This window comes from Strigops habroptila, chromosome 4 (genome assembly GCF_004027225.2).
Source record: "Strigops habroptila isolate Jane chromosome 4, bStrHab1.2.pri, whole genome shotgun sequence".
NCBI lineage: Eukaryota > Metazoa > Chordata > Aves > Psittaciformes > Psittacidae > Strigops > Strigops habroptila.
In genome coordinates this window covers 35,407,895-35,552,073 of record NC_046358.1, presented here as the reverse complement: position 1 = coordinate 35,552,073, position 144,179 = coordinate 35,407,895, and the positions used below count along the sequence as shown (strand labels likewise).

The 144,179-nt window shown below is 44.0% G+C and overlaps 1 protein-coding gene and 1 long non-coding RNA gene across 2 annotated transcripts; one reads left to right on the top strand and one right to left on the bottom strand.

Moving 5' to 3' along the window:
* The first annotated feature begins 45,309 nt into the window (after nucleotides 1-45,309).
* On the top strand, nucleotides 45,310-125,694 carry ESRRB (estrogen related receptor beta). Its single transcript, XM_030484237.1, has 7 exons — nucleotides 45,310-45,375; nucleotides 87,662-88,071; nucleotides 99,180-99,296; nucleotides 112,027-112,137; nucleotides 112,774-112,935; nucleotides 118,521-118,790; nucleotides 125,227-125,694. The coding sequence occupies exons 1-7, from the start codon at nucleotides 45,326-45,328 to the stop codon at nucleotides 125,469-125,471; spliced, it is 1,365 nt and encodes a 454-aa protein (XP_030340097.1). The 5' UTR covers nucleotides 45,310-45,325; the 3' UTR covers nucleotides 125,472-125,694.
* Nucleotides 125,695-128,749: 3,055 nt separating this feature from the next.
* On the bottom strand, nucleotides 128,750-135,523 carry LOC115607224. Its single transcript, XR_003991140.1, has 3 exons — nucleotides 135,371-135,523; nucleotides 128,933-129,020; nucleotides 128,750-128,796 (listed from the first exon to the last, which is right to left on the bottom strand). It is a non-coding gene; the product is annotated as an uncharacterized LOC115607224 (long non-coding RNA).
* Nucleotides 135,524-144,179: the final 8,656 nt, after the last annotated feature.

Genomic DNA, 144,179 nt, shown 5'->3' with positions numbered 1-144,179 from the left:
GTTGTGCTTTCCCTCTCCCTCTTTGTGCACTGAATTTTGTTCATTTGCCTTACATGCCTCAAGTTGCTGTAATGCTGCTGGGAAAGTAATTGCCTTGCACTTTCTCTTTCTGATGCCCACGGGTGACTGTGGGGGACTCCTCCCTGGGCATAGTGCACAGTTAAAAGCCCAGCTTCTGCTGCTTTGCTGAAGACCTGGTTATTTCTTCTTTACACACACACCCCCCCTTTATTTCTCTCTCTCTCTTTTTTTTTTTTTTTTTTTTTGTCAGCTGCCTGTTATATCAATCACAGAGCTGGGATCTATTTATAGGTTGGGACTCAGAGTACTGTGTCCTAGTCACAAAGAGAGGCAGAGACGCAGAGGGGACTGTCGGCTGGTGCAGGCGGAACCAAAAGATATTTAATCAGCAATTAGAAACACCTGAGGGCAAGGGAAATTCTACTCCAGCCTCGAGCTTCATCTCTCAGCCTGCAGCATGTAAGTAGTGAACTTCTACCTTTTACTGCATTTATGGGATTGTTTTTTGGTTTGGGCTTTTTTTAATCCAAATGTTGCTCTGCACCAATCCTTTTATCTGGGCTAAAAATTATGGCAGCATCTCAGTATGGTTAAAGGTAGTAATTTTTTTTTTCTATTTTCACACTGTCAAAGGAAGGTCAGTGTGACCCACAAGGAGAGGAGTTGGTTCAGAACTTTGTGGAAATCAGGCAGTTTCACTATTTGAGAGTAGCTTTTTCCTCTGGAAATAAGCAAATTAAAGTTTGAGTGGAACAGTTTTGTTTTGGGAATAGAAACGGTCAGGTTTGCTGGCATTCCAAAAAGGTCAGTGTATAATGTAACTCTGTTTAAGGGCTTACCAAGGACAGGTGCTATTTATCCCATGCTGGTAAAGGCAAACCTGGAAACTTCAGCAGTCCTGTCTTAAAAGAACCAAGCAACACCCTTTTCTCTATTAAAAAAAAAAAAAAACAAACCAAAACCCAAACCCCACACCCCCCCAGCTTCACATCAAACCTTCTCTTAGCAGGGAGATAAAATGAAATTTTGCTTTTACTGAACGCATTTATCATTGAGCAGTTGATGTTTCTTTAATTTTAAAAGTCCCACAGCAACCAAAGTCTCTTCAATGACAAAAGAGGGGTGCAAGTCTTCGCAAAGTCGGCACAGTGGTAGTCAGAGAAGGAACTTACTCTCTCATTGCCAGTGAGCTGTTTGCTTTAAAGCAGCCAAAACGCAAAATGTTTGAACAATGTTATATTTTTAGAGTATTTTAGTTAACAGGAATGTGAAGAGAGGGAAGACAATAATTAGTCAGAAATTGTTTTTTATTAATAGCTTTTAGCACAAAGAGGTTTTTCTTGTTTCATATTTTTTCCTGAGTTTTGGGTTATAGCTTTTACAAAAATTAGGTTTTGTGTTTATTTTTAAATATAGAAAAATTTCCTTGATTTATTGTATTTGTAATGTTTACTTCCCCAAATGCCAATATTGCAATTCTTAATTTTGCTATGTTAAACTTTTTAATACAAATTTATAACTAAATCTATGTTCTAAGATCTTTTCTCCCCCACAATTACAATTTTTGAAAGTAACAACAGATAAAATGAAGCTGAACTTAAAATAATTTGGAGAAACAAGTGTCTCATAAAAATAGAATAATAAAACCAGAGCTGTTTCACAGTTAAAATATCAAGTCCTAGAAAATACATTATAGCTGAGTTGCTTGGACTGACTGTAGAAAGGCAGCACGTGAGCTTGCTCATAAGTTCTTTATTTTGCATTTCTTTGCTGTACATTTTATAATACTCAAAGTTTTTAACTTAAGTTCTAGAAACAAAAAATCCTGGCTGCAAATTAATTCTGAGTTTTTAGCCATTGATATGAATACTCCATCCTTCAGCTAGAATGCTAGGTGTAAGGAAGGCTTTTAGGACAATGTGGATAAACGTGGTGGATTTACATACACAAATAATGCTCAAAATAATCATCATGATACACTGCTTGCTATGAACCTCCCCTCCCCCAAATAAAAAAAACCTGTTAATATGACCATTCTCATCATAGGAAGCTTAATTTTGATTATTAAGGCTTTTTGCTTTACTTAAAAATGAATGTAGTTGAATTATTTAAGTGCCTTTTCTGTTTGTTTTGGCGTGATATTACATTTATTGCCTCTCTGTGACAATGCAACGTTATTGGGTAATAAGGGAGAGCAGATTTTCCTGAAAGACATTAAAGAAATAAAATTGCTGGCTCTCTAACTAATAAGGAATCTATCAGATAGCTGGTCTGAGGTCTCCCTAAAAGTGAAAGCCAAGAGACATGTTATCGCTTGAAAAATGAATGTTTTTCTTCCCTACATAAACAGAAGTATCAGCATGACTATGCTCGGGAATTACTGCAAAAACTGATTTACTATACGTTTTTGCAGACATCCAAGCACTCCTGAAGTAGTCCTCCAAGTATAAAGCTAGAAAAAATTTAGTCTTAAGAATTTGTTTGGACTGTTCAATATTTGTCTCCTCATAATTGCTGGACTTCATCCTTCTCTTTTAAGTGCATGTGGGTCTTTTCCCCTGTTAAACCTGCCATATCTTTTTATTACTGTATTTGGAAAGAGTAACCAAGCATCTACTGTCCTGTAGCATACCAATCAATGGTTTATGGGATCGCTTTTATTTGGAGGGAGGGAGTTACCTGTGGTTAGAGGGAAGACTTTGATGCATTATGTGGACGTCTTTGTTATTTAGTTTCTTCACTAATGTTTCATGCTTTGTGGACTAAGCATCTACCAGCCTCCAAACTGACTTACTCTGCACAGTGTAGTTTGTCACAGGGCTGTTGCATGAAATTTTTTTTCATTCCTTAAACAAACAAACAACAAACATTTAATTTCATCCTAGTTTGTTTCTTTGACTGCAAAGTAATGATTGACAAGCAGATTCTCTTCTGCAAGCCCCTCCTTTCATTGCTGAGTATAGCATCTCTTATAAATAAAACCTGTGCCAAATCTGCTGCACAGGTGTCTGGAGCACAACATGCTCAGGTGTCTCGCTGTAAATCCCTGAGAATATGGAGTAAACACTAGCAGGGGGAAAAAAATACTCTTCTTGAAACAGTTCTGTGTTTTTAGGGGCCTTCTGAATAAAACTCCCAGCAGCCAGTTATTAAAGATTGTGTAGCTCTCTCTCGCTCTCTCTTACTTCTCTTATAGCTTCACCTGTACATCTGTCCATCTATTTCTCAACTCTCTATTTTTACATTTCATTATGCTATGCTTGCTTTCCTGCTCTCTTCTTTTCCTTTCCTGAAGACACATTTCTATCTGGCACAGAAAATAAACTCAGATTGCGGGTAGTTATGTTAATCTAATTCAATCCTCTGTGGGTTAGGAGTGAAATTCTAATAGTGGAGCTGTTGAGGGCTTTTTTGTTAATGGCTTGGGGATTACATTGAGTTAAAGGCTCATTTCCTAATCAAACAGAGAGGGAGAGAGTGACTCCGAATATTTATGAGTCTCCCAGCGCGAGTTAAACATTGAACTCCAAAAGCAGGATTTCAGTGCTGCAGAAAGAGTTAAAACCCCTCAGGGTTGCAGAGGAGAAGGGGCGGGGGGGGGGGGGGGAGAAACCAGTTAAGCCATCAGCGTTTTCAACTGCTGTATAACTTTGGTGAGAGAAAATAATCATCTCACAGAGCTAAAATGGAAACCGTAGCAAGATATTTAAAACAAAGTCAAGTGATGCTTCAAAAAGGCTCTTCTTTAGTGAAGGCACGCAAGATATGCAGCAGCCTAATAGAAACTCCACATAAATATTCTTCTATATGAGAAGGACTGGAGAGTGGGCTGCCTTTTTGTTTTTAGTGCCTGGAAAACCCGATTTAATTTTTTCATGGTTTTTAGTTTTGTTCCTACCTAACTCCTGGATGACCTTTTCTTAAAAAAAAGGAAGAAAAAAAAAGAAAGAAGTGTGGATGGGTCAATATCTAAACTGTTCTTCTGTTGTGTTGACTGATATCTTTTGAGGCATTTATTTCTGTCCTTCAGTTTAGCTGGAGTCTTGCCTTGTCGTAGTTGGAGAACTGGATTCGCTGTCACAGGAATGATTGACCAAATTAATGCCTGATTGCTTTTGTGATGAGTTCATCATACATGCTTGGGTAGACCCTGCTGTTGGAAAAAAAGCAGGAAAAAAGCAGGCCGGCCTGCTGGCCTGCCTACCTGCAGCAAGCAGAGGACCTCTGTGTTGCTAAAGGCCTAGTGTGTTGTGAACTAGCCAGCAGTCCCTTTTTTTTTGCCCAGAGCTTGGATTTAGAAAATGTGTCTGCAGCTGGTGACCTGCACAAAATCAAGACCGTGCCACGATCCTGCCACTCTTATGTAAAAAGGTCCTGAAAAGGAATGGGGATAGAAACCTGCTGTCTTCTGACACATGGCCAAGTCCATGTTTCTCAGTTTCCCCACCTGTAAAATGATACATGACTGCCACCAAAAGTACTCCAAGATCTACAGAGAATAATCTTATATAAATCCCAAATGGCTGGTTTGGCCATGGCAAAAACTGCAAATCACTGACACAGGCACATAGGTTGAAAGGAAGAGTGTTTTGTGCTGGCAACAAGAGTTACCCAGGTTTGCCTTGTTTGTTTTGGGGTTGTTGGTTTTTGCCTTGTTTTTAAACACATTTGGTACAAGCCACCAAAAAAGTTTTCTGATTTTGGTAAGACAAGCAGGTAGAAGGCTAGCTTACTCCTAGTATAACATTCCATGGTGTTGTCCTATGTACTATGTCTGAACATTGTCTTGGTGACTCTTGTTGAGAGGAAGCTCCAGGTTTATTGCTCCAAAGTGGTAAACTTTGGCGAAAAAAGTAAGTTACTGTTTCGTTCTGGAGCAATGTGTATTGATGGTCATCCTGTATGCGCTGAACTTGGTATTTTTGCTGACATGTCTATCTGGGTGCAGCACCTTGAGGTAAGAATTGGCACCTTGCCCTAGTTTAAAAATTATTTAAAATTGCGACCTGATGTGAATGCCTGAGGCCCCTTCTCTGTGTTCTGTGCCTGGACCTGCTGACGAGAGCACCATCAGCTAGAGTGTACTTTATTAAATCCATTTCAAATACATAATAATTGTGCTCATTCCCTCTAATAACTGGCACCTACAGCACTCACTTTGAGACAGGAGCTTTCTGTCGCCGTGCTAAACACTGTATAACATTATTTCCTGCCTTCCTTTCCCTTGCCATCCCAGTTTCCTTTCTGTTTGCCTCAGCCTTTTCCTCTCCTGCACTATCCTGCTGCGGCCATGGCCTCGCAGTTTATATTTCCCCTGCTGACCTTTTGGGCAAAATACCTTTCCTTCTCTTTTTGTCCTTTCCAGTGCTATGCTGAATCCTTTGAATGACCTGCTGCTGTTTACCCTGAAGGTGGCTGCATTTCAGTACAGTTTAGCCTGGCATATATACAGTTTATGAAAAACTGGGGAACTAAAAACTGATTTTCAACTTTTCCACAAGCTAAGTAGAAAGCTACTGTGTTCTTGTTGTCCTCTTGTCATGCTGATTTTATAGTAGTGTAGGAATTTTGGGGAAGGAGATACTGCCACTCTTTGAAGCACCCAGTTTAGTTGACATAATGACTTGAAAGTAACTACAGTTTTTAAGTCTCAGGACTCTTTAAAGTCCCTAGAGAAACGGGTGTGTCTTTAGGAGAAATTACCTTTTATAATGGGATAAAACTTGCAACTAAATATTGTTGTTTGGATACTGGAAAGCATATGCCCAGCATGTGTGAGGAAGCATAAGTGGCTATTTTTATTCATTAAGGAGTCGCTGCCCTTTCCTTTCCCTCAACCATGTGAGATGAGAATGATCCTGCTCACAGGAGTTTCATGCTACTCTCAGAATGGATTCTCTTTCTGTTTGTAATTGTGTTTGCTTGATCAGCAGGAAATGTACTCCAGAAGTTCTTGTTTTCCCAGCCTCTCTTGATCACCTCTTTGTAGCAGGCTTAAGCAAATGACTAGTAGCCATATACCAAAACATAAGCATTTCACTGACATCCCTATAAAGCTCACAGGACCTAGAGGGTGACTTTTCTGGGTGAGAAGAGAGGGTATGCCTGCCACCAGGCTTGCCAGGCAGCTTTATTTTTGTTTGCTTTGTTCTCCATCCTCAGGCCTTTCTGTTTCCACAGGTGTCCTGGAATTTTTAAAATTGCAGTTACTCTCATTGGCACATCTTTCTACTGCTTTCATTTAAATAAGTTGTTCGCTGTTCCATTGTGTCCCCATGGCCTGGTACAGGGGATTTCAAGCTTTCTCTGTTGGTGATGTGAACTTGCGTAAACTGGTGAAGAGCTGATGTGAATATGATTTTCTCTGTCATACTTTTTGGACTCACATTCTGTAGTGCTGAGCGATGGCAACACTTAAGTTATAACCATTGCTTAGTGCTATAAACATTGCTTAGTCTTTGCATGGGGGAGGACGATGAGGATTTTGTGAGTGAAACATAGGCTAGGAAGGGATTCCTTGCATCAGCATCTTCTTTAATGCTTTGTTCAAAAGTCATTCTAGAAGCCTGTCTCAACCCCCACTGCTTTTTAGGTGTAAACTTCTGTGTCCAGCTTAATGTATTGATGGCCAATCCTTATACCAAGTTTTTTGTTTCACTGTTGTTCTCTAATTCTAGCTCTGACACAGTTTCCCTGTTCAGTCTGAGGTGAATGCCTTCACTGGTGTGATGTGTTTTGCCCATCCTAAGTGGGGTTCCTGTTTGCTTGTTTTCCAAAATCTATGGAGAATTGCATGGTCACAGCAAAATTTCTTGTGTTACTGCAGGCTGTGAGTACAGCCGTGTGTTTTGCCCTCAGTAGCCCCTATTCCCTTTTTTACATTGCAAATAATCACGATTCTTCCATTCTTCCTGAGCTTTTTCTCCATCCCTCTTACTCTCTTTTTGCTATATAGGATTAAACTTCAGTTTTGTGTGTATCTAAATAGGCTTTACTCTTGTGACTCTGTAATGACTGTCCATGCCATCTACTGCCTATGCATACCCCTTCTATGAGTGTTAGGTGGTGCTCTGGGAGCGCTTTATACTCTGCACAGAGAAGTAGTGGGAATAGAGCGCTGTGGTTTCTTTGGGACCCTCTATCCCATTCAAAGAAATCATACACAAGGATGTCTCCATGTGCTCAAAGGGCTGTAGATAGACATGGTTTTGCTGTGCTGAAGTAAGGGGCTATACCTCTCTGCAGTGTTCACCTGGCTGCATCCAGCTCTGTAGACTCTTCTGGCACACAGGCTCATGGAATGTGTGTTTAAGGACAGAATTAATGGGGCTTTTGCTGTGTTTGTGAAGGGTTAAATGATGGGGGCTGAGAGCCACAGCTTCTCCTGGGGAATAAGGACTAGCCAGAAGAATTGATCGTCTTGGCTTATTGATCCTTCAGGAAACAGCACTGAAGTGATAATGCTGTTCCTGCCACTTTGAGGCACTTTGTACCAGTAACATCCTCTGTTTACCTAGGATAGTGCAAAGGAAGAGCTGCTCTGTTGCTAACCCATTCCAGAAAAACCCTGTGCTAGACGTGTTGAATTTACCACTTGTCTGCTCCCAGGGAGAGGTGCATGTGCAGAGAGGTAGCTCAGCAACTGTTGTTATTTTATAGCGCTTAATGGAGATGGGCTGCAAATGGTACCTTGTGAATTACTATACTGAGCCTTTGCTGGCAGTGTTTTGGTCTGTAGCATTCTGTGAAGTCTCAGGCTGTCTTGTCACAGGGTAACCATCTTTCCCATCCTTCTCCCTAACTTTGCCTTTCTGATGAGTTGGGACTCACCCCCTGGTTGGTCTTGCTTGTAAGTTGGAACAGGGTGGTTGAGCACTTTTGATTCTGTGAGCCCACAGCTAACTTCTAGCCACCTGTGTGAGCTGGTGGGGGTAGATGACGAAACATCCCACCTGATATGCACTGAAGCTCCAAACCTTCCTTGAGAAGTCAGGCATTTCTTTCTGGCCTCAGGGTGACAGAAGGAGAAACCACCACCTGCTACAGGAGCTGCTGGAAGAGCAGTGCTTTTTGTCTGCTTAGCTACACCACCCCTATCGATGCATGAAACATGTCCAAAGAACACAGCACAGCATGCAAATTATCAGCCCTAAGGAACTCTTGGGTGCTTCTGCAACCATGGGCCTGTGAGGGGTAGGGGAGCATATGTTCCTGCCTGTTTTGGGGCTCTCAGTTGTACTTGTAGGACAGTGGGGTGGGAGAGCCCTCACATGGTTCCTCCTGAGGCACCAGTTGCAATCAGTTGCTGAACTGGGCTTTGCTCACGCTGTCAGCTGGACCATTGGAGATGATGACAAGATTTGGACTCTCACCTGCAGAAATGAAAGAGCAGTTTGCTCATCATGCTCCCTATCTCCTTTTCTCTCTGCTTTGTACTTGCACCCTTTCTCTTTGTGGAAGTGGTGTGTTTTTGAGGAATCTCAGGCAGGTCTCTGCAGCTTCCCATAGGCAGGTCAGAAGGCCAGGAAAGCTTGGGACCATTTGGAGGGCATTGCAAATTCTTGCACAAAGCCAAAAAGCTGTTATGCAAAGCTGCTTTATTAAGTCTGGCCAGCTTATATATAGAGATACACAAATAACTTAGCCATTTAATTACCCTATATATCATTTCTATACTTCATCCTCTTTGATGTTACTAACAACTTTATTGCTGTGCTTGATGTTTGACTTTACATCTCCACCATGTGAAAGCAAATGATGAGAAACACTGCAGTTTTGCTTTAAAGGAGGAAAAGTGTCTAGACCACAAGGTTTCAAGAAACAACTAAAAAGCAATGCCAACTTTTTTTTTTAAATATATATATATAAAAAGGAGGTGATAAGAATAACCACCAGTGTATCATATAGAACGTAATTATGTTTATTTTGGGACTTGATCAGTAGTTGAACATATGAGGCTCACAATACTGGGTTTAATATAGTATGTGACATTGTGTATTATGTAATGTAAAATTATTATCTACTACTTAATAAATCTCATGCTGCGACTGTTCCACTTCTTTTTAACTAGCTCTCAGACTGTGGCTACAAGTTGTACTGGCAGCTTTGGCTCTTGCTTCCATTTTGCCCTCATTGTTTGTGTCATGACACTTCCCCTACTGCTGGGGCTACTGCGTTTAGCCATGACATAGCTTCTGCCTGAAGGAGCTTCCAAACGGATTCAAGATAAGAGACTACCAGGGGGTAAACATTAAGTCTGTGGCTAGAAGAAGGATGAAGGTAACTGAGATAGGAATACCACTGTTGCAGGTGTGGCTTTACTTGCTGTGCTCTTAACTAAATAAAAAAAAGAGCATAGGTCTCTATTTTCCTGTGTAAAACCTGCATAATTCTTTGCTTTGCAAAATTAGCAGCTTCACTTTCTTAGCTAAGAGGAGAACTCTGCTAGGAGAACTAGGAACATGTTCTTAGTATCTTTATACTTGCATGTGTTTTCCCCTTTTTTCAATGCTGTAGTCATCCTTTTATCTTTAAAAAAAAAAAAAAAGTGCTTTAAATAAGCCAAAGAAGTATTTTTTCCACATAACGCAAAGTTAAACTGTGGGATTTATTGACCTCTGCATCATTCAATGGCAAAGTTATGGATGGATTCAGAAAGATATCAAGGAATTTCTGGGACATGTGGACTCATCAAGTGGCATGTACATGTTATGGTCTACAGGGAACAGCCTAACCACAGTCTGCCAAGATACTGATTGTGCAGTCTGGCAAAGGTGAAGCAAGGTGAAGAGCAGGGAACACATTCTTTCTTAGAATCTTTCCTTGAGCATGTGCTAGTAGTTGATACTGGAGATAGAATATGGGACTTGGTGACTTCTTAACTGGACCTGGTATAGCTGTCCTCACTGCTTTTCTTGCAACTGGAACTGGTGTTGTCACTTTTTGTGGATAGCTGAATTACTTGTTTACGTGATACTGTTACAGACATGCAGTATCTGTATTTTGGGATACCTGATGTTGCTTACCCTGAATGTTTTTCTACTGTTACAGGCAGTGATTCTAAAGCTGTGAAAGTCCCTAGGATGGATAAGCTACGCCACTGTGAAAGTAGCAGTAGAATACAAGAATGCAGCCAGGGAGTGAGGCTGAGCTAAGCTGAAATGATGCTTCCTGAATTTATCTTTTCTGATTGGTACTGTATTCTTTCCCACTAGAGCTGGGTGGCTCTTGTGGTGGAATTTGCAGGGCAGAAGTAGGCCCAAAGAGAAAGAGGCAATGGGTTAGAAGAAGCTTACAGTTATTTAAGACCACGTTATGCAGCAGCCATGAATTTGTTTCAATGTATAATATCCTCTGCTCTGCAGTGCATAGGTCTGCAGAAGGTTTTGTCACCTAGTGGCTTTTGGCTTGGTGGTATGAGTCACAGGAGCATTGCATTGCTGTATCACCAGTTGGTGAAAGTTTCTTCAAGTAAATTATAACACCCAGCAGGGCATTTGCCGTGCTGATACTTGTTCCTTATAACTTCAGCAATGGCTTCTGGCTTTATCTTTCCCATCTGTGGGTGAGGGGAAGTGATGTGCCTGCAGTGCCTTCCTTCTGCAGTGGAGCATCTGGGAACACCTTACCAGGTTTCACCAGACAGAGGAGGCATTTGGACAAGAGAAAGGTATTTTCCTTATGATTTTTCAGTGTGAGAAAGAGGAAGGGCCACAAACATTTGTGCAGCCTGCTTCTTGTACAACGCCTACCCTGTGAGCCCAGAGTGTGGAGAAAGTGCCCTGTTATCTGTTGAAAACTATAGCTTAGTGTTTTGGCTCCACCCCCGACCCCTCAGATTTCGTGCAATCTTCCCCAATGCAGCCATCTGTAAACCTGTAGTTGTAAACCTGTGTAAACTTGGAAGCTGTCTCATGTACTTTTGCTGCTTAATGTATGTCTTTAGTAAAACATGAGTGCCTTGGGGCTTCTGAGCAAATTTGCTTTCATGGCTCAGAATTCACCTCTGTAGTGAGAGGACAGCTCTGCATTAACTTTTGGGAGCTAGAAGAGGCCAAGCAAGGGGCAACAGTGCCTCCTATCTTGCTTCAAATGTAGATGGTCATCTTTTGCATGTTTCTTTAACACTTTGCATTGGTAGGTACTGACCCACATGGGAATGAAAACCAAAATCTCTTACGCTGAAGTCCTGATAGGCACTCAGTGCTGAAAAGCTCATGACAGGCTTGGATTGTTGGGGAACTGTGCTAGTTTTAGCTCTCCAACCCAGCCAGAAATATTCCCAATTTTCCCTTTTTGTTTTCAGCCCATCAATGATGTGGGACAATTATGTGACTATGAAGACTGATTTTTAATATTGTATAAACATCTTTTTGTACCATTTTCTATTTAAAAGCAGAGCCAAGCAGGAATTTGTGCTGCTGGCTTCCCATTCATCTGGGAACTGCTGCAACTTTGGTAGAGGCACGTTTCTGCAGAGAGAGGACTCAAGCTGCTGATTTTGACTGGAGTTTATTTCTGGAATGCAGCAGTGTTTCACCAATGGAGCAGCTGTCCTGGAAACACTTACCACATGGGGTCATTTTCCTCTCTGCGTGTAATCAACAAAGCCACCCCAGTTAATCTGAATCCTTTTAAGTCTCCCAAACTAGACCACAGGGAGTGCAGAGAGGTCTACAGGACTCTGACCTCCTTCACTTCCTTCTATCATTAGGGAAGAAAAAATGCTGCCATGCTTACATGTCCCTTAAAGGGGAAGCCTATAATCTTTTCTGAGCATGGAAAACCATTTCTATCAGTAGCATGCTACTGATACAGGTGTATGTATTGGTCCTCCATTTTCTGTGGATATTTTGTGATAGTAGCTACAGCTCTCCTAAGTTTACCAGCTGTTCCAGATTGTGCAGTCACAGCAGTCAGCAGTGGAGAAAGCTGCTTGAGTTATTCAGTTCTTTTTCTTCTGTTTGATTTGCTTTGTTTGCACAGCTTTCTTCCATCCCTGTTCACTTCTGGGGATAACAGTTCCACAGCTCAATTCCTTCTGCTGCAAGAGAAATTTTTCCAGTTATTCAGTTTAAATTATTTTTTTATTTCCTTTCTTTCTCCCTAGTTCTCTCTCATATGGACTTGGCAGTGCTGGGTTAATGGTTGGACTCAATGATCTTAAAGGTCTTTTTCAACCTAAATGATTCTATGATTCTACGTTTCCCAGTTACTTCCTCATTGTTTCCACTCTTCAATACTTTCTGGATGTAAGTCCTGTCTCTAAGCCCTCCTTGCCTCCAGTAGAACGTTTTTTTCCCCCCTCTTGCTACAACCTTGTGTCAGTCTCTTGAACTATTTTATTGTGTATAATCTTCATTGAGGTTCTATTGAGGTTTTACGCTTTGAGTTTAGTGATTCCTTTCTTTGTCTTACACCTGTCTTTTAGGCCAGGGTGCAAGGACAGTCACAGGTAGCAGTTCTTTGTGGGTAGGAAGACATTCTCAAGCCTGGACAAGGCCTTTTTCAAGAAGTTACCGCCTGACAAGTCCTGGCAAGGCTGTGATCTGGGCCAGCCTTGCTGCAGCCCTCCATGGGTGCACCGCTGGAGCTCTGCAATGAAAGCTTGCATCTGCCAGGACCCAGGGACTGCTTCTTCAGTCAGGTACTTGAAACTGAGAACACAAATTACTCTGCTGGTGGCTGTTTCCTTTTTCCACATGCTGTGCTAGTGTAGCTTTTCAGATGAGTAAGTATGACTGGGGCTTCCTAAAAATTAAAAGTATCTTCAAGAGTTTTTGCCCTTACAATCAGTTGTTCCAGAAAGTGATTAAAAAAAAAAAAACAATTTTTTTTCATTGAATTCAGCCAGAATATTTAAGAGTTCAATTTCAGGGTGAAGGAAACTCTAGAAAATATTCAGTGGATGTACAGTTTCTTTTTCTTTTTGTAAGTTCTTTGCCTTTCTAGATGAGTGATGGGATGAACATAATTAGTCCTGGGTCACCCTTACGGAAAGGTAAAATCTGGCAGGATGAAAAGGCTGGTGTGGTGAAGCACTGGAATGGGTTGCCCAGGGAGGTTGTGGATGTTCCATCCCTGGCGGTGTTCAAGGCCAGGTTGGACAGAGCCTTGGACCATGTGGTTTAGGGCAAGGTGTCCCTGCCCATGGTAGGGGGGTTGGAACTAGATGATCTTAAGGTCCTTTCCAACCCTTACGATTCTATGATTCTATGATCTCTTTAGAGAAAAGGCAATATAGGTTTTCCTTACCGAGAGCCAAGGGGCGGCAAGTTGTAGTAGGGAAGTGGGTTTTTTCTAACATTGTTTCAGAAGCTGAGGCTGAGGTTTGAGAGATGTTGCAGAAAGGACGGTGATCAGTTTTTAACAACAGCCTGCAATGACACAAATCAGAGAGGGGATTGGATATAAGTGTGTGCCTTTAAGAAGCCTTCAGTAGGCAATAAAGTAGTAAATTGACATGTAATAGAGAAGAATAGAAAAATATTTTCCCCAATACTATGACAGAGTCTCTTCTGATGGAACATGGCTATGTTCACTTGAAATTAAATGGTGGGTTTATCTGTTAAAACTAGAACAGTGTTTGGTTAGCCAGAGTATGTGAGAAACTGGATGAACAAGGATTTTCCTCTCCCGTTTATGAGCATGTGTTATAGAAGAGTTCATAGCTCAACTTCAGGCTTCTAGTGTACCCATATTGAAAATACATACTGTAGTAGTGAAGGCAAACCTGGATAGTGAAGCAAATGCATCGGGATTGACTGGTTGACAAACAGCTTTCTTCACTCATTTTCTAACCATGATGAACTGGATTTATAGTATTTGTTCTCATTGGCAATTTACTCTATGAAGCTTGAATAAAATTTCAAAATAATGGAGATCTTTAAAAACATAAATCTCAATTGCCTCACTTCCTACCCCAGAGATTACCAAATTCAAGACATGAGCACATTTAACTGACCGCTTTTCCTCTTGTTTATGATTCATGCACTGCGTGAATTCATGCACATGCCATTAGCCTTTAAACATTCTTTGTACACATTTTATACGTTCTGGTGGATGAAGCATATATTCTCTGGCAAAAATGAGTAGTTTTCATAGCAAGGTTACTGTAATGTGTAAGAAATTGCCTTCTAAAAACAATGTATGATGCCTCTTAATTGAAACTCGCTGGGAAATGAGTATTGGATAGTAGATACAGCACAAGCACTTCTTAGTGAGTGATTTCAGCAGCCCAAAGCAGATGCTGTCTTTGCGCACTTTCATCTTGCTTTCTATAATCCTTAAAGAACCACAAGGGATCTAAACAGATTTTAAGGCAGACCCATACCACTCTGATGCTCTAGGCCTAACTGCATAGCACAGACCATTAAAATCCACTTAGTAACTCCTGCACTTAGCTGGGCAGCTTCTCAACATCAATGTCTTCTAGAGAGATATAAAACCTTGATTTAAGACATTGTGATAGATTATCCAGCATGCCTCATGGCAAGTTGTCCCAATGGCCAGTTCCTGCTGTTTAAAAATGTCTTTATTGCTAAGCGAAATTTGTCTAGTTTTGGATACCAGGAATAGTCTTGTCTTACATCCTTTTAAAGCTAGATTAAAGAACTTTCCACTATTAACTTTTCCCCCATTTACAATTAGATCAGGTCACCCCTTAGCCTATTCTTGGAATTAAATTTATTATGCTTCTCAGATCTCTCACTGATAGACTTTGTTTCATGCAGGCATTAGTTTGATAGCACCATGCTTTTCAGTTCAGTAATTTATGTCTCTCAATCTTATTCTGTCTCAACCATGTCATCATTTACCTACAGGAAAGGGCAAGTTTTCAAAGAAAAATAGCCCAGATATGAGTGCTTTTAAGAAGCCATTTGATATTGCTAATGGTCTCGCAACTTTCACAACTGCTGTACTGTAGGGATCATATGGCAGGTGCAGGTATTTGTGTACACCTGGATTTAAAGTAATCCTGCTTGTGGTCAGTTTGAATTAAACTAACATTTTCGCATTTTTAACCCAGGTCAGCTCCTCAGTCTGAGCTGTACAAATACATGTGTTAACGCAAGGGAGGAGGCAGGACAAGTATGGCTTGGATGGGAAGGATGGTGGGATCTCTTCCAGCAACAGAGGTGGATTAATAAGATTCTGCAGCTTATGTAGAGAGACTTAATTTTTCTGCAATCTGATTTGTAAAAGCTAAACTCCTAAAATAAACAAACAGGCAAGAACAATGTCGTTTTATGCTCTTTGAATGTAACACATGTATGTTATTTGTATGAAATTAAAAGAAAATCTAGAATTCTGCAGAGGGAAGGAAGAGATGCGATTCTTTCTATGGTAATTTTTAAATAAAAATATTATACTAAAATCTCTCAGAGAAAGAAACTCTGTATGCTCTAAAAGCCTTTGGACTTTGCCCACAGTGTATGTGGCAGAATGTAGTTGTTTCTCCAGGAAGAATCACAGAATCATAGAATAGTTAGGGTTGGAGAGGACCTTAAGATTATCTAGTTCCAACCCCCCTGCTATGGGTTGGTCTCACACTAGACCATGTCAGCCAAGGCTCTGTCCAACCTGGCCTAGCACACTGCCAGGGATGGAGCATTTACCACTTCTTTAGGCAACCTGTTAAGAATTTAGGGAGGAAATCCTAGCTTGGGTGCTCCTACATTCATATTTTCCCAGCTTTGCACAGGAATGGATGTTAAGAATAGTTACTTCAAGGAAGTTGTGCTCTGAAGGAAACTCGCACACAAGGCCGGAACTTGTAGCCTGTTGTAAGGGGCATGAGAGAGTCAATCTGAGAGGGAATGGGCTTTTTTCAGTCTTGCAGTATTTTAGAACATTGGAATATTTCTTCTAGTGTCTCCCCTGACCTGCCTGCTATAATGCCATGAGAAGGCCAGCTCCTTTCATTCCCCTTTGCCAGGATATTGCAGCTAGTCAAAATCGGACCCTGTGAATGGATGTAGTAATGAAGGCCATTCATCAGTCTCAAGTGCAGGTGGCCTGTACATCTATAATTTTACAATGAGCTTTATTCCTTCTCTATTAAATTAGAATTTGATTATCAAGAGAGAAATTGTAAGTGCTTTACCAAAGAATTTTAGAACCAATTGGTAGATATATTGAATTGCTTGTACATTCACTATAGCTGTATCCCTAAAAAGAAAATCCTTGGATTATGAAATCAAGGTAACAGGGCTTCATGCATCAGAATTGCAGCTGCTGGAGTGAAATATACCCTTCTTTGTACTTTCTCTGAATAATGTGATTGTTTGTGATATGGACAGTCTAAGATTTATGGAAATAGCTTCTCAGCTGGTGTAAACCAGTACAGCTACGGTGAAGCCAAACGAGCTCTGCCACTATACACCACATTACAATTTGGCCCTCAATGTAGTTAGGTAGATGTTTTCTTGCTTTTAAGTGGTCAGGTTTTGTACATGTAACAGGTAACTACAGGGTTTTCAGTAACCTAAAGCAATAAGCATGGCTCTAGCAGTAGGTTTTGCTTTCCATCTATACCTACATGAGGGGAAATATTCCCATCAGGTAAGCAGAGCACAGTGGAGAACTGAATGAGAGAGTGTGGGTGAATGGTAGTGACAGGCAAGTCCAGCCTGAGCTGGCAGACCAAAGGGGCAAAGTGGGCAGGTTGCAAATGTTGGCCTTTGTATGAGATTTGATTGTATTGTATGCAGGCAGGATGCAGTGAGGTAGAGTTCTTGCTTGGTACTGTTCTGGTGAGACTCACAGCTCTGGGCACTAGCAGCAAAAAATACAGAGGAAACTTGGAAGGTAGTAAGAGAAGAACAACAAAAATGATAACAGAGCTGGAGGGATTGTTTTTATGAGGGAAGATCAAAAGAACTAAATATGTGGAGCTTGGCTAAGTGATGACTAAGAAGGGAACATGAAAACTACCTACAACTGTTTGAAGGATATAAACACTAGAGGTGAGCAAACAGTGGGGAAAAATAGTCTGTGAATTTGAAAGTCATTTTCAGTGTTCTGTAATTCCACCCTTTAGTGTTCTCTTTCTGTTAAGACTTGTGCTTTACTGAAAATGTTTTCAGGGAAAAGCACACTTCTATATTCAAACGCTTCAGTCTCTGCAAGGGAATTCTGAAATGTAAATTCAAGCTTAAAATTTGAAGTTTGCTTTAGCTTACATAAGTCACATAGTGTGTAGTACATTGGACTAGTCAACACCATGCAAATTTTCTGCATGGCAAGTCAAATATGTGGTTGAAAACTGTATTTTCAGTTTTAACTTGGTACTTGTGTGCTTCCCTGATGGAATTAGTTAACTGAGCAATGCAAGATAGTTCCAACTGCTTTCTATGAGCTTTGCACAAAAAGGTGAGGCATTTGCTTTTGTTGACAGGCTGTAATTTATAAATGGTATGATTTGCATGTTGATCTGTTGAAGGAGGTATTTTTTTTCTTTGGCAGAGTTAAAAAGTGACTACAGCCCAAAACAAGAGCACGCTGTGTATAGAAGGGCTGTTGGTGCAGTTTTATGAAGTTGTCCAGATGTGCCTTTGCACTGCAAGGAAGATATTTTCTAATTTTTTTCTGCACAATTCATGAGCTGAGAAAAGTGGATTTAGCTCCTGTGACCCCCCAGACAGTTAGAGCAATTGAACTGAGAAGACGTTTCAGGATGAGTTTAAGAAAATATTGTGTTAATGGTGACTTTTTCTCCTCCTGGAGGTCCACTTGTCATTTAAATCACTTGGGCAAAGCAGTGGAAGCAGTTGCTGGGCAAAGCCTCAGGTGAACTGACTAATTTGGTAAGTCATTTTCAACTTTGATGATTTGTGAATTCAGGCATTAAAATTCTGTGTTAATACTCATCAACAGGCTTTTCTAAGCACCTTTCTCTGTTAATGCAGGATTGATGCATGCTGCCCAGTGAATAACAAGAAATATATGGTCAGCTGTGTAGATACACTCCTTAAGAAAATGCCTCTGGATACAACTGTGTATATGTATGCACGCATGCGTCAACCCATACTGCACACAGAAACTACAGGCATTGACCTATGCAAACACACGCCAAATTATCGCTTCCTATAAACAAATTAGCATGCTTTAAAAGGTGAAAAGCTCTATAAAATTGTCTGCCCTGTTGTTTATGGTGTGAATGGAGGATGCACTACATTACAGAGAAGCTCACATCTCTCTCTTCTCCCCCCCTCTCTAAATGGACGCGTGCTCCGTCCGTTTCACCATTGTTCCTGCCAGCCCGATCCCAGCAGGGGTTCCCTAATTAGCAATCTCTTCATTTCCAATCAAAGCACAAAGCGGCCCCAAAAGCCTCTCTTTATGAGGGAGCTGAGCGGTGGCTGGGGACGTGGAGTGGGATAATTGCCTTCGCCACTGGCAGCAGTAAGCAGCCTGGCTAATTCATTATTGTAATAACTTTGCTTGTCCTTGGGGAGGGGGGGCTAGGGTGAGGAGGACTGAGCCTGGCGGTGCTAGCTGAGGACAGGGGGAAGGGGGAATCCAGCCAGAATTGAGGTAGAAGATGGGAACAAGTAGCAAGAAAGGAGAAATTATTCAAGATTTTTGTCTGTCCCCCCTAAATAATTTGAGGACGATGTTAATTTCTGGCATGGCAGCCAGCATTCCCTGAGCAAGACTGCTGAGAGCACCCCTCTGCTTAGCCCTTGTCATGTTCACAGAGAGACACATCTGGAAAGGTACGTAACTGGGCCCCAGGACGGCTGGGGAGCCTGGGGCTTAGTGGATGGGGAAGACTGAGGGTTAGCCTCTGAGTCCAGGAAGGAAAAGTTGACACTGAAGCATTGCGATAAGGTTGAATGACTGAGCTGCCCACACCCAGCAGTTTGTGGCTTTCAGTGATACACAAGAAGTCACCAGTCCCTGTGTGGAGATTGCATGCTGTACTTCAGTGGAGCCATGAGCTGGCAAATCCTGTGGCAGAGCTTTGTTCTTATCTATTGTCTGTTTAGAATATCTTTAAAGTCTTACCTGTCTTCATGTGGATGGCTATTTTGACTTTGCTGGAGCTCTGTTGGCTTTCAGTAGCAACCAAGGCTCTGCACTTGTGAACTGACTACTAGGCTGAGATGCCAGCAACTGCTGGAGCTGCTAAAGGGAATAAGTGGTGATGGTGGTTACTTCCTCTTACTTGAAGGGAAATGTCTGTGGTGTGGCACAGTAGGTTTATTAGGTTTTTGGGTTTGAAATGGGTACATGTTTTAAGTAGGTAAGGCCAGTCATATATTTCCAGACTCCCTGGTTCTTTGAGCTTATCTCACATTGTTGCAGCAGGGTCTTGGCTACTCTACCTGACTGATAGGACAGCTCCTTTTCCAAATTCCTTTGAGCTGTTACTGCTGTGTATGTTCATTGTACTCATCACTGAGGCTGTCACGGTTTGTGTTTCTGCACTGAGATGGCTGCTAATGTAGCTATGCATTTTACTGTCAAAGTTTTTTCACTGAAGATTATTATTTCTGACATAAAATAAAACTAAAGAAACAGTGACATCAAAGTGCAAGTGCCAAACATACAAATCTCTGTGTGGCAGGAGCAGTTTGAATTATGCCACCGTATTTGTGAATACTTCATTCTGGAGCCATTTGTGTTGTGTCTGTGGTATGGAGAAGCACATGGAGTGAGTCCTCAGCCTGATGGGCATTTCAATACTATGTAACGGATCCTTTGCTTCCCAAAGAGTTTAGCCACCTAAGATGCAAAATGCTTATTGGTAGTAGATGTTTTTGGGCTAGTTGGATGAGGCAATGGAGAATTTATAGGTGTTTAGAGCAGAATTTATAGTTGGTGTTGTCCTGATTCTTGTGACCAGTGCTGTTTTCCCAGCTGCCATGTGCTAGCTGCTGTCTAGCAGGTTTTTCCTCCTCTCTCTTCTCTACCTCTTGACCAGACATTCAGCCCCTTGGAGGCTGTGCTGCCAGCAGCCAAAGGAATGTCAGCTCAGTGAGCTGACAAGCAAGAACAAACTTCATCTGCCTGGTATCAATGTGTGTGAGGAGTCCACAGTGGTGATGCTAGAGTCTCAAGAGAAAATATATCTTCTGGTTTTTATTTTCCCATGATCAGTGCTGTAGTCCTAGTTGTGTTGTGCTTCTTGCTGTCTAATGTAAATACCATATAGAGAGGAAAGGTCAAGCAGGCCAATGAGTGTACACAATGGCTACTGTGAAGGATTTCCATCACTTGCTGTGTGTCCTGTGCCATTTCTATGCTCCTGGATCCTTTTTGTTGAAGGATCATTGAGGCAGTCGTGGAGGAACTGCACATCTCCCACAGCTTGTTCAATTAATGAATTGCAGCAGTAACAGCACATAGGGTTGAGGTGAATTCGTGGATAACCCTGTCTGCTAGAAACAGAGATATCCCCATTTGTACATTTGTGGGATTCTCCATCATGTTGTATGTCCTACTCTTGTTGCATTTATCTCTCTAGCCCTTTGAGAACACTTTAACTGTGAAAAGTGTAGTGACCAAGAGTTAGAGCCATGCAGTGGCTTGACTCTTCAAACAAATAGTTTTCTTTTCTTGTGTTACCAACTGCTCAGGAATTAGGATAATCTTGAATCCTTTTCCTGACATCTTACGAGGCTATGAATGTTAAAGACCTTTTGGTAGGTAAACTGGGGACAGGCAGTTCAAAGTTCAAAATGAAAAACATCTGATATACGGCACGCTGGCATAAGGTTGATGGGATGCTTGGATACGGGCAAGGGTGGATGGACTGGAGTAGCAATGAGCAGTTTAGTCTTGACTTCACTTTTAGTCTGAGACCCTAAATAGTTGCATTGTTAGCAATTGCTTGAGGAGAGTTAAGAAATTGTGGCAATGGGCATGAGAAGGAATATTAACGATCCAATTTCCAGCTGGGTTCCACTCCAAGGCCTCGCTGGGTGATGTGCATTTTTAATCATAACAAACCAGAATGAGAAGGAGTTGTTTGCAGCAAGGCAGGCCTGTGTATGGAGCTACAGGGTGTGACACCATCTCAGACCTCTGCCTGCTGCTCAGGGGCAGTCGCACAAGGCTGCTGTGCTTGAATGCACCATTCAAGCTACGTTGGGCTGTGACCACAGCAAAGCCTGGATCACTGCTAGAAATGGATCCAGGGAGGGAATCTAGTAACTGTGTTAAATAGCCTGAAGATCTTGACCAGAAGAAATCACTGAATTTGGCTGGAGCTTTGGATCAAAACTGGCCTTGATTCAAAAAGAGCAGAAATAAAATTTCTAGATGCTAGAGAGCGTAGTGCTGTAGCCATGCTGAATTTCCTGGTAGCTAGTTTTTGCAGTCTTGGTGGTTTCTGTGGTAGGGTCTTCTCACTTGTTTGTGTTTCTGGAACATGATTTCTCTGACTTTCAAGGATACAGTCTGGCTAAGTGATGTGCCCAACAGCAAGACTGCATTGATCCTTTCAGCCTTAGAGACACAGCGTTTGAAAAAATTTGGGAGAACGCCGGAGGTTTTCTTTACCCTCTGAGGTGCTTTGCATTCTGAACTTTCAGGCACAGAGAGCTTTGCTGTACTTCTTTGGGAGCCCATCATTACATGGTTCAAGTAGCCAGTAGGCGTTGCTGTTGAGGGACATGAAGCCCCCTTTGCCTGGGGCTAAGTATTCTGTGATCATTTAGCAGTGGGACATGTAGCTCTGTGCTTGATCCACATTTGAGAAATTCCAGCTCTGTACCCTAACTTACCTGCTAAGCTTCAAGCACCGTGTCTCAGGACAGATCCCTCTTTACTTGCCCTTTGTATTTTACTCTGGTTTTGGTGACTGTAGCTGCTTTGTCTTTAGGGTTAAATTACTAATAGTCACACCAGTTTTTAGTCCAGTAGTTGTTTCGTGTATATGAGAATATGGTGCAGAAGCACAGCCTTTTTGTGGCAGAGATATCTAATACATCTCTGTGGCAGAAAAAGCAGCTCAGCTTTCTCAATACAGGACTTACAGTGCACACTAAGCAGGACAGTAATTCCATCTAGCAGAGGGCAGGGGTGCCACAGATTCTCACTATAATGCAGGAGTTATGGCAGGAAGAAATACTTTTCTCACGTCCCCTCAAGTGTATATTAAGGCCAGAAATATGTACTGACTTTCCTCTTGGAGTTCTCAGGAGCTGTTCAGTTGCTCCCCTACACATTAGTGCTAACCAAAACTAGAGAAAAGGGCTGAAGTACTGCGTGCCTTCCCTTTGTAGCATCATGTTTTGTGTATCTAGCGGAGGAAAGGTGGCTAGTGTTTGATATCCCAGTATTCTTGCTCGTTATTTTCAAGTAAACAAGGTGAGGTATCTGGAAGAGGCATGAGAAAACTCTTGTCCTGGTTTTTATCCCATTAAGCTGGGAACTAAAATTTTCTGGGATGGTCGGTGCTGATGCAGCTGTCCATATTGTGCAGGCTGGAGTTAAACCATTGCTGCAGAAGGATGGGACGCTGTCTATCGGAGAGGGAATTTGTGAAAGACCAGACACCTGCAAAGTCAGAGCCAGCTGGGCCACTAGTGTCTGCCCCAGCTCCTGTCTGCCGCAATGACAGGGGAGATGCCAGCAGCTTAAAGAGTTCTGTTCTGTATAGGAATAAAAGTTACATGATTCATGCAGGAACTGTTTCACCTGAGGAAGGGAATTCACTGGAGGGGCTGAGGAGGGAGTGGGAAGAGGATGAGAGGAGTTGCCTTTCGACATCCGCAGGAGATGCTGCCTCTGGCATAAGTGTCATGGCTGGAGGATAGAGTGAGGGGTTTGTACATGTTGTGTTCATGCAGCAAGTCTGGCCCAGAGAGAGGCACCTTCCACTTGGCAAAGCTGCCTCACGGCTGCTGCTTGACACCCAAGCAGCTAATATGCCTCCTCCACAAAAGGCTTTGGTTTGAAATGTTGAAAACTGCAATTCTGTGTGTGCATATGTGTGTGTGAAGTGGTGGAGATTGAATGGGCAGTGGTCCCCTCCTGGTGGGGGGAGGGGGCTGCCAAATGGATATAGCTTGCTGTGATTTTACAAATGCTTTTTGGGGAAGATGGATGCCATTTGCTGAGATAGGTGTTTGTTGCCCAGGCAAAACTCCCAGTGCATTTACAGCAGCTCTACATAGTCTCTGTGTGTGTGGTAGGTATGCGTGTGTGCATGTACATGCTTGTGTATGCCTTTATTTCCATGCTCCGGCTGCCTGCCTCTGATTTAAGGGCAGGTTTTATTCCCCAGCTGCCTCAGGGCTCCTCTTTTCTGATTGCATTAAAGTCTCCGTAATTCTCCCCTCATTAATGATTGGCATATTTTTACCTCTCACTAAAGGAGCTTGGAGGCAACTCCCGTGGGGCCCTGCTCGCCAAATGAAACAATTTCATCCTGCTCCAGAAACGCATTAAAAAGGGTTTGTCAGGATCTTATCGCTAGTTAGGGAAAGCTAATCAAATTACTTCTATTTATTAGCTGCCGCAGCAATGTGTCATTCCATCAAGTACAGGTACTGGGACAGGCAGGGATTGCATAGAAAGCTCTGTGCATCCACCACTGCTGCCTTACTCTGTACAAGAGCATCTCTTGCCAAGGGAGGCTGCAGGGCCGTGAGAGGCTGTGAACTTCCCAGCAGCAGTGCTTCTGCCATCATTCCCAGCAGGACCTCCCCTCTGCTGCTACTCTTCTCTTGCCTTTTCCAGGGGACTCGAAAATCCCTTTGCAGTAGCACTCCTAAGCTTTAACCATTGAGTCCATTGCTTCTGCATTTGGTTGATCACTTCTCGCTGTTACTGATTATATTTTACTATGGACTATTTGTTTTGAGATGGTTTGGGGTTTTTGGCAAGTTTAACTCAGTATTAAACCAGTCCAGGAATTATTTGTTACTTGGTTTCTCTTTGGGCCTGGGCTGACAAAGCAAGTAGTCTGGCGGGATTATGGCAATTTGGAAAATAATAGATATAGGAGGTTTTGCTTTATGAGACTTTTAGGAGACACATTTCAAGCTTTTTTTTTTATTATTATTTTTATTTTTTTTAGTGTGATCTGGAATAGTAATTAAAATTGGTAGAGTGGGAAAGAAGACAACTGAGTCTTTATTGAATAAACTGGGTACCAAGGACCTAGCTGGGACCCTGAAAAGAGCATCAACTATTGCTGGACTGGTGCTGATTGCATGAGCAGTAGTGGTTTGTGAAGCAGGACGTGTGAACTCAGGCAGATCACTCTTTCATTGATTCCACACATGGAACATGCATTTCCCTCATGCACATACAGAGTGCGCTTGTATTTGCAACCATGTAGGTGCTCCCATTCTTGTATGTAATCCTGAGTCCCAGGGTGACTGTGGGCTTGCTCAAAAGGGACATGGAGGCAGGTGCTTGAGATGCACTTTCAGACTTTAGATGGTATAGTAGATCTATTCCCATCTCGATTTCATCTTGAAACTAAGAGCAATGAAATCTCTGGTGTTTTGGATAAACATGAGTTTGCCAGTGAAAATGGGCTTGTTTCCATGTAAAGCTGATGTCACATTAGAAAAAAACACAGGAATATTTAGTGGATGTATTTGCATGAAATGAAGTGTGTCCAAATATAGTTATGGTGATTCACGATGATGTAAACCTTTTGCTGTTTCATTTTGTGCATACCAAGAATTTTACCTTAGCACAAATCCTGGGAAAGCAGTGAAAACACACTGTTCCCATGAATGAGTGTCCATGAAAATACCGCAGTGTGCACATCATGTGTGGTGTTAGTTTCATTTAGGGAAGGTTTGTGCTGGTTCTCAGCATTTTGCAGGGTACGTACACGCATGCTCTGTGTTTGCATAGAAATGATGGAGCAGTTAGAGGTTTGACAGTATTCTGGCACTACAAGCAATGATTTCAGGAGCTTGGGTTGGTGGGGGACGGGCAAGTGCCCCAGATATCATAACTGTGTAAATTCATTGTGCAGTGTGAGTGACTGCCAAGCCGCAGGGGCCCTGGGTGCTGTTCCTGGGAGCAGCAGTGTAGCAGGACTAGTGGGGGAGTCCAGCCCCATCAGCCCCACACAGTGAGCCACGCTCCAGCATCCTCATTATCCACACAGTTCAAAAGGCAGTCCTGAGCGGTCCGTCACGTCCCACAAAAGGCTGTATCGATTGGTCTGTCAGAGCATTTCCCGGGGTCCTTTATATCTCTCTGCCTCGTCGTCAGTAATGAAGAGGCCGAGCGCAGGGAGAGTCAGCAGACTCCCAGCTGCTGGGATTTCTTCATCTTCTCATCAGGATTTTAATTAGACACGTCCAAGAGGGCAGCACCGTGTGAGGGCAGGCGGGAGCTTTATCAAGCAGGCCACTTCTTTAATTACTGTTTACTGACAGATAACAAGGGAGGGGAGGTGGCAGCAGAGATGGTTGTAGGGGGAAGCAGGGAAAGGACGTCAGTCCCCAGAGTGTGCGCTCAGCAAAGGCAGCCTTTGCTAAGGATGGAGCGGAAATTGTTCCCCCCTCGCCACCCTGCCATGCTGTTTACCTGTTGCCAGAGTGAGAAAGGTTCCCCTTGCCCCTTTCCTGGGGGGCAGAAGATAGATTGATCTGAAAGGTGTTAAGTGGTAAGGGCCAGAGATGCAAGGAATGAAAACTATAAGTCTGGTTAGAGAAAAAAAAAAGTCTCCTCTAAGCTGCTGGGATCCTCAGCTGAGCTGTCCTGTGCTGTCCCAGCCTTGGGCAGCCCTGTGGGTTTTCTGACATTGCACAGTAGGAAGCAAAACTATTTCCTTCTATTTCCTTTTCCTTCTGTCTGGAATTGGCAGCCCTCCTCCCTCCCACTGCCACCATTGCTGTTTTGTCCAAAAGAAACCTTCTTCTCTTTCTACGTCCTCAGCATCGGCAGTATGAGAGCGGTCTGCTCTGCGGCTGCTGCTGTCACAGTCTTCCCTCCTGCTCTCTCATGGGCCATCTCTCTCCCCGAATCATGTCTTCAGCCATTCTCCTCTATCTGGCCCCAGAATCCACATGTCCCTCCAGCTTTTGTCTCATTCCCCTTAAGGTGGTTTTGGACACTGTTTGTAACCCAACTGCTGTGTCTTGCTGGATCACAGCCCTGTTTTTCATTTTGTGGAGCTGCGTCCTGATTGGTTTGTGTTATCACAAAGGAATGCTGTTCCCAGTCCCCACCAAACCAAGTGGTTGGGTCAGACTGCCATGATGGATCCACTGCTCCCTGGCTCAACCAGGTGTTTGGGACATGGGATACCTGCAGTGGAGTGCAGCAGTTGGTTTCCACATGGGCAGTCCTTTGGCAAACTGAGCTCAGCAGCCTGTTGCTCTCCGAAACTTGCTCTGATCTTCATGCCACAGTTTTGGCTGCATTGAAGTCTGGTGCTTCCAAAATACTGTTGCCATCCCAGTATGGAAGACAGCCTGTGCCAGAGCTTGTTTTCCCTTGGTGCCAACAGACTCCCACTGCTCTGAGCAGAACAAGATCTGGAGGATGTGCTTGGGATCAGCAAGGACTTGGTAATTGGACTGTTGTTCTTTCATTTTGCTACGCGGTAGCGAGCAGATTATAGAGCCCACAAGTTATAGATTTCCTGTCATCCCTCATGAATCAAGCTCCACTGTCTTATTTACTATCGGCCAAGGCCTGTGAATAACATCACCAAGGGATACGCTCTCAAGCAGTTGTGCAAATACACAGCACACAGTTGCATGCAGTTGCATGTGCCTTTGAGCTGTCAGTTCGCCTTCCCCCATCTCAACGCCTCTGGTAGAGAAGGGTCCTCTGTTTCCTATCTGCACAGAATGGCCCCTGGCTTCCCAGGAAGCTCGCAGTTTGTAACAGCGGAGGCAAATCTGTATTATCCAAATAATACTAAGTCCCACATTCTTAACTTTATGACATTTGTAGTTACAACACCAGCCATTCTGTACACACTCATACCTGCATATACCAAGCATGTGAACTTCCAGTTTCCTGAGAGCTGTTTCATATGAAATCTGGCAGGTCTTCATTGCTCGTCAGTAGAAGAGATTGGTTTGTGCTCAGGGTACAGTACTGGAAGTCAGGACCATAGGCACAGCTCTCAGGTTTATCAAGGACAGCTAAGAAATTTTGCTGCTCTAGCTAATAGTATAGCGAATGTAATATACGATAGCCTTAATTTATCAGGAGGTATTTACTCAAGTTTCCCAAAATTTCAGCTCAAGATTTCGAAAGAATGGAAAATGGAATCCAGCTGGAGATTTGCCTCAGCGAAGGGCTGACACATGTTTATTTATTTATTTTATTTTTGGTAACTGTAGTGAGGCATTAGTAAGGTGTTACTACTGGCTCTGTTGGAGTCCCCTAGAAGTGAAGTTTGCTTGTTATCACAAGCCAGCCTGCTAGTTGCAACCTTGTTTCTTCTTGTAGGTGTTCATACAAAACCTGTGGCCTTCCAACTGCTGAGCTTGGAGACCCACGAATGAAGTTAGAGAGACTGAGGTGCTAATTTATTTCTGTTAGGCAGGTTAATATTTCTGTGTGGAAATCTAGATATTAGGCAAGGTCTGGGGGATGTCTTCAAATAGTAAAAGGCTTTGTCCTGGAGGCAGTGATTAAGCCGTTTGCTATGTCTGTTGTTGATAGAACTGGAAGTAAATGGGCTTTGATTGCAATGTGAAAGATTTCAGTTGGATGTTACAAACTTGTATTAGCGGTGATACGGGAGCATTAGAACAGACTTTCTGAGGTGGGCTGAAAGATTTTCAGAATAGGCTGGAAAAAAAATCTGTCAAAAATAATGCTGCTGTAGCTGATCCTCTGTTGGGATGGAGTGATGCACCAACCACATGACGTGGTCCTAGCCCTATTTTCTGTGACTCACTGAAATGTTAAGATGTATATGATCATGCATCCAGCAGGTGCAAGCTTGAGATGGGTGCAGGAGTATACATCAAATAAGCAGTGGCATCTATAAGCTACCAGGAGAGTGTTCAAAGGAGTGCAAGCACTCCCCTTTCCTTGAAAGGCATGATGTCCAAATGCTAATGTACCCAACCATAGTAAGTCTTAAAAAGAGATGGCAGCAGCAGCTTTCTTGCTTAACCAAGTTCCTTAATTTTTGTCTTCATTTTCACTGCCACATACAATGGTTTAATAGCACCATCTTTTTTTACTAGTGCTTCCTGTAAAGTTTAGTTCTGGTTGTTCATGCCACTGCCAAGCTTTAATCATTGCTGTAAATACTTTCTATGCCTTTGATAGACTTGTTTTGTGGAAATCTTTATTAAAACCAACCTTTCATGGGTTTTTTTCTTTTTTTTTTTTTTTTTTTTTTTTTTTTATAGTAGGGAGTATGCCATGTTCTTGAATTATGCCTTCCATTTAAAAACCAATCAAGAAGATTCCTCTTTGCAAAGCTCTAAATCAGCTTGTGGTCTGGAGCCAGGCTGCAGGGACAGCGGGGGCTGTGTCGGGGCAGAGGTAGTGTCAGTAAGTGCGGCAACAAACAGTAATGGAAAGACAAGGCAAGGGGAGGTGGGCAAAAAAGCGAAGAGGGGAAGCAAACAGTTATAAGCAGCTGTTGAACAAGGAGGCTGGGCTGTGGAGCGTGGGAGAATGGTGTCTGGAGGAATGAGATGAGAGCAAAGGAAAAGGTTGGGGTGAGAAGGTGAAGTGAAGAGAAGAAAGTGAGCTGGATTGGTCTGGAGAGGAGAGAGCAAGAGGCATGACTTGGATTGAATTGTTGGAAGAGCCTCTGTATCATTATTCCTCAGCTGTCATTGGTGTCTGAAATTCACCCAGTGTTTCATACTCCTCATGTTAGTCTTTACAAAGGAGGTTAAGTTATCCCTGCAGCCGTTTACTCCACTACCTTGGTTGTAGTGGTCCATGTGATGGATTCATCCCTTCTGATAATCCACCGAAGTGTCATTGTGATGCTTCATGAGGGAATTCGTTCACTGTAAAAGAAACAACAAACTCTGTGAAAAGGGCGCTTTGAAGAGTGCTTATGCAAGAACTGGAAGCTGGGGAAAGACCAGTTATCCTCTGTGTGCACTTCTGTCTACCCAACTGTGTGTCTTATACAACTCTATGTTTTAGCTATGTCACTGTGTGCTGTTTCTTTCACAGGACCCCTGCCTCATTCACTGCATACGATGGACATGCTCTGAGATAAATCAGAGTTGCACAATGAAAAAGACCATCTGTAGGACCCCTGCCTCATTTGTCAGGTGTGTACTGAGTGAGACAAGGGATTGCAGAAGAGAAAGGGAAGCTTTTGTAGCTGAAGCAGTGAAATTCTAACCTGCTAGCTGACTTTTCTGTGACCATTTCTGTAGATAGGTTTCAGGGTTCTTAAAGCAGCTGTTATGCCAGTGGTTGTTTAATTGTGTGTTCCTTATTTTATAGGGGACCTTTTTGATCCCAAAGGACCTGCTTTACATAAACACTTAGTGCATACAGCTGCAAATGAACAGGAATCCACTGAACCCAAAGTTCTATACAAGCAGAGATCAATCAGGCTGTTGATGTCTCAGAATGGGCACCCAGAATTGGCAAATACCTTTTAATACAGTCTTCAGTCATTCACCTGTAAAATGGGAATAAAAATACCCCCTCCCCTCATAGAGGAGTGTGAAAATAAATGATCTTGGGCTGGTGAAGCTCTTGGACAGTGTAATGATAAGCCCATAGAAAAACACATAAGGAAATGAATAAATCTCTAGAGCCAGGTTTGAATAATGTGTGGTAAATAAGGCCTGGGGCCACAAACCGAACAATGAGCAGAAACCAGCATCTCAAATAGTTGCTCATTACATGGGAACAATCTCTTCTGAGTGCAAGTCTGAGATGGGGTACTGTGGAAAAATATGCTCATGTAATTAAGGGCTATAAAATAACGCATATGTACATGAGGGCTAAAAGTATTTTTCACAAGTAAACACAACTGTAGCATTTCCTAATTCTTGACTTCATTTGTAGTCTGTCCTATTTAACATACGGGTTTTTTGTTTGTCTTTGTTTCACGGGTCCTGTCATGCTTTGCAGATTTATGTGCTGTAAGATGGTGGTGTCCCGGCCTCTCCATTTGGATTAAGTGTTGCCATATCATGTAGTTGCAGATCAGCTAATTGCAGGTAGTCAAAACCTGCTAATCTTATATATTATGTATTCCAGAAGTTGTAATCCCCGCTGAGGTGCAGATTGGTGTGAGTGAGAAAGGTAGATCTGACTCTGTAATTTGCCATCATGAGCAAAACTGGTGCCCAGATGCTGCTGTTTGTAACAGTGAAGGAATTGGGGATATTTGAAATCTTACAACCTGCTAGCAGTAATTAAAACAATAAAAACCCCAGTAATTTTCCCATACAGCAATATGCAAGAGAGGAGAATGTCAATGGGGCTATGAAATGACTTTAAAAGTCTTTGCTGTAAATGGGTAGAGGAAGAATGGCAAAGTTTAAGCTCCTAGCAAAAGTATGCAGAAATGTAGTGATCAAAATGGCTAATTCTAAATAACCACATTTTTGATGACTGATTATGTGCATGTTTAGGAATATATGTATAATGAGTGTAATGGTAATTGAGTAGTATTAAAACCTCTCAAATTGAGAAGTTGTAAATGGTGCTGGGATGGTGAGGGGCCAAACCTAATGCTGGTTAACCTTCCCAAAGAATATCTGGTATTTGCTATAATTCCAAGGGAGAATGCTATGAATAGCACAAGAAGTGGAGCTGTGACACATACCTCTGACATCTTGTTTGTAGGAAGTAGAATTGTCTATTGCAAATGTCTAAGAAACATACCGTAAAATCTTTTCCTCTTATATTTTCCCCTTCTCTTCACCATTCACAATCTTAAATATGAGGAGTATTAATTGGCCTATTTAGACAGTAGAATGTGATGCCTCCCTCAAGGATGACTAGTATCACTGTTGGCCAGTTGACGACTTGGAAAGCACTGGCTCCCACATTTGCTGCAGATAATGGTTCATTCTGGAAATTAAGTAATCCAAACCTATCGAACACATTTTAACCTGCATAAGAGACTAAGTGTCCTTTGTGCAGTGGTTTAATTGCTCAATCGAACAGTTTCTTCAGACAAATGTATTGCACGGTTTAAAGAGGACAGAAGAAAAAGTGTTGCCAGGGTACCCAAGAGCAGAAACTCTGACAAAAATCCCCGCGGGCAGGGCCTAGCACTACTGGCCAAAGGAGAGAGGAAGGAGCAATTAAAAAAATACAACAATCTGTTCTTGTTCAGACAGCAAGATGCAGCACGTGTGCTGGGTGGCAGCCATCAATGAGAGCTGGCTTCCCCATGGGATATGCAGACCTGGACTATCAAAGTAAGCTGGGGCTGGGACAAACAGATGTTATGCCAGACACGTCAGCAGAGCTAGCCTGTTTTGCATAGGCGCCTGATCTTACTTGGCATGCTTTAAACTCATTCTTTTCTGAATCTCAGGGTGCAATATAACCATTATGATTTAATCCTAACTGCTCTGTTCTCCACATGTGATGCAACTCTGGGGTATTACTTCTAACCTACACAAACAAGAAGCTGAGGCACAAGGTGGCGTGTTGCCAGGTGCACAGCTCCTGAGTGTGCAATCTCAGTTGCACGCCTCTGCTTCCCTTCAATGAGAGAGGGAAGAGAGGCTGTGGGAACACTGCGTTACCAAAGTGAACAGTATTTCTCTACAGGTGTCTTATTGACAGTTAGGTAGTGTCAGGGCCCCAAAACTGATGTTTTGAAAATGCCATCCTGAGGCATCTCTGCACAACAGGCACTCTGCCCTCTGGAAAACTGTGTTAGGACAGAGTGGGGAAAATTAAAGTGAATATATGGGCTAGTGGCCCCCACACTGCTGTGGCAGTGCAGCAGTAGGTCAGGCCTTGGCACTGCAAAAACTGCGTGTGATCCTAATTGTGCTCAGGGGCAGACAAGTCAGAGTCTCACTCTTTACATGCAGACCTGGCAAATGGAAAAATGTTTATTTGCTGCTCTGGATACACAATGTAGGAGAAAAGAATAAAAGTGATTTGAACTCCAGTGTGAGAAGTATCACCTGACTGAGCATGATGCAGAGGACAAATGGGTCAGAGGGCCTTACCTTGCCCAGCCAGGAGGGATGGGGAAACATTGGTGAAGCACAGGATCAGATTGGTTAATTATTATTTATTATTAATTTTCTAATTTTCCTCTTGCTCAGATTCCACGATTGCTGGAAATAAAGGCTCCTCTAGCTGTCTGGGTGCATCTGTGACATTGACTCTGTCTTTGAGATGGGGAGCACCCTCTGGTGGTTAAGGATAATCTGACATTTCCTGGGATTGGCACCCATCATGATCGCAAGCTGCCAGTTAAACTGGGCAGGAGTCAGTGCTGGCTCTGTCCCTCCTGGAATGGCTGTTTGGGGCATAAACGCTCTCTCTTTCTAACCCAGGAATTCGAGTTGACCCCATGGGAAGCCTTTTTGCCCTGTGAAAACGATGCAAGGTGTGTGTGTTCTCCCTGCCCTGCTCTTGGGCAAAAGCTCTCATTAAGCCCCTTCTTGCTTGCTTCTGGTGAGAAAGCAAGTAAAGCTCAGTTTGCTTCATTAGTTCTCAGCGGACACAACATCCAACCCTGGCTCTCTTCTTAGGGACTGCTGTTCCCTGCCTCTGCTCTTGCTTCTGTCTCCCAAAAGCACTAGTCTCGCACCCAGAGCTCTCCCCAGTTCAGCTATGGCTGACTTTGCTCTGCTTAGGTGCTAAAGCCAGCACAGAACAGTCCCTTGCAGGGAGCAAAGGAATTCAGCTCAGGTTTCCCGTCTCCTTCCCTAAGTGGATTAACAGGCTGAGGGGATCGTCTCTGCCTGCCTGACTCAATCTTCATTAACTAACATGTTTCGCCAGCCGCAGTCACATCCTGGTTCGCAGAGCTGTTTGACAGGAGTGGATTCCGGCCCCAGCCTCCCACAAAGGCTGCTGCGTCTTCCAAGAGGGTTTTCTTGTTAGCAAGGCTGTGTGGGCTGCCATGGGTGGTGGGGATGTAGGGCAGGAGTGCTGCAAGACGTGCATCCTTGCTCTGTGCAGTGTTCACTTTACAATAACTAACTTGCATCCTCTGCTGGCTGAGAGACCCGCACCCCTATGTAATGCACATGCTGTATGAGTGTCAGAAACCGTTCTGTGTCTCTGAAGGTGTACCCACAGGTGGGTTTTTTCCCCCTTGTGGTTTCCAGCCAAGGGAGGATCCTAAGTATATTGGAATGTCCCTGAAACTTCCATTAGTTGGCTGTCACTTCTGGATGCCTTTTCCTGGGTGCTTGTTGTTAGTCAATTTGAATACAGTATTTCCTAACTAGCTGTGTGCAAGCAACTGACCGTATTTCCTCAGCCTCTTCTCCCTGCTGCTCTGTGGTAGTCATTAATGGCTGTTGCACCCTTGCGCAGGCAGTCATTTATTTTAGAAGTGCTGCTGTTTCCTCAGTCTGGAGAAGACCTTTTCTACACAAGGAAGGTGTGCACTTCAAGTTGCATCAATTTCAAAACAATCCATTTAAACTAGTGAAAATTCAAACTGTGGATGCTTTCCTGCCAGTTTGAGGATGCTTCATTTTTGCTCATTAGATGTCTAAACAGGTTTAGTTTCAATACTAATGAGTGCCTTTTGCACCAGCTTAAGTTAATCTATTTAAAATTGTACCTTGAATTATACTGCAGCAACATTCTCATGCAAAGAAAGCCTTGAGGAGAGGAGGTGAACGCTGGGCATCACTAATACCAAATGCCATTGGGGAACACCTATGATTGCAGCAGTATGGAGGCATTTGGTATCTGTGCAGAGACCTGAATTTACCTTCGTGGGAAAGAGGCCTCCTCCTGGCTGTCAAATGCACGTAAGTGCAGGTGAAGCACTTGTATTTCTGCAAAACTGACACTGTGAAAGCACAGAACATGCTACAGAAATTATTGTGACTGAAAAATCTCAATGGGAAGCGATTCACAAGGAAGCAAATGTTCTCTTTTTGTCACCTGACCATTGTGGCAAGGGAAGCTGGTGTGCCAGCCTCTGAAAGCAAGGTCGACTGGCCGGGAACAGAGTCAAAATGGATTTTTTTTTTTTTTTTCTTTTGGCAAGTTGGAAGGGAAATAAAAAAGGCAAATGAGCATGAAGGGGTAAAGGACACTTCAGACTTCAGAGGATTTTAGAACCTAAAGCATTGTGTTTTACAAATAAGGGATGAATTGAATTTCCCAAACAATGTGTGTGAAAGCACACAAATGAATAACCCAGCACTTATGAATTAGCAGTGTATTTGGTTTGGCCCTGTAAACATTTTCAAGCCACAAGTCAATGGTCAAAGCAGAACAGCTCCCCAGAGAGCCATGGATTGTCTGTGTTGTAGTTCCCTGGGGGATGCCACCCTCTCTGGAGCAGTCACCTGCCAGGGCTAAGTAGTTACCAGTGTTTAATGATGTTCTTCACAGAGTGGGAAACAAAGGTTAAACAAACCCTAAAAACGTAACCTGTCTCTGAATGGGCAGCAAAGGAAGTTTCCTTTGAGTGACCAAGTAAGACCTTTGTTCGAAGGGACACAGATTGGGAGAACAAACCTGTTTTCATATATTTACAAATAGCAGAAATCACTCTGTTATGTGTGGGGAGGAGCAGACTAGGGAGGAGGCAGTCTGAGTTAAGACTCGCTGAACCACTCATGGTTGGACTTTGTGCCTTTTTGATGTTGAGGCTATTTTGGATCACTAATCTTGACAAAGATGATACTGTTTTGTTCTCCAGTCCTCTCCTTTTCAAAGGTTTCCCAAAGCACTTTATGCATTAATGAATTATTTTGCTACCGCAACTGGTTTTGCAGTAGCTTTAATGGCACAAAACAACATATTGATTTGAGACCAGAACTGAGGAAGAATTGCTGCAGAGTAATGCAAGATACAGAGGTAGAGCAGGAATAAACTCAGAATGTTGAATGAGATGTGTTTAAAGCAGTAGTTCGCTGTCTGCTCCTGCCCTTTTCATCTCAGTCTCTGGCATCTCATCAGTAATGAATTGCAGGGAGACACAAACTGACACAGTGCAACCTGTACCACTCACATTATCTGTTCAGTCTCCATCAGTGACCCTTTTGTAATGCTACTCTTCTGCAGCATCTTTCAGTAACAAATTCTGGTGGTGGTTGGTAGTTTTCAAGTTCCTCTGTGTGGCCCTCTGACCAGAGCCAGAACAAGAGGGTAGTTGCCAGATCTGTCTGTCTCTGCAACTTTTTTTTTTAGCTAGTGGTGAAGGGTCAACTCTGAATACTGAAGGGAACTCTGTGATTTTAGGGAATAACTCCTCTTCATCCTCCAGTCTGGGGAAGCAATAAGAAATTGCATCAGAAAAGACAGTACTATATCTTGAAAAGGAATTCTTCATACAATATCAAGAATTCTGTATTCCATGCTGACTTTTAAAATTCACATACTTCCTCCTCTTTAATCTGCTAGTCCTTCCTTCCCCCTTAAATTTAGGATGTTCAGATGAGGTTTGGATACAGACTAGACTGACATGCTTTCTGTGCAGTTAGGATCTGCATGTAACTTCAGGGTTGCTTTATCAGCTGTGGATTGGATTGAGAACGTCTATTGGGAGTTTCAGGTCTTGGTTTTCTCATTGGAGGTCCTTCCATCAGGCAGGTCTGTTAAATGCTTGCTGAGTCCCTAGAGACACTTGATCTGTGTTTAAAGGGAAGCAGCTGAACCACAAGAAGAGAGAAACGGCTGTGTACTCAAGCACTATTGCTCTGGAGGGATCTTACTGTAAGCTCTGCAAAGCTTGCATGGCAATCTGGGAGCCTGGGGCTCTCTATGTGCTGCATCCCAGTGGAGACCTGTGTGATGCTCTTTCTAGCTTTTCCTGCTCTGAGAAAGACAAGTTGATGGCTCCTGGATTCTTTGGGCATGAACTGTCTTTAACTCTCCTGAGGCCTAGGCAAGGAAAACCTCTGGAGGATTCCAAGCAGCACCTTCCTCCTGCTCCCTACTCCTCTTTAAGCTTCCCCAGTGGAGACACCCACTGGGGAAGAGCAGGAAGTCCATAAATAAGTAATTCTTTCTGTCTCTCCTGATCAGTCCAAGCAGCTGTGATTGCTCCTGAATGCCTAGGTTGCTTTCTTCTAATGGCTTTTAAACCAATTTCACCCTCGTCTGATGACCCAGCTTCTCCTCCTATTTTTGGAAGAAAAATTTCTTCCTTTAGAGAGATGGTTTGTGGGACTATTTATATTGTGTTTCAATAGTTTTGGCTGAGGTGAAATAGTACAGCAGTGCAGGCGAAGCTACAGTTTATAGGTTCTACTAGGCTGCCCTATGCCTTATTCTGACAAACTTCTACAGGGCACCTCCCAGAGTATTGCAGCTAGCATTGACCCTTGCTTGAGAGCACTGGACACATCTGGTGCTTGTGGACATCCCACAGACATTTAATAACTCTTACACCACTCTAAGACACAGCACTTTTTGGGGTCTGTTTTACTATTGGGAGAGCTAATCACTGAGACATCTGATTGCTTGCTTACCCTTTGCCTCACAGTGTGTAGGTAAACATTTGGGAACATAAATTAGGAGTGTAGGCTCTCACCTGTGGGTTCAGCTGACCTACAGCATCGTGTTAATGGGAACTTCACAGCTTGCCAAATATTTAGGGCTTATATTGGTGCACTTGTACTTTGTAGAGATGGACTTTAGTAGCTAAAAAAAAAGTGGTCCCTACATAGCAAGTGTACAGCTAAATCTAAAGGTGCTTGCTTTGTATCTTAGTGCAACCCCTGGAGATATTCATTGCTCATCTGGTAGGTGTCATCTAGGTTTGTCTATGCAGATGTATTCTGTGTTTCTGGAAGTATTAGTACTGCTTCCGCAGGCAGAACATACCTGATGGGCAGTAGGACATGCAAGGCATTTTCTGAACATACTTACAGTGCTGATCAGGTATCTTATGTGATGTCTCCTAGTACAGTCTTGTGCTGCAGGCTAATGATGGTCCCCATAGTGCCTTCAGAAGAGGCACTAGTCTAGCTGGGTGGAATGAAGATGCCATTCCTATGGTTATAATGCCAAATAGGCTGATTCAAACCAAATGATTGCTGGCTACTCAGGGCTAATCACCTACATTTTTGTTTGTTTTAACCATCCTGCTTGACCAATGAGTTTAATGACTCTCCTCATGAAATGAACCCCTGGAAGCAAAGTGGTCTCTTGAGGTAGTCTTGCCTGGTAGCTTCTGCCTCACAAGCAAGGCAGGGCCCTCCTGGGTGCCATGTCATTGGCTGTTTGGCAGACCTCTGTATGTGAAGCAGTGACAGTCTCTCTCTGACCATCTTCCTCCTGTCCTGCTTCTAACTTCTTGGTACTCTGAAAAAGCAGTGCTTTTAACAAGGAGCAGTGCTGTCCCCCGGCTGTGTGGTTCCCAGGCTGAATCTGGTAACAACAACTTCTGAAAGTTGTATCATAAAGGCCTACTCTTTGCTGAGCTGCTGACCAAATGAGTTATGAAATACTGCCAAATGTTGAGGGGCAAGGTCTAGAAGATTGAGTACTACTGAGTTCAGCTGACTGTAAATATTTAGTGGAAGATGGGTATGTTCAACAGAGGAGCAGATTGGGGAGGCAATAGTAGTCTTTGATCATTGCTAAAATAAAGGTGTTGAAGAGATGAGCAAAAAACCAAACCTGGAGTTTCCTTTGTAAGCTCTGTGGAGATCAAGGGGACCTGTTGCTAGGAGGCTGCAGCACCAAAGTCACCCTCGAACTCCATGGGACTGAAATTTGAGTTTTTCTTAACAATGGTACTCAAAGCAATCTTTTCTAATGCAGCCACAGGACTGGTAAAGCTGGCAACATGCGACTTTGAACGATGAAGGTATTTTTTCTGAAATCCAGTGATGCATATTCCACACAAGAGAGATTGCTATCTTTTGGAGTACACAGTGCTGCATAACAGAAGGAAGACTGAGCTAGTGAAGCTTGTCCTTCCTTTTACATAGAAAAGCTTTTTTTCTGGTAACCAGCATCCATCTCCCTGCGACTGGCTTACCCTCTTGATACTGTATGTGCATACACTGTGTAGCTAATGCAGATGTGCTTCTATAGTCCTGAGTTGCCCTCCCTCTTCTAAATGAGGTTTTGTGGTATAGGCAAGGATTGCTTTTCTTTTTCCATTTCTTGTTTGAAAAAGTACCACAAAACCATGATCATTCGTGATCCATAGGCACAGTGTTGGAATGTTAATGACTTGTAGACAGAGCAGTGATTTCCTAACGTGTTTTACTGCAGGTGTCTGAATGAGATAGTTGATGGAGCTCAGAAGTTAAAAGTATGTTAAGAAGCTTGGGATAGGGCTTTTTGCAAAGCTGACTAATCAGATAATCTGTCACTGCAATTTGCTCTTGTCTAGAAAGTGAAATAAATGTAGTTCAAGTAATAAATAAACACAAGAGGGAGTTGTGAAAAAATTTGTATTGTCATCCAAACACCGAAATTAGTAGAGAACAAATTTTCAAAATGGTCATGTGTTTAAGTGAGCTGTTTGGAGATGCAGAGCAGAGGAGACTTGCAGTTGTTGTGTTGTTGATACAGTGTGTCAGAAGGAAGCCAGCTCTAGAGGGCTGACACTAGCCAAAACCTGTAGCCCCTTGCTGTTAGAAACTGGAATATTCTGAGGCTGGAGAAGGTGACCAGGAGAGCAGTCCTGATCATCTGATGATCTTTGCTTTTTCCAGACTGTTGTGCATCAGGTTTCCTAATGTCACTTGGGACCTGCAGATTCATCTCACTGTTAAATACTTTTGCATAGATCCACTGCCGGTGAGCTCCTCTGTATTTGGCCTGGTTGACCTGGTGAAGCCAATAAGTCTTCTATTGACTGTGCCCAGATGAGGCCAGATGGAGGTTCCTGTAAGGAAAGGATGGTCTTTAATCCTTGCTTTCTTCATCCCTTATACACTGTGTGAAAAGGTCCTTTCACTGCTTTGCTTCTTTAATTGCCTACATCACTTTGCAAAAGGACTGTTACCTACTCAGACAACCCAGCTGAGAGGAAATTGCACACTTATGCACTGTTTTTTGTCATGTCACAATATTCAAACTGCATGTGCCAAAAATGTTTTAATTCTTTGCTTGCAGCATAACAGTAAGTAACTTATTTGTCATGACAAGACAGATACTTCTTTTGATCAGTTTAGTGAATATGCTGGTACTGTGAATATTGGGGTCCTGAGAATGCACGGTCTTGGAGAGAGAAACAGCAAATCATCTCCCCAAATTAGAGAAATGAACATCCTCTCTTCTTCTGATCTCCCTCCTTGGCTTTTTTTAGTACAAGACTTGAAGCTAGTGTACTGAAGTAGGAAAGCTAAAGGTGAAAAGATGCTGTTTGACTTCACATCCCATCTGAAAGGATGAACCGCCATACTGGGAAAGGCATGCTTGTGATGCCTCATGCTGGAGGGCTGGTGACAGCTAAGCAGAGATACTTCCAAGATTCCTTGAGGTCTTGTGTTCCTTCCTTCCTCCTGGAAAGAGGCAGGAAAATAGGCCAGCTACTGCTCTGTGGACACCTGGGATCATGGATAAGGAAGGATTCCTTTCTGCTTTGCTGCAATTTGGAAAGAGGTCAGGAAATAGCAGTGAATGTGCTAGTAAATGATGCGTAGCTGCCAGTGTGAATAAAACCACTTTCCAGTCAATATCTTGGTCATGTTCAACCACAGTAGCCCAACTGAGCGTTAGTGTAATACATCACAGGAAACGCATCAGCAACAGGTTAAAATTTGGATCTGGATCACAGCTCTCCATCGAAGTAGTCTATGAGATCCGTCTACTTCCGTAACTACCTGTCTTTTCTGAGGAAGGTTTCTGACTGCTCAGTTAAACAAGAGTTAGGCAAGACCGACTGAGAACTATATTGGCAAAAAATGAAAGCAGATACACTGCAGTATTTCTGGGCAAGGAGGATGAAAGTTCCTATCAAATATCCCAGCAGCTGATGATGCTAGAGAGAGCAGAAGGCATAATCCTCGCTATATAATTTCTTCTCCTGCCTCTCTATATGTTTCTTACCTCAAGTTCTTCCAAAATCTGGAAAATTATATCTCTCTGCCCATTGTCTTTATTCTTTCCCATTTGGTAAAATACTCTGTGCCTGCCTCTTAATGTGATGCCTTGTTTTGAATTTTACAAAAATTAGTGTGGCTTCACCTGGTTGGTCTTTGTGGGTGTATGCCTCTGCATGTGTAGGTTCACCTAAGATTTCAGCAGGAATGAATTCTACTCTGGAATAGAGTCCTGCTATTAAGACAAAAGCAGGTATAGAAGAACACAAACCAGCACTGGCCTTACAAAAATACAGGTTATTAAGAGAAAGTCTTGACTTTTCATTGACAGTGTAGGGACTATGTTTGTCTTATCTCAGAGCTCCTAAGACTGTTGTATCCAAGCACAGAACTTAACTGTGGAAGAGAATTCTCATTCAAAGGAGGACAGTAAGGGTTGAGACACTTGTATTCGGACTCTTGCTCTGCTACAGATTTGTGCAGATTCATCTGGGGCAAGCCACATAACCTCTTTATGATACAATTTGGTAGTCTATAGGTTGAGAATTAGAACACATGTTTTAAAGACTAGGAAGTGCTTGAAGCATGTTCAGATAGGCAGTTATATAAAAATTACAACATGGAAACTATTTCGTGCTTAAATAGATGTTGATCTTCAGCAATGATGGTGGTGATACCTTTTAGATGGAAGCATGTTGTTCTTAAGTCCAATTTTTTTTTTTTTTTTTTTTTGGCAGGGGGAATGGGAAGTATGTGGAGGAGGAAATCTATTGGAGTTTAGTAGAAAACAAGACATTGCCTTTGATGGGGAGAGCAAACTGTTTTGTTTGGGTGTAGTAAGGGAAAATGGACTAGAGCCCAAAATAAAAAGAAGCCTGTTTTGGTCTCATGGATAAAGTCTGTATCTGGCATAGCTGTTTGCTGTGGAAGGGGATATATGTGGGAGTGGTGAAACCCTACCAGTGATCACAGACCTGTGCTCAGGGGACCTAAGTTTTTCTCAGGGTTATACTAGCCTTGCAAAGCAGAGGGATCAGGGCATGCAACAGCGACTTGTGTGAAATCCAAGCAATACTATTGGCCTCAAGTGTGAAAGGGCTGTCTTCTAAATTTATCACAATGACCCCTCTCTAACTGTTTCCTTAAATGAGGCAGGGGCTGAGAAAGGTATCTTGTCATTGAACTCATCTTTTCTCTGCAGACAAGATAAGAATGTGTGTACAGATGTCCCTTCTGCCCATCTTAGGTCTCCTAATTATTATGTATGTTTTCTGCCCCTTGCAGATACCACTTCACTGGCTTCCTTCTGAGAATACAATAATAGGGCCTTCATAAAGGGAAAAAAATCCCAAAGTAACTAGATCTCTCCCTCTGCTGCATTTTCCTTATTCACAAAAAACTAGCCTTATCAACAAGTGAAATCAAGTTTGTTTGGCATGATTTGCAGGTTACTCCTATATTAGACAAAATGAAATTTCTGTCAGTCAATCAGTCAGCTTGCTGGAAAGTTGATCATTATGCCATGATAAAAGTTTAAAAAAGTAAAAAATTAATCTATCAACAGATTAGTCATTAAAGGATTGGGGGAAAGTCTCCAAAGAAAGTCTCTATCCGACATCTCTTGGAAGAGGCAGCAAATGTCTTCGCAATGCTTTCTGGGGAGTGGGATTGCATGTCTTGAAGAACTGATATTGCCTATCGCTCCATCACCTGTAGCACTCCAATTATGCTCTGTCTGAGGCTAACACTGATGGAAAGTTGTTGCTCTGCATCTGGACCGAGTGTGAGGAGAACTGATGACCTCAAAAGCCAGAGGTTGCCTTAAGAAAGTCATCAAAATAAGTAACCCTTACTAGAGCACCTGTGGGTATGCACTGCTCAGAGGCCATGGATGGTGTGGCCAGGACTGCTGCTGCCCCTCCTGCAGCAAGAAAGCAGCAGTTCAGGGCAGGATTTGATAAGGGTGGCAAACAAAGGCCATGCTCACAGCGCAAGCCAGCGCTGCTGTTGCATGTGCAGTTCTGCCTTGTATTTACCCAAACTGAGGTTTTGGGCTTGAATCTGCTAGCTTAATCTTGCAGTCCTGGTACTTTTTTAAAAACCATACCTATCAGAAGGATGGACATGTTGTGATCAGTGTTTCCTTCTTTATTCTTTCGTGGAAAGAGAAATTGGCTAAAACTATGAGAAGAGCTCAGCGAGCGCTGCGTGTGGAGGGGTTTTCAAAAGGTGAAGGCTCCTGAAGTTCCAAAATCAGCCTGTAAGACTCTAGTCCTCTTTCTTGGGGAATTCAGGTTGGCAGATTAGGCAGAGACTATTCCTTTCTATCTGTCTCAGAGAGGAAGAGCCAGGCCTCTGCACAGCTACTCTCAAGGCAGAAGAAGCTCCATTTGTCTATTTGCACTGAGTCAGAAGAGATTAATGTTACATTTCTGGACCATGCTAAATACCCACCTTACCCAGGCAGTTCTCTGTCAGCAGCAGCCCATTTCCAGAGTACAAACCCACCATTGTACTGTTTATATCAGTTAATTCAGCCCTGTGGACCTTGTGCCCAGCAATCACATGGCTCCCTGCTTGCCTAACCTTAGCTTGAATAAAAGTTAAAGTGCAAAATGAAAACATGGGCTATTGGGCGAGCAGAACCTGCCTGCCAGGCTGTTCCCACGATGGTCTCCCATTCACCGAGGACCCACACTGGGGTTAATCTTTGCACAGTCAGGATCCAGCCAGGGTGCATCTTTCTGGAGAAAATTGTTTTCCATCAAAATCTGCTCGCTGCAAACATTCTGCTCTTGAACCGTAGCGTGTCCAGGCCCTGACTCTGTGTGCCTCCTACAGCCTCTCTTGCTACTGTGCATCAGGAATCTTCTTCATTGGGCAGCTGTGTCATCAATGAGTCTCTCTCTGACCTCAGATTTCTGTTAGAAGCACACTGGTGCTGGTTTTATCCTTCTTGCTTCTGCTTGGGTCAGGTATTCTCCAACGTGGTCAATGTGAGATTCCTTGCTTACAATCTTGGGCCCTACTAATGCTAATGCCCTACTAAAGGTTGTCTTCTGTCTCCAGCAGTTAAAGCATCTTAGAGTTTCTGCTGGGCTGATCACTTAGGTATACAAAGGTGTGTATGTATATATATATGCTCCATTTGTATTAATTAGTTGTTTTAATTGTGTCACCTGCAACATTCAGGAAATCAGATTCTGCTGCATTAAAACTGTGGATGAGTCTTTGCTCTGTCTTCTGTTGTTCTAAATTAACATGTTTTCTCTGCCATCTTCATGTGTACCTTTCACCATAAAACACCTCTGTTTTGACATCCTTAAGCTGTCCTGTCTAAAGGATAGTTGATGAGAATAACAGCCTGGAGATGCACTGAGGCACACTGTTAGTTTGTACGACATGTCAGGTAGAGGAGGTAGTGAGCAAGTTGCACTGATAGACTTCAATAAAGCAAGGATGGCTTACACTGACTGTCAATTGGCCATTCTTCTTTTTTGAATGTTCTTAAGTTTCTACAAATGCTGATAATGTGAAATGTTTTAGCCTAATCTTAGTGTTTATTGTCATCTTTATAGCTGAACCACACTGCATTTTCTTCTATGCCATCTCATCTGAAAAGCTCTAGTCTCCCCTTTGCTTCTCCTGGTGTTGTACATTCTTGCCTCAAATTGGGGTTGATATTAAGAAATATCCTTTTAGTTCCCACTTTTTCCTTTTTGTTTGCCTGATAGGAGAATGAAGCTTTTATCCAGGTGTGTTTGTGTGTATTTTCCTTTTAAAAAGGCCTCTAGTTCTTGTTTAACTGTTAAGGGTATTTTTACAAATTTGAGCAATGGACAGCTAGACCCTGTAAGGACAACTCTATGTGAGTCAGGCTTCCGGTGCAAGACTGCATGTGCCTGAGAGGCTCAACTGCTGATATGGAGAGGGATCTTCAGACAGGTATTGGAACGCTGCTGTAGACAGGCAGTGGAATGGTATGAGTGTGGAAATATGAGTAGGAATTGCAAAAGCACACTGACTCCAACAGCAGCCAAGACGTATGCAGAGCTTTGAAATTGTCTTTTGTGCGGCTGGTTGTGTGTGCCAGTTCTGATGTTTGTGAAGATTTCTGAGGGTCTATATCTATGGGTTCTGTGCCTGGGAGTATGTGCTGTTATCCTGAATATCTGATTCTGATCTCACCTGCTGAGATTTACTCCAGTGTGGTTTCATAAACTGCACTGAATTACACTGCTTTGAAATGGGACTTGGGCACTTTTCCGCATGCCTGTGTTAGTCTGTGTGTGTATGGGGAGGTGGGTGTCTGAGCACAGCGCTTAGGCGCTGTCAGCGTGAGATGTGGGTCTGTGCATGTGCACAGAGCGCGTGTGTGTGGAGTCGTGTGTCTGAGTGTACCGGTGCGTGTGGCGTGCGTGTGCAAAGCGGCACGCTGGTCTGTCGTGCTGGGCCTGGGGACTGCTCCCGGATGGACAGGCGCCTGCTGGCCTGCCCATGTAAGTAGCCCATGAGGCAACCTTCACCTTAACCCTAAACTCTACAGCCGTGCCCACGAGAGGCAGATTAGTGGGTAAGCGGGAAGAAGAGCGTGCGCTGCCGCTGCGATCGCTCCCGCGGTGGGACCGGGCTGGAGCCGCGAATTCGTGTCGCCCGCGCTGCCGCCGTCCCCGCCGTCCCAGCTGCGGTGCCAGGGTCAGCTCGGCTTGCGGCCCGCACTGCACCCCAACTCCTCCGGCCCCAGCCCGGAACGCCCCGCCGACTATCCGGGGGGAGCCCGGGGCCACGCGGTGCCGCCGGGCGCGCTCCGATGCCGGGTCTGTGTCCGACGGCCCCCCCGGCCGTGCCTCCCCCAGCCACGCTCCAAGCCCAGCCCCTGCGCGGGAGCCAATAGCCGCCCTGCCGTCTCCATCCGTCTCCCGGCGTTAAAGCTACAGCGGGGCTCGGGGCGGCGAAATCCCCCGTGGCCGTGTCCTGCGCGCCGCCCGCCTCCTGCCGCCGTCAGTGTGTCCGCACGCGGGTGCGGGAGCAGAGCGGAGCGGAGCGGCGCCGCCTCTGCCCTGCCGCCGGGCTCGGGCCGGCTCCTCTTCCCGGGGTTCCCCGCCCTCCCCGCCGCTGCAGTTTAGTTGTTTTCTCGTGCTTTTTCTTTCTTCTTTTTTTTTCTTCCCCCCCCCCCCCCCCCTTTCTTTCTTTTTCTTCTTTTTTTCTCTTCTCCAACCGGGAATGCTCAAACTGGACTGATGGACATTTCCGAGCTGTGTATCTCCGACCCGCTCGGCTACCACAACCAGTGAGTGTGCCGCGCCGGGACCGGGCGGGCCGGGGGCGGGCTGGGACCGGCGCTGCGTCCCGCTGCGGGTGGGACGGGGCAGCGACCCCGCGGTGCCGTTGCCTCCCTAACGCAGACCCGCCGGCCTCCCGCTCCCCGGGCACCGCATGGACCGGGTGCATTTGAGCGGCAGCGGGCGCAGCGCGCACTTCCGCGCGGGCAGGTGCGGCGGGGTCCGCGGAGGAGCGAGCGCTCGGGGGTGGGGGGGGGGTGGGTGTCGGCGTGTTGCTGTGTTTCTTGTCTTGTAACTTCTCCCTCTAATGCTTCATCTCCTAGGAACAGGCAGCTAACAGTGAGCACTGGCAGTCCTTTCTGCGCAGTTTTACTTTCCGTCTGTGCTAGGATTTTTATTAGGTGAATTACTAGGCGTCTGTAAAGAGATGTGCATATAAAATGACACAAAGCAGATCCATTAAAGCACCGTCTCTATTTTAAAAAAGTACGGTTTTTCACCTGAAACACCCTATGGAAATTTAGTTTCCCACAGCTTAGTGTTCGGATAGCCTGCCCGGGGAAAGAGTGGAGTGAGTCGGAGGGCTGGCAAGCAGACATCCCGACCTGGGACCGGTGGCGAATACCTTAGCACCTGCTACTGCTCTTTGTATTCCGAAGTGGGCTGTGCCTGGTAATGCTGTGTTCAAAATCACTTCAGCATGTTAACTTTGGTTTGATCCTTTTGGGGAAGTTAGGAAACAAGGCAGAATCTTCTCGGCATTTGCATCCAGCTGACTGGAGCAATTAATTTTAAATGTATTCTCTCGGATAAATCTCACTCACCCTAAGCAGAGTCCCCTTTTGTGTGTTTGATGTTAATCCATGTGTCACCTACACAGGTTCTGTGGTGGCATCAGACGTAGGAGTGAAGTAATTTTGCCTATTTCATTGCTTTTGTTTTAAGAACACATTGTGTTTAGTAAAATCAAAAAAATTAAAGCCAAACAGAAACCCGACAATGATACTTACCTCTCTTTCCTCATTACAGCTGTCTTATTTGTCTTTGTCTCTTGTTTCCTGATATTCCATCTGTCCTTACACTCATTTCTTCTTCCTTTAATCCCCTGCTTCCAGCAGTTTCATTAAAATGAGACTTAGTATTGTTAATAGAAATTAATAATCTAACCCATGTGATTTTCTTTTTCCCACTGGTGCTTCACTTGTGGCTGCTCCATTTTGAATTGAAAATAAACAAACAGTTTCTTAAGGGAAATATGTTCTGTATGCTGCTGGGAGTCTTTTAATATTAAGGCAAAAATAGAAAGTGCATTTACCTTCATTAAAAAAAAAAAGAAGAACAAAACACCACAATCAAAAGCTACATCTTCATCACTTCCTATAGTGCTTCTTAACTTTTTCCTTTTATTTTGTCTACTTTTGAAATTAAGGTACTTAAACCAATATGAAAATAGTAATAAGTAATCTGCGCGCTGTATTACTGTTCACCCTTTTTATTTTTCCATGGGCTCTCTGTGAGCTTTCAGTAACATCAAGTGCACCTTACCCATGTTCACAACTCTCTGGGTGCTGAGTAGACAGATGAAGGTGGCCCTGGGGGGAGTGCCACTGAGCCCCCACAGCTTTACAGTAGACAGAGAGTGCTGCTTTTTGATGTGAGAAACTGTTGGAGAGCTCTTTGTTTAGGGAAGTGCTTGCCTTGGTTCTGTGTGCCAACTAACCTGCTCCTTAACATTGTAGGAGAGACACAGAAGTATCATTTAACATATCCCAACCTCTGTTTTTCAATCTCCTTTTTATTTATTTATTTTTTTAAATTAAAGATGTACAGCGATGCAGGGAAGTATGGCTAAGCCTGGGAAAAGTTACTGAGAGAAGGAAAAGAAGTGATAAGCCTTAAAACTACAGTGTATTTAAAGGTATATGTGCGGTGTGTCAGGTACTGATTTGATTTGCATTCTGGTTTTGTTAAGGTTAGATTCAGATTGCATTCCTGTAGCTGAGGATAAAAGTTGGCCCGATACATATCCTTTTAGCCATTTTTGTCTCCCCTGTAACACAATTATATTGTGAACATGCAATGTAAATACAAGTATTGCACTTGCGCCTATATCGCTGCCTCGCTGGGTGAGCATATCATCCTTATTGTACTGATTTACTCTTCTGGCTGCTAGCCATTGGAAAGATTTGACGTTATTTTCCTTTAAACAAAATAATACTGCTTTTAATTAGGTGGACAGCAATTTTTGTCAAATTAAACCTTAAATTAGGAATTAATTTAAAAATATTGTAAGCTGCCTCTTCTTGTTTAGGTGTTTGTTAAGCTATGAGAAAAAAATAGGAGGAAGAGTAGAAGGTAGGAAGAGAAGTGGATGTGGTCACTCAATACGTGATCCATACAGTTACCTGGAAACTGTATTTCACCTTGCAATTATTGAGAGACAGAGAATGACCGAGGCAAAGGAGAGGTGTCTCACTTCACCTTGGAGATTAAGGAGAACTTAATATTTGTAACAGTCAGACCCAAGAACATTCCAAACAAGACCTAAGCAAAGGAATTTATTGTCCCTAACCCTACTCTTCCTCAAGCAGTGAAGGTTGCTTTTCCTTTGCCTGCGTGTGTTGATGTGGGTGATGACACCAGAAACCTGCGGAAGTTCTGGTCAGCGGGCTTAGTGTTTCCCTCAGTGCAGGATCTTGCAGAGAGAGTAAGAAAATCCTTCTTCATAATTTTGCCCCTCTGTGCATGTGTCCTAAGGCAGCATATATATTTAATTTCTTGCGTAGGAATCCACTCTTTAGCAACTGCTTACTACCTTTTGGTACCGACCTTTGGGAGAATTATTCCTGGGGTCGGTGATGCAGCTTCAAGGAAGAGGCTTTTGTATGAGTTTGAATTGGGGAACTAACAAAGGCAACGATTTGTACCTGCAGTTTTTCTCTCAGGTGAGGGCATATGGTGAGAATACATTAGTTACACTGTACTGACAACGTCTGTCTGCAGTACAGCGGGAAGGGAATGTGTGTGCAGACACCACAAATGTACACTCTGACATATTAAAGATGTGATTACATTCACACACAAACACATGTTTACATCTATAAATATTTATGTGTTATATATGCACATACATATGTATGGTCATACTGAACATTGGTGGTGTGTCTCTCTCATGAGCAAACGTAAGTCTGTTTGAAAGGAGAAAGATGGCAATTTTACTTTTCTGTATTAACTTCCACATCCCAGAGATTCTTTTCTCTGCCTAGTTATAGTTGCCACTAGAAATGTTGGTAGGACTACAAAATTGTAGTTTCTAATTAATATTCTATATGACAGACAGAAACTGACCAAGGAACCATCAAGAAGGGAAAATAAAAATCATTGGCAAATGAGGGCATCCTGCCAGATGCTATGTCTCTTACACTGTTTCCTCTGATGTACAAGACAGACACCTGAGTCACTAATCTGATAAAAATGAAAATTACTTTATGAACAGAAGGAAAAAGTTTAAAGGAATAAGTGATAAATTTGATAGATGGAAAAATGTAATATTGGAATTTTAAGTCAATGAAGAAGTGAATTCTGGACTCTGCGGCAGAGAATTAACGAAGTTGTTGTCACTGACTCTAATGCAAAGACTGAGGAAATGTGACTTGATTTCAGAGGTTACTGGAAATCTCCATATTCCGTGAATGGGAGGAAATCTGAGTCAGAGAAGCTGATGCAACTGTCAGAGTATCTCTGAAAGTCTGGGATAGGGAGGAGTTAATTGGAGAGGATGGGGAGGGAGTTGTTTGTTTTATTGACAGAATAAATTGCAAAAACTGTGGAAGGGAAATGGCCCAGTTGCTAGGTTCCTGATGAGGTTTCCAGCATAGAATGGGGTCTTGGTACACTAAGCTTATTGAGCACAAGGCTGATGAGGAAATTGGTGCCTTTTAAGTATTTGTATTAACTTTTCTCTCCTCTTCCAATTCTACTTGTAAAAGTAAAGATGATCTAATCATTATCAATTATTGAGAAATATGGAAAGATCAATATATTTAAAAAATAGGATATTTTTTCCTTTTATTGATTTGAAGTAATCAATAAATATTGCATTTAGCCTGAGAGGGGAAAGACTTTGGAGAGATTGCATCAGAGAAAGTTGCTGTGACAGAGATTTCACATCCCGTTTTCTTCTTCTTCTCCAGGAGAACGTTGCTCTACTCTCTGTGCCCTTTCTGCTGTTACTCCCCAGCCCTGTTTCTGTGCTTACTACTGCTCTGAATTTCATGTTGTTTGAAAACACCTTTATTATTCAAGTAGTTTCAGTTCAGTAAGAACTTTGGTGCATTGTGTCATTTGGTCTCTTTAGCAAATTTTCCAGGGATCAAAGGATACAAACTCTCTTATGGAACGGAAGAAGGGAGCAGGTAAAATAAACTCAAGACTACGTGAACTTTACAGGTTCTGTCGGGGCGCAGTAGAATTTCTCCAGAGTGTAAAATGCGCAAGAGAGATTTAATTAAAGAAAGAAATAGTAAAAGTAGAAAAAGGTGGTGTCAAAGCTTGGATATAAAAGCCAAAATCTTTTCCCCAACTTCTCCTTCTAACTTGTACTCCTTGGTTTAGGAGTTGGGAGTCATAGTGGCAGCTAGTGTTGCACATCTACAATTCCACTGTAGATTGCAGAGGCTGGGCAATTCTTACCAGTGAGACCCATTCTTTATTCCATGGAGCTACTGACAGTAACTTTACAGCCAGGGAGCACAACCGAATTTTTAGTCTGTGCAGTGTGAATAAGTAAATTTAGCATATGTCCAGCACCCAGCAGTGAGGTTCCTAGGTAATGCTGCTGTACAAACTGAGGCGGGGGGGGGTGGGAAGGGAAAGATCAGAGCTTCCAGGGCAAACTATGAATTGGTTGGTTGTTCAGCGAAGGGGCTTAACAAAGAAGATATTAGCAGCACTTGGCTATGGTGACCTTGCCAAAAAAAAAAAAGAAAACGGGAAATCTTGATTTCTTTCTGCCTTGCCGGTGTCGGCTGCATTTGAGTTGTGAATGCAGTCATCTCTGTAGCTTGCATGTGTAAAGTGTTTTGTGCCTGGCATTGGGAACAGAACATAATTTACGATTATTTATTAGTAATAGCTATTGACCTTGTGAGTTTTACTTCTTAGGAATTAAATTGTAGTAACTTATACTTTGCGTTTGTTCTCATCGTTGCTATGCTGCCTCTCTCTAAGGCTTTGCCCTGTCTCTTCAGAGCAGTAGAGATGCCCACAAAATGATCCTTGCAGCTGGAGCATAGTGCACTTTGATTCTTCCAGTGCTTGAGAGTTTGGCTGCTGGGAGTGACTGTCCATGAGGAGAAAGATGCCTGCTCAAGGTGGAACACACTGTATAATAATACATTTCTCATGTTTGTAATTGCAAATGTAATTAGCAAACAAGCTCTGGGGGATTGAGGACTTGAAACTTTCACTGCACATCATTTGACCCTATCTTGACTGGACCAAAGCTTGTATTCCACTGTTAACCCTTGCTGTTCTTGCGAAGAAATGCTCCTTCTGGTCTGACTGCTGCTAAGTTTCCTCCCCCACTTCCTTTTCTTTTTTTTTTTTTTTTTTAGCTATGGGCAGCATTGTACCTGTATTTGCTTACACCTTCTTTTATTGTGATGGCAAGTGCTTATGTTCCTCCTGCTACAGGCGCACTAATATTTCCTCTTCTAGCACTTCTGACAGTCTGGGAAGCATTCTGCAATGCCCTTTGTGAAGAGCACTGTGTACCAGTAAGTGCTTTTGCATACTGAGCTGTTCAGTGCCTTCCTATCACCGCAGGCAACGTTACTACTCAGTGCCCCTTGCACTTCGCAAAGACAACTTGCGAAAAGCAGGTGGCAAGCTGTTATCACACAACCTGCGACGGCTCTCTATCCCTGCTGAGCTGGAATTTTTTTGCACTCCCTTTCTGAATGGGGGAGGAGTAAGTATGTAAGAAATCCTGTTAATTTTGTGGAATCCTGGCAAAACTCAGTCTAGTCACCCTTAGGATGACTTTGTCATCCTACAAACAATACTCCTGATCCATAAGGATTTAATGAACAACACGGAATCTGTTCTTAAATTCGCAAGCTTAAGCGTGCATATGAAGCAAAGGGAGCTATTTTGCTTTTTCGTGTGAATATTGTCTCTTACTTGTTTTCTTTTTTGTTTTCAAGATAGGGCTTAAATGGCAATAAAATTTGTGATGGGACTGCTTTTGTTTTGGGCAGAGTTTGTTTTATTCTTGCATTTTCGTGTATGTGAAATGAAATAGCTTAAATGTAGAGGGGGTGGTTGTTTTCATACAATTTTTGTCATGACTGTAAGGACATGTCACAAATATTTCATCCTGTTGAAGGCTTGGAAGGAAAAGGAAGCGTATTCTAGTTTCTTCTTGGTACGATAAGAGCCTTTGATGAGAACCTTTTCCTTCAATCCAGATTTTCCTTTTTCGTTCCTGGAAATTGTGTTGGATTTACCTTGTATTTGCAGGGTCATATATTTTGCTTAAATTAGAATAGCCTATAATGTGGGTGATGGAAGTGGGACCTCCAGCTTAGAGTATCCTGCATAACAGGAGACAATTTCTCATAGCACCTTTTGTTTTGAATTGATTGTCAGTGTTTTACTGCAGCTGTTTTTAGGTGAAGATTTCTTGTTGCTCTGTGTCTACTGTTCTGAAAGGCTTTTTGTACATACAGCATATTTAGAAGTGTTATTTTCTAGTTTTGCCCCCCTTTTTCTCCTGGCACTTTAAAGTTCTCTTTAGTAATAATGGCCCTCAATCTCAGGTGATGGAGCCGTCACTGTGAACAATGCTGGTGAGTGTATTGTCTCGCTGTCCTTTTACTCAAGAGAAAGGTCAAAAGAACAGCTTTTAAAAAATGTTCAATTCTCCTGTTATGATTCTGCATATGGAGATGATAATTTTAAGGATGTGTAAGCACTTGGGTGAAAATAAGACAGAAATATGATTTTTTCCATCAGTTGCTGCAAGTACATTTTTTTTTTAAATGTGATGACATGAATGATTACAAACCAAATTTCTCACCGGGATTTACACCATATTATGTATTAAAAAAATTAAATAGCTGAAAATAAGGACACTAAAGAATTATTCTTCAACAGATTTAATTGTTCTAAAGTCTTCTGTGTTGTTTCTGCTTTTATTTAGTCAATCTGACAAGTTTTTCATTATCAAACATATTATTTGTTTCCTGATTTAAGAAATTATACTTATCTAGATGAGTTTTAACCAGATGTGGCATCATAACAGCGGAGAACATAAGGTGTGACTGATTTCAGGGATTTGGTTTGAATTTCTTTTGGTGCACGTAACCAGAATTAGCCAATACGTGTTTTCAGTGGGTACAGTTTCTTCATACTTTTTATTTTTTGAAACAGTCTTTGATTTATACAGTAATTTTGAAGAGTTGCTGTCAATTTATTTTTCTTTCTTTGTGGCCCGTGTATGGCATGTGATTGCTATCTCGTTCTAACAGTTCAGAAAGTACTGTAGAGGAGGAAGAGTGATTTAATTCTTTAGAACACACAAATTCAGTATACATGATGCTGCTTCTACTTTTAGCTCTAAGAGTTTAATTCCGTTTCTTCCTAGTTTTTGTATTTCTGTTGATGAAGGCTGTTTCGGTCATTTTTGTAGACTAAGGGACTAATAGTACAGGGAGATACTGAAAACGTTTTCCTATGAGACTAAAAACATCAGTGCCTATTGCCTGACACTCTCTAGTAGGCGATTTTTGTTATCAGATTCATTGGTAGTGCAGAGATATCTGGGTGGATCAGGGTTCTCTGTACACCTCACCGTATTAAGCAGCGACTTCCGAGTGATGATGTACAGCCTGCAATGCAGCCTCACCAGCGGCTGGGGCAGGGAGGGGGCCACGGCTGGCTGGCACAGTCGAGGCTCACATTCAAAGCCAAGGAAATCCCAGCATGGGAACTTGTTTTTCAGTGCTTGGGCTTCGTGAAGGATGTTGACTGCTGGTGGGTTCTTTTTGCCTTCATAGATTGTAGCAAATACGACCTTTTGAAAATTGTGTTTAAGTGTATTGATGTGTCCATATGTATTACTTTACATAGATGATGCCAGAAGCAACCTCTTTGGAATAATTGATACAAGCTGTGTAGTGGCACCAAGCACGCTGTAGAGGACTAGAATGAGTCAAAAGTGCAAGAGAAAGAGTTTTCTTGCATTCGGAGATCTGCAAGTGTGTGATGGATGTATATCAGTGTGTGTGTGTACGCACTTAATTTTACGTAAATGTGCACGTTCTGTAAATTAACAGAACACATGTATATGAAGTACATAATTTTATATATAACCACATGTTCATTTGATGTTGCATAGTGTACTGTTTCACTTAAAGAGTTACCCATACAATGTCTCTTTGTATGCATATGCAAGGGTTTCTGCATATGGGTGCATATCTCTGTGTGTGTATTTGTGTGTAAATGTATAACAAAATAAGGACAGGTATGGCTGTCTTCACAAGGTTTTTTCTGAGTATTAATTAAAGTTTGTAAATCTCTTCATAGCCTTGCATAGAAGGTGTTCTGTAAATGTAGAATGCTGTACAAATACATAGTATGTAACATTTCTGCTTAAAAAAAAATTGTTTCTCTTGGAACATATCTAATTATGGGTCATATAGGATTAGGTGCTACTAAACAACTGCACTTGTCAAATCAATGCATATTAGAATTTGTGATTTTTAAAGAGGAACCGAGATTTTCTTTATTTAAAGTATCAGAGAGGAATTTGAAAAACGGTGTGCTGAACATAATGATCCAGCTATAACATTGTCCAGATAAAGCTGGGCTCATGTGCCAGAGCCACAAAAGTCAGTGCTTTGGAATTTCTTTTTTATTTTTGTTTAATTTTTTGTTGTTTTGGAAACTTTAATAATTCCCCCCCCTCCTTTCAGTGTGATTTTGGTTTGGGAAGGCACGAAATATCGTGTGCTTCCCCTTACGGAATCCCTTGCTTAGAAGGTTATTTGACCATGAGATACTCCAGGTTTTTATTTCAACACCTGTAGTATTTCTGACCATTCTCTTTTTATTCTTTTAGAAGGTTGTTTTATTTTGAAACAGAGCAGTTCCTTTTCTTCTAGCAATTACAGCTAGGGGACTGTCGTTGCAGGAGGAACTATAAGCCCTAATCACTGCCCATGATCATTACTTCTCTAATGATACTGACTGTCCCCATCAAAATTTCTCCTCTTGAGTTCCTATTCTAACATGGACTTACTTTTAAAGGTAGTAACAAATTTAATTCCACAGCATTTTTAAAATAACATAATTATGAAAGAAAAACCAAAAGTTCTCACAAATATTGTATTTATGCATGTTTTAATACACTAATTTTCCTTAGAATTTTCCCCTCAGGTGTTTAGGAAGAAACATATGCAGCCTCCCCCGCCCCTTTAATTGTTGGTTGAATGAAGAAAAAATTCCTGCTTTTGGCTGGTCTGCTTTTTCAACATACTATTGCTTTGCTTCATTCTCTGCAAAATGTTATAGATTCAATTCCCCTGTTGGACCAAGAGTTAAAAATTAATTCATGAATAATAAAAACCAATCAGTCTTGTTGAGTTTAAGAAGGATTAGAAGAAAGGGGTTTGTGCAGAAGCAGTTATATATCTTGGCAGTGATGTTGTTGGACTAATAGATATTGTACTAGGTCCCGTTGGTTATCTGATAAAGGTAGCTGATTTGCAAATAGGATTGTTATCCTGATGACTAACGAGTCTCATATTGGGCGGATTAAAAGAGGTTGGGCAGCTGGTGTCTATTACAAGTTCTTGATTCCCTCTTAGGAGATAATTTATTTGATTCAGATGCGTAGATTGGAAAGGGACCAGATAAATACATACAATAAAGAAATGGTTCATGCTACCTTACTACAGCTGGGATTTTGAGGTAAGGTGATGTGACTTGGGCACCAAGTTGCACCGTCAGCATGCCTGTGGTGGGGAGCTGTCCATAGCACGGTAAGAGACATCAGGCTATTCTGTGCTCAGAGCATGTAACTGATAGAATGTAGATGCAGAAAAATTCACAATCCCCTTGAGATAGAGGAGTGATTTGCACGCAGCATTTTGTGATGCATAACCTGTCCCTACACATATCTCTGTGTACCACTGGAGAGGGGAAGAAGGAAGTAGGAGGCATGGCTTTGGAGGAGTGAGGGCATCCAGAGTGAAGATCTCATTTTTTTTTTTTCCAAAACGGTTCAGAGCGAATGCTGGAGTGTATGGGAAGCCAGTGGACAAAGGATGGCTTGTTTCAGGGACGGTGCTTGAGCCTGACATGGGTATGGGAAGAAGACTGCCCTTCTGCACCAGTGAGCCATTGAGACCAGTTAAATGGAGGTCTGGGGAAACGAGGAAGAGGATATGGCTGCCATAGGCAGGAGGAAGTAATGGATATATCTTCAAATAACTGCTGTGTAAGAGCTTCTTAGGATTACAGAGCCTTGGTGAGAAAGCATCTTAAGCAGCAAATTCTCCTCCTGTAAGAGGAATTCACTAGCATGCCTAAGAGCCACAGCATCTCTGTCTTTTAGCTGTTGTGGGAAAACTTGCGAATGTGGGATATTTGGGAGGTTAAAGACAGTGATGTCGCCTGCAGGCAACTGGCTGTTAGATTTGGGTAGAAATAAAGGCAGCATAGAGAGAAGTGTCCTTCTATTAAAAGGTCAATAGTTTTGCTTCCTTCAGTGAGGGACTGGCCAGTGGCTTTGACTCCACCTGCCCATTGCTCTAGCACAGGTAGGAGCTGGAAGAGCTCTGCAGCCATCTGCAGGGCTCTGCCGACAGTGCGCCGGGCACTTTGCTGCTGCGGAAAGGGCTGCAGGGCCTGCCTGGAGAGCAGCCATCGCACCTTTCTGTTCACAGGCCAGCTCCTGAAAACGTCCAAATTACTTTGTCCTCTAAAAAGGACACACGCGTTTCTCCTGGGCATCTTGGCAGTGTTCTCATTACTGCATTAACAGAGAGTTTCCATGTAGCTTCCAGGTAGACCCTCTGTCATCCCTCACGGGTCCTAGGTCCTACTCTGCACACTCCCTTTTGCATCTTACTACTATATATTTGGACACTGTCACCACATCCCCTGAAGAGCGATTCCACCGTCTGTAGAGATCTCATGGTAAAGAAGCTTGATGAGTCAAGAGAAACTTTGGTGTTTCCCATATGAGTTTCAGGCAGTCTTTGAGAAATACATTCTCTGTATGAGTGAGCATCTTCTGTGTGTTTTCACACTCTTTCTTAAATGAAGCAATTTTGCTTTCTCATAGAATCATAGAGTGGCTGAGGTTGGAAGGAACCTCAGGAGGTCATCTGGTCCAACACCTCTGCTCAAGCAGGGCTGCCTACAGCTGGTTGCCCAGGACAATGTCCAGATGACTTCTGAATATCTCTAAGATGAGAGACTACACACCCTCTCTAGGCAATCTGTGCAAGTATTTAGTCACCCTCACAGTGAAACATTATTTCCTGTGTTCAAGAAGACCTTTCTACATTTCAATTCATGCCCTCATGTGCCCCCTAAGGTTTTTTTACTCATACTTCAGTTCACCCAATTGTTTTATGTCGTCTTATAACTCTAGTTCGACAGTCTCTTCTTAATAAAGTGACACATAGGAATTTTAGGTACATGTAGGTCAAACCTATGTGGAAGAGAAGTATCCCCCAACTGGTTCCCTGGCAGTATATCTTAATGTCACTTGTATAGGTGATTGACAGCTGGGAGTATAACTGCGTCATTGGGATCTGAATTGCTGGGCTCCTGCAGCCTGAGTTAAAAATGACAGGTGTGTTGTCTTAAGTTTACAATTGGTTCATCAAGAGCATCTATTGTGTCTCATCAGGAGATAGAGCAATTTCTCATGTAGTCTAGAGTATAGCTTGTCCACATCACAGTATGATAAATACAAATAAAGAGGTATTTGTTTCAAATATCCTCTTCATCTTTTTTTAGTCAGTAGCTAGGTTATCAGGGTTCTTTTCTTAAAAGGGTAAGTGAATAGCAGCAATAATTAAATGCAGATTTAACAAGGAGCAATCCGTTCATTTAGGGGTTGCCGTTATTTTGGCCTCTTCTCAATCCTCATTGTTTCTGGTTTCTTCTGGGAAAATGACATCAGGGTCATCTCACTGATCACCAATTACCAATGTACATCACCAATGTGAGAGTTAGGATAAAGATTTGACACTGTTCATGATGTGGACTACTGAACCAGGGAAAAAACCTTTAATAGCCATAGAGGAAAATTTTTGAGGAGGATGCTGTATTAAAACGACTTCTACCATGACAGAAAAGCCTGTAATAATGTAGTCAATACTTGCTGCCTTCTAGAAGCGACTACTGTGCCAACAGGTTCTGTTTCACTTGCAGCAATAGGTAATTTATATCAGGTTACTTTGTCTTCTGAGAGGAAATAGCAACCATGAAATGCTGTCACTGTTGTTGAGGGAAGAGGCTGGTGTTAAGAATTTATATGGGAAACTAGACAAGCAGAAGCCACAAGATGAAGAAGCCATCTACCAGCTTTGAGCGTGTTTGGGAACTTGATTTTTAAAGCTGTCTTCAAAGGTCCTTTGGATCTGAATCTGCTGTCATTTTTACTTGTGTAAATGACAAGTAACTGTGAAAATCAGGTGGGATACACCAGTGTTAAACTGGCACAAGATTAATATTAGGCCATTCAGCTTAACATCACAGAGAGGAAGATATACCTGAAATCAATATAAGAAATCATATCGAAAGGGGCACAAACACACTAAAGCTTTGTATGGGAAGGGCAGAAACTAGTGATTTTCCTTCTGTAAAACTCTCCCAGGTGCTGTTAGTGCCTCAGATCACCGGCTGTTTCTTTTGGATTTCAGGTTTCATGCTTCTAATGCATGAAATGATTTTTTCAGCCCTTTGGGAATAATTTGGAGTATGTTGGAGAAGGCTACGTAGTGGTAACTGGGGGAAAGTTTGACACATTGCTAAAATGTACAGAGGACAAAATGCCAAATGAGGTGTGAGAGGAAGTGAAGTTTGAACTCACTGAAGTTGCAAAGAATATTATCGGGATAAAACCAGAGCAGAGGTGAGTAAAGCAGGACTCCAAAGAAGCATTCCTGCATGTGGGGAATTCCAGAGAGCTCCAGATGAGAACATCCTTTGCTGAATTCATGCGGATGAAACCCGTGGAAGATGGTCTGTGCAAAGGAGAAGGAAGACTAGAACAAGATAGCTGGGGAGAAGAGACCCGGCTCTATTTCAAGCTCCTTTTAAGTTATCTATATAATGCCATCAAGCTGAGGAGCAATTGCATTTTTATAGCAACAGATAAAATCAAGAAAAAGTGGAAGGCAAATGTAACAAACTGTGCCTTAAGCAAAACCTCCTTGATATTCCCCTGGGCTTAGGAAATCTAAGTTGAGCACCATCTGATTCTGTAGTATCTTCAGAACTCCAATGCTGCAAGGAAATGCAAAAAGCAATGCCAGGCAATACTCTACTGCTGTAGACAAGAGATCTAAAGCTGGAGAAAAACAAGCAAGGGTAGAACCTGTGTCATGGAGCTTAAGATCAGATTGTGACAGAGTGGTGGTGACTGAAAAGCCGAGGGCAGCAGCCCAGTCACTGTGGCTGCATCTTCATAGAATCAGAGAATCGTAAGGGTTGGAAAGGACCTTAAGATCATCTAGTTCCAACCCCCCTGCCATAGGCAGGGACACCTTGCCCTAAACCACATGGTTCAAGGCTCTGTCCAACCTGGCCTTGAACACCGCCAGGGATGGAGCATCCACAACCTCCCTGGGCAACCCATTCCAGTGCTTCACCACCCTCACTGTAAAGAACTTCTTCCTTATATCTAGTCTAAACTTCCCCTGTTTAAGTTTGAACCCATTACCCCTTGTCCTACCCCTACAGTCCCTAAGGAAGAGTCCCTCCCCAGCATCCTTGTAGACCCCCTTCAGATACTGGAAGGCTGCTATGAGGTCACCACGCAGCCTTCTCTTCTCCAGGCTGAACAGCCCCAACTCTCTCAGCCTGTCTTCATACGGGAGGTGCTCCAGCCCTCTTATCATCATCTTGCCATGCGACTGAGGTTTTTGTCTGAAGTATGGTAGGAAACATCTGTTTCTCACCACTTTTCTCATTTAACTTACTGGACATATACTGAAAACACCTAGCCATTTCTTCCTGCAAAAAGCTGGAATTTGAATGCAACAGCTTTAGGAGAGAGAGATGACAGAGGATGAAGAAAGATTTTGCTAGCACATGCACAGGTTTCTGTTGCTAAAGTTGAATGAGAGTTTGCTTAAAAACTGCGGTCAAACCATGCAAAACTATCACTTGGTTTATTTTCTAGCTTTTTTATTCAGTATGTGCTGTATGGCCTCTGCACTGGAAATGGGCTTTCCTTCAGATCTGCAGACTGTCTTTTTTTCTGTCTCTGCTACAAGGTGAAAGTTGTCAGCAACATCCTTGTGAGGTGAGAAAGAGGCACCTCATATGTAAAGCCTGCCCACAGAAACACACAGGTCCCTTTCACCTGACAGCCCTGTTGTGGCCCCTGTCACTGGCTGGAAGCAGAGCCTGCACCCGTTGTGGGGAACCTGAAAGCTCAGTGGTGCTGGGAGCAAATTGCACTGGGGAGAGGCAATGAGATGTAGGGCAGCGGGATATTGCAGAGGGCAGAGGAGCTTTGAAATGGAGCTTTTGACATTGGAAAGACCTGCAGTGTGTAATGTCATGGGGCCTGAAGAAAGAGAACTGTTCCCTTGGGATGAGGAGATTTATTACAGTGTGTTTAGCATCCCTGCAACTAGAGAAGGAAGATGCACATTAGCATCTGGTAGGAGGCCTGTGCTGCACTTCTGCTCCAAGGGAGCGGAGAAGGCAGGAATGACACATTGCTGTGAGGTGGGATGGGAGTGGAGTCCTGTGCATCGGTTTGGGCAAGTTTGAGAAACACTGGCTTGGCGCAGAAGAAGTGAAAACTCAGGTGACCTTTTTCATTGTGATAGAGATATTACAGAATATCCCCAGGAGAAAAACCTCGCAGTCAGTGAGCTGCAAAAGGGGGGAGCTGGTCACCACTAACCAAGTTTTAAAATTTTTCTGTCCTGTTCTACTGGCAGCTGCTCGCTATTAATGTGGTTTCAAGCCTTTGTGTTGTGTTGCAGGATTAAGGGTGCTTACCTGTTGCCTCCTTGTTGGTTTTTGGCAGTGTGATACTGGAGATGGTTTCATTTTCTCCCAACTTTCATTTTTATCGGAAGTTCTGCTGAGTGACAGGGAGGGAACAGAGAACAGCACATGACAACACCTCTTCTGCTTGAGATGTTCATGGGCTGATGGCATTGCTTTGTGGCTGTTCTTGTGGCTCTTCACATTTGTGCAGTCCTTGCTCTAGCAGGCATACATAGAGATGGGGAAGGGAAGGAAGGTTCTGTGTTTTACCTGTTCTTGAGGGATACATTGTGTTGATATTCATATAAATACTTAATATGTCAATGAACATGTGGAAGGTTACATGGTGTGTCTTGTACTTTGGATTTGCTACCTTATGTTATGTGCCTTATGCATGCATCCTTTACACACGTCTTGTGTGTGTCCATCTGTACTAAAGCAAGCAAGGGTATCTCCCATGAAGCTCCAGTTCCAGAAGGTGCTTCTTGCTGAACAGGGTCTTGAGTGTGAGGAAGGTGATGTTAGAACTCCTCCTGTAATGGTATTACATAAAACAACCCAACGGGAGCGTGAACTGGCTGAATGAACATATTAAATCTGTGTCAGAATTCCTGATTCCAGGAGGAGATGTAGGTTTGGGATTGGGGTTATTGAGCCAATGCTTATTTAAAGTGTCATCAAGACTGAAAGGTAGTTTGTGGAGGTTGGTTGAACAGCATTTGATCTGAGGAGCTGCAATTTTAATGGACAAAGAGTAACGCAGTGCTGGGCAGGAAAGTCTAGCACCTCAGAAATTAGTTTTTGAAAAGCTAGTCTGTGACGTTGTTTAAACACGGTTGTTGCCTATCCCCTGCTTTCTGCAGGGATTTAAAGGTGCAAAATGAATGATCTTCACAGGAATAGGAGGTAGAAGGTAAACCGTGTTTCCATGCAGTGATGCTGAACCTCTGTCAAATGTATACTTTCCCTGATGTGCGTTCTGACGTTTGCTTATCACTCAGGGAGCAAGGGCACATCTTTTGCCTCCAGCAGCCCAGCTGCCAGGATGGAGTAAATATTGCTTTGTGGCCAAAGGGGCCTGTTAGCCTGCAGGAGACACTAAACAGCAGCACTCAGAAAAATTAGCAGCAGTAGAAGTACATTATACAATTCATCAATCTTTTGTTTTCAGCACTGAAGCAATGCTACTTGGGGCATGCAGCTTACACCAGGGTCAGCACTTTCATTAGGAGATCCCTGGTCCCCCACCCTCAGCCCACTACCCGTTCCCAGGAGTGCAGCAGAATTGCTTCCAGCAGTGGGTGCTGGCAGCTGCCCGGCATGGGTAAGTGAGGTTGGGAGCAGCCATTCTGTTGGAGGCAGCGTGAAAAATCAGAGGCAGCTAGGTATGAGTAAAAATAAGTTTCCCTGGTGTCAGCACAGGCCAGTTCTGCTTTTAAAAATGAAATATGGCATCTAATTAATCTAGATCACAGCTTAATCGCCTGTGGTGGGTTTTAAAAAAAAACATTTTTGTGTGAATTTAGCACTCAGGAAAGTGAGAGGCTGAGATTACTGCATAGACCAAAGCACAGCATGGATAAGCTGTCTCCCGCCGGCTCTGTTCATGCTCCTCCACGGTGGCCTGCAGTAGCCACTGGAGCTTGCCTTTCATGCCCTCCTCTGCAGCAGCATCTACACACTGGTGTGACACACACCTCCCCAGTGCCTCTGCATCTGCTTTTGTGAGCAGTTGCAGAGGTTCAGAGGCACAGAGCAGCAGATTTGCAGGTTCACCCCAGAATGGTATTTGGAAGGCCTCTTCCTAGAGCCCAGGCTGTGGTGTGCTACCTGCTGTCACAGGTGCAGTGAAAAACCCTGCTGCCCTCAAAAGTGTGGCATGAATAGGGCAAGGAAAGGGGTCAGCAGAGAAGGCACCACGGCAGCAGTCAGAAAGCTGAAAAGATAAAGGATTTGCTAGTTCTGTTCTTTCTTCCAGACCAGCAGCAGGCCAGCACTGGGGAAAAGAAAAACAATCTGTCCAGTTTTATAGACTGTGAGTGCGTTTATGTTTTGTAAAGATTTTGAAAAGACAGAGCATGAGTGCTTTGCTGCACATCTCGCCCATCATTAGTCAGTTGCTTTCTGCCAGTGTTTTCAGTAGATGTAGGTCTTGCAGAGGGATGTGTCATAGGTGCTGGCTGCGAGACAGTGTCCGCCAGTTGATTGACTGAAGTGAGGGATGGCATGGGGGAAAGCAGGTGTGTGTTTGAAAGATGAGCAAAACAGATGGACCAAGTGGAGCGCATGTGATGGATCACAGAACGGGCCAGGACAGTATGAGAAAAGACTGTCTATTAAATTTTGTGGTATGACTTTAAAATAATCCATGAGCAAAGCGACAGCTTTCTACTCCATTCAGTCAAGTTTTTGGTTAAGAGTCTTTACAGTTAGGAGCAAACCATTTACTTTGTCCTTCCTCTTCCATTCACACTTAAGCTAAATCATGGTCCTGACTGTTCTTGCAGGTTAGCAAAGCTGAGTAGGAGGCAAGCAAGAAAATGTGGAAGGCAGGGCAAGAGCTGATGTTGCTGATGAAAAATATTTTGCTCTGAGAGCTGGCACCTCAACCTGGCACCAGGGTTAAGTGTGTGCCCCTGGCACCCGTTGTGGCACCGCAGTATTGGTTATTTGGTGGATACCAGTGTTCTCGTTAAATTTCAGCTCAGACAATTACATTGTTCTTTATTTTCCATTATAATTCCTGGAATTATAATAACAGGACAGAGAATATATATATAATAGCAGGACAGAATATAAAAACAGGACAGAGAATTCTTTTTTCACTTCTTAAACTCTGGCTGTATGCTGCAGAAGAGCTGCTGTGTTAGGCTTTAGAGATGGGATGAAATGATCCCGTAATGTGCATACAACTTTGAGTAGCAGTTTGAAGTCCTTGTGGGTGAAAGATGCTGCCGGTTACTTCTTACTCACTGTAAATCATAATTTTTTTAATACATTTTTTTTTTACAATGGCCTGAGTTGATAGAAAAGAAACTCTTCCATTTTGTGAGGTAATAAGTGTCCTCGGTGAAATAAAATGCAAAGCCAAAAGCTTTAAACAGAAATGGGTTGCTAATAAAACACAATAGTACTGTTTTGAATCTGTAACCTTCAACAATTATAGTGACCTATGTAGGAGCAAATACTCGGTACTTAATTGGAATAAAAATATTATTTCCTATTTCGTCACTATAGATGAATTGAGAAGATGAAGCAGTCACGTTTACTGAGGGCGTGGGGATAGTGAGGCCAGAGGGCAATAGAGATCTGAAGAATGCAGTTCCCATTCAGTCAGTGTTATGACCAGCAAAGAAAGTCCTGTCTCAGCATAGCAGCTGGGGAACAAACATGTTTTTCAACTTGAAAACATGGTATTGGTGGGTTATATTTTGTTGTGCAATATTTGATCCATGAGGGCCCTGTGGCCAGGAGCCCGTGAAGCAATTTGAAAAACGTATGTGTAACAAGGTAAGAATGCAGAGAAGAGACAAAGAATTCACAGCACTGTGGAATGGGCTGTAGTGAATAAAAGGGAGAGTTGCACACGTCAAAAGGCGCTTTAAAATTATTCGAGATACGCGCATGTCCACTAGGTCAGAAGCAAGGAGAATCTGGTTTGTCCTCTTCAATTTACCTTCGTTATTACGCAGCACATATCTCCACAGCATCTCAAATCTTGCTGTTTTGTCTGAGGAAGAATAACATATACATGAGGTTTTGGAATACCTGTGATTTGTTCTTGCAAAACAGGGCTTTGAGAACCCTATGGCACACAATTAACTGTTTCATTTTAATTCAGCCCTGTGGGAAGAGGTCAGGGTCTCTCACTTTGTCTCTTTGAAATTGCTTTGTAAAGGGGATGGTTAGTTAGCATCAACTGAGCATCTGCCATCCAGGCTCAGTGAATAATCACCGGCCCCAGTCTGGATTAGAAGAGAGAGAAATCAGACAGGGCTAAACACCAATGATTAGTTAGCTTTACTGCAGCCTGGTGATGCATTTGGACTAGGCAGGATTTATATGGCTTTCCCAGTTTTAATTTCTGTGGTTCTCTATGAGATAGTCAAGACAAGGCAACCAGCAATCTTGGAGGAAAAGAGTGGAGCCAATACCTCCTTTTTCTCTTACGTTTTGTGGAAGTTCTGCCCTTTCTGTTTTCCTTCATTTGTGATTTTGGGTCACAGAAGGCTGAGTGCATCCCTGAAGATGGCAGCACAGACTCCCCAAACCCTAGCCGCATTGCTCACAGAGTGCAGTTAATGCTTTCTGGCCTGGCAGGGGGAACCTTTCCCTGTGTCCCCTTCTGCAGACACTGAAGCGGATGTTTCTTCTGTCCAGGACGTTGTTCTACTGTCTGGTTTGTGTTCCCAGTAAGCAGGGATTGTCTCTAGGACTTTTTTTTTTTTTTTTTCCCCCCAAAGCAATGGTAAAATTTGAACTTTGGAAAATTGATTATTTTCTTTTCCTAGTTGTACTGAAATCAAATGGAGTTGTCCTTGTATAGTTGTAATTTCTGAGAGAAGATTATCTTTCTCTTAAAACAGATAAAACAAAATCAGAGCAAACGTACATCATGAAGGAAGAAGAATCCTGAAAACTTTTCAAATGTACTTATAGTGTAAGTTTTGGAGCAAACAGAAGATTTTGGAGTTGTTAAAGGTGGTTTTGGTTGTTGGTTCTTGTTAAAAAGAATTTTGGGTTTTTTTCTGTGGTATTATGTCCCTACCAATAAATGAAGTACATCCGTAGCTCTTGGAAGTGTTTGACATTGACACTGGAAATGTCTGTACTGAGAGTCTTCAAATAGTCTCTGTTCATCAATTTGTCTGAAGTGCTCTGCAACCATATGGCTCTGTTCAGATGCAAGCAAAGCTTAGTGGTATCCACAATAGAATTTTACTTCCTTGTTCCCTCCTTCACCACCTTCGTTTCAACACTAAAATTGTTATCTTCACCTGCTTGGAAACTGCCACCACCAGCAGCACCTACCATTATTGTGACGAGGCATCATTCAGCAGCCTCCCCTTACTTTCACAGGAAAATGGGACCACACATCATAGACCCTGAACTGCAACACTTACAAGCACGAAGTGTTTTGGTTGGGATTGTAGGACATCCTTTTCTCGTGTTGGATTCAGTTCTAGCCGTCCTGAAACACTCACTAGAGCTAAAATGTGACAGTCTCTGTATTGGTAGGAGGGAAATTGCTCTTTGAGAGCCAAGACATCATTGAACATGCCAGATATGAGAAGACCTTTTGTCCTTTCACGTGCAGAGGTCTAAGTTTCTTCAGCTCCTCTTTCTTATAGCCAAAAGTTCAAAAAACCTCAGTGACTTCCATCCGAAGATTGTTGTCTTGTGTAATAGAAGGTTTTAGACTGACCTCCAGGTGAAATAGATGTTACTGGATGTCACACAGAATGTGCGTAGCCCAACACTGATAAAGATGTTAACAAGAATTAAATTTCTTCACAATGTGTTTTCCATATGCATGTTCTGTATCCTGCATCTCTGCCTTTTAATATTGAGGTTTGTGGGAAGCATATGTTGCTCCATGAGGTCTACACACAAAGCAAGAAAGTCTCCCAATGGAAGGTGCACATAGATGACACATCTCAAAGCTCCTAAGGCCAGCTGGTTGGTAGCTCTTCTTCCCTTTTTTTTTCAGTGAGTGAGTATATAAAAAGGAACTAGTGTTTCATGCAGGACATGAAGCTGAGTCCTGAATGTGTCCTGGTTATATTTTTATCACACTAGAACATTGAAAAGACTTCTGGTTTTTGAAGTTTGAGACAGATCTGTGTTTGAAAGATACACTGGGTATTTTAAAAATATAGCAACAATTTGTAAAAGAGAATGAGGAAGGTGTGTGAAAATAATGATGCTGAACAGTGCACGCAAAAGCAGGCTTTATTGAAAGAAGAAAAGCATTAAAGATGGAGAAAGGAGGTGTCTGTAGTCTTGCAATATGTGATAAGAGGTCTCTGTTGAAGCGAAATGATGCTCCAGTTATGGGTTTGTTTCTTAATGCAAATTTCTTGTCCTTAGCATTGCAGAAGGAAGTTTGGTATTGTGGCTTGAGAGCATGCGAGTAACCCAGAAAACTGAAACAGATGCAGAAACCAAACATTATTTTCTACTTGCAGAATTTCCTGATTTTAAAGCCATTTAGATATTCTTTTCAAGTGTGTAATTTAGGTTCTAAAATTTTGGGTGCTTGAGTTAGGTGACACTTCTGTGGCAGGTTTGAAACTAAGAAAGTGGAGTGGACTGAACACTGCAGAGCAAATTTAAAGTTATAGGCAAATGTGGATCAGGTTTGTACTTCTGCAGAATTCTGAGATTGAAATCCCTGCAGGCTGTATTGGCAGGACTGCTTGATGTAGGAGACAAAGGTACCTGTGACTTTCTCCCTCCCTCCACACGAAGTGCATGTTTGAGCTCTTATCACCTAGTAGTAGATTTGTACCCTGCCCCTTCCCCACCACAATCGCTTCCCAAAGCTCAGCATCTAGAAAGGAGGAAAGTGACTCAAAAATGTCAGCCCTCAGGGTACAGCAGTTGTCACCCACCCCTGGGAGAGCTGTAGTGCCTGCCTTATTCCAGCTAAGGAGAATAAACCAGCTCAAAAGCCCGAGGCTCCATGCCATATCTGGTTCTTCCTAAGTCAGAGAGCAGTTTGCTGCTGCTTTTGTATCACCTCTGGGGTAGACCTTGTGCCTTCCCATCTAAGGAATTTTCCTCTTTCTCCTGGCTGTGTGCTTCTGCTGCCCGGGGTATGTTCCTGGAAGAACTCTGCCTGTGACACAGCAGATCAATGGGCGCAGACCCAAGTCCCCTTTCCCAGGGATCAATATGATGTTGGAGTACGATGCTGGGGCTGGCATTGCCTACTCCTTTCAGGTCTGGCATTGATTAGCTGCAGCCTGCAAATAGAAGTGGAGCAGTAATGCTCCGCAACCTCGATAACCCATCCTCAGGAGCCTGCCAGAGTCAAGGGGCTCCTTGCTGCCACCGCAGCCAATAGAGCCATTTCATTAGGCTGGAAAGGTTAATTGCATTGAAAACTGGCGTCATTCTCAGCACATGACCATTGTAAAACTCTACAGTTGTGTGAGGCCTAAGCTGTCTCAGGGAGAGTGGACACAGCTGAGCTCTGAGAAATTTTGCTCAGCAAGGCTTTTGTGTAGGACAGTCAAAGCCCACATCTGTCCCAGTTCTATTGCTGAGGTCCCCTTACTTTGTTTAGAGAAACCTGGTGAGGGAGTGACTGATGAGGGTGGTGGTTGTGGTCAGAAGGGCACTTGGTGTTTTCATACAGCCTTTGGATTACATCCTGCAGGCATGCATGCAGTAAATACGGAGGAGCAGCTCATACAAACTACAGGTTTTTACTCTGAGCCACGCAGATGAAGAAGGAGCGTAGCAGGCTGGGAATCATGGTGTCTGTGTGCTGCAGCTCTGCACTGAAATGGCACCTATGAGCCTCTCTGTTCTGCGTTAACAGTGAACAGAGCTCAAGCTCCTGGAAAATTGTTGCTGCAGCCACTTAAAAGGTATAGGCGTCCTGCTGCAGGAGGCCACCTGTGTGCTTCCAAGCTCTTGAAACTGTTATCTATCAAAAAACCAAGGGGAAGGCTCCCTCTGCTGAAGGTTGGCCCTGTGAAAGTTGAAGTGGTCTCTTAGTGCATTGTTAGGATTGTGTGTATGTTAGCTAGTTTTTGGTCAGAGAAATTTATTTTGTGATTGACATTTGGTTTTTGGTTTTGTGGGGGGTTTGGGAGGTTTTTTGGGGGATTTTTTTGTGTGGTTTTTTTTCTGCCAGGGTTTGCAGGGGAGTCTGCTGCATGTGCACAGTATCACAATTCAATTTGCCAACCAGAGTTCTAGAAATTAAGAACATTCTGATCATCTTAGAACTTTTGAGGGTCTAAGCAGCATATTTCCTCATAGTAAAGAGGAATTTCAATTTTTGAAGCGATTTTTGTTAAGGCGCAGATTTTCTGTTACCTTAGAAAGTGTCCTCTCATCCTTTTGTTAGAAATGCCATCTTGGGAAGCCAATGAAGACTGATGTTAGGTTCTGAGATTTGGCTAATGTGTGAAATTAGTTAGGTGCTCTTACTGAAAATATTAAAGCAGAGCAGAAGATTACTCCCCAGTCTGACACAGAAAACCTTGCAACCTACTCACTAGTTGTTGGTGGCTGAGCAACAGCTGGGCTATTAAAGTCATCGGTTGCAGCTTCTTTTATAAACTCTTTTCTGCCTCCCCTTCATAGTCATAGTCACCTTCTGTGGGCAGTCTTACCTAACATTTTTTCTTTTGTCTTCTTGCTCTTTTTTCCCTCTGTACCACATTTTGAACCAGAATGTTGGTTTCAAGAGAGGGGACATGCTGCTGTAGATCAGAACTTCCACTGCTAAAGAGAGAGAGATGAGGACAGAAGGATGTGAAGATGCTGGGTGTGCACAGCTGCTGCTTTCTGAAGGGAGCCCTTTGCTATCCCTCAGTCACATCTCTGTTGGGATGTGGCTGTTGTGGCATCCCAGCTACATGAGCCAAGCACCAGTGCAGTGCCTAGCATCTTTTCTATGACTGCAAGGAACCTATATTGAAGTAGGATCTCCCCTTGAACCTGGTCAGCTGATTGTCCACCTTGCCCACTTCTTACAGATATGTGGGACAGGCCTAAAAGGGTTCACATGTTCATATCATGTCGAATTCCCAGCACGTACCAGGGCTCTGTCTGTCTCCTCTAGCTCCCCTGTCTCCTCTGCCTCTGTGCAGGGACTTTCTGCTGCAGCTTGAGAGGAAGTGACTGAAAGAAAGGACTTAAAGGTCTGAAGGAGGAAGACAAGAGAGGTGGGCGGGAGGGAACCTCTCAGGTTCAGGAGAGCTATTTTGAGGTGCTCTTCCAGTGTGCACAGGTTTCTTGGTGGGAAGGACACAGTGAAGAGCTTTCTCTTTAATACAGTGTGCGTTTTATCTCCACAGACTTCTTGCAGACTTAGTTTAAAGATCTTTGCTCAATACCATTAGTGTATCTCTGCTGAAGGCCCTTTATAAAATTGATTAGAAAGTGGGCTTTTGCATGTGTGTGTGGGGGCTCTAATCTGATTTGAGTCCGAGATGGTATCTTTAATTCAGTGCATCGCGGCAACTAACTCACGAACTTCACCAAGAGTCAGAGCCCCTAATTTGGTTTGAGAATACATTAGCAAAACGAGCTCAGAAGGGCCCTTTTCGGGGAGAGAGGGAGGGGGTGTTCTGGGGGGGAGTCTTGGGGATGATGGGAAGAATTGACTTGACAGAAAAGAGTCGTGGATTTAAACAAGATCCTGGGCATGATATTCCTGCAATGGTTCCCAAGAAACAGAAAAAGGCAGGAAAGAGAGAAGATTGATTGATTGCTGGCCTTGCACAAACCATAGAGAACAAAGTGAACCTCAAAGCAGGCTTAACCCTTTCTTCCCATGAAAACAGAGAGACCTTGAGATGCTGTTTGTCCAGAACTGTTTGCCCTCTTCCCATTCCTTCATCCTACTCCCTGGGCTGATGCCTGAAGCACACACTAACATTGCAGAAGCAATAGTATGCTTTTGGACAATGACCCACACTATCAAATCTTTTCAGGACTGATCCAACTTGAAGTAAAATACTAAACCACATCTCTCCTTCTTTTCTTCTTACTTCCTGAAGTAGAAAAAAGAAAAAACATACAAAAGAAGTTGGTGTTTGCAGTGGGACAGTGACAGCAGTGTTTTGCTGCACGTGATATGTAAAAGCCTAACCTGGGGTTCACAGAGTAGATATGTACATCCACTGCCTCTTTTAGAGCTAACCTTTACTCTTCAGATCCCCTATCCGTGTATGATATGTATTGGGGGTTCTGTAGCATTCAGTATAATCCAGTTGGGGGAGAGGGGAAAGAGGGCAGAGAAACTCTCCAGGTTCCCCCCATCCATTTTAAATAAAGGATTATTTTAACTTAAGAAATTATTGAAGTAAATGGGGGAGTAACTCATCTTAGATTCTGTTGGGTGCTATAGAAATACTCAAGATAGAAGTAAATATTTAATTTGAAAATGTAATTAGTAAGCTGTTAAACACAAAATGTTTGTTGTGTTAATTCAGTTTTATGGCTGAGGTCTTGCAGACACAGATGTCAGAAGACTCTCAAGTTCTGCCTCCTTCAGTATTGCCCTTGCAGCTGGGTAGTATTTCGTCATGCCAGGAGTATAAGTGTTCTAGGACTTGCTGTCTAAATTTTGTAAATTGGTACAATTCAATTTTTTGCAAGGGAGTTTTACTGGTTTATACCCAGCCTGGCCGTTAATATAGTGTCTGACTTACATTTTCAAATGAAGGGTCCTAAATTGCGTTTGCGAAGTACTTATATAAACCTACATGTGTGCGCTTGAGAATATGACTGTCTTTGTGCAATGCCACGTTATGGTTGTTTTAGGCAGAGTAACATCAAAATTACTGACTTCAGTATATTGCAAACTGTTTGGTATAGTGGTCCTTTATGATATATGTTTCCATTCCACTGCATGAGTACAAAGTCAGCCAAGACCACAGCTGCACAGAGGGCACAACATTTTCAGGGGAGATTTGAGCCACTTCCTCTCAAGCATTGCATTTTGGAAGACGGAGTTGACTGTGCTTTCAGGAATGAGGAATCACAAAAACAGAAACCTCGGAAATTGAAGGCTTTGGCAGTAGGTCTTACTGTGTCGTTCGGATACGCAACTGGATGTATGACTTGATTCAAATGCTTAAGCTCAGCCACCTTCCAGTAATTATTTTTGTTAGCCTTCATGCTCTGCAGAGAGCATACCATATGCTTAGTTGAGGTTTCTTTTCTACCTCCTCTGATGAACTGCTGAGGTCAGCAATTTTATTTCAGTAGCTTGCTCTGATGAACTTTGTTTCTACACCAGCCTCCCCATCCAGACAATGCTGCAGTGCAGAGAAATAATCCAATTTTACTTGATTATTAATAATTACTCTCAGCTGCTATTTTTTCAGTTGATTGATTAGGATAAACACTGCTCTGACGGGATACACGAGAATCTATAACTCCCCTTCCTTCTCTCCTGCTACTTCAGCTCCTGCTTCTCCAAGCACAGTGTGAAACAGGAGGTTGTAATGCAGAGTGGCTTTTTTATATATCCTTCTTGCTGGTTTTTAACTAGCTGTGACCAAAGTTAATTTATCTGGGTTGGTGGAAGTCCACAAGACCTCAGTAATGTCTCTGGTTTGCAAGCCAGTGCTTTTGCTAAACAGATATGTTTGCCAGTGTTCAAGGTTGAAGCTGGACAAAACAACTTCAATCTTTTAGTCTTCCAAACTGATCAAAGACTATAGGTTTGCAGGAAATGTGCTTCATATTTACAGCTTTGTCCCTTGTCTGACTGGTTGTGTATCCCTCCAGCAGGGTTTCAGGCCATGAGTGGCTTTGGAGCGATCTCATGTTGTGGTTGTGTGAGGCTTTTGCTGTCCCAAATTTGACAGTTTCCTTTTAATATTTGGAAGGAGCTTATCAAAAGGCACTCTCTCAACTACTTGTGGCCTGAAACTCTACCCAGCAGTTCTGCAGGGACAGAGGAACTTTAAAGAGTTGGCAGATTTGTCAGGAACTTAAACACCTCAGCTAAATTATGCACAAAAAAAAAAAAGTATAGGAAAACAAACACTAATGTTCATGTTTGCACCAGCCTTGTGCACGGTCAGGAACAACCTCTCCCAGCACTGTAGTCCAGTCTCTGTGGTTCCCTTGTCGATCCAGCCTATTTTGTACCAGATTTGCTGTGAATACCAAGTGGTGAGCAGCAGTGCAGCCAGTAGTTAAGGAAATCACTACAGGCAGTTCAGGTGTAGCTGGGATGAGCAGTGGTTTTCCTACAAAGCAGCTGCTGTTAACCCTGTGGAGTGGAATTCTCTCTGGAGGTGGTCAGTGCAGCATGGGAGATGGTTTTGCTAGTTGTAGCTGTTTTGGTTTCCAGCTTGGGTCCCTTAAAGTCATCCTGTTTAGGGAATAGTGCTGTTTCCAGGATGGGAAGGTGGGAAATGAGAAAATTGCTTGAACATGGACAGAATTTACCTCCTCTTTGCAAGCAGGACAGTTGTGAAAGACACCTAGAGCTTAGGCTATTTATCTGCTTAGGTTGAATCCAAGGAAATAAATAAATGAATCCTTATTAGAGAGATCTTTTTAGGGAGCCTGTTGTTGCTGAATTTCCTCTCTGGGGTGAAGTGCATAGAGTGGACAAGTCTGTCACTGCTGGCAGCAAAGGTGCTTCCAATGGATGCTCAGGCTAATGAATGTCACCAGAGATGGCAATGTATGAATGTACCCCATGATATGCAATGGTTGGATAGGGCCATCAATCTGTGCAGTGTGACTGGCAGGAGAAGGCTGTTTATTAGAGTAAGTGGGGATTTCTGAGAAAGGCCTGTATTGGAAAAGATTTGTTCATCTTGCTTTTCTTCCCAGGAACATTTGAAATAAAGTGTGTTTGAAGAAGGAGTAGATTAACACTAGAAGACAGGCCTCCAGAAATCTAGTGAAGGGCATGGGAGAGCTGCAGTGTTCAACATTCAGATGACTCCTGAGGACTTGAGATCCAGTTCCTGTTCAGATCAATAGAAATCACGATTTAATTTCAACAGTAGTTGGATCAAGGCTTAAATGAAGAGGTAGAATACTACTTGTGATTTATTTCCACTGTAGCTACAAAATGCTGGCTTCAGGTGACAGGTAAGATATTTATACTCAATTCCAACAGTTTTTCCTCAGTAAAATGAAGCAGTGTTTTGTGGCTTACAGAGGTGCTAAGAAGCAGCACTCCTTGCTATGAGTGAATGAGAAAGAAGTTTCATTCAAGCTCTCATCAAAGTAGATAAAGTGCGCAGGTCAATTTTTGTAAGTTGATAGGGAGCCAGGGTTTCGGAGCTTCTGATCACATGCCAGCAGTGATTTCATTGTGATGCAGGAGGAATGGGGTGAAGCTTAAATGGCACCAGATGAAAAAGCAGAGCTGGGTTTCTCCAGCAGCACTCAGCTTTCAAAACAGAGAGGTTGATTTTTGGCTGAGGGATGCTCCTTGACACATGGTTAATCCCTGAGTAATACAGGATGATTGCTGTATGAGTTGATGGCACAGCCTCTGTGGCACTTTTGAACTTCCAGAACATTTATTTAGACTTCCACCTTTTCAGATTATTTTGATGTAGTTTGTTTGCCAGTATCTGTCTCTTTATGCTGCCTGGCTGGAGCGGATAGCCAGTCAAAAAGTTTCTGTGTGCATTAGAACGTAAGTCTTTCTGAAAGTGTATAAATAGAGATCGGCTGAGGGAAGCACAAGCAGAGGGCTATGTGGAACGTATGGGGAGGGGAGCAGCATGAAAATTAGAATCTTGTTTCACAGAATATTTGTTGTTTCAAAATGTTGTTTCATCCCAAATCTGGCTGCAGCCTGAAATTTTAAGCAGAGTGCAAATTCCAGTAAAATTTATTTTGAGGAAACTTCTAATATTTTGTTTCATTGTGTTCTTCAATGGATGCATGATTGGTCAGAGAACACATGAGGCAGCACATGACAGACTGAATGAAGTGCTAGAAACAAAGCAAAATTAAACATCTCATTTTCATTAGAAGTGTTTTGGAAATCTTGCAGTACAAAACATTGCCAAAATTCACTTAGTTCTATAATGAGACAGAATAGCATTTTTTAACGAAATGAGGTTTTGATTAAAAGCTTGTAGTGAAGTGTAACTGCGAAGGAGAATGGAAAAATGGGTTGTATGGAGGTGTGGTCAGGAGGCAGTTGGTGTGTGAAATAGCACCTAGGGAGATGGAGATGGGATTAGGCAGTATTAGAGATAATGTTATTGTGTAGACTGGGTCACAGGGGACTGGGCTTAAAGTACATTCTGATGTAGGAGGAGGTCAGAATTGGTCTGTATAGTACGGCCAGGTTTGTGAAGCCAATGTTGTATTCCTCTGGCTGGCTTGCATGCAGGAAAACATTAGCTATCCACACTAAAACAGGTAGATCTCTGAGCTGCAGTGCTGAAGAAAGAGGTTCAAATTCTGCTGATAATCTGGAGCAGAGGCCAACATGAGAGCACGGGGCTTATCTGTCCATCGTTCTGTTTAGCAAACTCATCTGCACGCTCCATTCTTTCAATCACAGTTGCTGATTAACTGTCACAATGTTCCTGAGAGGCAGGTCATGAAGGACCATGTGCCTGCTTTTCACTTGGGGGAGCAATGTCCTGGTTAGCTGCAATGACTTGCTGAAGTCTACAAGAAGAGTAATGTTGAGTCTGGAATCAAGGACATTTTTGACTGCATTTTAAGGGCTCAGTACACTGTACTTCACTGCCATGTGTCATAAATACATAGCCAGTGACTAGTAGTCATAACATGTATATGGGTCCTTAGGCTGTGTTTGGGGCATGGATGCCTAGTGGTGTGATCTAGGTGTAGAGTGGTTTCCCAGAAACTGCTCCCAAGAGTGGGCTCAGGAAGGTGGGCACAGAGGCAGGTCTGGGAGAACAAGGTCCATAGCATAGACCTGGTCAGAGAGAGATAGGTGTGGAAAACAGGCTTAGTTTGCCAAGGGCATAGGGAACTGGGAGGCTGGGCACACAGAGCAGATGAAGTGTGTGTGTAGTTATAGATCCTGTCTTTATGCATCACATTGATCTCATTCAGTGTGTTATACTTAGCATTTTGTTTATATAATGTCAGGGTGTTACACAGGTCTGTTTATTTTTAACTCATGAATGACCAGCACTTTCAGTCTGATGCTGTCTGGTAACAAAATAAGAGAAATTTTGTCAGGATCTTTGTCAAAGGATCTCTAAAAATTGAGAGAAATGCATTTTCTTGACCATTTATATTACCTTGTCAACTGGGAGCAAAGTCCAGCACAGACACACTATGTAGGGCGTGGTGAAAGCATTGACAACTATTTGCATGCATTGGTAAATGGTTGTGTCATTTTGTGATACATGTTACATTTCATTTAGGAATGAAAAGCAGAAGGGGCCAGTGTGCATTCTGCATCCTGCAGTAGGAGTCTGGTGCAAAAACCAGCCACCAAGCTTGGGACTAGAAGCTGTATCGTAACCATATGGTCATGCCTGACCTTACTGCAGGTGCCTGTTCACTGACTTGCTATTTGTGCTGTGTTTCCCGTTGTAGACAGGGTTTAAGTGAAACCAGTTGGGGGATTTGGCAAAGGATTCCCTGGCGTAAACAGAGACCAACAACTGCCAAAGATCATCTCATACCAACACCTCTGGATGCCCCTTTCTTGCTGTGTCACTACCAGATTCTCCAAAGGCAGTCACATTTCCCACTGTACTAAAGAATCCAGCAAGGTCTAAGAGGGTATCCTCCCTGATAGTTTCTACATAGCATCCTGCATCAAGCTCTAGGGGCCTACTGAACCCTGGTGGAGCTAGGCTCCAGAACTTGCTTTAGAAATGACCCTGTTTACCCTGATGGGTTTGCAGTGCTCACTGCTGGCTTGTTGCCAGACATAGATTTTCATTTCCCATTGCTCTGAACACTTGCGTGGCTCACACACATTGAGTTCAGTCTATCAGTGATGAGCTTGTTGGGGTTGTCTATTGGAGGGAATGTATTTAGCTTCCAAGACCTCCCACCATCAAAATATTTGGCAAAATTGTGTTGTAAATGAATCTGTGCTTCTGCCTATTCCTGCTTCTTGTACAAGTTGTCTACACTTTCTGTTCTGCACACGTCTGTTCCCCTTCAGCCCAGTACTGTCTGTCCATCTCCTCTTTGCGTGTAATGGAGGTTGGTAATCCCGTTAGGTGCTTACAGCAGGCGCTGCCGAATTTGCTCGCAAACGCCTGTGCCAGGTCGAGTGTCATTGCCAGCAGCACTCTTGGCGGGATGAAGGTTGCATTAGCGAACAGTAATTGAAATGCAAAATAACATTTTGATCGAGCGAGCAGGCTGTTTATTTATCAGATCAATAGCCAAAATGCCCCATCTGGAGAAGTCAGCGTGATAACAAGTGATAGCATTCCAAGGGCAAAGGGAACAAGCGCAGCAGGGAGGACATGCCGGCAGGGTGAGCTGGTTTGGCTTGGGTCACACTGGGCCATCGGTTGCTGAAACTTGCTTCATTTTGGGTCCCTTCTTTGAAGAGGGCAGCCCCCCTCCTAGCAGTGCCTGCAAAGGGTTCCAGACCTCTGGACAGAGAACAAACAGTTCTTAATACAAGATCAGACAGAGTGCAGACATACGTAAAATCCTGTGAGGATTTCTCCCTCTCATGCTCTGGTAGACACACGGCTGTGACTCAAATGCAGACTGCGGATGATGTTGCTGAGTTAGACAGTGTTTTTTTGATTCTTTGGTTTTGCTTTAGTGCATTAAAGTGCTATAAGGGTCTGAACACTCACAGTGATGATCTGGAAATATGAAGTCATAGCTTGGCTTCTATAGCAAAGCTGCTGGAATGGTATCTAGGGGCATCCACATAATTAGGAAAGAAGAGATGTGGGAGGGTGTGTGTGAGGAAGGGGTTTGTGTATATTTGCACAATACATTTATTATATGCATGCATAGCTGCTATACACAGATACCCTACTGGATAAAGCTATGTGATATTTAAGCCTATCTCAGAAAGGTACTAAATGAAAGTGTAGAAGCAGCTGTATAGCTTCTTTGTGGGTGCCTGTCTGCCTGCCTGTCTGCTTGCTGCGTCTGCCTGTTAGCTTCTGCTTGTCCATTAGTAGGGATGCTAAAGACAGGGAACAGGATGTGAAACTGAGGTTGAAGATCTTGCAAGCTTGTGTTTGTTTGGGGTTTTTTTTTCCTTTCTTGTCCCAAAATAATAATAGGGAAAAGAGAAAACTTCCTGGGATGAGGAGATAAATCTACGCACCACAACAGAAAGGAATATTTTTGTGGGGTTTTTTTGTAATCACATTTAGTTAAATTTTCAAACAGTCATGCCAGTTTGGGAGGAAAATGGAGGTAATTTAAAACTATTTTACTTCAGAAATTGTTTGGGGTGGGTTGTTTGGGTTTTTTTGTTGATTTGTGGTTGTGTATTTTTATCTGGATAAATGAATGTGCAAGTTATGCACAGCGTTGGAGAAAATTACGTGCTTGTTCTGTTACACTGTTTTCTGTCTAAAGAATGGTTTGTTGGCCTTGGTCTGCTCCTCATTTCTTGGTTCAGGCAACTAAGAAAGCGGGACAGCATGAGGCCTCAGGTAGGTCTGGGATTGAGTGAACTCAAAGCTACTTTGTCAGTCAAAGGAAATGAGGACAAACAGTCTGGAAGATGGATGAATGAAGTGGCTTTAGAATAAGTCATTAGGGTTTGAAGCTGGAATTTGGGTCAGCTACAACTGGCTGCTTAATATATGCAGTGCGTGGCAAGAGATCTCCTAAATACCTACCAAAGGTGGAGTTTTAAAGACTCAGCAACATTGAACCTTGAGGCTATCTTAAATAGGTAGATAAAGATAATCCTGGATGTTACACAGCCTAAGGTGTGCAGAGGGAAACTGGGTGTTTCCATGTATCACCTGTTCTCCTCAGACCTGTGATGTTCACTAGCTTGAAAGGAACCTGGTCTACAGTTACCTCTGTCATGTACTCCCTTTCTCTGTTTGTTCAAGCACTGTATCTTAGCTCACTGTGTAGCACACATTTTTTGTCTGTCCTTGACCCCGTGCAATTCTTCTGTTGTGCCTCTATCCTCACTGACAGCCCAGCTCACTCCCACTTCCACACTTTCCCAATGGTTCTGGGACATCCCCCCTGTGCCAGATCCAGTGTTTCCTCTCACACTGTTGCCTTGGTTTGCTACCATATCATCTTAGAAATGCTTCTCAGAGAGCCACATTTCAAATTCAAAAGCACTAATTGCCCATCGTTATTTTTCATCATGTAATATATGTGAAACTAATTTAAGTCAGTTTTTCAGGATCTGTCTGATGAGGCACTTAATTATAGATTTCTCTGAGAGCTACAGGTGGAATCTAGGCAAAGCCCATCTATTCTATTTGGATTGTCTTGGCAAGGGTGGGAGAAAGTCCTACTAGGCAGAGGCAGAGTTCCACTACAACTGTAAATTTGAAGTGTAAGAAACAGAAACCTCCAAAAACATTAACAGGTCAAACTCGGAGAATTCCTAAGTGAATCCAGGTTGGAGAACACACAAGCTCAGATTTTGTCTGAATAAGGCTAGAGTCCCCTTTCAGTAAACTCATATTTACAAAGAAATGTTAAGTCTATTTTCATGTTTGTTTCTAGGATGATGTCCTTGATTTGTAAGTATCTCCCATCCTAACTCTTTCCTCAAACACTTGGAATTAAGCAATACCTCTGAGTCTCTTTTTTTTTCCCCTGACATTGTTCATCATGAGTGGTAGGCAAGGTTGAAGGGAGGGGTGCCTTCAATGGGTATCTCGAAATGCAAGGAAGTGCAGGCTAAAGAATTTGCACTGGTGGCAGTTTTCTCTCAGAAATGCTAAAAGGGTACTGAGTGAAAGAAAAGGTCTGTGTGAGATGAGCTGAGGGATCAGGTTGGGATGCAAAAATAAATGTGATATGAATGGCAGTGCTGGAAGTTTTCCATTCCTTGCCCAGCTGAAAAGGTGGAAGCAAAATTCTGATGTAGAACTGTTCGAAGTGTGCTTTACCGAACATGTTGTTGTATGGGTCTCATTCACAAGTGTCTGAAGGACACTGAAGGTACTAAGAGAGATATAGATTATAAGTGCCCTAGATAGGGAGAGTGTAAAGAGAGACATTCAAGAAGAAATGAAGGTCTAGCTGAGCATTTCAGCAGGGATTGAGTTGCAGCTTTGCTGTATGCAGGCAAAATTGTTGAACGTGTGTGAGCAGCCTTCTAGGTATAGAAATAGTGGGGCACAAAGTGGAAATGTGAAACACAAAATGATAACAAGGGGAAAGGGTGGTGGCAGAATTTGGATACATAGCAAACAGCAAGTCGGTCCTGGTCCTTGTTTTGTTGTGATAGCAACAGTAAGTATAAGCAAGAAGCATTAGCTCAAGTGCTAAAGCAGTTCACTCTGAAGGGAGCGCTATTAGTACACCAGAGGGCAAGGTACCTTCAAAAGGCAAATGTATTAATAAGAGAGTGAACTGATAATGTGTGTCACACCTCCAAATTACTTGTCACCTCATCTGTGTACTGCTTCTTGCCATTTACTAACAAGAGTGTCCTGAAGGCGAAGAGACATTACAAGAATGAGGAGAGAGATGAAGGCTAGTAGGAAATCCATAATGTCTTCTGCCCATGAGAACCCTTTTTTATTTATTAAGCAGCCTCCAGTTTGTTGTGGCAGTTTTCATCAGCGTGAGCTAACTTGGGCTAGAGAAGATCTACTGGTACGTAACTGGGCTCTAGTTATACAATGGGTCAAAGGGATAAAATATCTCCTGGGCATTAGAGAAGCAAATACTATTTGTGTGAGAGCCAGAATATGAGCTCTTGCTCTCTCCAACTCTTTAGCTTGCAGAAGAACCTACTTGGGCCTCCATCTTCCCTGCTGTGCAAGGAATATATTCCTCCAGTCTACAAGGCAGAACTGGTCTTATCCAGTGACACACTTCAGTAGATCTCATATAACCCAGTTCTTTTCAGGAATACCAGGGAACTGACCCCTGGAGACAGGTGTCTAGATAGGCTCTTGCAGTTGGGGAGCTGTGAGACTTTGATGGCTTCTTTACATATTTTCAGTTTAGCTTCTTCAGCCTCATGACTCAAAAGTTCTTCCCCTGACTCACCATCAAATTATAAAGCAAATAAAAAATATCTAGATCTCTCTTCAGAGCAAAGGTGAAAGGCAGGCCAAGTGTGATTGATTTTTACTAAATAAGCCAGGTTCAGATGCCCACCAAAGCCAAAACCAACAGAAAATGGTTGTAATTGGAACCGGTATGGTGTAGCTCTTTTAGAATGACATGCCGACAGTTGGACCTAGTTACAACCAGTCAGTCCAGTCACACAATGCTTCCCACTCCAAATTAGAGAGCAATCTTATCAGCCTTTTGCTAAGCTATGGTTTGTGTTTGTTCCAAAGACAAGTATGTAGTATTTGTGTAAGTTTCTCCTGGGAACAGGGTGTGTTCCTGTATGATGGAATAAGCCCAGAAAAGCTTCCTGTACTGTGGCTGGTATGGCTGAGTTATCCATAGTTACCTGCTGTACAGGAGTAAAGTGGCACATTGGGGGATCCCATTATTCTCAGACTGTTGTGTGGAGAAGAGCCGTCAGTAAAGATGAGGTGTCTCTAGATGAGAAAAGTCTCTCTCACTTGAAGTCCATGTGAAGTAGAAAAGCAGGAGAAACTGGTGTGTTGCTGACTCCATGCCTCCCTTTGTATATGGTGGGTGTCCTCAAAGCGGAGAGGCAGGGATGGGGATGTGTGGGAGCTGTCCATGGTAAGACCAGGTCAGCCAACAGGTGTGGGCATCTTTGCTCCATGACATTAGCTCTTTGCATATGTGACCTAAAATTACCCTGGCTGCTGTTGCAGCTGTCATGTCTAGCCTGTCACTTGGAAAACATTTATTTCTGTCCTCTGTATCTAAAAAAAAAAAACCCACCTGACAAAATTTGGCTTGTTACTGGAGTTGCAGCCAGTGTTTGAGAAGCTGATCTATACTGTTCGTCAACCAGCTGTGGGTTGCAAAGCTCTCTCAAGTGGCCCACAAAGGATGCAATGCCCAAGTGACATCATGGCATGATACGCACATCTCATTTACACATGCAATGCAGGTTTATATCATCTGGGCTAACAAACACTGATAGCAAAAATAGGCCTGTAGCAGAGAAGAGGTTGGATGTTTTATCTCTGTTTAAATCATTGGTGTTTCTGCAGATTAAAGCTTCTTTGCATGGCTAGTTTAAAAATATCTGTGCAATCCAAAGTGTACTTTTGTCACAAGCTGGGGCCTGAAGTGAGCAGGTTTATACTGGCAGTCTTCTCAGGTTTTGTCAGTAAAATTTGAATCTACTGTGAGGACTCCTTCTTCATGGACTTCAGGACTAAAGTGCAGTTCCACAAGCACAGCCATAGGGCACCTGGAAGTTACAAATTGTACAAGCACCTTACCTGCAGGGGTTTTCAATTTTATGTTAGATCTGAAAGGACTTTAAAAAAATCAAGATTGCATTCTGTCTGGAATCCACATCCAGCTGTGAGAACCACCAAAAAAAAGCCCATTTCTGACATTTTACATTTCTCCTTGTGCCCAGAATAGAGAAGGTTTTGCCTGAGGAGGTCCTGAGTGTTCTCATTTTCTCCCCTTCCCTCAGCTGATACTAGCCCTATAGCTATATTTCAGCATTCATTTTAATGACAACTTCAGTCTTACTGTGGAAATCTCCCGCATGTTGGGTTGGTGAGTTTGTGATTTTATCGGAAAATACTCGTGAAGGGACTGGCTAGCCTACATGGCAGAACTTCTGATGCCCATTTCTTACCTTCGTCCAGGAAACTGGAGTATTGTACTGAGCTATCCTTGCCTTTCCTATTGAAGATCACATAATGAGGATCAGCCACTAGAGAAGCTCAGCAGTGTTGCCTCTAAACTTTCCTTGATCCAGTTTGGAATAGGGAGCATTGCCTGGAGAAGGTATAGGGTCAAATGTTTAGGTTTGCGCTTAGATGCTCAGATGGTATTAAGTTACTGAATTGTGAATCCCTTTAGCCAATAGAGAATTCTTCTGGTGGGGAAAAGTTGCCTTCAGTTTCAAAGCTGGATATTGTTCTGGCTATCTTGCTAAGCAGGTGTAAGTGGTGGACCATGTTTCTCTTGAGTCAGGTGAAGACTTGTAGATAAAGAGTACTGATTTCCTGTAGTTGACATATCCAGAAGTGGGTCAGTAAAGAGGTGAGCATAGCTACAAATGGCCGTTTCTGGCAAAAATAACCTTGAAGGATGTGCAGTAAAATAGGCTTAGCTGCATCAATCCCAAACTTGTAATCTTTGAAGTTTAAAAATAAAAAAATTTGAGGCAAAATTTACTGCCTTGATTTTATAACACCAATCTTTTGTCCCTTTCCAGTCCTGTCCATCTGGCAGTCTTTCCTTCTCTTAGTATTGCTGCTGTTCTCAATAAAGCATTAAACTCATAAGCAGTCCAGGCATTACAGAGAAATGGCAAAAGATGAAAGGCTGGAGAAGGACTGGTGGAACTTGTAACATTAACCCAACATCACTGCCCAAGGGAGATAACACTAATGGATAAAAACCTAAAGCACAATCTTGACTTGGTCTAAACCTGCATGTTTACATCCGGAATCACTGAGGTTGGAGCATGCTTGTCTGAGGGCTGTTACAGGCATGTAAAGGCTAACAACGTTGTTAGTGATAAACAGCAGTGGGTTTATGAAACAGGAGTACAGCAGACAATAACCTCTCTTGATACAATTAGATAATTAGTGGGTAAAAGCAATGCAATGGATAGACTTTCTCTGGACCATGCATGGGCTTTTGACACAAAGCTGTGCAAGATCTTATTAGGGAAATTAGATCAAATTGGTTTTGATACAAATCCTGTGAAATGAATCATGGATTAGCTGACAGGGTGTAACAGAAGGGTTAGAGACATTCTTTATCCTTCTGCAAAGGTGATGTCCAAAAGGGCAGTGTTTTGACTTTAAATATTCATTAGTGACCTGGAGGAAAATGCAAAGTTCTCAACTTTACAGTTGACAGAACTGAAAGATAGAAGAAAAAAATCGAAGTAGAAAGAAGAAGAGCTAGGCTGAAAAAATTAGTAGTATTAGGCTTTGGTAAAACAAGTGGCAATTGGCAATGTGTGATTTAAAGATGATACTGGATCTGCTTTGGAACAAGGAGAATCTCCAAATTTCATGTTGTGCAGAGCACAGTAGCAAGAGCAGCTTATGTTCAGAGACGTCCCAGTGAGACAGTGGCTATCAAATGATGTGAGCTGATGTGCGCCCTGATGTCTGGCAAAGCTACTGCTTAGTTGGTCCATATGTCTGCCCGGCTGTTTGCTTTCCAGAGTGACTCTTCCCTGTACTGCTGTGCATCGCGCTGTGCGATTCAGGGCACCTTGCTGCAAGAGAGACCCAGGCAAATCTGGAACACATCCAGAGAAGGGCCACAAAGATGTTAAAGGGATTAGAGGGAATGACCTATGATGAGGAAAGGTGAAAAGAACGAAACGTTTAGAACCTCTAAGCCTGTTACACAGGCACAGAAATAGTAACGGAGTTTCCTGTGCCAGCATGGAGGAGAGTTGGATCAAGTCTCTCTCCTTTTACATTCCTATTAAGGTAACTAGAGATGAGCAAAATGGCTGTTCATCACTTTGAACTCTTTGCAAGAAACATTTAGCTGTTCTTCTTGAAGTTCAAGATGAACTTCATTGCCAGGGGACACTCTTGAGTCTGTTTCAAAATCACCACGGAATCTCCATGAGACTTGCAGAAAGTCAGAGCTGGTAAGGCTTAACTCAGTGTGTTTTGCCAGCAATAATCAACTATGAAAGTTGCACCAGAGGCCAGAAAAGAATAACACAAGGTCTGGAATGGCTGGAGTCACCTTAGCTATGATCTTTGATCTGTCTTGGTGTTAAGGACTTTTGCCTCTAAAGCACATGTTAACATCTAAGCAGAACTCACTGTGTATTACTGTCTCCTGGGAGGGAACAGGAGCATCCTCAGCTCTAAGGGTGTAGGGGGTTTGTTGCTATCCTTGATTTGCAATCAGACAGTCACTGTCACTGTTTGCCCTCCTTGGGGAGGAAGGCTCCTTAATTGAGGTTGTGCGTTGAGAAGTGCGTTCGTCCTAGGAGACTGGTCTCCCCTCTTTTATTTTTTTTTATGGAGGGGAAATACCTCAGTGGGTCCTCTTGGGGTTCTCTGTGAATTCTGGGCTTTTTAACAGACAGAAACTGGTATTTGAACTCTGCTGACTGAATCTGACAGTACAGCTTACCTCCTTGTCATGCCTTTATCATAGTGGTGTCCTCTGTCTGCCTCTAAGATTCCAACTGCTTTTAATGTGGAGTTCCGCAGTGCAGAACAGTGTTTTATGGTGGTTTTGCATTCCGTTTTGTCCCCAATTCATACTATTGTGCCCAATGATCTTCACATTTTTACTACAAATGCACTTCTCAGGTAGGGAAAAGTCCCAGCATCTGGGCCAGCACAGCAGCTTTCAGCTTTGCTGTGAGGTGCTAAGATCTGGTCTCAGCTAGCAAAGCTTCATCTTCTTCCACACAGTCAGCTGGCATTACACCAGGAGATCTGCAATCTGTCTAGGTGCCCTGTGGGCTTAAAGATGAATGTATCTGCAGCACTTATTCCTGTAACTGCTCCATGGCCTCTAGTCCAGTGTGACCCTCTGAGCAAAGCATGGGCATTCATCAGCTCATCACACTGTCTCTGAGAGGAACCAAACTCTGGATTCCTCTCAAGTAACACCACACAAAACAGCTGAGGAACGTGAGATGCTTGCCCATGCTCTCAAGGTCAAGAGTCTTGCCAAGTAACAAACTTAGGTGATCGATTCCAGAGGTAGGAGATGAGGTCAAACATCGAGGATGAAATGAAGGGAAAATTAGGAGATACATGGGTCAAATGAAATCATAAGGATGCGGGACTGTGAAGTTGCTGCATATCAAACATCTACATTCATATCAACAGACACAGATGTGATATATATACATGCACACTCCAGCCTTGCTGTATCACAGAATGTTTTGTCCTGTCTCCTGACTGGTTTGACCTTTTGGCAGAAGGAGTTGCCACAAATACCAGGTAAATAGGCTGAAACCGAAATAGAAATAGAAGTTACCCAGATGACCGTGGTATGGTAACTTTAAACCAGCAGAGCTTCCAAGAAGAAAAGTCAAGCATCCAGTCAGTCAGAATTCTTTGGACATGTCATCAGGAAAATGCATGTATTTAGGTTTTCTTAAAAGCCTTTGAAAAATTATCTTGCTGAAGGGAAAATTTAACCTCTCAGGTTAATACTATTATCAATTAGAAAGTGTCTGAGACAGAAAAGGAAGGGTAGACATACCCTACCCAGAAAAGAAAGAGAAGTCAATTTTCAGCATGATAAAGGTTAACACGAATCACCCACAAAGATCAGTGTTGTGGTGTTTGATCCACGTGTTAATGATCTGGGATGTGGATGAACAAGGAGACTGCAGATGACATCAAATTATCAAGGAAGACTGAAAAACTCCAGAGGATCCTAATAAAGCTGAATGCATGGACAGCACAGTGGTAGATGAAATGCACTGTTGCCTATTGCAAAACATTGCACACCAGAAGGCATTAATTTGATTCTTCATATGTCTTAATGGATTTTAAATTAACTGTAGCAACACAGGAAAAGATCTGAGGATTGCAGTAAGCAACTTGCTGATATTCTCTGTTGAAGAGATGGTAACAATTTAGATTTTAATTTAAAGAAAAAAGCAAACAATGCAAGGAGTTATGTAATAGGCTGAAAATAACATTGAAAATATGGTAACGTCAGTAAGTAATTGATGGTGAGACCACTGTCCAGACCTTCAGCTGGAGAAGTGATGGAGCGGTGCCAGTTTCATGCTGCTGAGGAGCTGGCTCATTGAACTTTGTTCTGGACTGAACAGAAATAGCCAGACAAGAGGAAGTTCAGAGATGGATGATGAAGCAGATAAGAGGTCTGCAAAAACTTCTGCATGAAGAACAATTATACGGATAGGAAAGAGCTGAATGAGGAGAACATGGCAAAAGTACATTTCCTGAGGAGTGTCAGGAGATGTTCAGGGAGCCTGAAAGGCTGCAAATACAGTATAGGCATATAAAAGTGGGATTTTTTTGTTTGTTCCACACAAGTAATCCCTGAAACTCATTGCCATAAGGTGAACATTAGCAGTGTTCTAAAAAAAAGACTGAACATTTATGTAAGGAGTAAGACTATCTGTGACTAAAATAAGTAGTTTTATTAAACTTTTTTATTGTTATTATTCTTTATTAAACTTTATTTTTTTTTACTAAAATAAGTTCTTTACTGTGAGGGTGGTGAGGCACTGGCACAGGTTGCCCAAAGAAGTGGTAAATGCTCCATCTGTGGCAGTGTTCAAGGCCAGGTTGGACAGAGCCTTGGGCGACATGGTCTAGTGTGAGGTGTCCCTGCCCATGGCAGAGGGGTTGGAACTAGATGATCGTAAGGTCCTTTCCAACCCCAACTGTTCTATGATTCTATGATTCTAAGTAAGAGCTTCAAATTTGGTAAAGATGCAGTCCTTTCCATATACTTAAGAGCATAAACCTGTCTCTAAGAAATGGGAATTTGAGAGAAGCATCTCCATGCAAAAGCCCTATACTAGTAAATAAAGATTTAAGATTAAGCTGGATGAAACTTTTGATCAGATGATTTTCCATCAGTTTCTAAGCTCCTCTTTTAGTGATGATAGTGAAGGGGGAGTAGAGAGGGAAGAGGAAATCCAACATGAAAATTAATCAACTACTTCTGTATTACAAATGAAAATCCAATCTGAGCAGGTCCTTTCGGCAGGGTCTGCTAGTGAACTCTTTGCTTAGAGCCAGGGCAGCACATTCTGAACTAACCAAACATCTTTTCCACCAGGTCTGCCACAGACAGGCTCATTTCTTTCTGCTATCCTGGGGGTAGATTGTGCCTCATCAGCATTGATGCCCCTTCCCAGCACTGCAGCCTTTGAGCAGCCTGAAATCATGGTCTACATGAATAGCCTTGTCTTTATTCTAGTGTGAGTTTGTTGGTAGTAGGCATGTTGGTTTTTATTGAGTTGTACTGATACTCCTGAAGGAGAAGGACCAGGGTGGGGTTGAACTGCCTGAGCCAACTGGAGCTGGACTGAGGTGGGAAAAGGAGAGCTCTCTTTCGACCAACCTGGAGATGGGTTTGGTCAGGAGGTCTCTGAGTGCCTTTGCTCTCTCCCTGCAGGCTGCTCGGCAGAATGGCCACGGAGGAGCGGCACCTCTCCTCCAGCTGTGGGTCCTTCATCAAGACCGAGCCCTCCAGCCCATCTTCTGGCATCGATGCCATCAGCCACCACAGCCCGAGCGGCTCCTCCGACGCTAGCGGTGGCTACGGCATCACCATGGGTGGCCACCCCAATGGCCTAGACTCACCACCCATGTTCAATGGCACAGGGATTGGTGGTGGGTCCTGCCGCAAGCGTTACGACGACTGCGCCAGCGCCATCATGGAGGACTCACCCACCAAGTGCGAGTACATGCTCAATGCAATCCCCAAGCGGCTGTGCCTGGTGTGCGGGGACATTGCTTCTGGGTACCACTACGGCGTGGCTTCCTGTGAGGCATGCAAAGCCTTCTTCAAGAGGACTATTCAAGGTATGGTGGGAAGGGAGGGAAACTGAGACATTTGTTTCATAGCAAAAAAGGGAGGCAGCCCCAGACGTTGCTGAGACTGTGGTGTTTCCATGTCATGTAAAAGGGAGAAGCAGAGGGTGCATGTAGTGCACCTAAACCTCCATCCTTTTGTATGCTTCATCTTTCCTCCTGCTCAGCTCTGGTCCTTCCAAATCAACCTGGACCTGAAGTTACGCTTTGCCATGGTAGGAACCTTTGCCAAGTTCCTAGCCTGGCTGTCTACCAGATCTGGGTACCTGGCCTAGTGGCACTGATACCCTGATAATGTGGCTGCTAGTGGAGTGAGGCCTGGACAGGCCTGGAAAGGAAATGCTTTGCACTCTAAAGGTGTTTTTAAGGCCCATTTGAAGAGTAGATGCCCCTGCCTAGAGATGGCTTCCCTTCAGAGATGTCTGCACCTTGAGGTGAAAGCTCCAGCATTGCAAGAATAGAGAGTTTCTCACTCTGTCCTGCCAGTCTTAATTTGTGGCTGTGGACTCCATATAGACCTCACCGCAAGGCTGGACAGGCACTTGGATAGGAGTCAATTCTGTGTTCCTCTTTTGCTAGTTCCAATAGCCCTTTTCATTAAGATGCAACTAATTTAAAGATAAAAAATTTAGACACTGAAGGAGATAGAGATACCCAGTTTTTGTCAGTCTTACTAAGGATGAGAAATTCCTCAGGTGGTTTTGAAAACCTCAGTGCGTGTATGCGTAGGTGAATTGCAGTGCATTGCACCTGCATGTACAATTCACATGTGTCCTGACTGCATAGGTATGCTGCGGATGTGCACTCATGCAGGTACAGCAGGATAGCCAAAAGAAGGAGTGCCTCCGGGCAAGCTCCAATATCCGTGGATGCTTGGGTGTACTTACGTAAGCGGGCCCTGTGTGAGCAAAGCCTTTCCTTCCTACATTCTCTAACTGGGAAAAGAACAGAATCCTTCACCTTCCAGTGGAAAGCGTATTGTGTTTACCTAGCCACAGTGGGCTGACTGGGCACAGATGTCCAGTGAGCAAGCAGTTTTGTGTGTACTTGGCAGTTGGCTGGGGTCAGTCCACCACGGCAACGCTTTCTTGTCTCCTGTGAAATGAAAGAAAGGCACATGTGGGGAGAGCACTCATTTTATTTTTGTTCATTGAATGGGCCCGATTACTCTCTGTCACTGGGGATGTTCAACTCTGGAGTGGACAGAGCAGTATAGGGTGCAGTTCAGCCCAGGTCTCTGCAGAATTCACTATTTCTAGCTTAATTTCATAGTTTCTAGATGTCTCTCCTTATTGTTATCCAGCTGTGGGAATAATCTCTTTGTATTGCCCCACTGACTCTTCTTCTTTCATTATGCTGTGTGGAAAGCATGGCCATCTCTAGGGCATTGGCCTGTTGTTCCCTGGCAGGGTTTCTGTGATTTGTCATTGCTGAATCTCCTGTGATTGAATGTGAACTTCTACTTGCACTTCTGACTGTCAGCACTGACTCTGTCCCTCCTCCAGCACTTGGACCCATTCCCAGTGTTTCGTTTTGGCACATTCAGGTGCTAAAGGAGAGACAGAGCAGTACTCTGAAGCAAAGCCCTAGGGGCTGCTTGTACAGGAAGAGACTGAAAAACTAACCCATCATGGGAGCGATACTGGAGCACCTCTGTGGCAGAGGAGAAGAGAGGCCTAACCTAGAGAGGTAAAAAAAAAGACCTGGAAACTTTTGAAGAGTTTTCAGAGAAATTCAAAAGAAAATTATGCAGGGCAGCAGTACCTAAAACCTGTATCAGCCTGCGTGATATGTCAGCTGACGTAATCCCAAGAAGGGAGAGCACTTCCCTCCAACCCCCTCTCCCCAGCACAGCCATATTCTCCCTGTGGTTCCGTAATTGATTGCCTGTTAACATGTAACAGATGGGGGAAAGGAATAAGTGGAGATTTCTCTCACCTTGTCATCAGCTTTGGCTGGCAAGTGAGGTACCAAAAATGCTTTTATTCCCAAGAGTGGGAGAGCCGAGTGTGCAGTGCCCAAGGGTGAGAAATTTCAGCTATGGAGCTGAAGGCCGAGCCCAGGGGGGCAGGCAGCAAATAGGGCTGCAGAGTTTGGTTGAGTCAAGAAAATGCACCATTCCCAGAGCTCTGCTGCAGTGCATACTATATCTGAGCACAGCCCTGGGTATGCAGGGAAGAGGGGTTTAAGGATCACATAAAAGAGAGAGTGGCAAAAGCATTTCCAAAAGGTGTTCATCTTGCCAACCGTATTATATTCAGTACATGTGTTAAGTATCTAACTGAAGAAGTGGGAAAATCTTCATCCAAGCTGCCTACCATTGATGTAGGGTGTGCAGAAAGCATGCAGATCTGTATGTTACACGATTGTATCCCCTGCTATCATAAGACTTGGTGTGATTCTGGTGTCTGGGAATGGTGTCGATTTAATGGTTTGAGCACAGGGATGGAGCTACGACCCCAGGATTTCTCAGGTGCTCAGGAGATGCAGTAGGTAAATTCATCAGGCTTTTGTGGGCTTAGACCAGCTACTTCACTTCTCTGTGCCTAAGTATTGAAAGATGGAAAACCAGTGACTATTATGAGAGTACTTAATCTGCTGGCCCTATGTTTGGCAACTTTATTAAGTAATAGGTGTGCATGCTGCTGGAAAATGGGTCTAAATCTGTCCTGGATGATTACACTACCACAGCCCTATCTAGCTAACACTGATCATGAAGCAGATCTTCACACTAAATCCCCTCTCCAAGTACCCTCCTCCCCTACTACAAAGACCCAGTCTGCCTGTTGTTTTTTTAGCTGCATTAACTCAGGTAAAACCTGCATGTCTTGAGACAGGAGGATCTTGCAGTAGCCTCTCCGCTCCTGCTGCTGCTGCAGCAGTGGGAAGAACGGACATCCAAGCTGCAGATCTTTCTTGAGCCTGACAGCTCTGCCACTCAGTTTCCCCCTTAGCCAGGTGAGGCCAGGCTGTCCTGGACAGCATGAGGGCTGGTGCTTTGCAAGTGATGGGGGAGGAAATAGGCTGAAAGCCACCATGGGCATGGCTGGTTATCTCTGAGGTCACAACTGTATTTGTACAGTATTTGTACTGAGTCACATTTCCCCAAGAAAAACATTGATTTTTGGAATTAAAAAGAAGTGAGGAAAATCCAAACCTTTGATTCATTTCAAGCTGAATTGGAATGTTTGGTTTTGCAGAAGTAAGCTAGGGTCACACAGCACATCCTAACCTGTCCCATAGGTTTTCGGGGGGGTCATACTTGTGACCTCTCTCATGTTATGTTACATAGCCCAAGAGAAGGATCAAGGCCTGGAAACCTGTGTGCTGTTTCCACTTTGCAGCATTGGCAATGCTTGAGATGGAAAGATGAAAACCCGAGACAAGAGGATAGCACATGCCACTGGGCTGCAGACCTTTCTCTCTGAACATGTTATTTTGAACCCCAGGGCTGAACTTCCTGTGCTTTGAGTGGGAAATTCTGACCTGATATGAAGCTAGGCTATCTGACAAAAATTGAATCCTCTTCCTGTATCATTGTATTGCTTTGTGGGAACTGTGCTTTGGGTCCCTATTATATTCTAGTGGCAGTCTGCATTTACCTTCATGATGCAAGTGTCCCCCATAAAAACATGTGCCATGCGCATCACCTGACTTGTCAATATTTTTGAAGGTGCAATCTAGCTAAGATAGGAGAGAATCTGAGTTTTGGGCATGTTGAAGTGTGCTGCTTTTAGTGTTTAAGAGAGCCTGGACCACCTCTCCTCTGAAGACAGGCTGAGGGAGTTGGGCTTGTTCAGCCTGGAGAAGAGAAGGGTCTGGGGAGATCTTAGAGCAGCCTTTGAGCACCTAAAGGGGGCCTATAAGAAATGTGGAGAGGGACTTTTTACAAGTGCATGTGGAGACAAGGAAAGGAGGAATGGCTTGAAACTGAAAGAGGCTAGATTTAGATTAGATATTAAGAAGAAATTCTTTACTATGAGGGTGGTGAGACACTGGATCAGGCCACCCAGAGAAGCTGGCCTGATCCACACATCCCTGGAAGTGTTTAAGGCCAGGTTAGATGGGGCTTTGAGCAACCTGGTGTAGTGGAAGGTGCCCCTGCCCATGAAAAAGTGGTTGGAACTAAATGATCTTTAAGCTCCCTTCCAACCCAAACCATTCTATGATTTGAAACCAATAATTTCATATTAGCTGAATGGAATGGGTCTGTTACATGAAAGATAATATACTTTGGATGGTTCTGAATTAAAGTTTTCTGAATTCTATTCCATGGAAATCCTAACTAATCCATTTATCCAAATTTAGGACAAACGCAAATGCTGGATTTCTTACTGGATACAGATTCTAACCTAACTCTATTCCTGCTTTTATTAGTTTGTTCAGTTGATAAAGCATTATATATCAACCAAATATATTACTGTTATCTTTTGTTCATCAGTCGTTACAACTGGTTTTTCCTATTCTGAACATTAACTAATAACAGTTCTATGTAACCATACGAGTCCTTTATTATTCAACATATTCATGACTACCTTTCATCTGTTTTTCATCTTCAAATGGTGAAAATTAAGGCTATTTCTAAAATGACCCATTAATATAAAATAAAAGCTTAAAGCTCAGCAAAATAAATCCGAATTAAGATTTCTCTCCCTGATCTTTGTGTGTTTGTGGAACTCATATCCATAATGTGATACAACAGGACTTGCAGGGAGTGATATTGGAGAGAACTGGTCATTGGAGAGTCAGAGAGAAGAGACATATTTACCATTATCTTCTGAATAGGCAGGTTGTGAATCAGGCGAAGTGCCTGCATCTGTGGATTCCCTGCTTGAATCTTGCAAGCTTCAAACTCAATGAGTATAGCAACACAACTGCTGTGCTTGTATGCCACTTACATCAGTGAGAGGCTCCAAGTATGGATAATACGTCTCAGAAGACTTGTAGGGATTTATAACAGGCTTGTAACAAAACCTGGCATCTTCTAGGACTTCCTGGTAATCATTACAGTGGTTAGAGTGGCTCCTGGGAAGAGAGGAGCAGTTGAGAGAGTTTGCTCATTTTCCTGAGCAGAAGAGTATTGCCATGCACAGGTTCAGCAAATGGCCTGTGAAATACAAAAGTGAGGGTTTGTGTCCCTATAGTAGCAGCCATGGTAGGCTGGGCACTCTCCTATCCTTCTGTCCTTCTCAGAAATGTGCCTGCTACTTTTCAGGTGGGAGTTCACAGCAAAAAGACCAGGAGGTGTTCTGAGCTTTCAAAAAACTTCTGAAACTTAAGCAGGGATAGTGCAGCATTCCCTAGGTCTGGTGCCTGAATGCTGCTTACTATTCACAGCTCTGGCATTTGGATTCAGAAAACCATCTCTGGTGCAGCTCAGTTCTATCAGTCTTGTGTTTTCTTTTTGCCTCAGTGCATCTGTACAGAGAACTCCATGCAGAAGGATGTTTTCTGTGGAACTTTGGTAAAGTATTTCTGTGTCAGAAACCCCACAGACAAACTTGCTGCCAGTAGAGAGCCTCAGGACCCATCTCCTTCATCCTCTTGCAAGCTGGAGGCTGATTTGGGTGAGGTTGTCTGAAATATCTAAGTCCTCTTTTGTGGAGCTCGAGCTAGGTGTGCCACCCTGAAGAGGCAAACAGTGCTGGTGTTACACCTACAGCTACCCCCTTTTCCCCTCATAGTGGCAAGGGTCCTGAAGTCTTGCTCCTCACATTTCTGTTTTTTCTTACTATATAAGCTGCATAAAGTAAAATTTTGGTTAATGCAAGTACTGGGGCTTCTCTCAGCTGCTTTTCCAAAGTCTCATTTTCCTGCAAGTGGTAAGCATGTGTACTAGGGTGGAGAAGGTTTTGATTTTGGTTTTTGTTGGAGTTTTTTGTTTGTGTTTTGTGATAGTTGGGTTTGGGATTGGTTTTTTTGGGGGGGAGGGAGGGAAGTTGTTGGGGGGGGATGTTGATTGTTTGTTGGTTTTTTCCTTTCCAAAAATAGGAGCCTCTACTGATGCATGTATATACTCAGGCACCCGGAAGCATAAGACAGCCCTGCTGAAAATCAGGTCACTTATTCAAGTGCCTAAATACAGATTTATAGGTTCAATATTTGAATCTGTTTCTTTGAAAACTGTAACTTAAAAAATACTCCCCCCTACCCTCCCCCTTTCCTCATGCAGATCATTGGAGAGATTTTCCTCTGATTTTCACAAAGTACCTCTCACAACAGGACTCAGGCTCTGATGCCTCAGTTAAAGGGCTTGTTTAAGTGGAAGGTAATAGAGAATCCACTCCATGCATATTATCAGTGTTCCCCATTCTGGTACAGGAGGTCAGGCAGATGCCTGCTGAGGGCAGAGGAACTGCTGATCTGGCACTGCACTCACCAAGGGCCTTTTTACAGTTTTCAGGTCGCTTTTCACTGAGACACCCAAATGGTCTGTTTACCTTCAGAAACAGAGTTAAAAAGGATTCAGGACAAAAGCTTGTGGGTACTGAAATGAAAGTGTCATCACAGCTAGCGGCTTATTGAAAGTAAGGTTGCTTTCTCCAGCAGACTGTCCAAGTCATGCAGAAGAGCTGTTCCATGGAGGCATTACATTGACTGCCAGGTGGGATCTTCCTAAGGCTATGGAATTTTGCAAGCAATTATTGTAAAACAAACAAACCAATCAAATTCCAAACAAAAACCCCCAAAGCTGTGAGGGCAGTGTAATAATTGTTACAAAAATTGGGATAAAAGGAAACAAATGCATGAGCTGAGGTGCCTATGAGATGGATTTCCCTGGGAATTCCTGCTGTCAGCCCTCTGGCTCTGGGGGGCCAGCAGACAGTGGCACCACACTGTTTATTGCAACCACAGCATGCTGTGTCAAGTCACTGGGGTGAAAGATATGACTTGAATGAATGGAATTTGCAACTTAATAGTGGATATATCTGAATCTGGGTTTTCCTCTGAAATTCAGGAAAACCTGCATGCAGTCATCTGGCCCTCTGAATCACCCAAAGGAAGGGATGAGAAGTCTCTGTAGCAGTGCAAAGCAGGACAGAGTAAGCAAGAAAAGAAGAGTAGAGGGAAAGAATGGTGAAAAGCAACAAAGAATAAACCAGAAAAAGAGGAGAGATGAGTTTTCTTCAGAAAACAGAAGCTGAAAATGCTTTAGCTTTAAAAACTTGATTGGCTACTTGCTTATAATCTTCCTGGTGTTTCCTTGTAGAGAGGCAGGATCAATAAGCAGGGAGCAGCTTGTACTCTCAGTGCTTTATTAATTCTGAGCTCAACTCTTCTGAGAAGTCCTGTCCATAACTTAAGCAGGAGCTGGGTCGGACTTTACTGCCTCCCCAAGCTCAGGGAGGCATCTTCCTCTTTCCAGAGAGGTATAGCAGCTATGGGGTCTCTCGATGACCAAGCTCTGGGGTGCAATTTTCAGGTGCTCTTACTATGTGTGCGCTGGAAATTATGTTTCAAATTGTTTAATGGTCAAAGGTCTGCTTTTACAGAAAATAGGGTAAAAATATGATCTATCACTTTAATAGTCCTTGGCTGTTTCTTAGCCAAGGTTTAAAGGGTTTAATGTACAGTTAAACCTTAATGAATCAAGACTTACAATCTCCCCAGAAGGTAAGTTTGGTGCTTGTTTTGTTTTGCAGATGAGCAAACAAGGACACAGGGAGGAAGTGATTTGCCCTGCAAGGCAACATATGAAGGCTTAGAACAAATCCAAACTCTGATCTGGTCACCTACCACTTCATTTATTGAAGCCATGTTTTAGGTAAATCTTGTGCCGTGGCATTGGTGAGGTCCTAGCAGATTTTCACATCAAATGTAAATATTGACTAAGTCGAGGAAATCTATTCTAATAAGCAACAGTTCAAACCAAGGCCTTGTCTATTAGATTATCTCATTTTCTGCCCTTCTGGGTCACGTAATCTACGGTTCATGAAACACAGAGACTTGACTTGAATTTTATACTTGCATACAGACTTGTCCATGTGCACCTTTGTGCATTGATGCTTTTCTGCAGGGTCTTGCAGCAGCCCAAGCTGCTGCAGTGAAGAGGAAGCTCTCTTGGAGCACCCTGCACCAGCAGCCGGGCTGGTGGTGTGACCGCCAGCCACTGGGAGGCTGCTGGAATTTCGATGAGTTAATCTCATCACTTTATCACAGGGCACTTACAGAAATTACAGGGAGCTGTGAGCAGCTCACTGTGCTGGCAGCCAGCCCCAGGACCCATAAAAGAAATTGAGACACACACACACACAAAAAAAAAGTCAGAGAACTTCGTTAAAGTTTGGAGATGATAGTTTTTCTTGGATGAGTTCTGCTTGGGTGATGCTGATTGTGCCTTCTCCGTGTTTCGTGCAGTAATGGCAGATATTGCCCTCAGCTGTAGCTCTCAATCCATGAAGTACAGAGCATGTTTTGGGGCCTAATATAAAACCTCATTTACCTTGGAAGCATTGTCTTGTGTGAAGAGGGTACAGCGGATCTCACCTCTAGCATTTGCACCTGTGAAGAGGGCTGTAAGACACAGCTACTGGTGCTTTCTTCCTTTAGACTGGGCACAGTGTGTGGAAGGGGCATGTGAGCCTATGTTCAGTGTGAAGGCAATAAGCATGGTGAATGGGTGTATTTTTTCAGCTGCGCTTACCAGCAAACCACATGGGTGCTACACTGCGTAGTGGCCACTGCTTTTCCACCCAGGAAGGGAAGCTTGCCCATTGCCCACTCTCCTCTGGCTCTGCTCCTTTAACAGTCATGATCCAAGTATGGAAGTGCCTTTGAGAACTGCTTTTTCAAGCTGTACAAGCAGCATGTATATGGTAACCAGTACCTACACCTACTCTGACACTGTCACATTTAGTTGTGATGTAGGTTTTGTAAACCATTTCCAGTACTTTGCTTGTCAAGGAGTCCATGGGCTGGAGGCATGGGGAAAGTGGGAGGTCTACTTGACACAGGGTCGATGGAGCTTGCGCTGCCAGATGAGGGCTGTCACTGCCTCCTGCTGCTATAAGGGCTCAGTGCCCTTGGTGTAGAGTCTCTGTTAGGGGGCAAATTTTTGGCCATGAGACCATGAAACATGAAGTCTTACATCTCTCCAGATGTCTGGTCCTGGCTTTGGTGAGAAAGGTGGGTATTGAAACTAAGGCAAAATCTTCCAAAGTGAGACTGTGTTGGAGTGTTCTCCCAGGTTTGTTCCTGCTCTGTTCCTTCCTGTGTGGGGCACAGCAAGTATTTGATCATGAGGTAAGGGCCTCTGTACTCATCGGTCTGTACCGTGCTGGAGCTGTGTGTCTAAAGCAGGAGTTTGTTTATTACCTTGAGATCAAGCCTGAATCTCAATTTCCAGCTCTCTGAGAATGTTGATACATTGCTGGTTATTGAAATTCAGGTGCTGTGCAATGACGAAATACAGTCTGAATGGAATCAACTTGTGCAGCACACTCTGGTCCTGCAGACAAACTGCATTTTGGGGGCAGATGATCAATGGTGAGGAATGGGGTGGCTGGGCTGAAGCTTTAGGGGGCAAGTTGCAAGTCTTGTGACAAAACAAGGTGCAAGAGGTAAAAGGTTTATAACTAGCAGGCAGATCACCTTTGGGCTTTGGGGTCGTGTGCTCCTGGGATTTCACACAGCATGGGCCAAGCATAGTGAGTACATTATTCCTTTTGAATCTGTGCTTTGTCTTTTGACTCAGATTCTCAATGGGCTTTCCAACTACTTAGTTAGCCCCAGAGTCTAACTGCCACCCCCAGAGATTGGTACGTATCAGATTGTTGGTCTTTATTTAGAGGATGGAAGGGTCTTGCACAAGAACATAGAAATCCATTACAGAAGTAGGAACAAAAATCAAGTCCTGTCCCAGTGCTACTAAACTGTAAGCTCTACTTCTAATCTGATGGTATACGAAGTCCATACTGTGTGTGCTCTTGGCTCTTACCTACATTCCTCCCTACAATTCTGATTGAACTCTGGATTCTTGATTTCTTGCTCTAAACCACCAAACCAACTCTTTCATTCTTCTGAATTGACTGTAGAGCTTAGAAATCCTTTTTGGAGCTGCCTGATTCACCCAGTAGACTGCCTTCAATGTATTGTCATTGTCAATGCATCACTGTCAAGCTTAGATTGCCAGTCCTGCTCCACAGCAAACATTGAATAGCCCTCTTCAGAAACATCACATCCAAAATGAATGGTAGGATGTATACAGCCATTTCTGTTTGTTGTCTTCTAGGACTAAATAATTGCTGCATTATACTGTGATCCAGCACTTACATCCTCATATCAGACCCTTGCATCCATGTTTCAGTTTCTTTCTTGGTTTATGATAAAATGTTAGGTGACCAGAAATAAATTTGGGATGACGCTTCCCCTGTTTTGTCTCAGAGGCAATGTTGTGAAGTGATCATAAGTGAAAAAGAATGAGGAAAGAAATGCTGATGCTCTTTGCAGAGGGATGAGATGCAGGTGCACAAGGACTAATAAAACTGGAAAGATTTGCCTAGAGAAACTGTGTCCATTTTACAGGACATCTTATCCATCTTCTCAATCCAGACCTACTGCTTCCCTGCTACCTGTAGTATGCCAGCAGGCAGGAGGAAGCAAAGGACAAAATGTCATCCCTGAGCTCCCTGCTTCCCCAGGCAAGGCAAGAAGGGGCAGGTAACATCCATCCTACAGGCATGGAGCAAGACTGGCCGCAAAGGAAATGCTGCTAATGTCTGAACTGTTCCCACTCTCAGCCCTGAACTTCAGGGAACAGGCCAGGTTATAAAGGATGCAGCACAAGGGATGATGATGTGCCTGGAGGGGACATTGCATCTGAAAGCCCAGCGTTGCAGTCAGCCCCTTGGATGGACAGGTTTCTCCCAATACTTAGAGCAGTATTGTTTTTTTCTGAAATGTGTTCTACATAGTGCTGGGCTCTCTAAAAGCCATCATCAGCCAGCTGTGGTCTCAGAGTATGTGTGTGTGCAAATGAGTGAGCAACCATACAGCATATACAGACTGATGGTGGTGGGAATATCTGGGCACTACAGCTTGTCCCTGGATCACTGGGGAGAACATGATTCCTGGGTGACCATCTCTGTGTTTGATTGCAGGGAATATTGAATACAGCTGCCCGGCCACCAATGAATGTGAGATCACGAAACGGAGGCGCAAGTCCTGTCAGGCCTGTCGCTTCATGAAATGCCTCAAAGTGGGGATGCTAAAAGAAGGTAAGACAGAGTCAGACTGAGAATTGTTCTCTGTCCCACCAGCACCTGAGACTCCAGGCCTTGCAGGATCTCTTAGGCTAACTACATGCTTGCCCTCTCTAGCTTTCCAAAGGTAACTTTTTACAGGCTTTGTAAAAGAGTCAGGATGGGCAGGGACCAAGAGGGCAGTCTAGAGAGAACAGGGGTTCTAGTCAGCACCCTCATGATAGGATATTACTTCTAATACATGCAAATTTGAAAAATAACTGGAAACTGGCAGTGTCAGACTTTCTCAAAGGAACCCCAGGCTGGAAGGTGTTTCACTTCTTGCTCCCCAGGTCATTTTGCAGTATTGAGGTCATTTTGCCCTTTGTGTGATCACGACTGGCTTTGCTGGACTTTGTAAAGTAAGGATGGAGTTAATGCAGAGCTATGGCACAGTGTGCAACAAAAATCTGCCCATACTCCCACTTGGGAGACTTTCTGAAGATGGGCACAGGTTTGTCTTGGAGCTGTGGGTCCCCTGCCCTGCACACCCAACCTGCGTTGTGCTCAGCCTGTTGACTAGTTCAACGCTCTCCGCTCTCCAAGCAGTGTTCAGCTTCTTTCTTGTGCTGCTTTTCCTTCCCCCACTGCCCTCCCCAATCCTTGTCCATTCAAAGTGAACCACAGGGAATTCAGTGGCAATTAAACACATTCTTATGGATTGACTTTAAAGCTTCGTTTCCCTTGGGTCCCTCTGAGAGAGGCAGCAAGGGGAGAGGAGGGGGAAGGAAGAAGCATTGCATGTAACCATCTGCATTGCTGTACCTGGCAGAGCATATTCGCCTCGGTTTAACCACAAGGAACAGCAGCTGGCTGTGATCTGCGCAAGTCCTGTATGCTGGAGCCAAGATGCCAGCATGCAGCTTGCTTCCAGGTCATACCATCATAGCAGCTGGTGATGAATTGTACAGTGTCACTTGAGCGTGTATTGCTTTGCACTAGGGCGCTCTCATTTCTTGAGAGGCAAGTTGATGGCAGCGAGTGTTGTTAAGAATGTAGATTAGATGTTAAACCCTGTTCTGTTCTTTGATGGATGTGTAGTTTCTGTGGTTAAATATCTTCCTGCTAGAGCACCCCAGTTACCAAGGGCAGGAGGTGCAGGCTTGTGTAGTCTGGCCCTCCCTGAGGTGTAGAGGTGGTAGACTCAGAGGATCTTGATCCACTGCTGGGAGGGAGGCACCTACTTTTGGACCTAGATAGGGACCACTGGAAACCTGTTTCTCTGCATGTGGTAGTTCATGAAGGGGATATATCCCCTTACCCACATGCCAGTCCACACTAGTGACACTGGCATTAGCGGGAGCACAGACGGGTAATGCGCTCTAGCCTGCTCATATGAATCCCATAACCCAACCTTAAAAGCCTGAGCTTTTAAGTGGCTCCAGTCACTCTGCAGAGCAGCAGCATGGGTCCAGGCTTGCTGGCTGCCTGTGTCTGTGCTGCCCTGCATCCAAGCATTTGAGCTTCTCAGAGCTGGCAGCTTGGGGAGCAGAGCCACAGAAGCCTGCACTGGCATGTTTGACTGCGTGGCCAGGGCATCCTCTGCTTCCAGTTCTGGGAGTTTGACACAGTCCAGAGCAGGTTCCTGTGAAGGGTCCTCTGGCTTAGCCTCCAAGTTATATGAAAACGGTTAACTCCTTCCAGCCTAGAGTTAGGCTGGAAAGCACTGTAGGTTCACTCACACCATGCTGTGCCTGAACTCCTGAACCTCATGGGATACTATACAGGGCAACCTGAAATTTGACTCTATGACTGCTTTTGTGCTAAGGTGTATTTAGTTATTCATATAGGGATTGATTTGGCATCATTAAAGCCAGTGGGGAAGGATGGTTTGCTATTGATATTAGTGTATCCATGATCCCGCCCATAATATTTAGAGCTGTGGAATATACAGTATAAAGATTTATTGATAGTAATGGGATGCAAGAACACATGACAATATCAAGAGGAGCAGAGGAGACTCCACTAGCAATCTGCAAATAGTACTCCCATGTCCTAACACAGAGTGGGCAAGTAATGTGGAGGAAGCATCTTTTTTCCTTTGTGTTTTTTTTATTGCTCAGTTTCCCAAGATGAGAAATAAGGGTCATACTGCTTTGCTTTGCAAAAGGATTGTGAAGACTGATTAGTTAACTTTATGTGAAGCCTGGTGGAAGCACAAAGTATTAGTATACATAATTCAATCAATACACATCTTTAAAAGCAAAATCCAAAAAGGGGGGGGAATGGGTTTACAGTCTTCGGTCTCCACAGACCCAGGAATTTCTGGAAAGAACAAATCCGTAATTGTTTGACTTCCTCAAAAATGCAGAATTGACAAGGGATTTTGGATTAGAAAAGGTTCATTGGTCTTTTCCATCTCTGATCTGTCATCCTCTTAGCTCATCCATCCCTTTTCTTTGCCAGGGCAGGAATGTTCCCAGCTGTACAGTTCTTGTAGTTTAATTTTGGGTTTTAAATCTCTGATGTCTTGATTTCCCCAGAGGGCCAGTTCTGCAGTCTCTCAGCACTTGTTAGGACAAGATGTGTCTTGATACTTGAGCTAGGATTATTTTTTTTCCCTTTCAGTAGTTCCCTTTCCTGCTTTGCCGTGGTGTACCTCTCTTTTCCTTGGCTTCATCCATGGCAGAAGGTTGCTAAGCCAGGTTCTTTCTCCTGCTTGATTACCAGGGGTTTGGAGAAAAACAGTCTTGTGATTAAAGGCGAGATCTAGAAGCTGCTTCTTCTCTTGACAGCTTTCTTCTTCTTGTCCTTGGCACTGGGCTGGTAACTTAGTGGGGACATTTCTGGGTAAAGAAACTGTCCTTCCTCTGAAGAAGAGTATAATATTCCATTAGTACCTGATTAAGGGCTTCATGATTTCTTCTCATTAAGGGAGGAAAGGTTTTCCTGGTCATTGTCATCATACATGATGTTCATACCACCTACTGCCCACTGGGCGTATGGCATGAGCCTGTTCTTCAGGCAGAAGGCACCACTATTCAGAGATGGCAGAATCAGGAAGACGTGACTTCAAGCTTCTGCCTTATGCTTTAAATGCTCAGCTGATGCTGCCAAAGAGACGTAGGCCTTCCTCCTGGGAGTGCATATGAGGGGTCACCAGACATCTTCTCTCCTCCCTGTAGGGGCTGCCGCCTTGAATGTAGCCCTTCAAGATCTGGGGAGACTGCCCCTAACACAAAAGTGCAGGTTATTCAGGCAATGCCGAGTGAATGAAGATCAGGGGAGGAAGACAGCCAATGGAGCAATCAATAGGTGTCTCAGATATCCAGGCCACTTTCTTTAAGAGAGCTCTGATCAATGCATTGCAACAAGGGAACTGCATGGACACCAGAGCTTTGCTGTCTCAGGTTCTCCTGGTGTGATGCTGCAGGGCAGGCGAGACTCGCTGGGGAAAGTGGCAGGCAGAAAGCTCTGCCCATGGAGCCCAACTGGCTCAGATGTCTGAAGTGTTGGCCTGTCTGGCTGCCTGTGTCTCACTTTCCCCTTCCATTCTGAGTGTGCCTCCAGAGACCATTAATTAGACCCTCACTAGCAGGCTCAGATAGGAAGCTGCTGAATCTGGAGTCCAGGATTCCAGCAGACTCCAGTCCCAATGCCCCTGCAGAGAGGCACCATTCCTAGAAAACCTGTGCTGTGCTGCTCTTGGCCTTGCTATAGCACCAGCCTGCAGGCAGTGGGAGATGGGGTTTCTTCACAGCTTCATCCAGGAGAAGCCATGGCCCCTTCTCTGCAAAAACCAGGGAAACCTGAGCACCCTGTGGTACTGCTGACCCCAAATGAAGATGATACCTACATACATGCCTGGTCAGTGGGGATGGCCAGTGAAGGAAGGCATGCCCTGCAACTTGCAGAGGAAAGGCATTGTGCAGACCTGGACATCCCTGTCTTTGGCCACCCCATAGCCCCTCTACTCCCAGCACTCTCTGTCTTGTGCCCCCAATGACCAAAATGTAGCTCTTTAACTCTGGGCTCTACAAAGTAGATCTAGATCTCTCCGGCTTTCTAGAATGATGGATAGAGAAATTTCAGTGGTTTGGCAGTTCTCTTTTAAAACCTCAATATACCTCGTCAGTTTTGGGGAGAATATAACCTTGCCATTCATGCTCTAGCCACCCATGGCCTTTCTGTTCTACAGCAATTTGTCGTCAAGGGGTAGATGTAATTTCAGGTGACACATGGCTTCTGCAAATGGGCTCAGAGGTGTGATTTTGGACATTGGCTGGTTAAACATGACCTCACAGCCTTGCTCTCCACACCTCTGCTGCCTCTCTGAAGTCACAGTCTTGTGTGTCACCTTGCAGAACTGCATCATGAAGAGGACAGTGATGTCAGTCCTTCTTTGTATGTCAGTGTGGTGGGTTGACCTTGGCTGGCCAAGTGCCACAGAAAGTGCACTCAGACCCCCTTCTCAGCAGGACAGGGGAGAAAATACTATGAAGAAGTTTGTGGGTCAAGATAACGTCAGGGAGATCACTGAGGAATTACCGTCATGGGCAAATTTCAACTTGAGGAAAATTTATTTTATTGCCAGTTAATAGGAGAGGAGGATATTGAGAAATAAAAACAAAAATAAAACCACCTTCCTCCCCCTTCTGCTTCTTCCCAGGCTCAACTCATTCATAAGGTCTGCCTCCTCCCCCCCAAACATCACAGGTGGATAGCGATTGGGGACTGCGGAAAGCCACCCTGTCCCTGGTGTCTTTGGGAATACCTGGCCTATGAGGACCTTGCAGCAAGCTGATAACCCTTGTGCTGCCTGAAGGCCTGCATCTGTGTGAATGTTGGAGGTGGTCCCCACTTTAAAGATGGCAAGCCTGTAATCTCCAGATTTCAGAAGTGGCTGTCTCTTAAATCCATGCTCCTCCTGTTGAAGACCCTGGCTGAGTAGGAAACGCTGTAGCCATTGATGCTTTCCTAATGTTTACTCCTAACTCTGCTAGGTATAACTCCTAACTCTCCTAACTCTTTCCCTTACCAGCTGTAGCCAGGGGCTGATGGTGTAAATGTTTCCCAATTAAACAAATCTGTCACCCTGGGCAGGCCTGTCTCTGTGATACTATAAATTGGGTGCAGTCATCTAGTACCTAAACAAGGGATTCCAAGTACTGGCAATCCAAAACTACTTCCGCTTAGTAACTGTGCCTTCATCTTTCACTAAAATCCAGATATCTGGATCAACAGCAGAGCTCCTTTTTGGCAACATAACCAGATGGAGGGTGTTTCATTTCTGTTTTCAAGTGAAAGAATCTCTCAATGGAGCAAAGTGTTTGCAGCAACCTCTCCTCTTTCCCTCCTGTCCCCATCCCTGCTTGCAGACCATGTTTTCTCAAAAAGATATTTGATTTCAGTGAAAGCTCAGCTGACATCCCTGCAATACGCTCAGGTTCTTGCTTTGTGCTTCCTGGGAAGGATGAGGGCTCCTCCGGGGATTCTGGGTAATTGGGTTAGTGGCCAGCTCATGTCAGGAAATTAAAAGGCAGCCCCGATCAGGTTGCTGCTGCATGTGATTTAATGGCTTTGTATTTATAGAGTATTCTGCCTCCAGCCGGTGCCAGAAATATCACTATTGGAGGCATCCAAATGAAAGAAGAGAAAGAAAAATTATTTTTCTTTCTGTAAAATACCCCTGTGTTTAAAAACAGACAGGCAACCCCCTGTCCTTTGAAACAGGATCTCCAAGTGCAGTGAATGGCATCTTGATGTCTATATCATCCACACCTAACTATTTTCCAAGGTATGAATCGAGTGTTTGCAATGTGGCTGGGGGTGGGCTGTGTGGTGGCATGACATAGAGCATGTGCTGCCTTTGACAGGGTGATGGTAATTCTCCAAAGAGGAGGCTTCCAGTGGATGGACAGTCCACAAAGTACACACTGGGCTAATGGCACTTGCTGTCTTTTTCCTGACCATAAGACTGGTGCATCCAGGACCCTCCCCACATCTTCTCCCATATCCAGTGGATTATAAATCTGTTTAGTTTGGTTCCTCCCATTCGTTTATTAATCTGTCTAGGTTCTTGCCATACCTAACTAAATCCCCATTCTGCCAAACATGAAGTCCAGGCTCCACCAATGTACATCTGTTGAGAAAGGCATCACCTCCACACAGGTTTATGGTAAACACTTTGTGCATTCTGTCACCAGGAATTATGCTTAGTGCTCTTATAACGTGTACGGAAGAGAGGAAGCTGATAAAAGCTGCAACCATCCAGGGACGTTTAGACCCCAACCATTGTGTTACAAGCTTTTAGGCAGTTCTGACAACATGATAAGGCCAGGTTGGATGGGGATTTCAGCAGCCTGGCTTAGTGGAAGTTGTCCCTGCCCATGGCAGTATGATTGGAACTAGATGATCGTTAAGGTCCCTTCCAACCCAAACCATTTTATGATTCTATGATCCTCTGAGGTGAGCAAGAGTGGGGTGGGACTGAATGTCTGAATCCATTTCCCTGACTCACCTGCTGCAGGGTATCCTGAGAGGATCTTTACTCAGAATTGACTAGCACAGCTGTTCTAAATTTAAGAATTAAATAAAAAGTGGACACTAGTTCTTACTCTTGGAAAAGCCTCTGCTGAGGTGACACTGCAAGGTTGCTCTAGGAGGCTGGCCAAGGCAGCAGCATGGTGTGTTGGTGATTCTAACTCCCTCACCTCTGTGGATCTCCATCATAAGTGGGCTTCTCTCCCTGCAGTGGTGGGGCCCTCTCCATTGTGTTGCTTACCTAAAAATTTGTTTCTTGATCCATGCTTATGTTCCTTCACCTGTTCCAAAAGGCTCATATGCTCTACCTAAATAGGCTGAGACAGAAAACTGGGCTAGAGAAAGCATTGGTTTGACCGTGCAGGAGTTCTCTTGGTAGTCAGTGGAGAGAAGTATCCATCATCACTCCTGACCTGTCTGACCTGTGAGATGAATGTGGAGGTGCCTGCTTCTCTCTGTTGCCTGTCAGGGGAGCCCAGATGCATGGAAGGGAGCTATCAAAGTCTAAAGTAAGCTGAGTTAAATCACACCCTGGGCTGCAGGTCTCTCTAGGCAGTAAACACCCCTTCAGGGATTTAGCTCTGAACACTACCTCTTGGAAAGTTAGTGGGCCTCTGGTACCAGGTATATCAGACATCACAGGGCGAACCTGTCCCTCTGAGTCCAGGGACTCTTTAACCAGACAGACAGCAAAGCTTTCCTACCCAACAGCATATCCCTGAAAACATCAAAGGTGGGGCAGGCTGCAACATCCTGCTTGAACTGATCTAATCTGTCTGTAGGCCCTTGTAACACAGGAGATGGATTTTTTTCAACTTCACTGCCTCCCTCCCCAGGGTAGTTCCCCACCCTTCCATTGCAAGTGTCATTCCCAGGATTGCTGACCTGCATCATGCTAGTTGCTGCATTTTAATGGCCATGCTGTGACCCTCAAGTTGGTTTTCTGTGTTTCAGACGTGTTGGGTAATTACACCAGTCATCTATCAGGAGATTTTTCCAGGGGCTGACCTCTTTTTGCAGCAGTATAAGAGCCTAATGGTATAAAGAGTTCTTTTTCCCTTCCCATGCTGGAATCTCAGAGTAATGAAAGAGCCTAGTCAGGTTGCAGCCTCTTCACTCTCAGACAGAGATGCCTTTCCCTGTAGTTTATTTCTTTCCCAATCTTGGCAAGACTAACATTTATGGTCAGCACTGCTCTCTGTTTCGTACATAGGCCTCCTCCTGGCTCACTCATCCCATCACCCCATCCTGTTGTCTGTCCTGAAGTTCAAAGCAAATAGGGAGACAGAAATTCTGTAGGAGACACCTTGGGCATAACCCTTTTTCCTTTCTTTCTTCTCTGCTTTCAGCCTACGCCTTCCAGCTTCCTTGGGCAGTGCCAGTCCATGTACTTTAGATGGCAGCTCCTGGGGACAGGGACATCCCTATTAGCTACAGAGCACCACCCCAGCTCAGACCCTGGGAGAGCAAGCAGGCTGCACTGATGCAGAAACTGCAGCTCAAGGGTCAGATGGGCAGTGGCCTCAGGACCTGGCTGGTGTATGGGGAAGCTCAGCAGAAACAGCCCCAGGGGCATTGCTGTCTCGCCAGCACTTGCTCTATGTTCCCTTCAGTTGTGTCCTTCTGGATCTAGACACATACTGTACCATACAAACCCTGTACCTTGGCTCCTCCACTAGCTCTTTTGGCAAGATAGATCTTTCTGTTCCTATCAATTCATGGGCATGTGATAGGACTCGATGGAAAGTGAAGTGAGGCCAGTAATTTGACGCGACAGCTGATATTGGGCCTAGACTGTATTTCCCACTGGCCAGGGCTTAGCTTCACAGAGCTTTTAAGAGTATTTTTAGTCCCCAGAAAATAAAACAGAAACTAAACCTGACTGTGTGCTGTCGCCTCTGCATACTCGGCTATTTTTACTTCCGACAGACTCGGCCTGGGTCCAGCTTTTAAAAAAAGCTGGAATTATTTTACTTCCATTAAGAAAAAAACCCGAAAGCCTGATGTTATCAAGTCAGTAAGGGGACATCTGATCCCAAAGTTGTCGGCAGACGTCTCTCTGAGGGGCATGTCCGAGAAATGCAGGGAGCTTGAACAGATCAGCAGATCAGCTCTACCACTGCAGAGGCTTGGTGCTGGCACAGACCTCGCTACAAGAGCACTTGGAACACGAGTGGCACCCACAGGACGCTTAGAAAACTGACATCCCTACCCCAGGCAGGATGGTGAGCCGAGAAGTCCCGCACAAGTCCTGTCCCTGCCCTGCTCCCTGCTAGATCAGAGGGAGCTCAGGCAGGCTGGGAGCTGACAGTGTGTGCTGCCAGTGAGCCAAGACTCAGTCTCTATGGCAGACACAGCGGTCAGCACCTAGGTCAGACGGGGTGCCAGGACTCTTATGCAGGGTCCCTCAAAAGGTAACAGAATTCAATGACCAGCAGCAACGTGCAACATGGGAGCAGGAGGAGAGGGATGTTTCAGCACAAATAGCCTTCATTTGGTGAAGAAGCAGCTGCCAGAAGGGTAGGTTATCAAGGGATGATACTTCCCAAACTTTGCGCTATACTGTTGCATGTCACATTGTGTATGTAAGCACTCCTTTCTTTACTGTTCTAGCAGCCCCTCCTTGCTGATACTGTCAAGAAGGGAGGTCCAGGAATGCCTGTGGTGACAATTTTGTAGGATGAGTGCCTTCTCTCCTGGGAAGTGGCCAGTTGTGATCCATGTGAGAAATGGTTATATCCAGGAGCTGGAAGGCAACTGCTTTCTCTTGCCACTGTCTTGTCAAGCTGTGGCACCAAATCCTATGTAAGAGTCTTCAGTATGGACCAGCTGCATCTTGTAAGTGGCCACTGCACCTTGTAGTTAAAGCTCAGGAGACTGCACATTTGGTGTGAAATCTACCCATGGGGTTACAGTGTATGTACCACTCAGCCTTGCTCCAGCCCTCTCTCTCTCATCTCCGTTCTCCTTACACTCATTTCCATTCATATCTTAGTTTACATCCCCCTCAGTTTCTTCTCTGCTCAGTGCTTTCCTTCATGCTGTTTCTCTGAGCTCACCCACTCCATTTTAATGTCCTTTAGTGTCCCTTTCACAGGTACATTGTAACCAGACTGCCTATCTTAAAATCAACCACCAAGGAAATCAAAGTACAACAGCAGGTATTAACAAGCCACCTGAATACCACAGCTCAGTACCAGGTCCTGATTTTGTCCATGTCCTTCCCTTCCATGTAGGTATGACCCATTAGGCTGTCAGATCTTTGGGGCAGGGATTCTGCCATGATGCTTATGTCTGGAGTGTCACACTCAGGGACTCAGACTGAAATGCTTTTGTTTGCTGTAGCACCTGCAGGTTGCTGGACTCAGCAACTAGCGCTGGGATGCGCTATGCAGGGGTCAGCCTATTCACCGACTCTGCGGCTGGAGCGATGACAACAGGGTAGGGCAGTGGCTCTGCAAATGCTGATTGAAAACATTTGCCTCAAGGAGTGTCGCACAGGATGGGGAACAAGAAGAGGACAAACACTTGTTCAGAATTAACAAGCCGAAGTCCTTGGGCAAACAGACCTCTATCTGCTCAGTGAGGGAAGGAGGGATGGAGGGTAAATCTCTCTGCATCTCTCTTATCTTTTTTAAATGCACTTAAGTCCTTTGTGTCCTTATAATCTGATTGAGGGTCCGTAATACTGCTACAACCTGTGCAGCCATCCCTCTGCCAAGCAGTGGAGGCTGGCATGCTTCTCCTTGGGAGAAGGAAAGGAGCTTCTTCCCCTATTTCCTCCCTATCCCTCCCACTCTTCCCTCCCCACTGCTTATCAGACTGCATGGTGAAGGCATCCTGGAGGGCTCTGTGTTGGTTTCTCCTGGGCTGAGAATGGCATCTCCCTGCACTGACATCCTGCCCACTTGTGGGAGTGATTGGCTTCTTCTATGACCCTTCTAGGACGGTCCTGGGGAGCTGAGATACAGGGCTGAATTCCTGCAACCTGTTCTGGATTTCCCCACAATCTTTGAACAGACCCTTTTAAATTTCACACCCGGTTACTTGGTTTACTGGCAGTTCCTGAAATTTGTATCTCTCCCTACTCTCCTAGCTTATAGGTAGGTGTCATTGATTCAACAGAGAATGGAGTAGAGGTCTTCTTTCTTGGGAAACCAGGGTACACTTATAGCAGGAAAGAAATCACAGATGGAAATGAAAGCTTCCTGCTTCATCCAGGACTTTATTAGTGCTGTTTCTCAGGAATCTCCCTAGATAATCTCAGGTTTGGGATTCCCTTGCTGCCCTTTCTGAAATCACTCTCTGGAACATGTTTGGGCTCCCAGGAAGGAGTGTTGCCCACATGCTACCTGTTGCAATGGGCAACCTTTTCAGAAACAGTACCATGTAATGGAGGAGAAGAGTGGTACTTACACTTAGGGATGTCAGCGAATTCTTCACACTGGCTGAGAAATAGAAAATGGGGCAGGGAAAGGAAATTACTCAGTTTGATCTGAGTTCACCTTTTCAACTTCATGTCTTTTTCTCAGTCTTCAATGTCTGCTGTCCTCCCATAGCAGCCACTTGCAGCAGCCGTTCCCTTGCTCTGGAGATCTCTAGGCCTGCTCATTCCTGCTTTTCCTGCTCAATGGGAGCAGCAGGACTCTTAAAAGAAAGCAGCTACATAGCATTAATAGCACCATGCCTCTATGCCTCTGTCCCCACGCACCACAGCTTACAGGTAATGCAACCTAGGCCTCCATGCAGGTGTTGCTACCGCCAGTGAGATTTTGCTGTCAGACTGTGTAAGTGAGTGCTGCTGGCCTGGTTGGTGCTGCTGTTGGGGGGTCTTGGTACTGTCTGTCAGTGAAGCTGGTTTGAGTGCTCCAGCCATGAAGAGTATCAGGATGTAGATGGTGTAGCAGGTAGTGGTTTCATGCGGTGCAAGCAGGGCTGGTGTGAGCATACAGTAAAACCTATCTCTTTCCCATGACGTCGTAAGCAAATGTGGCATTGAAGTGCACAGTGTGGCATTGAAGTGCACAGTGTGACAGACCTGTCAGCAGACTGCAGGTTTTTTCAGGTGTACAAGTTGTTCAAAAAGCATCACTTCAAAGCTGATTTGGAGTGTTTGCTTTTAGTTGTTTGTGTTTATGCAGTGGATTGATTGCAAAATATTAATGGCTCACTGTGATTAGTAAGTGTATCACATAATTGGTTCCTGTGATCAGACTAGATAAACTCATGTGTGTTTCTAAGGAAGTACTTGCATAGTGTAAATTCAAATTTTTATTCTATTTGAATGCTTCTACATTTACCTTGAAAGTTTGGGGTTTTTTTTGCAACAGCTTTTTCTCCCAGCAAGACTGAGTTACCCAAATTTCACAAGACCGATTACCAGAGACCATATCGCTGGCCAGAAATAACCGACAATTGGACAAATACTTATGTTTTTTTTCACTATTTGTTTTTAACATAGTGTGTTGTACTAATCCAGCAGTTCAGCTACTGCTCCTGGTCTATTGATGCTGCTATGGTTTTTTGCATGGTAGCAATCGCTGGTGCTTCCCAGTCACTGGGAACTGTTTTCAATGTGCCGCTTGCAGTTTGATTCACTGTATTTCGGAAAAGTTGAAACAAATTCTTCAGTGACTCCCTACTTCAGCTTTATCATTGCTTGATTGTAGTAGAGGTTGTTTCTATTTATTTTGGTTCTACTTTTCTTGCAGTTGCCTTACTTGATCAAGGCTGAAACATCTTTGTTGAATTCATAGTTCATAATCTATTTGCTCTAGGTCACTTTTTTAAAATATATCAGTGAGAGGTCACAGAACATTTAACTTCTCATTTTTAAGAACAATCTAAAAGCTTATTTTTATAACTGCAGGTCTGATTGACATTTAAAGTTTGGGGTTTTTTTAAAGATCACCTAGAGGGCATTGAGGTCTGAAGCTTTTCATTTGCCCATCAGATTGATGGTGTTTCAAGAGTTTGAATAGGTTAATTTCCGTCTTCATTAATGTTTTGAATAAAACTAAAGCTCCCAGCAGCATGGTTAGAGCTGGAGGCAGTCTAGCTGGTATTATTGGGATTGCTGGGTTCAGCTGAGATCTCAAGTGTTTGGGAGAGGGAAGCTCCCCAGAGTGTGGGGAATGTCTTACTTAGCAATTTTTAGCATCTGCGTGTCAAGGTTCCCTGTGGCACTAAGGAATCATGAGGATTTATTTTGTTTTACCTGCAGGTGTTCGTCTGGATCGAGTCCGCGGAGGCCGTCAGAAATACAAGAGGAGACTGGATTCTGAAAGCAGCACTTATCTGAGCTTACAGATCCCTCCCCCAGCTAAAAAGCCACGTACGTATTGGTCTTGAATTGTGGTCTTCTGAGCAACCACTAAGTTTCTTTCTATTGATCTTCCAAAATGTACAGCGGAGCAGTTGGCACTTCTGATTGCCGTGTCAGTCACCAGCACTGGGATTTTTTAATTATGATCATAGTGCAGAGGTAGATTAGGTATAGCTGAGGTACAGCCCAGGTACTATATTCATAAATACCAGACCTTTCCTATGAGATTATGTAAATTTAGTGATACTCTGATCTTTTCCTGTATCCAAGCAATATTAACAAAACTGGCCCCATGCTGATTTCTCTATTCCATACTACCTACCCATAGTTCTCGAAACTTTTCCACAGTCCACCAACTGATTATTCATGCCTTCTCCTTCCCTTGTTGGACCTACCTGAGACAATGGCTGACAACCTTACAATAGCTTCTTGCTTTTGTCATCCCTGTACAGAGCAGGTTTGGCACAGGCAGATCATAACAGCCTATGTATCTGCAGTGTAGTCTTGTCCTGTTGTGGCCAAAACCATTTCTAAGGTCATATGGGCTCTATAGTCATGTCTTACCGAGGAAGTTCCTTCTAGAAAGGGCTGTTATGACACCTTATGTCACGAGAGATACAACAACTTCTCCTTTGAAATATGCAGTGACTAAGATCGTCTCCCACTTGCTGGTGGCTGAGCCAGAGAAGATTTATGCCATGCCTGATCCAACCATGCCAGAGAGTGACATCAAAGCCCTGACAACCCTCTGTGACCTGGCAGACAGAGAACTGGTGGTGATCATTGGCTGGGCAAAGCACATCCCAGGTAAACTGTGGGAATTACAAGGGTGTAAGTATGAGCAGCAAAGGGAGCTATTATTTATCACTGTGCTTATCAGTTTTGTCTTCAACAAGGATTTTTATATAGTGATGGGTGGAAATTACTGCTTGTGGTTGGCTCTCATTGGTAACAAACTCCAGTAGGTGCATAAATTTATGACTCTGTGTGTGTGTGCCCTGGGATTATGCAGAAGGCTTTGAGATTATATGATAAAGTTCTCTGTTGTACCCATATTGAGTGGCACAGCAAAAGCACTTGGGAAACAGGCCTTGGGATGGTATGGTGGGCTCAGTGATTTTGCACTGCTAGGTCTGTTGTGTTTGTAGATGAATAAATGTTATGGCAGTGACCAGACTTTACTGCTGATGACAAGGGAGATACCTACCCTGTCTGTAGTGGACATATACTCATTGACTATATCCAGTAAGTGCCTGTATGATTGAGTAACATAGCAAGTGTCTCACACCTGCAGGTAGGATGGACCTAGGCTGAAGGAGCAGACATGGCCCTCAAGGGGGTTCTGGGGACAAAGATTTGGTCTGGAAAGGGAAAATTTCCCCTCTCTCTAGTTCTCTCCCACCCCTCCAAAAGAAAAAAAAAAAAAAATAGGTTGGATTTGCTTGTGGAAAAGGTTGGCCAGGTAACTTGGAGGGTGTCCTTGGGGTTTACATGGCTGCTTTCCAAAGACTGCTTCAGAAGCTTAGTGTGAACAGGTCACTACAGCTATCTCCTGTCTTCTGTCCCCCTTTCTTGGGGCAGGAGAGTATCCGAGGCTCAGCCGTAGGATCACAGGATTTAACCCATACTGCACATTGTCTGTGTCTTCCACTGCATGGGTCTGTGTTCGCTTGCATTGCTTCTTGGCTTTAAGTTCTTCCGTGTTTGGTGAGGCATCTCACCATGAGTGATCAGACAGTTCACTTCTCCCATGTATTTTATTTCTCTTCATGGCTCCTTTTTTGGCTTTTTGGTGGTTGCTTCTCTTTTTCAGAGGGAGCATTTCTCCTGGGATTCCTAGTTTCCTGGGTAGATGGAATATGGACTATTATGTGGTGGGACTATGAAGTCTGGAAAAACTTTTTCAGGACAGTGTTTCTGAGTAGAGGTTAATCTCAGTGGTGCCCTTCTTACACAAGATCTGCAGTATATGCAGGGATTACACCCATCGCTATTGCCAAAATCCATCTGGGGCTGATTCATCACAAGTGGGGTTACAGTGGCGATTAAGGAACTCAGCCTGGATTGCTCTACTAACCCAGAACTTGGGGTGTTAACAGGAATGGTTTTAATGCAATGCAATTAGCTGCTACAGCTGTCCAGTGAGGTGCTGTTGTATGTTCTTCTAACCTTGGCTGTTTCAGTTTGCGCAGCATGCCCTGCTGGAGTTCTCCGGCTTGCAGCTGTGGGATGAGCATGGGATGCTCAGCTCCAAGTTCATAGTGAGTTTTCCAGCCTGCCATGGCGATATTATCCCAGAGCAGGAGTATAGTAGAGATTAGTCCTGCACTGTGAAAGGGGCTCTTTCTCTCCTTTCTGAAAGGCAGGACACACCTGCCATCGTCTCAGTTTTCTTTGTGTATGTTCTTTTCCTGTCAAAAGCCCTGCAACATGGTAATAGCCATCAGCCTGGCACAATTCAGACCAGCAGTAGTATTATAACAGGACTGTGTGCACAGGAGCTTAGGGATTGTTACACAAGGGAGCAGTACTGAGAAACAAACATAATAAAAGACTGTTCATAAAAATGGAACAAAATACCCTATAGATCTGAAACAAATATGAAACATACTGAGTTAGGCAGCAAGGGGGCAGAGCAGGGCAGGGCCAGGAAGCTGCCAGGTGTCTAGATTATCCATGCCCTGTATTTCTGCCTTCCGAGGAATTTGAGCAAAACAAAATTGCTTCCTATGTTCATACACTCTTGGACAGAGGGGGATGGAGAAAGGAACAAAAGTCACATATTCCTGCCATGCATTCTCACTGAAATTAGTAAAGAACAGTGTGATGTTAAAATCATACCAACCCTTCAGGATCCCAGGTGTCAGCACAAACTTCTGCCCCACAGTGTTAGCAAATATGATCAATTAAAGATACTCTTCTATGACAACAAGAAAGCATGATTTAATGGTGTTTAGCAAGTGTTATTAGCTCAGTAGCCTTATTAACCATTAGCTCAAAAGCCATGCTTAGCCAAAGTGGAGTTATCCCCTTCTGTGTGAGGCCCCCTCCCCACTACCCACCCTCCCCCCTGTGCTAACTGTCTTTGAACATCTACCTTTTCTTCGTGCCTTGCTGCAGGGAGACAAGACTTCTCTCGAGGGGTGACGATGAAGGCTCTCCCAGGGTAGCTGTTGTGCTGTTCTCACTAGGAAGACGATAGTACTAGCACAGAATGAAATATGGCAAGTGGAGTGACAGCAGCTGTGTCTAGAGTGGCCTCAGATCCTATAATTACATCTCCCTTTATTACCTCTGCTAATGGCCCTCCAGGATGACAGAAATGATAATAAATTAACAGATTATGAACTCCACTTGCCACAAATTATGTGACTTTTTTTTTTCTTTTTTTTTTTTTTAATTCTGGGAGCTCCCACTGCCAAAGCACGGAAATAAAAAAAGAAAAAAGACAAAAAATAAAAAACCTGAATGTCACATCAGCTATTGCAAATGAAGCAGCTCTTCTCAACCTGGCAAGGAGGGAAACATGCATGCAGCTCTGTGCTAGATATAGAGGCTCTTCTTTTTAGGGATCATCATTCTTAGAGATGGCAGTGGAGCATTCAGCACCTTTCAGGATCAGACCTGAGAAAAGCAGCAAGAAACAGATCAGTAAGGACGCTTTCTGGATGCTGTGCCATCAAACAGCTCAGGAATGCAGTAGGACTGGATTTTAGCAATTTCTGGGAGCTGTAAGATGGTGCAGCAGTTGAATTTCACTAGAGGTTGTACGGTGTTATAAACCTGGAATAGCAAGCCTGTGGTTTTGGCCAGGTGAAATTAGCATTTACCTTTCCTGATGTCGAGATTTTTAGCATGGGAGACCCCAGGTTATATGATCTTCCCTTGTCTGTGCTGACTGCAATGATACAGGCACTGTCCTCCAGCCCTTGCATTCTACATGTGTAAACACTGAAGGAAAAGGGTCCCGATTCTGTCAGATGTTTCAAGTCCAGGCTTGGCACTGCGGCGCTCCTTCCCTCATGCCCGCCTGCTGGAGCTGGAGTCTTTGGGCTACCTGTGAGTGCTTCTGGCAAGGGGCTTTCCCAGGTGGGTAGGGCAACTGCAGCTGGCTCTTCTGTTCTCCTTGGCACAGGACAATGCATGGTCTTTCTTCTGCAGTTCCCACCTATCATAACTGCCTCTGGGAAAGAGTGATTAACAGAGATGCTACTGCGAGGGTTAAGTATAGTTTTCCTACTTTATTCTCTAGCAGATAAAGTGTCAGCCATGTCTGTCCTGGATCCTCTCACTCTACTACATGACTGTTTCTCAATCTTCAACAAATTTCATTGGCAGAGTGCAGTAAGGCAATGGCATAACCCCTTTTGTAATCCATATGGGGAATGAAGATGCAGAAAGGCCATGTGACTGACCCAGAAAGTGGACTTAAGGCAGCAGCCTAAATGCCGAGCTTGTTCTCCATGGTCAGAGCTAGGAGAGGGGTGACCAAAGGAGAGATTCCAAGTGCTGGAGAGTGACAGTGGCTGTGCACAGCACCATTCACCCTGTCTCAGGACCAGTCTTATCAGTTCCCTTGTTCAGCAAGTAGAGCTAGGGAGGCAGGATCTTAAGCCTTTGAGCTGCATCAGCCTGCACTTGGACTCAGTCAGGAGGGCTACATTCAGGAGCAGCACATATGGACTCCAAGAGGTAAGGGACAGAAGGGCGAGGCAAAGGACAAGGCAACCCTGAAGTACTCACAGCCTGAGTAAGGTGTGGTATTCACCAGGTGCAGGGCTACATGGAGCACTGGCTGTGCTGTACAAGGATTAATCTCACAGCCATGGAGCTGGATTTGCGGCTCTTCTCCCCAGTAGCCTGGACTCCTCTTTAGCTGTTCCCTCTGGCACTCCTCCCCAATGGTTTATTGATTCTTCCCTCCCACCCACTGCTCCCCTCAGACCTTGCACACACAACACGTGACAGCTGATTGGTATCTGTTAATTAATGTGGCCTGGGGCCTCTTTTCTATTCAGTGGCCTGATAAGGGAAATTGGATGTCCAAGGGCTGCCAGGCCATTATCACCCTTTGCTTCCCCTGGCAACACAAACACAAAACATGGCGTAGTGATAAATAAATACCACTAACCCACCCTTCTGCCTTCCCTTCCCCAGCTGAGATAGTGCAGATAGAAAAAAAAGAACCCACAGTTGGTCAATATAGCAATCATCAGCTCTTTTGTTAATTGCCAACTTGATAACAAGAGAAATCAAATGATCATCATGGTGGCTGGCTACGAAGGCCCTGATGCAGGGCCAAGAACTGTGAGCAGGGAGGGCTGTGGGATGAAGGAGTCCTGCTGAGTCTAGCACACAGCCAGTGGAGCTGGGAGGCTCCTGCACAGAGGCTAATGAGCTTACAGGCCTCTTGGTGAGCCCGAGGCTTTAAATGTATCTGGGGAGAAAACTGGCAGGGGAGGCTGGTGGAGCATCACCCCCTTCTTCCCCCAGCTGAGGAGTGCCTGGCGATTCCCTTCTCTCACAGCCCTGGGAGTCTTTAGACGCAAAGAGCTGCCAAAACATGCAGTCCTTGCCTGTCAGTGTTGGTCAGGAGCTGCCTAGATGGGACCAACACAGTGTGCTTGGCATCCCTGTCTATAATGGCTGTGGCACAATGCCCATCTCCCAGGATCTTTTATGGTCTGGCCTGCAAGGTAATGGCATGGTACACAGGACATAACAGCTTTCTTTCCCATGCACTTTTTTTTCACCCCTGAAGGCAGATGGTGCCTCTGTGTTTTGGCCTCTCCACTTTCTCACGTGGGCTCTAGGGCTGTCAGGGTCTGTCTCCAGATTGTGCTTGCTCTTTCTGTACTTGAGAAAAACTTGCTTCATTGCTGGGTGCTGATTCTATTGCTGCCAGGTTTGGCTGTCTTTAGGTCTCTGTATGGCACCATAAAGATATTTTTTACACTGGTTAGGGTTATTGGCTATGAGGTGCAGAAAGCTGATGGTGTAGAGCTCAGGAGTGATGAAGAAAAGAAAAAGTTTCTGTTCACAAACGTATTCAGCTTTTGAATACATTTCAGTGCTCTGTTGTGGCAGGACCTTCTCTCATGTTGGCCAAAATGAGAGATTGTGGTATGCTTGTAATTAAGGCCTGTGTCATTCCCTCCTATACCATCAGAACTCCTGTTTGAGGCTGTGGGTGGGCATAGGAGCAAAGAGAAGGGTAAGGTCCATGTGTGCTGATTGCCACGGGGACAGGGTCACTTTAATAATTTTTTTTAAGTTATTTTTGACAGCAGCAGGAGAGTGCTTGGGATGAATCCCAGGGAAACGGAGGACTCCAGGCTCCTTGAGTTTTTGCTGCATACCCATTTGACTCTGCTTGTCTTTTGTCCTCTCAGGGTTCTCCAACCTCTCCCTTGGGGACCAGATGAGCCTGCTGCAGAGCGCCTGGATGGAAATCCTCATCCTGGGCATTGTGTACCGCTCCCTGCCATATGAAGACAAGCTCGTCTATGCTGAGGACTACATCATGGATGAAGAGCACTCTCGTCTGACGGGGCTGCTGGAGCTCTACCTGGCCATCCTACAACTGGTGCGCCGCTACAAGAAGCTCAAGGTGGAAAAGGAGGAGTTTGTCACACTCAAAGCTCTGGCCCTTGCCAACTCAGGTACAGCCCTAGCCCAGCCAGTGTCACAATCAGGGAGTCAAGGCCCACACTGTTATCTGGCCTGGGAGGAAACTAGAGACTACTGCCCAAGACTGTGCTCTGTTGTGTCATGCAACATCCTCAAAGCTCCTCTCTGTCCACGAAGCAGGACCTAAGCAGGGAGAAATGAGGCTCGTTGCTGCTAGAGCCCAAACTGCGCTCTGGCCCTGTATTAGGGAGTGGAATCAGGCAGGGATGGGCAGGCTGCTGGTTTCTGGCAGTAAAAGAAAGTCTGTGAAGCCTTTCTCCACTAGTGAGCTGACTCCAAGGCTGTGAGTTCAGAAAACGGGGATGTAGGCCACCCCTGCATCCACTTCAGTAGTGTTGGTCAGTTACCGCAAACAGGGAAACCTTGGTCCCAGTTTCAAATCCTACAAAAAGCTGTGGGGTTGGGGCTGCCGAGTCCTGCCCTAGAAATGTTCAGTGACTACAGATACTGAGTCTCTTTTAAACTGGGAGACAGTGTGGATCTGGATGGTAGAGGGTAAGACATGCTGGCAGAAGCCTGTGTTGCCTGTTCTGTTTCTTATTGTGAGGAGGATGAGAAAGGCCAGGGCCCTCCACCCAGTGCCTTCTATCAGCCCTCAATCCAGCAGGCTGTGGGGGAGACAAGAGGTGCTGGGTGCTGCACTGCTGTTGCACAAAAGCCAGATAGCTATTTGCTGAGGACTCCCTTCCAAAGGGGAAACTGCTAAAGCTACTGTGTGACGAGGGCTCCCTCTACATCCCTTGAGTCTCATTGTCTCACATCAGATCTTCCGAACTGCATCATGCAGGTCACAGAATTCACCCTTGCAGCCCAGCAGTGAATCCAGTATTTGTGTTGGCTAAAGCCACCTTCTAGAAAGACACCCTGTGTGAAGCTGAAGGGATTAAAAGAGTGAGAATCTGCATCTTTCATGGTAGCTCACTCTAAGAATTAATTGTTTTCTCAGTTAAAAAAAAAAAAAGAAAAAGGCACCATATCTCTAATGTCAGTTTGCCTGAGTTCAGCTTCCAGATACTGGTCTTTGTTGAGCTGTGTGCTATGACCCCAGGTCTTCTTATTGTGTCTGCTAGACACGATAAAGCTCCAGTTCCATAGCCACATTCCTTGGCTATAGATACATTACTGCAAGTGTAAGCAAGTGGTCCTGAGTGCTGTGCGGCTGCCCTATCCTCACTGATTTACACCATCCTGTTCCTCTTTGCCATCCATACATCTTAGCAGCATCAATTTAGAAGAAAAAAGAAAGAAATTACTTACAGCTCATTGATAAAAATGTTGAGTGGCATCTGGTTTTTTTTACTGATCCCTGTGGATTCCCACTAGAAAACTCCTCCTTCAGGGATGATTCATCACTGATAGCTACTTTGAGATCTGTCATCTAGCCAGTTACTAATCAATTGAAAGTGTGCTTTATTGATATTGCATAGTGCTAATTTTTTAATGAGAATGTCCTGTGGTGCTAAGCCAAGTGCCTTATAAAAGCCTAAGTCTATTATAGCTATGAAGTTAACTTTATCAACCAAACTTGTAATCTCATCAGAGAATGAAAACAGGTTTGTCTGACAAGACCTGTATTACAAAGTATCGTGTAGAGTGGCAGTAGAATCACAGAATCATTTAGAATCATAGAATCACTGAAGTTGGAAAAGACCTTTAAGATCGAGTCCATCCATTAACTTAGCACTGCCACGTCCGCCACTAAACCATGTCCCGAAGTAAGTGCCACATCTATGTGTCTTTTAAATACCATCTTATAAGTCTTAATCAAACGTCTTTTTTTTTTTTTTTCCTTCCTTTATGTTGCCCTGGTTCACATCAGGCTAGCATGGAAATCATCAGGTAACACCTAGGAAAATATGTGCATCATTAGAACTTTTCCAGTCATCTCAAATTGCTTGAAAATACCAAGACTTGTTAATCATTAATCTGTCCTAGATAGGCTTCAGCCAACAAGTTTAGAACTCTTCAAGCCAAGTTATCGAGCTCTGCTGATTTCTGTGAAGTCTGTACCTAACAGATGTCTAAATCTTCTTGCATAAAGGACAGACAAAGAAGTCTTCATCATTTTCATATAGCATTGCTACATAATGCTTTTTTTTTTCTAAATGGGACAGACATCCTCACTGAGGACTTCTGTCTCCTTTGCACTACTGTTAACAGTTCAATGATCTCCAGGTGAAAAGAGCCCCCCTACAAATGGTCATTTTTCTTCTATTTCTTAAGTATTTTTAAAACTTCTTTATTGTCCTTAGCCCTCCAGCCATGCATTTTCCTCCAATGTCCTTCACTTCCCTTATCGATTTTCTATACTTCATAACTTGTGATCCATATGAATTGCTATCTAGTTCCCTTTTTCAGTTTCTCATATACTGCTTTTTTAGCTCTAATTGCTGCCTTCACTTTGCCACTGAACCAGGATGGGCAGATGGCCAAGGCTGGCCTCTCTCAATTGTGGGATGGTGACTTGTGGCAATGTAATCAACTCTTGTTAAAGAACCTGCCTCCTGTCTACCAGGAAGGTCACAGAATTAAACAGGGAGAAGGGCCCCTCAGAGAGGCTGAAGTGCTAAGGTAGTGGTTGTGACAGGGTGACAAGGTAAGTGCCACACCAGGACGTTTATCTGGCCCATCCTATGAGCAGAGACACTGCAGAACCTGAGCCTTGGTGCCGTCAAGTTCTTCACAGTGCAGCAGAAGCACTCTCTGCTGATGTTGCTCACTGTGCTTTCAGGATTAAGCTCAGGGTAAGCCTTATAGGACTGTCTGCATCGGGAGTGGAGAAACACTAACACTAAGCAAAGACAGACCAGAACAACCAACATTTGTCAGGTGCTTTGGGGTTCTGCTTCCAGCACTGTGGAGTAAAGAAGACAAGGTAATGGTCAGGAGGCACAGGCCAATGCATATTCTCAGCTGGATGGGAAAAGCCATTCTGACTTCACTGGTTTCTCCTAGTGCAGCTACGTAGGAGTATAATCCACAAAAATCCTGCTTTGTTATTTGTATTGAAACATATGAAAGTAAAGCACGTAATTAAAGCCTCTCACAACACACACATAAGTGAGCTAGAATAGAGCAAGTGTATTTTTCTAATGTAGCCTTCACATTCAGCCTTCACATTCTTTTAATATAAGTAATTTTTCTTACTGTGTTTTTGACATGGAGTAAACTTGCAGAGCCTGCATGTATGTGCTTGCATGCAAACAGCTGATTCCTAAAACAGTAGGAATGGAATGCAGACTACCTCTCAGCCAGGCCCCAGCTCCGTTGGGTCGGAGTTTAAAGCTGAGCACTTAGATTAGCACCTGTGCTGCCTAGACCTGCTTTCTGTCTTGCCTCCTATATAAATTCCTGAATTTCCCTTATCCTGAGTGTAATTATGCATGCTTCTAGGGACTTTCCTCTCTTCCACGCAGCCCTGTGTATATTGACCCTTTGTTTCTAGGAATTAAATGAAAACAGAAGTGGGAGCTTACTTGCTCTTCACTAGAGGAGAAGCTGACAATAGGCTGAGCTTGCCAGAGCTGTGGCTGATCTCTGAGTCCTCAGTGTAACGCACCAAGGACACACCTGCTGGGACGGGCAAAGATAATTCAAATGACCTCTGTCTTTAGTAAGTGCATTTTAGAGAGCTGAGAAATGAATTCTTAATGCCCAGAGAAGCAGGCAAGTCCCAACAATACGATCACACATTTTTTGACAGAGTAGGGGTGCTGTAGACTTAAATTGTTACCCTTCAGAGCCAGCAGTGCCTTCTTAGGCATTCCTAGGTCCTCTTTCTTCAGGAATACAGATTGATCAACCTGTGTATTGAAGAGCCCTCCAGGTTAGCATACAGCACATGTTCATTTAAGGAAATCCCATACTGGCCAAACCTTATTTCCCTTTTTTTTTCCCATGCATTTTAATGCTGAGATGGAGTGAACAAGATCTGGATCTAGGAAGGGGATACGTAGCAAATTCTGTACTAACAGGTCCTGTGATGTCCCTGCTCCTCCTGCTCCTGCCAGAAGCTGCAAGAAAAGAGTTAGGTGAGGAGCCGGTGAGCCTTGTCCATCTCACACCTGCCCTGTACTCCATGTCAGCAGTGTTGGAGAGGGGCTCCTGACATGAAGCCTGACTTTCAGGCCAGCTGACCCTCAGGGACATGGTTGGGCAACCTCCCTCCACCTCAGTGCTCTGCCAGCTGTAAAAATTCATAGCTATTGATTTCGTAATTAACAGTTTATCAATGCCATCGACACCAGCTCACTGGTGAATTGCATGGAAATTAATCCTGCAATGCTATTTTATTTTTTGCAGTTAGCTGCCAATTTGGGCTTCTTTCAGCAAAGAGGGGGGAAGTGGGGCAGGCTTTGATCTTTATTTCCCCAATTCCTCTCCCTGTATACATCTAGTTATGTAGTGTTGTTAAGTCTCCTCACCTTACAGAAGTCAGGTGGCAGGAGGGCACTGTTTTGGGAGTCTCTTTGCTGTACAGCCGCATCAGTACCCAAAACCAGAGCACCCACTTGGACCTGAAGCTTGGCTCATTGGCCAGTGCTTCTAGCACCACTGGAATCTGCAAACTCTGATGGGCTGTGATTACTTTTTCCCCTAGCCAGAAGGACATTAAACAGAAAGGCTGGAGGACATTTCTCTCCAAGCTCCAGCTCTTGATACTTCCAGTCTCCAAAACTATCTCTGCAACTTGGCAGGAAACAGGTCCCACTCACTTCTCCTGGATAGTGCATGGAAATTTTCCAGAGGTGCTACCTTGCTGGGAGAAGTTGCCAGACTGACTTGGCAACATGCTTCTGCCTCCCTACTTTTCAGAATCAAGCTCTGTGGCTAGCTCAGGTTGCTGTGATGACCTACTGTGTGTCTTCTCTGAGCTTCTTTGCCTGGTCTCTTGGATATAAAAAGCAAATGCAGCAAGAACAATTCTTTCTCAGTAGGCTTCTTGGAAATACAACCCTTTAATATCCTCTAATTAGCGCATTCTTTCTAAACAGCTTCTTAAACAGCTTGCTTGCTAGACATAATATTTTCCCAGCTGTTGTAATACTTTCTAAGTCGTGCATGATAAATAGCATTTACTGTACATGTATCGTATGAAATTCACAATATTTGTGTTGCACTCTCCATAGAGATGACACATATCTCTAGAGAGATTTTGGTGCTTTGGCCAGCTTTCCTCCCCTTCACTGCCGTCACTGAGGCGCCCATGTCCTCACATTTGTGTTGTATGTGTGTGGCCGAGCCAGAGCACTGCTGCACTGCAAAGCCCAGCTGCAGTGGCACACAGTGCACGTGCATGCATGCTCGCCATGGTGGCCCTTTGCTGATGCTTTTGGATTCATTGTCCCATGGCAGGAAACTTGATCAATGGGTTCAGTATCAATTAAAAGTCTCTGAACAATGAAAACAAGGCAGCAGTGTCTCCAGCTCTGTCAGGGTTATAAGAAAGAAGCAAGTATCAGCAAGATGAAAAGGAAGAAAAGCTTCAGTGATGGTTAGCTTCTCTAATCTAGCTTCTGCTCTTTGGTGCGGCCCTCTGTCACCATGACTTACCTACGAGTTTAGCAGCCTATGTTAAACTTGGGTTTCCCAGTTCAAACCCAGACTGGGTCACCTTTGCCACAGAGACACACTAAGGAGCCGTGCTAGCCTTGCAAACCCTGCTAGCCCCTCCAGCAGCTTGTAAAAATCTAACTGGCAGCCTAAGGGAAGGGGCCTTGCAGGAGGTGTGGGTTTCCTTCACTGAAGTAGGAAGCTCCCTGAGCAGCTGCTGGCAGTCTTTGAAAACAGGGGCATATGCACAAAGGTGGGGCTGGCAACACCCGTGGGCACACTGGTTGTGACCTACTGGGGCTTTTCTGTCTTGCTGACACCCTGAGCAGCTGCACGGCAATTAGGCCGTTCAGACAGATGAAGCGCTATAGCAGTGTTAATTATTCTTAATGAGATTGCTCCCAAGTGGCAGCACAGCAGCTGCTGCCCCTTGCAGGGTGACTCTCCCCATAAGGAGCATGGAGGGCAAGTGAATGTGCAAATCACAAAGGCCCCTGGCTGACCCCTGCACAGCCTTGGGATAGCTGGCAAAATGGGCTGCACGCAAGGCACAGTGTGTCACCTACCCCAGCAACCTTACTGTCCCTGCACTGCTAGGGCCGACATGTTGGGCTGATGCCAAACGTCACTGCAGCAGCACCAACACCTGCCAGCAAGATGCATTTTTTTTTTCCCTTAGGAAACAAAACGAAATACGTCTCCCCCCGCCTCCAAAAAAAACCCACCCCAAAACCAAACCAACAGAAAAGAAAGACGAGGAAAGAAAGCATCTTTAGCTCCAGGACCATAAAGGGTTTCCTTCCTTGTTCCTCATGTCTGACTTGTCTGTTTGCTGTCTTTTCTCCCTCCCCCCAGACTCCATGCACATAGAGGACATGGATGCCGTGCAGAAACTCCAAGACCTTCTCCATGAAGCCCTGCAGGACTACGAGCTGAGTCAGCGCAACGAGGAGCCCCGGCGAGCAGGCAAGCTGCTCCTGACCTTGCCCCTCCTGCGGCAGACAGCCGCCAAAGCTGTGCAGCACTTCTACAGCATCAAACTGCAGGGCAAGGTTCCCATGCATAAACTCTTCCTAGAAATGCTAGAGGCAAAGGTCTGACAGCCCCAGCGCCAGCTGACAGTGGCCGGGGAACAAACTAGAAACGAAAATGCAGACAACGGAGCAATCCAAACAGCAGCAGCAGCCACCGCCGGCTTTTATCTCCAGTCATTTATTATGGAAGAATTATTTAACGTCTATCTGTCGGCGTGACTGCAGAATCTCATGTACAGGAGGGGAAACTTTTAATCAGTCACCTGTTTCTCTTTTTTTCGTTTGTTTTCTCTGTGGGAAATACCAGAATATGCTCTTGCACTTGTTGAGGCGGTCATCGGGGCTCAGCCCCTCTGAGCAGTGATGCTCTCAGCGCTGTCCAGGCCGCCTGCTCCCGAGCTCCCTCCGCCTGTGCTGGAGGGGGAGTGGGAACAGAAGCAGGAAGAGAGGAAGAATAGAGTCAATATAAACATTATCTGCTGGTGTTGTGAGGGGTCAGATAGAAAGGGAAGCAGCCAGGGTCCTTCTTTTTGTCACCTTTCTGGCTCTTACATAGAGCACATGCTTCTTTGGAGAAGAGCACTGCTGGAACTCTCCTGATCAAAACAGCTGCTCCCAGGCCACCCCTCTAGCAACAGCAAGCACTTGTACATACAGGCCCCACTTCTTACCGGGAAAGACGCTCCTAACTGTGTAAGATATTCTGCGACCTTGTACAGTGTGTCATTACGCCTGGCTAGTCCCTCCCACGTACAATCCCTGCAGGCCCCTGAAGAGGTAGGATATATGTCCCTGAGAGAATGCAAGTCTCCTTTCCCAGATGGCAAGAAAAAAAGAGCCCAATATTATGCCTCAAAGCTGGGTTGACTTGATAATCTCTGCATCCTCTCCTATGTGGTGCTAACTACACTTCTTCCACACTTTTCACCCTATAGTGTATCAAACCTGCCTCTTCAGCTCAGCCGAGTGCCATTCCCCACTTCTTCCTTCTGGCAGAGAACACAAGGCTTTGTCTGCATGGTTACTGCCCAAGTATAAATGCACCCCAAAACAGGGCTTTCCTAGACTTCATTAAAGTGATAGCTCTTTGCGTCCACAGAGACTTAGGCTTATTGCCAAGTGCTAGTTAGGAATCAAGGGCACCGCTTTTTGGAGGAGGCAGCTCTTGAGCCTGAGAGATTGCTTTTTTGTGGCAGCCTATGGAAATAAATTACAGGGTGGCATGAAACCCCTGATATGCCAACTACTGTTTTCCCCTCCCTCATCCCATTATCCTCAACAGCAGCAAAAGAGCTAGCATAGATTATACCTGGGCCTGGTAAGAGGTTCTCTTGTTGATGGGAAAGCAAATACCTGACCTTAAGGTGGTGGGAGAAGTGGAGGAATATTTATTTACCTCTCTCATGTAACCACGTTCCTGCTGTCTCCAAGCCCTGGTTTAGATCTGCTGCATTCCCAGTAGCCAGAGGGGAATGTGGGTGACTGCAAACTGGCTGTTGGCATTCTCTGAGATTTTATTTTCTAGGTCACTTTAGTTTTGAGCCAGCCTGAGCTGATGAAACCTTAATGTATTGTCTGTTTTGTGGTCAGTGGCATGGCAGTAGAGGTGAGAAAAAGCCTCTGATACACATTTGAGACACCACTAGCTTACTGCCTCTGTTCCCCTCAAGCTTCCATCCTTTCCTGGCTAGCCCAGGAGAAAGATGGTGTGGCAGAGGAGTAGCTTGCCCCTGGCAGGAAGCGCTCCAAAGCAGGGTTGAGGCGTGTGATCAGGGAGGCGCTGGGTGCTTGTTTTCTTCTAGGGAAGAACGTTTTGCAGTAGGGCTGTCAGTGCTGCAGAATAACACCCAGGCCAGCTCAGAGACGAGGGGTGCTAACTGATGCAGACCTTTCAGCTCTTGTAGCCTGGTACTTGAGTTCGTTCAGTTCCATCTGCTTTGACTTTTCCCTACACTACACAATCGTAGCTACTTTTACTCAATTTGTACTCATTTGTTGAAGGAATTCAGGCTTGCTTCAAGCACATTAGTAAACTAACAGAGACCTAAGGAGCAGAAGGTGCATGGGAGCTGGGTCTGCTTCCATGATCACAGCAGTAGCAATTACACAGTGCCCTTATGCTTTGAACAGATACTTGTGCTTCTCTCCCCAGCTGCCTCTGTGAGGGAGCTGGGGAGAAAATGAGAGGTTTTTGGTGCCTGTACCCATCTGCGACTGAGAGGCACCAAACCAAAATGCACGTCACCACTAGAGAGCCAGCTCGCCATGTGCTGCACTCTGGCAACAATTTTGGCTGTGGCATAAATGCTCTCACAAATGTGCTGGGTTGCACTATCACCTGTAAGTTTGACTTATTTGACTGCTATTGCTTCCCTGCCAAGTCCTACCCAGCTCAGCCATCAGCCCACTCTGTCCCGACCTGCTTTTCAAAGGTAGCTGTCCCAAAATGGAAGAAAAGATGCTAAAAAGCAATTCTTACTCTCTTGGGCCCTGCCTAGAAAGGTCACGTACTTAAAAAGAAAAAAGGCTCTTCCAGCTTTGTTGTATTTGGACATGGGCCTCCTTTCCAGAATGGGGAGGGAGAACTACCTACAAATAATGATAACGGAGAGCTGCAGAGTTAGTTTCTAGCCCACAGAGAATGCTGGCTATTTAGAGTAGGGCTATGGCATGGAGGCAGCTCCTGCCTTGGCAGAACAATATGAAGATACCAGATGCTTTTTTTTTTCCAGGACCTTCTTTCTCCATTACAGCTGCATAACCTTGGAGCCCTCCTGGATATCCCCCACTGCCTGAAGATAATATGCCTGGAAATGTTTGCATTGTTTATGGGAATGGATGGGATGGGAACTGAACCAGACAGTAATTATCGTATATTAATCTCTTTAAGCAAGGAATGCAAACTCTTCCCCAGGAACTGGGAAAGAAACACCTATCTAGATTTAACCCTTAAAAGGCTTGTACCATCTTAAATTGGGAACCGGGTCAGCTCTACTGGGCCCTTCAGACCAGTGCAGGAATCACAAGTATCTCTTCCCAGTTATTCTGATCTGCTGTGCATCACTAATACTATCACGCTGCCACAACTGGAGGAGTATGTCCAGCTACACAGCAAGCTGGGCGTGCAGAGGAGGGGAACATCTTAGTGTAGTCCTCTCAGTGAACTTAGAAGTAGGAAATGGGGTGTCAACAACTGCTTCAGTCTTTGAATACTCATGGTCTCTTAATAAAAGGTGTGGGGGTGTGGAGTTGGGACATTAACTAGGAAATGGGTCGGTGCTCTTTATGCTGTTCATTTGTGATCTAGGAGTCACAGAGTCAGCACCATACAGCTGTCCTTCTTCATGGGGCAGAAGATGATGGAGCTTGAGCCTTGGGACACAAATGGGCTCTATGACTCAAAGCAAAGCAGAAGAGGTAAGTAAGTGTATCAGTAACAGTGAATAAGCATAAAGCCCACGTCCAGCAACTACAGTAAAGCAGCCCCAGCCCCTGATTTGCATGTGCGGATAACAGAAACCACATACCTGTCAGCTACTACAAAAGGCAATTCTTCCCAAGTGACCAGCTCTTCTGTTTTGGGCACATTCTTCTCTGGGAACAGTGGTGTCTGGCCTGTAATACAAACCAAATTTCACGGGGATCAATTAAAAGAAAAGGTACAATATCACACAGAATTAGGTTTCTGGGGAAACTTGGGCATTACACCTCGCGGCAAAACTCTGAAGCTACAAGAAATGCCCCCACAGCGATCAGACCCTTGCAGTATCGCTCATGCTGGGGGGGTGTTCTTTTTCTCTTTGTAAGCTATGTCATCCTTTTTTTAAAAAACAAACCTATTACAAATATATAAAATAAAACATGCTGCACCAGAAACATGTAAGCAGCTGTTAGAGGGGAAAGTCATTGAGAAAGACCCTAGAATGTAACTTGTTGAGCTTCTGTTACCAATCGGAGCTGAGAAAAAAAGCTTCCACTTTGTATCCACAAGCTATAATCAATCATATGGCCAAAGGCCACTCTCTTGTTCTTGTGGCTGGGTTATGTGGAGATGCCAGAGAAACAGAGGCTGTGAGAATGATGCAGAGAGTTATAGACAGTCAGTGAAATAAAGAGTAAAACAGTATCTACTTAACTATTATCTGCTCCTAAAGGAAAAAAAAGAAAAAAAGAAAAAAAAACTGTTAAATAAATTGTATTCTTGTGGTACAGGTCATTTCAGACAAAACGAGAAATAAAACACAGAATGTAAAAACTAACCCAGGCGGAGTAATGTTTGTTGTGTTCAGGAGCTGCTCTGTTCTGTCCCTTGGGGTTCTCCCACCCCATGGAAGAAGCTCGGGTGGGGGAAGGCAGGATTTGTGCATGCTGCAGTACGAGAGGAGAGCCCCAGCCTGCTCAGAAACACTAATCTGGTGTTTGCTCATAGCCAGAAGACAAGTTTCAGCAAGCTCCTCCATTTTTGTGAGATAAGCATTGCTGAGGGCTCGTTCGACAGGCACTGTTGTTAGTATCTGCCATGGACTGGTCTGTTTCTTCCACTCACCCATTTTCTCGCCACAGTCTGCACTTCACTGATGCAAGGAATAAACATGAGCTAGTGATGAAAAAGGCTTGAAGTTGTTCCAGTGAAAAATAAGATCTCTAATCATAAAATAGACCACTGGCTGAAACCCAACAGTGACATCATGAGTGTTGCAAGTATTACAGCAGCGTCTAGTGCTTATAAAGTGGGTGCAAGTGCTGAAGTCATGGCATTTGCATTGATCTGGTGGTCAAGCAGCGCAGGAGGGCAAGCTCATGTCTGCTTCAGAAAGCAGAAAAAACACACTGTGGTAACTGGTGTAGAGACGCGAGAAACAAGGACCCCAGGTCTCTGACTCTCGAGCACAGACAGCATCACCCCCCATGTAAGCACTGCCATCTCCACATGTCACTTTTAGCCAACACTAAGGTCCTTCTCCAGGTGGTGGCACTCACTGATGACACGTCTACACCAGGCAACCAAGAGGTGTCTCAGCCTGCTCTCAGGAGAAGATGGCTGTGAATTAGTGGTGGCCAGTAGGAAAGGTCATGGGATAGAAAAGAGCTTGAATGAAAAATGAAGATGAGCCACCACGGTAGGACTTTAGAGCAGACTTTACCTCAGTTAAATATAGCACAGGGACAGCCAATCTGGCTTTGCGAAGGGCAGCAGTTTTGACAAGTTTATGTGGCACTGGAGCTACTGGTGTCACAAGGTCAGTAAGAGCAGCCAGAGGACTGCAGTGAGCCCAGGCCCCACTGGTGTCTTCAAACACCATTCAAGGGACATAAGGTTTCCTCGGTCCCTTACCTCCAAAGTAGCAGCTGTCTTCCTCACATTTCCTGGGCACCCTTCTGCGCTTCGTAGGTTTTTCAAGGCTTTCCTTACATTCCTTACTATTGTTCACTCACATTGGAATTAAATAAAAGAGGAGGGGGTATCCTGGTAGTAAGCACACTGAGCATTGGGAGAAACTGAGACAGTGATTCCACCACTTCCCTGGAAAGCCCATTTGGTGAAGAAATTTTTCCTAATATCCAGTATATTACGGATACATATATATATGTGTATATATATACGTAATATAACGGTGCAGCTTGAGACCATTACCCCTTGTCCTATCACTTGTTACTTGGCAGAAGATCAGCCACCTCCTGGCTCCATCCTCCTTTCAGGTAGTTGTAAAGAGCGATAAGGTGCCCCCTGACCCTTCTCTTCTCCAGACTAAACACCCCCAGTTCCCTCAGCCACTCCTTGTAAAACTTACTCTTCAGACCCTCCACCAGCTTCAATGCCCTTTTCTGGACCCGCTCCAGCACCTCAGTATCTCTCTTGCGGAACTCAACACAGTATTTAAGAGGCAGCCTCACCAGTGATGAGCACAGGGAGATGATCACTGCCCTGGCCCTGCTGGCTATGCTATTTCTGATAGAGGCCAGGATGCCGTTGGCCTTCTTGGCTGTCTGGGAACAAGCTGCTCATGTTCAGCTCTGTCGATCAGCACCCCCAGCTCCTTTCCTGCCAAGCAGCTTTCCAGCCACTCTTCCCCAAGCCTGTAGCGTTGCATGGGGTTGTGTGACCCAAGGGCAGGACCTGGCACTTTTTCTTGTTGAACCTAATCAACGTTGAGTTCTCTAAACACATTTCTCTCCCCCAAGTTAAAGTCATGTTTAACTGCTGGGATATGTTCTTACGCTCCAAATGTTAAAACATGATTGCAGTAGTTGTTTGTGGCTACCTGCACACAAAATAAAATGAAAACCAACAAGATTTTTCTCTTTCAGGCTAAAGTATCACAGGGGGAATCAAAGCAAATATTAGCTGATGTACAGAAAACTTTAGAGTTCAACTTTCCAGTACCAGGAAGTGGAGAGGTTGTGCTGTGTGCTTGGCTTTCTTTACAAAGCCATTCTGTCCCACTGCAATGACCTGAAATGACACTGTGGCAAAACCTGAACATCTCTGCATAGGGAGCAGGATTAGCCCAGCAGTGTGTTGGGGTGGCTGGAAAAGACAGCAGCTGATAAGCAACTGTGAGGAGCTGGGTTTATAAAGCACAAGGATAGTTCAGCAAAACACAACCGCCCTGATCCAAAACACTGCTGCCAGCCAGCCAAAAACAACAGCCTTGCTCCAACAGAACTGCAGCCAGTGAGTCTCTACATTAGTGCTAATCAGGTCTGAGAGGCCCATCATGCTTCTGGTCTTCGTGTGCTTCCTTCCACAGGGCTTGGCTGAGGCTAGAAAAGTCTTCAGCTCTGGGAGTAGCAGCATCCAAATAATTCTAAGTAGGAAGCAAGATCATAACTGGCCAAAGGCTCAAACCATCTTTTGTAAGAAAAACTGAGAAGACAACAGGTACCACTGACACATCACACTTCAGGCATCAGTACTTCACCGTGCCGCTCGTAAATCTAAACAGCCACATGGTGACCGCAACCTTCCCTTGGCAGCACACACAGCACACGCAGAAACAGCTCTACTGCTTCAGACCACAGACCCATTTAGGCCAGTGCTCCCTCTCTGCTATAGTGGCTAGCACCAGATGACCAGAGAAGAACATAACAACAGGGAAGGAGGTATAAGTAAGTCTCTCAGTGATTTAGGGATCAAAGACTACCTGAACAAGAGATGAGGCCTTTGCATTTAACAATACCCAATGACTTTTCTTATATTAATTTCTCCAGTCACTTTTTTCAAACACAACAAGCATTCAGCTCCTGCAGCAATGAGTTCCATGGATCGCTGCCTGAAGAAGCATGTCCTTTGCCTGTTCTGAATACACCATCAGCTCATCCTATTTCATGCTCCTACAGTTTGTATTGGAAGACAAAACAAACTGTCCCCTGCTCACTTCTCCTTACCATAGCTTAGAAACAAGATTAGCCTTTTTAACTCGTATTTTCCTAACAATAACAACAATAGCAGATTGGAATCCTTCCTCCTTTACATGAATGTGGCCTTTTCCCCAACAGATCTTTTTTCTCCATTTCATCCACCTGAAACAAATAGAGAAATCTAAAAAGGCACCTTGGCCTTTCTCTGATATATTCCTTTTCTTATAACACAAAGGATTGTTCTAGAAATGGAAGATTTTAATGCATTCCTTGATGTATTAAATAAGAGGGGTTTTTTAATGTATTACTTCCTATTGCACAATAAGAAACTGATTTCTGTTTAGAAATCCCAGCTTGCATAATCCAGAAATACCAGGCTCTTGCTTCTCTAAATGCTTAAAATCAGCAAATTGACCATTCTAAGAAAGTCCTGGAATCAAGTGCATTATTTTGATGAATGAAATTACTTTACATTTTGTTCTCTGATTTCAATAAACCGGCACTACATTTTCCATAAGCTTTATCATACACTCCTGATGTAACTGCAATTGCTGAATAATAAAAGGCAGGGCACTGATCAGAGAAGGAGAAGCCAGGACAGCGCAAACTGAGATCACTGCCTAAATTGGCAAGAATCAACACAAAATAAGGCAGCATTTAACAGATCAGTTAAATCACAGCACATAAATCATGTTTTTGAGAGGGGTTAATTTACACTATATGCTAATTAAGTCAAGTGAAATAAAGAAGTTATGAATAATCTCACTGAAGAGTGTTACATTTGGAAGGAAAACGATTTAACTGAAGCCAAAATTACAGTCACCTTCAATAATTACATTTCCAGCACCGTAAATTTTTTTCCATCACAACACTGCAAGTAATTTTGTATTAGCATTTACATTATTAAACTCAAGCACATTAACTAAACTCTTGTTTATAGTTTTTGTCAGTGGTTAATGCTATTGCAAATTGATGATCTTCTGGGTCAGTCCTAGGAAGCACGATTTCATCAGATATTTTTCAATCTAATGAATTCTTGTAACCAAGCCTGGGGTAATCACTCATTTCTCCCAATTGCTTTTGTCATTTCCCCCATTGTTTTTGTCATCACATCACAAAAATACAGCAAAGTCCTAAAGGAGTGATACTTATGGGAACAGCATTAGCGCATGCATCAGCTTCTCGAGGCACTATTCCCAGCTCTTCCACTGCCTTGAGCACTCTAGCTCAAGCTCACTTCTTCTAGCTGCAGAAAATCCTATATCGCTACTGCTGCTTTGCATAGTAGTTCTTTCCACTGCAACTCCATGAAAGGAGGCCCCTGCTCTGATCCAGCTTGTTGCCCTGACTAATCTTTGATACATTTTTGTTCCTTCGCTGCTGTGATAGTCTCTCTTTCTCCTGCCTCCTCCTCTTGTCATGTTTCTGGCACACTGCTCTCTGGGTGGAGAGGCCACCAGTGAGTATTCAGTCCCCTTTGGCCGCTGACCACACTGAGCTGCTCCAAATCCCTTGCAGGATGGACTGTTCCAGCTCCCTTAAAAAACCAGTTCCTGTGGCTAGCAGGCAGCTCACTGTTCCGGACACCTTACACTTGGAAGGAGGGTCACTCCAGGTAACTGTGTTATTGTTTCTCATTGCTGGGGCTCTGCTAAGATGTCCTTTCCAGCCCTGCAAGTAATGCAATGCCATGAAAGTGACGCTCACCAAACCAAGGGGAGGGCTACAGGATGGCTTTTGCAAAATGGCTGCTCTGTGACTGCCATTCGGGCCAGGTTATCCTACCCCTTCACTCTCAAGCTTCTGTTTGCAGACAGGAATGAAGAACAGGCCTGAGACACACTCCACAGAGTAGATCATGGCAGCTTCTGTGGCAGCTTTAGTTAATTAGACAAGCCATGCCAGACCAGTGAATACCACACTCACCTCAGGCTCCAATGCACAGCTGAAGAGAACCTCAATATCCTGCCTGCATAAGCCAGCAAGGCCATGCAGCAGGGGAGCACATAGCAACCCGTGGTGTTGCCAGTGCTGAACTAGAACAGCTGCATTCTCAGGATGCTGCGTGCACTTGGCAAAATAGTTATTAACACAAACTGAGTTACAGCAATTGCTTTTCACATGGACCATGTCCACTAAAAGGGGCATCAATGACTAGTTCCAGAATCTGTGATTGCCCTGTATGTCAGGATATGTTGCTAACTAAGTTGCTCCTGTCAATCCTCTGGACATTCTCACAAACAAAGATAGCAGTAGGCTACCTACAGCTGCCTGATTGCTGTGCATCTTACTTCTCCCAATACAAGGAATAAATAAATTACTCCCGAGTTGTCAGTTAGATGATACCATGCTAAGTGCAAACGCTGTCACCTCCTTGGTACCAGGTTCCATACTTTGCTGATTACATTTATTCTCACACAGGTCATCACAGCAAACGCCCTTTTCACTGAGTGGCCCTACGTGAACTGTTCATCTGGCAGGGAAGCATTACTCTCTTCAGAGATCAAAAGAGTCAAAGAACAGAAAGTGCAACAGAAGCTATCTGGGCTATGTCTATGAGTAGTTGCAACTCAGCTGTGATATGCCAAGAGAGAGGGGCTAACGTGTGCTGGGACAATGCTTCACAAGGTGAGCAGAGCTGGCTAGATGTCCTTCACAAAAAGTGTCCTGGTGACTTCCCAGCCATGATTGAGAAATTAGATAATCATCTCTTCCACGAGCACTCATCAGATAACCAGCTACCCGTCAGGCTGGGAACATGTAGTACCTCTGGAGCAAAAAGGAGAGAAAAAATATGATATAATGATAACACGAAAAGAACATTAAGCAGCATCTCTGTGCTTCAGACTTGTCTGAGGAGTCAAATACCCTTTACAGTTAGCTTTATACTTCACAGTTACTGCTGCTAAGCACATTACAAAAACAATCTCTCTTCTGTTTCCCTTCTCCCTTCACAGTCCCCAACCTCCACTTCTCAATGGGAGGGGGGAGATGTGGGCATAATATTATTTCCCTGACAGTCCACATCATAGGTATCGTAGGATCATTTCTCATGGCTAGAAAGGTTCCTGCCTTTGTGCCTAGATGTATTTTGAGCTTTCAAGGAGAAAAGAGTGAGAGAAAGAGGACAAGTATAAGAAAACATGATACAGTTTGTTCCTTAACTAGTTGGCATAACTAGCTTTACTGCCTGTTTCCCATTCGTCAACCTGGCAGAAAAGCATGATATAGACATGAAGATTTTTGCCCTACCCTCACTATCAGCCCTTGCATCAGTGAGAGTGCAGTACACAAACGGGAGGCCAACATGCTTCTGGCAAAGGAGGGGAGAAGCAACCACTAGCAATGAAAAACACTAATGTTACCTTGTTCCTCACCCTAGGTCTCAATGTGACTACTCTGCTCCTCTGCTTCCTGAATCTTAGATGATTCCTCCTGATTTGCAAATAGCCATAGGAAAGGAAGGGGGGTGGGGGGATGGGAGGGGAGCCATAGTGAAAAGGAGAATGTGTCAAGTCAGAGTTTCAGCATCAGTGAAGCTGAAGACTTCCTGAAGACATCAGTGAAGCTTAAATCAGACTCTCACATAGAGGAGGGGTGACAGGCAGCTATTTATGTGTTTTCACTGCATATTCCGTAATTCCAGATGGGACAGTAATATTGTTCGGGATGAGAAAATTCCACCTGAACAAGGCAGGCAGAGCCCAGCACTCTTCAAAGCCAACAGAAAAGCTGAAAGATATTTTTCCCATCAGCAAGAGATTTCCCCATGCCCTCATCACATGCTCTATTCTCTGGGAATCATCATCTCTTTGGCTGAGAAGCAGAATTCAACCTATGCCCCCAAATCTGGGGTTTGATAGCCAGGAACAAAGAATCCAAAGCAGAGGGAATAAGGGATGTTAGATTCAGAGTAAGAAAGTTCTGGGTCTGCTTCCCAGCAGGAGGTACAGCAGCAAAACCTATGGTTATCTTTGAAATGCAGCTCAATCTGTATGTGTTCCTAGTACGCTTCCTTATGGAGAAGGGATGGCTGTAAGTGTCGCTGCAGCACACAGGAAAGTCCCTCTTGGAGAAGCCAGCTTTAAAGCAGGCCTTAAAGGCAAGTACTTACCCAGCTATCAATCAAAAAATAGTGCTTCTCTGTGCCAGACTGCACCAGAGAGAGACCTGCTGGAGACACCTCTCTCCTAGAATTGCCCTTTCCAAGTAATGAAGATGAGACACCTTCTGAGCCTGAAGTGGCAGGAGAGCAGATGCGGGAACAAACTGCTGAAGAATAACAAATCACCAGCACAGTGTACCATGTACATCCAAGAGAGCTGTAGGGCTTTAGGATGGAAGTGGCTGAGCTGCTAAAAACATGAATTCTCTCATTAAAATCACCTGTTCTACTGGAGTAATGAAGGGTAGCGAATACTCTAAGTTGTTCTAAAAAAGGCATATGGGGTCACAGACCGCTGAGCTTTGAATCTGGTAAATTGATCGAATTATCAAGTAAAATTAGAATCACAGGAAAGGACTGGCTCAAAGAACTAATTTAGTTTTGCTCCAGCGATCTTGCCCTATTTCCACTGCTCCTCAGAACCTTAAAAGTCCTGTTGATTCTTCTGAAGTCTCCTGCTTAGATCATTCCTTGTTACGCTTCTGCATTTGGCTATGATGTCCTACAGAAAAATGGTTTTTCATCCTTCCCTATTCCACCTAATTCTGTCCTGGGAAAAACTGCATAAGCCAGCATTCGTCTTTGTTCATGTAATACCTGTATTGCCATTGCAGGTACTACAGAGGAAAGCAGCAATAGCAGAAATCATACTGGATGTCCTAGTGACCCAGCACGGGTCCCTCACTTGTCCCAGTCTTAACAGATGAGAACTGTATATTCTAGGAGGCTAATCACTTGAACTGTTGTAAGCTGGGCTTTACCGTGTGAAGACCATGCAACATAAGAACGTTTTAACAGAGTTTTCTACATGAACCCTTATATATGGCCTGATCCAGATGGAGTCTTAGGACTTCAGTTTCCTTGGCAAGATACACTGAAAAGAATGATCCAGCAGGTGTCTTGGTTGATACACTGAAAAGAATGATCCAGCAGGTGTCTTGGTTCTGTGCCTGGAAACTCTTTCCCTGGAAATAAGCAATCCCATCCAGCCACCCCCTGCCCACTGTTTCAGGATTTTTGTGCTTCAGTATGAAATATTTACCTAATACCTGTCCATGCGGTCTGGTGTCTGGAAACACCAACCTGAAGAAGGCACCAAAGAATTATGCTGGTCCTGTACTACTATAGCTAATTTGCATATTCATTTTCTAAGCACTTATAGTGTTTCTAACACCTAATTCTCTAAGCACCAAAAGTCACTAAGCAGTGATATTAATGAACATATTAGACTATAATTCATACTTACTACCCATATCACTTTGATCAAACTAACTTCAGTGTTTACTTGGATACCACCATAGTTAAATTGTTATTATAATTTCACTCCACATTTTGTTAAGCATTCCAACTTAACAACTTCCATAACTGTCATGAATTTGTTTTCCTTTGTACCTAAGAAATGAGAGTCCCAGATTTTTTCTGAGTAGACATTAGCTTCCATGCATCCACACGATGGCAATGCAATTCACTTTCAAACTCCTAAGTTCTAAATTTCCCTGTTTGGATCTCTGGAAAATTTGAACAGCCTCTGCAAGGTCACTGTAACACTCCCTTTTCACTTTAGTCCCAACACCAAGCGGATATTACGATTCATAAAGCTTTCGGCCTTTATGGCCTAGGAACTGGAGCATCTCTGTTCTTGCCTCTGAGTCACTGTGCACCTGATGCCTCACTAATCCCCAAGCGGTTTGGTGTACCACGGCACTGAACAGCTATAATTACCTCTGGAAGCCAGCTGCCAGTCAAGTGACAAAGAAGTCTGCAGAGCCATTTCCCTAGCCCACATGGCTGAGCACTTGGACCATTTGAATACAATATTAAATAGAACAAGACATGGGCAATATGTTATTTTTGCAAAGCTGAGCTTGTCACATTTGCAGAATTAATATGGTGTGGCAGGAGATGTAAGGGCCACCTTCTTCATGGAGCTCCCACATCTATGGAGCCAGACAGCATAAGCCCAATAATGAAGCATTTAGCTTTGCAAAACCATGAAGTTTCCGACATGGGATGGGCGACCAGCAGTACATCGCAAGTCCTCTGAGATAAGCACAGAGATGAGAAACTAATGACAGGAATGGGTAAAAATAGGTATTTCCTACTAAGTCTAAGCAAAACTTTCTGGATCTCACTCGAGCACTGTGCCAACAAGCCTCTGAATTTTGTTGAAAGTATTAAGCCCTCATTGTGCAGCAAGCCAGGAGCACCTGGAAGGCAAAGAGCACCCACTCCATTTAGGAGATGTTCTTTCTGGGACCTCTGGACAGTGTTATGTAAATGATTTTTATTTATTTAACCTCCTCAGTGGACCTTGAACTCCATGGACAAATGGGAGCACTGAGTGCTTGCTCCAAGGAACCCCACAGCCTAAATTACAGATAAGTCCCTGCTGCTGTTCAAAGAGGGTTACTTCCTGGGAACATTCGTTTTGCTTTGGAAGAAAGGATGCATTTAGGGTATAATAAAGAAGATAAAATAACTGCCACCTTTGCAGAGAAAGCTGCAATACCAGCAGTATCACCACAGTTCCTTCTGCTCTTCCTTCAAACAGAAGTTAAACTCACCCATTTCCTCCCTTGCACCCTTGCATACTCTCCTCTTCGGAGTAAGAAATGACACTACCTTCAAATCACAAGTTCACTTGGACACATCCTGCCAAAAAAATTCCCAGTAGAAACTCGAAGAAAACATGGCATCATTTGCTTCTTTGGACAATTTGCAAGGTGGATTTTTTTTATATACATGTGTGTGTGTATATACATAATATATACATATAATACATACATATATATTGTACAGATGCATAATACAATACACACATATATTCAGTGCTGCATGGTGCTAGCCAGCTCATGTATTCCCAAGACAGACAGATGCTGGTGGATGTGGGGAGGAACCTGACCAGGAAAGACTGTTCAAAGGAAACCTGGGAGGCTTCACACTATGTATCCCATTCAAGCTTGACCTTGGTGGAAAGCCCATTGACTGTCCACAAAGCCCAGAACTGTCCACAAGCAACTTCACAAGCAAAGACACACAGCAGGCTTTTGTCTCTTCCCCTCCAAACGTAAGGTGGAGTTAGTGACCTTCTCTTCATCCCACCTGAGAGTCCTGTTTGGGAAAGAGAGGCCATGTTAAGAAAGGGAAGGTATGTCCTGTGCTGGCACTGGGAATCCTACTGAGTGACAGGGAGCAGTTCTACAGCAATTGCTTTGTTTAAAATGCAAAATGTGGATGTGTTTAGAGGACATATCAGCATCAATCACTGTATGCAAATATTGCCTGTGGAGAAGAGTTTCCCCTGTAAGTCACTCCTCACTGCCCTGATCGAGTTAATGCTAGTAACTGAGGGCATGTTGCATGCTGATGGGCCACTGATAATGCTGTCCCAGGAGAAGATTAATAAAAGGCAGCAGAAGTGCTTAGCCCCAAGCAGGGTGCAAAGTCAGAGGGGGAGGCGAGGGGGGAGGACAAGGTTGTCTTTCTGTTTAGCAGTCATTGCCCATTACCACGGACACCAAAAAAGCAAATCCTTGCAACCCTCTTCCACAATCACTAGCACACTTATGGAGGAAGGTCAGCACAGATGACATGCACTGATTTGGATAGGAAACATTGCTGACTTGCAGACTGTAACTCTCTTCACAGGGGAACGTGGATCCATAAAATAGAGGTAAAAAAAAAAAAACCCAAAAGCAACTCTGCTGCTGTTAAGCTTAAATGTACCTAAACCAGGGGCCTGCATCCAGCCTCTGGACTCACAGAGTCACGGCTGGACTCACAAGCTGTCACTGGAAACCAGAGTTGCAGAGAGAATGCAAGGATTTGCTTAGCACATCATGAAGGAGGAGCGAGACACATTGCAACACAGGCCCTGACAGTCACTGAGGAAGAAACACCTGTGACTGCATGGGAACGGTTTTCAGGCACTGGCCGTGAAGGCAAGGCCCCGGCAGGAGTGAGTAGTACCAACCACAAGTTAAGTTCTCTGGCAAATGAAGCCCTAGTCCCTTCCTGGCAGATGATCAGTAAGTACTGCTAATGATAGTCATTAACATTATTTCCTCTCTTTCTCAACAGTGAGAGCAGTAGAAGAAGGAGTGGAGAGAATGCAGATGTTCTCAGTTTTCCCAGTGCTGAGAGTAGAAAGGAATGGAGCACTGCTAGTTAGGTTGCTTTTCATCCATCTATTCATAGTAGTTTTACTGCTTACACTTTCCCCTTCTCTTTCTAGTCAACTCCTAAGCTTGCTACCTCCTCTCAGCTTCTCCCATCATCACCTTGGCCACATCAGCCACACCTGCTTCCTGCACCAAATTGTTGCCAATAGTTTCCCTCTTCTCACAGTGTTCTGTTGCAAAGGCTTCTGCCTTGACCTTCTCTTCCACCATGTCCACCCTCCTCAGAACTTGAGTTATTGTCCCATGACTCCTGTACGTGTCACATCTTTGCTGAGTGGGAATCTTCTCTTTTATGTATCTGTAAAGTGCTTAGAACATTTATATTGCTCTATAAATAAGGATAGTAAGAGTCTAATGCTGGCAGCTCTGGCAGATGCATAGGCAATGATGACGGCCTGCCCATGGAGTGAGATCATTCTGCTTACTCAAAGATTCCATACCACAACAGGCTTCTGCTTGGACTCCAATCCATATCAAAATCCTTCTGAGCCTAGCAAGAGCAAAGCTAGTGCTGTGTTAGGGAGCTGATTTAATCCAACAGTTCTCCGCACTGCGCTTCCAACTGGCAAGAAATAGAGAGTTACAAAGAGTTTGTATGAGAAGTACCGCCCAGATATGCCAGTCAGTGAAGAGTAATTTTTGCTCTCCTAGAAAACACCTAATAGTGTAGGGTCAACCTGGCCCATAAGGAGCTTAAAATCAGAGATGGTGCTGATTTTAATGCATGTACTTCTAAACCACTAAGAGGACATCAGACCCAATCCTCCTGAAAAGAAGAGCTCACATCATTAAAAGCCTCACAAAGCCAGTCCTTCTGCAAGCAGTCTTACCATTACAGCCCAACTCTCCAAGGCGAGCTGAGGAGTTCCATACAGGGTGTACACAGTATTTCTAGAAACACAGTACACCGCTTGTAGGCTTCTAGAGATGAGATCATTACTGCTGAACCAGGAGCTGAGACAGGGAAGGGAGGAGAAACAAATCCTCTGGCATGGTTCATGTTTACACCACAGATAGTAGAAGTGTGCTGCATACTTCCAGCTCCAAACTGCATTTTTACAAGCTTCAGGTTGTTGTTATCTGAAATCATTGCCAGAGTGGGAAGGAAGGCGTGAATGGTAAGTCTCCTTTCTTCATCCTATGATCCCCAAATCCCAACAGATATTTCTGCTTGCCTCTGAGTTATTTCAGCTTGTCCACAGAAACTGATGGACCACTGACCTGCAAGTTAGAGGGTTGCTTTGAGTCCTTTGAGAGGATTATTTTAGCACATAGATGCAAGACAGAAGATGGCAGGATGCTCTTTCAGTTATGTTCTAGCCCCACATATTCCACAGCTCTGACACAGGCATGCTATAGCCCAAACAGCTTTGAGGCACTTACACTGAGTTGAAGGGTAGGGATTTTGCACACTGCATCCCTTTCTCCATCTCTAGCATTTGAATGCTTATGTCCTTCCACAGGCACCAGCTGAATGAGAGTTCCCCAGATTAAGGATCAGCTACCGTCTCTATGGGGTAAACATCAGCTACCAGATAAACTTAGAATCAGCTCTCTACTCCATGATTGGAGTTGCTCCTCCAAAGCTCAAGAGCTGAAACCCAGTCAAACCATCACCATAGGTTGCAGCAGTCGCTTTGGGGAGCAGAAAGGATGCTCTCTCTTTTCTAGTACCCAATGGAAAGACAGTTTGTTTCTGGCATACAAGCTGTTTCCCTACCAGGGCAGGAGTGGAGGGGGATCAGAAAACGTATCATAGAGGGAGGGCTGGTGAGCAGCAGGTTCTGGCTTTGCAAGAGGATGATAAATGGTAACAGCATTAGGAACAAAACCAAACATCATTCATGCTGTCAGAGCAATGAAGCCAGCACATAACAAGACATGGGCACAGGGCAGTGCAATTGCTTTCCAGAGAAGTGCACAGCTATCAAGTTACTTCAGCTCTGAGTCAACAGACCAATTCATCTTCCCAGGGTTCCTGTAGAAGAGGACAGTGGATAAAGGGGTAGTCAATTCTCTCCAGTTAGCTAAGAGCTTCAGCTGCTTCACAGTGCACTGAAATCAATAGACAGGATCACGTCAGGTAGCGCTGGATGCCAGTGCAGCAATGCTGTAAAAGGATGTGGCTTGGAGAGTTCTAGATGGACTTCTTCCCACACAGCCCTAGTAGTTACCAAAGAGTATTGTGGGGACACTAGCTTAACACAGAAAGGAAAGAACAGTCCAGAAGATGAGGACCATGGTATCTAATCCCCTTCACAGTGTTCCCCCAGATTCAGACTCCATAGAAAGCTTTGCCTTCCTGCAGATGAGAATAAAGCCCCCTTCTTGGGGCTTACCTCTTCTTCACAGGAGGAGGTCACCAGAGCAATAATAGTAGTTGGTGAAGGCAGGGCTGCAAAAGCAATTCCCTCTGTCAGTCTGTGAGGAACAGGTTCAATGAATTAGTGCAGTTGCCCTCCTGCCTTTGTTGTAGTCCAAGACTTGGCAGTGAGGAAAAGATTAATGGCCAGCACAGAATTAAGAATGGGATGGGGTGTCATGCCTGGTTTTGCTTTTACCAGCTCCCTGTCATCTCCTTCTATGCCCAAAGTTGGCCCTTTGAGCATAGAATCAAACAGAAAAGATGACACTCAGAGAACATATGTGCATGTAGCCAGGAGGACTTTCAGACTGGCCTGGCAGACCATTCTTTTCAATATTATGTGGTGCTGGAAAATCATTCCTGTTAAACTCCAGGTCTCCTTAACAGAACAGTAGCAATACTTGATGATTCTTCCCCTGACAACCATGTCCTATCTTCCTCCATTAATGGCAAGAGACACAGATAGCTGTTACTGTTCTAGGCTTGCATGAGGGGAAATTGAGACACTGTAAGGGAAGAGCTTCCAAGGTCAAACACAGCAAGGATTCAAACATAGGCTTTCACAACTCCCTACTCTCCATATTGTTTACAATCTCTTTGTTTTGCATATGCTCTCTCTCAAGATGATCTAAACCCTCTATCAATTCGCATACTTAACCACCCCACTGTCCATGAACTAGGTAGGCATCTTCCTCATCTCA

Bases quoted from the DNA above. Each gene is read 5' to 3' on its own strand.
- ESRRB (XM_030484237.1), top strand. From the start codon at position 45,326: ATGGACATTTCCGAGCTGTGTATCTCCGACCCGCTCGGCTACCACAAC. The intron at 112,138-112,773 runs GTACGTATTGGT...TGAAATATGCAG, and splicing joins TCCCCCAGCTAAAAAGCCAC to TGACTAAGATCGTCTCCCAC. The intron at 112,936-118,520 runs GTAAACTGTGGG...TTGTCCTCTCAG, and splicing joins CTGGGCAAAGCACATCCCAG to GGTTCTCCAACCTCTCCCTT.